Genomic DNA, 144,179 nt, shown 5'->3' with positions numbered 1-144,179 from the left:
AGCACTTGGGCCATCCTCCACTGCCTTTCCGGGCCATAGCAGAGAGCTGGGACAGAATCCGGCGCCCCAACCGGGACTAGAACCTGGGGTGCCGGTGCTGCAGGCAGAGGATTAGCCAAATGAGCCGCAGGGCCGGCCACAAACTGTGTCTTATATTTCACAATATTTTAGTCAGCATGGACTGAATTGAACCCACTACCATTTACCTGATGATATTTTACTTTTTCCTATTAGTGATGCCAAAATCTACTCTGTCACTCAAGCCAAAAGCAGTTTTAGACATAACTTCTCCTCTTTCCTCTTTTTCCTTTTATCAATTTTGCTGTTGATTCAATCTCAGAATATTCCTGAACTATTAGTTTTTCTCCCATTACTTCTATCATTGCTATAAATAGGACTCTTGTCATCTCTGCAAATAGATTTTTAGTCACCCTGCCATTCGGTAAGCATAACTTTTTTTCTGTTTTCAATTCCTCTTTTAGTCTTTGTCCAATTTTGTTTTTTTGAAGTTCTACTTTGATGTCATTAGCCTATGACTAGGTAGAGCTGTGGTCCCCTAACACTCCCTCTTCTGCCCTCCTACCTAGACATGCATTGCCTGGGAGGCCCTCCCCCATGTAATAATCATGTATTATTTATGGGATTCTCAAACAGGTGCCATGATTCCTAAGGGAGCACACTGGAATATACGCGAGGCTCATATAAGACATATATGGTCAGAAAAAATGATTGACTAGTGGTGACAATCCTTCCTATCCTTTAAGAATCACAATCTTTTGGATAAACTTCACACTTCACCTGACCCATTAGAAGATTTTTTAGCCGGCGCCGTGACTCAATAGGCTAATCCTCCACCTAGCGGTGCTGGCACACTGGGTTCTAGTCCTGGTTGGGGCGCCGGATTCTGTCCTGGTTGCCCCCCTTCCAGGCCAGCTCTCTGCTGTGGCCCAGGAGTGCAGTGGAGGATGGCCCAAGTGCTTGGGCCCTGCACCCCATGGGAGACCGGGAGAAGCACCTGGCTCCTGCCTTTGGATCAGCGCGGTGCGCTGGCCGAAGCTCAGTGCCATGCGCCAGCCGCAGCACGCCAGCCGCAGCGGCCATTGGAGGGTGAACCAACGGCAAAGGAAGACCTTTCCCATCTTATCTCGTGGTCATTTCTCCTTCTTTTAGTCAACTGTAGCCTTTATCTTCTCTGACATGCTCAGTAGGACCACATGGTGAACCACTTTTCCAGCATGCGTCTCCAAAAACAGCCGTATCCTCTTTGAGGATGTCGCAGTCCCAATATTCATATGACATTTCTCTTTTAGAAATGATATCACTGCTATAATTTTCAGTATATTTAAATGTTATTTATCCCACTAACCTGAGCACAACAGATACATAACAAAGACAAAATTTTATGGTGAATAGACTTATGAAATTATTTTAAATAAACAGTTACTTATTACCATGCCTATGAAGGGTATGGAACTTGATTTGAATTTTTAATAACAAGATTATTTTCAGAATTTGCAAAACTCCCAGGATACTTGTTTAAAAATACACATTTGAGGCTTCACACAATATCTTCCAAATTAAAATCCATGGTGTATGAGCCAATGAGTTGGTCTTTTTAGATCCTCTGGTTATTCTGATTCAGACTAAAATTTGAGAAACACTAACCTTCATTTCACTTACCTGAACTAGAGGACGGATGGATAGACAATTTGCCATAGAGGGGCAAGGCATGCAGTGGAACAGCGAGACTGAGGAGAACTTTGCTATCTCCACAAGTTGAGCTCAACTATGTTAAGCAGCATAGCTGGGTCCATTCGTCATGGAAGCTGCACTACATTCTTAATGTAAGTTGCAAGATCTTGACTGTCTAGGTCAGTTGGCTATGCTGAAATCAGAGCATTCCCAAATGAACTATTAAATACACACTTTATAAAGACAACAAAAATATATTGAGAAGAACTGATCCAAGAAAACAGAACAAACTTCCTATATTCATGTAAGCCAAAACTTCAAAGTAAAAATAATCTCATTACATAAATCTAAAAAAGGGACTCTCAGTTGACATATATGATGTCCTGATGATTAGACAAGCTTAGCTTTACAGAACAATGTATGAAAGGTGGTGGAATTGTTCATGTCATCCTGTCTTCCATCCAGCTTCCCACCATGTCTTTTGTCATCCTTTTGCAAATAATTCATTTGCATTCTCTGCAATTCTCTTCCCACCATGTTTTTGTGGACACCTCTTTTGTTTTATTCACCCAGACTACCTTGCCTTCTTGCTTGTTTCTGATTAAGTTCATTCAATGAGATGTACCAGCAAGGTACTAGAAGGTGGTAGGAGACAATGTTCAGGGCATCTCTCTGCCTGCTCCTTCCCTATTCTAGCACTGTGGTTCTGGAGGTAACCATATCCCTGTGGTAACTGTGTACTCTTACCATGACAGTCACTTTTCTATGGTTCCAGCTTTCACCTCTCAGGGATCTAGAAACAGAAACGGATTCCCAGTTTCCACACCCATGGTTTCTGCATGCCTTGCCATTTCCTATTAATTTCCTGAGCTCTGTGCATGCCCCTGCAAATAATGCTTCATTAAATTGTCTTGAGAGTCAGATCTTTTTCATGTCCTGTGTCTCCTGTTAAAACCCTGATTGATAAATTTCTCAGAACGTCTTCTCTGGAGAAGAGAACTTGGGAACAGAAACCAACGTTAGATCTCTAAGACCTTATATATCTGTATCTGGAACACATATAGAGAATAAAAGGAGTTGGTAGAAAACCCTCCAATGTATTACCCAGATCACATTCAGTGGGAAGGCATCAGACTGTGGCAGACTGCACACAGAATATTTATTTTCACCCTGTGCAAAATGCTAGGCGTCCAATTCAGAGAAAAAGGACAACACATTCATTGAAGACATTTCACCTCCCTTCAATCCAGGAAGTCATGGTCTGAATCTGTTAGTGTTGAAAGGTCTCTGGTGTTCTGTTGTGCCACCCTCACTTGTCAACAGTTTTAAACTAGCTGCAACTATAACTCTTTCTAAAATCCTTTTAGTATGAAATGCACTACTGTTGTATACATTTAAATATCTGCTATTTATCCTGGCTAAAGAAGGTCTTGCATCGTAAGTAACATTAAATTTTGCCCCCCTCATGACTTTATCATTTCAAACACTTGACAGATGGTTAATGAAGATTTTGCTTCCTCTCTCTCTTCTGAGATCTGCTAAGTATTATGTGGTTATCTTATTCACCAGGTGTCAGTCTACATAATAAAAAAGAACATGAATGATTTTTCATTATGTTTGTAATTTAAATCATAATTCTGTTTCCCTTTCATTTACAGAAGCAGCATGATAAAACAAAATCAATGTGTTCTAGACAAAACAGCATTACAATTAGAATTTAAAATGCACTCTCAATTTTTCTGTGTTAATAAAATGCTTCATGGTTACTGTTGCTTGATTCTTTTGAAGTAATTATTAAGTGGTTTGAACTTCCTTTCAGTCCCTTGGTAATGCTATCAATATTTTGTGTGTCCCAGGTCCAGTATGAGTAAAAATTGTGCTCATAATCAATAAATGAATTTTAAAGAAATATTCCTCAGAAGGGTGTGTGTGTGTATGTGCACCTGTGCATGTGTGTGTGCACATGCATGGTATATAGGCATGTGTGTGCATACATCAAAATTTTATGGTACACGGTTCCTTTTGCTGTGGAGAAATTGGCATAGGGTCACAGTTTCTCTGGATTCACTAGAGTCCATTCAGAAGGTACAGAGAATGTTTTTTAAATAAAAGAGAGTAAAGAAAGCCTTCTATGAAGAGTCAGAAGTAGGTACACATGGCACGAGGTAGTCTAACTTATGTTCAACAGAGGGTCTTGCCAACTCGCAGCACCCCAGCATCCTATTAGCCAAGCCTCTCATAAGTCATTTAGAATCATGTGAAAATCTTTGGCCAAGTAATAGGAATTGTATTCTAAGGGAGTGGGATGGTCCATTTCTAACCTGTTGCCTTCTGTGACCTGTGAGTATCCCAATCCCTGTCCCTTGAATCAACACTCTAAGTAAATAAACGTGTTTGTGACAATGATTTGGAGTTATTTTCCTAAAACAAAACAAAACAAACAACAACAAGAAAACAAACCCTTATTTTTTTTGCCTGATTATGGATTAGTGTTTGGGTCATCAAAAGTATTCCACAAAAGATTGGTATTATGGTGAGCAAGTTAAGCTGCAGCTTGTGACCCTGGCATAGCATCTCAGTGTGCTGTTTGAATCCCTGCTGCTCTGCTTCTTATCCAGCTCCCTGGGAAGGTTCCTGGAAAGGTAGCCGAAGATGTCCCAAGTGCTTGATCCACTGCTACATATGTGGGAGACCCACGGTGAATTCTTGGCTCCTGGCTCTGACTTGACCCAGCCCCACAAGTTGTAGCTATGCAGAGAATGAACCGGCATATGGAAGATCTCTCTCTCTCTCCCTTTCAAATAACTATGTCTTTTTAAAAATTCCATAAATTCCCACACTTATTTTAATAGGCATATTTTTTTTTTTGACAGGCAGAGTGGACAGTGAGAGAGAGAGAGACAGAGAGAAAGGTCTTCCTTTTGCCGTTGGTTCACCCTCCAATGGCTGCCACAGCCGGCGCGCTACAGCCGACGCACCGCACTGATCCGATGGCAGGAGCCAGGTGCTTCATGCAGGGCCCAAGTACTTGGGCCATCCTCCACTGCACTCCCTGGCCACAGCAGAGAGCTGGCCTGGAAGAGGGGCAACCGGGACAGAATCTGGCGCCCCAACCGGGACTAGAACCCGGTGTGCCAGCACCGCAAGGCAGAGGATTAGCCTAGTGAGCCGCGGCGCCCGCTGGCAGATTTCTTATCATTTGAATGTTACCACAATTAATTGATATATTCTCATTTAATCAAATGAATTAGCTATTTTACTTATCTGTAAATCCCTGATAAAGTAAAATGAATAATTTCTACTATATAAAAATAATTTTAATATACTGAAAATATCTAAAATAAGGAGGATTCTGAGTGGCTAATAAACACAGAATTAGCAATATGAGCCACTATCTTTTTTTTTGGTGGCCATGGCATTTTCATATTTCCAAATAATCTAGAGCAAGAAAAAGATTTTTTGATGTAAATGTACTTAAAAATGTGTTGAATGATAGGTAATTCACAAAAAGACAGGAAATAGTTCATCAACCTCCCGTGGGTCTTTCAGAAAGCCACCACATTCCTTACGCTGTATCTGGGGAGCAAGGAGGAGACAGCCTTGGTGCTATCTTATTCTCACCTCCTACTCTCTGATTTTCCTATAAGGGATACAATCATCATGGCAACTAGAAGTTTTCAGCTCACCAAAAATTCCCAATATTAGTGTTATTTTATTCTAATTATTAGGATAAGGGAAACAGCTGACATCTTTTCAATCAACTAACTGGAGCAACCAAAAGAACAAAAGGAATAACAAGAGAATCCATGGCAATGGCATTTGAAGTTGCTTTCATTTTAGAAGGACGTTTCACAGTTTCTGTATTCACTGCTTTCTCTCTAATGGTAAAGTACAGGGCCTTTTAGAAGGCCACTGATATTCCTTAGTCAACGATATTTAAGTGGACAGCCTCCTCTGCCCTGAAGTACTGATAGTAAAACTTCCTTCAGACTCGCCTTGGCCTTTTCTGCTAGCTTTACTAATTTTACCCTATTAGCACTCTGGAGTCCTTCTCTGACTTCCTACTAGACGAGGTGTTTCTAACGGAAAAGGACCTTCTCTTTACCTCCAGTGTCTTTAGACACAAAAATGACTGACAATGAGTTGTTTTAATAGAACATATTTGGGGGCCAGTGTTGTGGAATAGAGGGTTAAGCCACTGCTGTAACAACAGCACCCCATATGGGTGCTAATTTGTGTCCTGGCTGTTCCACTTCCAATCCATCCCCAGGCTGAGGGCCTCGGAAAGGCACCGTAGGTTGATCCAAGTGTTTGGGCTCCTGCCTTCCATGTGGGAGACCCCAAAGAAGCTCCTGGCTCCTGGCTTTGGCCTGGTTCAGCGTTGGCTGTTGCAGCCATTTGGGAATCAACCTGTGGATGGATGATCTCTCTCTCTCTCTCTCTCTCTCTCTCTCTCTCTTTCTTTCTCTGTTACTTACTCTCTTCCTGGAACTCTTTCAAATAAATAAATAAATAAATCTTTTAAAAATGGAAAATATTTTAAGGGACCAGCACTATCGTGCAGTAGGCTAAGCCTCTACCAGCAGCGCTGGCATCCCATTTGGATGCCAGTTTGTGTCCTAGCTGCTCCTCTTCCAATCCAGCTCTCTGCTAATTCACCTGAGAAAGCAGTAGAAGATGGCTCAAGTGTTTGGGCTCCTCCACCCATGTAGGATATCTGCAGGAAGTTCCTGATTCCTGGCTTCAGATCTGTGAGTTGGGCTGTTTGTGGTCATTTGGGGAGTGAACCAGCAGATGGAAGACCTCTCTGTCTCTCCCTCTCTCTGTCTGTAACTCTGTCTCTCAAATAAACAAATAAAATATTAAAAAATAGAACATATTAAACAAACTGGAATATCGTGTATCCTGTTTTTCAAAAAGAAGCCTAGGTAATATCCTCCTGTTACTCATTAAAATTTGGAGTTAAGTTCAAACAGTGGTGTTTTAAAGTGACCTTCCCTCTGGGGCCAGCACTGTGGCATAGTGGGTAAAGCCCCAGCCTGCAGTACCGGCATCCCATATGGATGCCGGTTCGAGTCCCAGCTGCTCCACTTTCTATCCAGCTCTCTGCTATGGCCTGGGAAAGCAATAGAAGATGGCCCAAGTCCTTGGGACTCTGCACCCATGTGGGAGACCTGAAAGAAGCTCCTGGCTCCTGGCTTCAGATCAGCGCAGCTCCGGTCATTGTGGCCACTTGGGGAGTGAACCAGCAGATGGAAGACCTGTCTCTCTCTCTCTCTCTGCCTCTCCATCTCTCTCTGTGTAACTGACTTTTAAGTAAATAAATAAATTCAAAAAAAAGTGACCTTCCCTCTAGATTTCTCCCAAATAATAGATAGGTACAAATAATTATTCAAGAAACATGAAATGTCATATAATCCAATATTTTCATTTTACAAATGTAAAAAATGAGCTCACAGACATAAAGTGATTAATTTATGGCCCCTTCTCACCTGATGGGGTAAAAACAGGCAGTGATTAAGTGAATTACAAGCGTTCTACTATGAAACTTAAAAACAACACTACTAGTTGAATAATAACCTATATCTTGTGCGGTTGTGTGAGTGCAGCCTGTTGAAATCCTTGCTTAGTATATACTAAGCTGATCTTCAGTATATGAAGGTAATTGAAAATGAAACTCGATGAAGGGCGGGATGGGAGAGGGAGAGGGAGAGGGGAGGACCACGGGAGGGAGGGAGGTTGGGGGGGGAAGCCACAACAATACAAAAGTTGCACTTTGTAAATTCATATTTATTAAATAAAAAAAACTATATAACAAACAAAAAGTAACAGAAAAAAAAGAACTTAATACTTTACCCTTTTAGTATTTTTTATGTTCTACTTAAAACTATTGGTTGAACTCTGTAATTAATACACAATTACTCTTAGGTGCTTAATTATTGCTATAACTAGTACTCAAATAGTATTTTACACTTCGTGTTTCTGTGTGGGTGCAAACTGTTGAAATCTTTACTTAATATATGCTAAATTGATCTTCTGTATATAAAGATAATTGAAAATTAATCTTGATGTGAATGGAAGGGGAGAGGGAGTGGGAGAGGGGAGTGTTGTGGATGGGAGGGAAGTTATGGGGTGGGAAGCTATTGTAATCCATAAGCTGTACTTTGGAAATTTATATTCATTAAATAAAATAAAATATAAATATAAAAAAAAAGTGTATGACAAGCTGGGGTAAGTGTGATAAAGCAATTCTGATGGGAAAAAATAATTATAGATATCACCACAACTCCTGATTTAAAATTATATTATAAAGATTTACTAATCAAAATAATATGATACTGGAATAAAAACGAATACATAATCAATGGAATAGGGTAGAAAGCCCAGAAATAAATCCAAACATACAGGTTAACTAACTGTTTTAAAGATTTATTTATTTATTTGAAAATGAGAGAGAGAGAGAGAGAGAGAGAGAGAGAGATGTCTGTCTGAAGTCAGGAACATGGAGCCTCACCTGGGTCTCCCATGAGGCTGGCAGAAACCCTGTTACTCGGATATTATCCATTGCATCCCAGGATGCAAGAGCAGGAAGCTGGATTGAAAGCAGAGCAGCCAAGACTAGAATTGGCACTTCGATATGGGTTATAGACATCCCAAGAACTGTGCTGCAATGCCTGCTCCAAGTCAACTAAATTTTTTTTTTTTGACAGGCAGAGTGGACAGTGAGAGAGAGAGACAGAGAGAAAGGTCTTCCTTTTGCCGTTGGTTCACCCTCCAATGGCCGTCATGGCTGGCGTGCTGCGGCCAGCGCACCGCGCTGATCCGATGGCAGGAGCCAGGTACTTATCCTGGTCTCCCATGAGGTGCAGGGCCCAAGCAGTTGGGCCATCCTCCACTGCACTCCCTGGCCACAGCAGAGAGCTGGCCTGGAAGAGGGGCAACCGGGACAGAATCTGGCGCCCTACTGGGACTAGAACCCAGCGTGCCAGCGCCGCAAGGAGGAGGATCAGCCTAGTGAGCCGCAGTGCCGGCCAAGTCAACTAAATTTTGACAACGATATCAAAAAGACACAATAGGGGAAGGATGGGATGTTCCACAAGAAGTGCTGAAAATCTCAATTTCTGCAGGTTTCCCTCTTGGTGTTCAGTCAGTCGTCACCGATCAGGGAGAACATATGGTATTTGTCCCTTTGGGACTGGCTTATTTCACTCAGCATGATGTGTTCCAGATTCCTCCATTTTGTTGCCCTGACTGTTAATGAACAACTTAATACATTATCCCTCTTAGTAGTTTTTTTTTATCTGTTCTACTTAATATGACTGGTTTAGATCTGTAATTGATGCACAGTTATTCTTAAGTGTTGAAAATTAACTGAAATGTGATCCCTGTTGAACATGGTGGTGGGAATGGGAGAGGGAAGAGATGTATAATTTGGGACATGCTCAGGCTGACTTGCCCCAAGTGGTGGAGTTGGAAGCATACCAGGGGATTCCAATTCAATCCCATCGAGGTGGCATGTACCAATACCATCTCACTGTTCCAGGTGATCAGTTTCAGTTCACAGTTGGTCATGGTGAAGGGACTGGGAGTCAAAGGGAACACATAGACAAGTCTAGTACCTGCTAACGCTAACCGATGGAGTAAATAAAGGGGAGAGTGATCCAACATGGGAAGTGAGATACTCAGCAGACTCGTAGAATGGCGGATGTCCTAAATAGCACTCTGGCCTCAGAATCAGCCCTAAAGGCATTCGGAGCTGGCTGAAAAGCTCATGAGAGTATTTCAGGCATGGAAAGCCAAGACACTCTGGCAAAAGATCTCTGCGAGTGAGATCCCAGTGGAAAGAACAGGTCATCAAAGAAGGAGGTACCTTTCTCTGAAGGGAGGAGAGAACCTCCACTTTGACTATGACCTTGTCTAAACAAGATAAGAGTCGGAGAACTCAAGGGGCTTCCATAGCCTTGGAAACTCATGACTGGAGCATAGGGAGATTACTGATGCCATAGACAGGAGTGTCAATTGGTAAAGTCAACAATAGGAGTCACTGTGCACTTACTCCTCATGTAGGATCTCTATCCTTAATGTGCTGTACATTGAGATTTAATGCTATAACGAGTACTCAAACAATATATTTCACTTTGTGTTTCTATGGGGGTGCAAACTGTTGAAATCCTTACTTAATGCATACTAAACTGATCCTCTGTAAAAAAAAAAAAAAAAAAAAAAAAAAAAAAAGAAATTATCAATTCCCAACTTGACTCTCACTGGGATTAAACATGACAATAGGTCTGCTCTGATTTCATCATCATTTAAAAAAATCATCTATTATTTTTCACTTTATGTTTCTGTGTGGGAGCAAACTGTTGAAATCCATACTTAATGTATACTAAGCTGATCTTCTGTATATTAAGATAATCGAAAATGAATCATGATGTGAATGGAAGGGGAGAGGGAGTGGGAAAGGGGAGGGTTGTGGGTGGGAGGGACGGTATGGGGGGAAGCCATTGTAATCCATAAGTCGTACTTTGGAAAATTATATGCATTAAATAAATGTTTTAAAAAAAAACAGCAAAAAAAAAAAAGAAAATCTCAATTTCTGTGTGCGAAAGAATAAAATTGGATCTTTTTCTTACAAATCACCTGAAAATGAACAGAAGAATAAGTATTGCTAAGTAGTTCTCTCATAATGCTAATATGGCTAGTCTAGGAAAGAATCACTGTGGAAAGTAATCAGAGTAACTATTTTCATTGCCAGGTAGTGATTGAGACAGGTATCTAGAATCATTCTGATGGATTCTGTCAATAAATATGTATCGTGTACATTTATATGCCAGACACTGTTCTGTGCACTTGGGATGCATTAGTCAAAGAAAAAATAAAAAGACCCCTGGCCTTGTGAATTCACATTATGCAAATATTTGAATTATGTGCATATGAGACTATGAATCAAAAGCAGGGTTCCTAAGCAGCAGCTGTTAAGGAGCATTGGGCTGGGAATTGGAGACAGAGTACTCATAATGATTCTGCCACTAATAATACTGTTGATAACAGGATAATTTCTGAACATTTTTGGAGCCCATTTTGCTTAGCTATAAAATATAAGGAGTTGGCAGCGTGGTGCAGAAGGTTAGGCTGCTGTTTAGGAAACCCATGTCCCATGTTGGAACACTGGTTTGGGTCCTGGCTATTCCACTACCAATCCAACTCCCTGCTAATGCATCCTGGGAAGCAGTAGATGATGGCCCAAGTGATTGGGCCCCTGCCAATAACATGGGAGACCCAGCTGGAGTTCTGCCCTCCTGGTTGTCCCTCATCAAGTAGATGAAAATAATAAATAACCATTAAAAATAAGATGAAGTGACTTAGAGTGCAACATGGAGCAAGTTGCAACATCTAGTCCTTGCAGCATCTAGTGTCTTCCAGTCCAGCATTCAATTACAACCTCAGCAGCAGCAAAGTCAGGAAAATACCATTACATGGCCACAAAAATAACCAAACACAGTCTGGCTGTGTGTGACTGAGAAAGATCAGAAGCTGGTGGGTCTCAGCTCCGAGAAATATAGTCACGTTGTCAAGATGACTTCAGGTTCAATTTAAGAGCCACATCAGAAATAAAGAAATGCATTTCAGAAAAAAAGTGCAAATACTAACAAAAATACATGTCGTACTGAGGTGTGGTAATGACTATTGATCTTGAGTTAGACTTTCAAGTCACAATTGCACACATAGATCTCAGTCAGCATCACCATATTTTATAGAGACTGTGCAAAGAATTTCCCAGCTATTAACCCTCCTCTCTCCAACACGTATCATGTGGGTGTGTGTCCTGTATTAGGATCCTTTTTCTGAACCTAATATCAAAGTACAGTCCTTAGTTAGAAAATCATCATTTTACTCCACATAACTTTGTAACCCACAAATGCTATGCAAATTCCATCGACTTTTCCAGTAAAATCTTATCTTCTCTAGTTCTAGGAAGGCTACCCAGGAATATACATTACATTTAGTTGGTTTGTCTCTTTAGTTTCCTCCTAACTGGGAGATTTCCTGCATCTTTCCATGTTTTCCTCCAGCATTACAGTCTTAATGAACATGGATTTTAAATACTCTCAATGATGGTGCTGCACTGACTGGAGGTTTGCTAATTGTTACAGTCTGGCCATGCCTCCGTGGCAGGGAAACCACAGAAATCATGCACTGTTACTCCCAATCCACATTAGGGGCCGCAATGTTGAGGGGGTTTGAGACTCGGGAAGTCAACCTTTAATACCTCATCATTTTTCTAGTGTTTTTTAAACTAGGTTTCTGCACAGTCATTCTTTATCCTCTGTAACTGATATATTCCGTTTTATAGGGCAATAGTCCAGGATTATGTCAATATTCTGTTTCTCATCAAACTTCTAACACCAGCCGTGGCCTGTTTTCACAACTCCCTCCTGAATCAATTACCACACTGATGGCACACAGGTGGTGTTTTCTAGTCCTTCATTTTCCTTGCATTTATGATCAGCGTTCTGCTATATGGAAGAGCTTTTCCTTTAACCCAGGTACTGTTTATTCATTCATTTAGTAATGTCAGCAGACTAGATATTCTTTTACTCAATGGATTATGGTACATCAGTGTTATTATTTATTTTGAGGTTCCAGTTGTCCCAAATGTGGCTAGTGTGAGCCTCTCAAGTGCTCATGTCATTGTGCCATGTTCCTATCATTGTTTGAACATTTTCTTACTGAGACAAGATGCTCTAGGTTTATCTTGGACTCCCCATGTCCCAAACATGTAACTTTCCATTTTTTATTCTTCATGTTAGTATTGTATTCTTCTAAAGAGCCCTGATTATTCAGAAGTCAAGAAGTAGGTGATTATTATATTCCTTGCTACTGAAGTGTAGCAAGACTGACTCAGTGGACAGATTCAGAAAATGCATGTATACATGCATGAACACACACATATCGTAACTAAGGCTACCGTTACAGATCTATATCTATGGATATATTTTAACACATTCATTCTGATGCTTTCAATTTTAATCCTACAATTCATGTTTCTTGTTAGCCTTTTTTGTAAATATCTTCTCCAGCAGTGGTAAACTGGGCTCTTGTCATCAACCTGTTATTGACTTAGATAATCAGTTCTCTTACTTGCTCAAGCCCATGAGTTTCTGGACCCACTGTGGCACTCTGTACCCTTGGGAACTGGCAGGCACACAGCTGCTGGGCCATCAAACTTCCCCCATAATGTCCTGTCCTCCTCCTTGGGCACCTGTGGGAATGTCACCTACAAGCTGTCACATGGAATGTCTCTCCCCATCTCATGGCTCTGTGGCGACCTTGCTGCCAACTTCCTCGTGTTGAAAAGAGAGGAGCTGGTGCTGCGGTTCACTAGGCTAATCCTCTGCCTGTAGCACTGGGACCCCGGGGTTTCAGTCCCAGTTGGGGCGCCAGAGTCTGTCCTGATTGCTCTTCTTCCAGTCCAGCTCTCTGCTGTGGTCCAAGTGCTTTGGCCTTGCACCCCCATGGGAGACCAGGAAGAAGCACCTGGCTCCTGGCTTTGGATCGGCGCTGCACCAGCCATAGCAGCCATTTGAGAGGTGAACCAGCAGAAGGAAGACCTTTCTCTCTCTCTCTCACTGTCTAACTCTGCCTGTCAAAAAAAAAAAAAAAAAAAAAGAGAGAGAGAGAGAACCATTATATTTGAAAATGAAAAATGGCATTCGGAGCTGGCTGAAAAGCTCATGAGAGTATTTCAGGCATGGAAAGCCAAGACACTCTGGCAAAAGATCTCTGCGAGTGAGATCCCAGTGGAAAGAACAGGCCATCAAAGAAGGAGGTACCTTTCTCTGAAGGGAGGAGAGAACCTCCACTTTGACTATGAGCTTGTCTAAACAAGATAAGAATCGGAGAACTCAGAGGGCTTCCATAGCCTTGGAAACTCATGACTGGAGCATAGGGAGATTACTGATGCCATAGACAGGAGTGTCAATTGGTAAAGTCAACAACAGGAGTCACTGTGCACTTACTCCTCATGTAGGATCTCTATCCTTAATGTGCTGTACATTGAGATTTAATGCTATAACGAGTACTCAAACAATATATTTCACTTTGTGTTTCTATGGGGGTGCAAACTGTTGAAATCCTTACTTAATGCATACTAAACTGATCCTCTGTAAAAAAAAAAAAAAAAAAAAAAAAAAAAAGAAATTATCAATTCCCAACTTGACTCTCACTGGGATTAAACATGACAATAGGTCTGCTCTGATTTCATCATCATTTTAAAAAATCATCTATTATTTTTCACTTTATGTTTCTGTGTGGGAGCAAACTGTTGAAATCCATACTTAATGTATACTAAGCTGATCTTCTGTATATTAAGATAATCGAAAATGAATCTTGATGTGAATGGAAGGGGAGAGGGAGTGGGAAAGGGGAGGGTTGTGGGTGGGAGGGACGGTATGGGGGGAAAGCCATTGTAATCCATAAGTCGTACTTTGGAAATTTATATGCATTAAATAAAAGTTTAAAAAAAAATAAAAAAAAATAAAAAAAAATGGTTATTATAAGAACAGAGGTGGTCTTGAGTAAAATTGGATTGTTAGAGAAGGCAATTTTTGGAATTGCTTGACTTTCTCCATATGTTCTCCAGAGTGCTGGAACACCTATTCCCTTCCACAGCAGTAAGCAGTGAACAGCCGCATGCTGCCCTCATGCAGCCCAGACAGCCTTATCGGGTCCTCCGCTAGCCTTGCCCTTCCTCATTGCCATCAGAAGTCCTGGAGGAAGTTCCCTCCACTTCCTCACAGTGTGACACATCTCATTTTGGTGTTAATAGGGAAAATAAATGAATCTACCACTTGTGGAATTTCAGATGGCATGAAAAAATGAAATGACTTCCAAACAGATACTGAAAAATGTTTGGGATAGTTGCAACGCTTGAGTCTGTGCTTGGGATGCACATGCCCCATAGTGAAGTACCTGGTATCAGTCTCACTACTCCACTTTTGATTCATCTTCCTGCTAAAGTGCTTCTTGAAGTAGCAAGTGATGGCTCAAGTAGTTGAGTCCCTGCTACCCTAGCGAGAGACTGGGATGGAGTTTCATGCTCCTGGCTGCAGCCTGGCTCAGCTTTGCCTGCTGAGTTCATCTGGGGAGTGAACCAGTAGGTGAAAGAGCTCTGTCTTTCAAGTAAAATGGAAAAAATATTGGAGGTAAAAACATGTCCCAATTACCCTTACATATCTCAAAAATATGCCATATTCTGAAAAAGTAAGTAACATGAACCCACCAGAGTGATTACTTTTTTCAGATTCCACAGCAAACAAAAGCATATTAAGAATAAATACAACATACGTTTCTTCTTGGTTTCTGAATAACTATTGAAAATAATGTTCTATTGTTCTATTGTATTTATAGCAAGTAAATTAGTGTTTGGAACTACTAGTCCTGGACTAACTTGGAAAGAGAAAATCATTAAGCTGCCAAAATAATTATTAAGCCATACTAATTAAACTAATGTTTTTAAACTACAATAAGTATTCTTCACATGTGACCTTTATTATGATAAATATTATCAGATTAAATTTAGATATATCCTCTTAATTACAATCACAATTCAAATGGTTAAAGTAATAAAAATCGCAAATAATTTTACCATTATGATGAAGTTTATTATGTTCTAAATGCTGTGTATATGTTTTTTCATCCAATCCTCCATTAACACACTTAGCATTATTCATACTGTTACTTATTCATATGATGACATACTTAATCAGTCAATAAAAAGGCTTCCATTAGGTTGTATTTCTCAAATATTTCACATTTGCATAATATATATTTTAATAACTTATGAAAGTCATGTATTTTAAGGAAACCTAATTACTCTCCACTAATGGGACATAATTCATGTATGTGGAATGTTAATTTATACAGTCACTACATTTATCCACCTGCAGAGGTTTTAACTTTGTTACAAATACCCAAGCAAATATGCCCAAATGGGCAGAAAATTAAGTGAACAATTTTATACTTCAAGAAAAGTGGGGAAAAATCATGTTTTCACCCCACAATTATAATTCATCGAGAACAAAATCAGACAAAAGATGTATATTTTTCTCTATTCCTGTTCCTGAGAACAGAAAATTATATTTGTTCCATTTTTAATACTATATAAAGAGCTTCTTAAAATGAGGAAACGAAAGGGTGGGCAAGATTAAATCACTTGGGACTGACTAAAAAGTTGTCTTCCATAAAAACCAACAGCTTCTTTCTCAATATGCAGGAAGAGTAGGGCTTTGAGGAATTTTGTTTTGCTCCCACCACCAATCAGAAAAATACGGTCTGGTGGTAGCCAGCAATATCAGCATGACCTGGAACCTACTGATGATGCAAATGTGGACTCATTCCATACCCACCCACGTAGACTGTGGCTGCTAAGATGTCCAAGGGATTCATGGGAATGTTAAAAAATGACTGACCACCCCAATAGACAGTAACAGTGTGCTAACTTGCCCTTATCCAAATTATTTTCCATGTAGCTACCAGAAGGATAAACAAAAATTCTGGGACTTATGGAACCTCTGCTTAAAATTCTTTAATAGAATTCTCTTGCATTTAATATAAAACTCAAACTTCTAACCTTTGTTTGCAAGGCTATTAGAGATCTGGCATCTGCTTCCCCTCCTACCTCACCCGTAGCAACCATCTCCTGAACTCATTTTGCCTTACTCACTTTGGACTGGACCTTAGAGTTCCCTGTTAGCTTCATATGTGCAGAGCCTCACACACAGATTTATTCTGTAGGGAAAGATCTTTCCCTTCACTCTTCATTTGACTGACTCCTACTCATGCTCCAGGTCTCCGATCGGATCTGAGTACTCTGCACTGGGAAGCTCTTTCTGAAGCCCCACAGCACAACTTACCCTCTTTCTTGGTTGGTCTCCATATTTGCTGTTTTTCCTTCATAGCAATTCGACTCCTTGTCATTTTGGTTTAGTAGCAGGGTAATATTGAGCCTGGAGGTGACAGCCACCACTTCTGTAGCTGTATGTGGTTGAGATATTAGTAGCTAGTATATAATTCTTCTTCATAGAGAACAGGCATTGTTGAAGATGGACAGAGGAGCTTTACAAGGAAGCAGTCTCTGTGATATTCTCAATGTACATTTTAATTGCTTAAGTAAACTTTCTTATATTGAATTATAAAAAAAGTAAAAATTAATCTACCTCAGTAAAATGGCATATGATTTTTGACCTACATTACATATCTGGTGTTTTCATAATTTGTTCTTGGAGAATCAAAATAATAATGTTCCAATTTTAAAATTACATTGTTAGAATACTTATCAAATCAGAAATTATAGTAGAAAAATGATTTTATCTTTTAATTAAAATATTCTGATTCCTTATCTAACAACATATGGCAAATCCCACTAAAATTAATTATCGCAACAGTGTGATACTGAATAATGTGGGCTCTGCCTACCTGTTCTCTGAATTAGAACAGATAATACAAAACAGCTGTATTTTATAAAGAAGATAATTTAAAGTGAATTAATTTTTCAAAAGTTGCAGAATGCTTAAACATGCATACCTCTCAGATTTTTGCAACTATTTAACTGATAAAAGCTAAATGGGATTATATGGTTTACAACATTTTTCTTTGAGATAGTCATCCAATATTCAGGTTATTTTGTGAAATGTTTATTTGTTTAGAATCATTAATACATTTATGCTGTTTTATTTTCTATTTGTTCATATATCCTATAAATATAGTTTACTAGATTTGTATTTATTCTGGCTTATTTATTTTAGGATGCTTGGAGATACTGTAATGTTATTACTATTTGTTTACAAACTCTAAAATAGTAATATTTTAAAAAAATTTTATAGAAAGCTTTTATTTAATAAATATATATTTTATAATTCTAACTTTTGGATTATAGCTGTTCTCTCCATCCCTGCCCTCCCACCCCCGAACTATCCCACCTCCTACTCCCTCTCCCATCCCATTCTTCATTAAGATTCATTTTTAATTATCTTTATATACAGAAGATCAACTCTATACTATGTAAAGATTTCAACAGTTTGCTCCCACACAGGCACATAAAGTATAAAGTATTGCTTGAATACAATGTTTACTGTTAATTCTCACAGCACAACACATTAAGGACAGAGGTCCTACATGTGGAGCAAGTGCACAGTGACTCCTGTTGTTGATTTAACAACTGACATTCTTATTTATGACGTCAGTGATCACTTGATGCTTTGTCATGAGCTGCCAAGGCTATGGAAGCCTCTTGAGTTCAAAAACTCCAACATTATTTCGACAAGGCCATAATCAAACTGGAAGTTCTCTCCTCCCTTCAGAGAAAGGTACCTCCTTGTTAGATGGTCCCTTCTTTCCACTGGGATCTCACTCAGAGATCTTTCACGTAGCTCATTTTTCACCACAGTGTTTTGGCTTTCCATGCCTGAAATACTCTCATGGGCTTTTTAGCCAGAGTGAATACGTTAAGGGCTGATTCTGAGGCCAGAGTGCTGTTCAGGGCACTTGTCATTCTATGGGTCTACTGTGTGGCCTGCCTCCCATGTTGGGTCATTCTCTTCTTTTTAATTCTATTATTATTTGCAGACAATTGGTCTTATTTATGTGATCACATTGACATTTAATCCTTTTTTATTTAATGAATGTATTTTTACATAGATACAACTTTAGGAATACAGTGGTTCTTTCCCCCATGCCTCCTACCCCGCTCCCATCCCACCTCCCATTCCCTCTCACATCTCCTTCATAATTATGGATCATTTTTATTATGACTTTGTATACAGAGGACCAACTCTATGGTAATCATAGATTTCAACAATTTGTCCCCATGCCCACACACAACATAAAGAGTACAGTTTGGGGAGAGAATTTACAATCGATTCTCATATTGCAATTCAGTAGGAACAGAGGTCCTACCTGGGGAGCAGGTGCACAGTGACTACTGTTCCTTTTACAATTAACACTCTTTTTATGACATCAGTGATAATCCGAGGCTCTTCTCGTGGGCTGCCAGGGCTATGGAGGCCTTTTGTGACCATAGACTTGGTTGTTATTTGGACACGGCCATAAGCAAAGAGGATGTTCTCTTTTCCCTTCAAAGAAGAATGTCTTCCAATGATCATATCAAATGTTTAAGGCAACAGATAGAGTGGTCTAAGTTTAAAAAGAAAGAAGGACCAACATGGGAAGCAGTCCACACAGCAGACTCCTAGAATGACTTTCACAGTAAAAAATGCTCTGACCTCAGAATCAACCCATAAGGCTTCCTGGTAAGGCTGAAAGGCCTGCAAGAGCATCTCAGGCATGGAAAGAAAAGACTCTGTGGGGGAAAAAAATACCACATGGAGGATCTCTGTGAGACCTCAGACGAATAGTAATATTTTAAAAGGCATATTTAGTACCCGTCCTCTTTGAGATAGGAGGTCAAATCAAACAGTACATTTCCCTGATTTCTTTCTTATTAATTGATATTACTACAAAGAGAACAAACTCAGTGTTGTTCACAGGAACAATTCTAAGAATACAGTGATAATTTTCTTTCATTTTTTCATTCATAATTTTGAGATACCATATTTTTAAGTTACATTATAGTCAAAGACTTAATGTCCCACTAAATAGAGATCAACAAGTTAAAAGTAAAACAACAATATTTCAGCAGGAATATTGGCAAGTGTTATAAACAATAACCAAACACAATAAATTTTAAAATAATAAGAGATCATTAGAACTACAATAGCATATCTATATATTACATATTAACTTTCACAGAGAAGATAAAACATGATATTTTCCTTTTTGATGTGATTTATTTCAATTAACATAAAATCTGCTGCATCAATTTTATTGCAAATGTCAAGATTTCATTCTTTTATGACTAAGAAATACTCCACCATGTAGATAAATCATATTTTTTTATCTAGTCATCGGATGATGGACATACAGATTCTTTCAGTATAAAAATGTAAATTAGTAAAGCATAGCAAATGCTCTGAGTTTAAAATGCACAAGTTAGAAGAATATTTCTGTTGTTAATTGTATAGTGGTGCATTCCCTGTGGGAATTAGTTGCCACTGTCTCAAAAAGTTAAATGTACATCAAGGTTCATAGCAGCATTATTCATAATAGTCAAAAGTCAAAATCAACTCTGGTACCCACCAACAGATTAATAAATTAACAAAATGTTTTTGCAATGGTTCCACTTGTCTACATTTTTGTTTTCTATGGTTTAAGTTAACTACAGCCAATTGCTGTCCAAAAATAGTAAGTGGAAAATTCCAGAAATAATTCACAAGTTTTAAATATTTTTTGTTATAGTATAATAATTATTGTATTTATTGTTTATTTCTGGGGGTCCCAGAAAGTATTCTCCTTGTTAAAGGGAGCCTATTATACACATAATGGAAGACTATTCATCCATATAATTAAATGAGATATTGATGTATACTACAACAAAGTAAACCAGAAACAGATTCCACTTATGGGGGTACCAGAAGTAAAGAAGTTCATTGATAGAAAAAGCATAATGGAGGTTACCAGAGGCTGTGGGAGGAGGAGAAAGAAGAATTATTACTTGATGGTTATAGAATTTTGGTTGGGGATGATGAAAAGGTTTTGAAAGCAAAGAATGACAATGGTTATACAACATAGTCTGTGTAATTAATGCCACTAAATTGTCTACTTATAAGCCATACATGTTATGTTACATACATGTTATCTTCAAAAACAAAGAAGGAAGAAAATACAAAATCCATTTACTTTACTTGGCCAAATATTTAATGAGTAGTAGACATGTCACTGGCAAAACATGCCATTATTCTTTTTTATTTCATGACACTCACATTCTATTATAGTTGATGAGCAAGCAAGATTAGCATTGATTTGTAGGGAATTACATAAAAGAGAAAGGAGTTGGGTTGTTTGATGGTCTATGAAGGATATTTAAAATGACAACGATAGAGTGGATGTGTAAGAAGGACGATTATGTGAAGAAAACATGATTCTGGAAATAGCTTAATTTTATGGAAGTGTGGTGAAGCTTGTAACAGGAATAACAAGAAGGCTATAGGTAGACAGGAATTTAGAAGCTGAAACTATGAAATCCTGCTTATAGCCTAGATTCTTTTGACCTTGAACCAATTTTACTTCTTTCACTCAGTTTTAGGGATGATTAGGTTCTCTATTGGCAATATGAAGAACAAAATTGCTCATAGTTCAGTGTCATGGATGTTCACATTCTTCCATAATATTTTGTGATTCGCTCCTCTTGAACTAACAGAGATATTACCTATGTTTCTTACAGATCAGTAACTGGTAGGCAGAGAAATTGTCTCCCCCCAAAAATGTCTGTTCTAATATCCAGAAATGAATATGGATATGAATACATTATATTACTTGGCAAGGGTTAGTTAAGGTTAAGAATGGAACTGAAGTTTCCAATCATCTCACCTTAAAATAAAATCATACTGGAATTCCTGAGTGACGTAACATGATCACAAGGGTCACTGCTGACTTTGAGAAAGGAAGGAGGCCTTGATCTAAGGATCACCGGCTGATTTTGAAAACAAGGAAACTGATAATTTTCAAGGGCCTCTAGAAGGAATGCTGTCTGCAAAACTCTTGAGTTTAGCCCATTGAGGCTCATTTTGGTCTTCTTACCTCCAGAATGCTCAAGTAATAAATTTGTTGGCAGTTTTTAAGCATCTATGTCTGTGGTAGTTTGCTACAGCAGTTATAATAAAACAATAAAGTAATTCATATAGAATAAAGGAACAGCAACCTTGAATATCTCTCCCCTTACTCTTTAGGGTTCTTCTCTGTGTGTTGACATACAACTAGCCCAATCTTGGCCCTATAAATGTTTTTGGCTGAATAATTCTTTGCGTAGCATTTTTCCTGAGCATCGCAGGATGTATGGCAGCACCATGATCACCTCTCATCAGATGCCAGTATCTTTCCTTCCCGAAGAGTGACATCCAACTATGTCCAGATAGTGTCAAATGTTCTGAACTTTTAGACTGCAGAACAAACTAAAGCTACAGAGGTATTTCCCCCTAAAGGAGCTAGACATCTTCAAAATCATCTTAAGGCTTAAATAGGAATGTCCTGCTAGGAAAAATAAAATAGTGGTACGTAGAGAACATTGAATCCTGAGTGAAAGTAAGATGCCATTTCATGTTCACATTCTATTAATATGTTGAAGAAATAGAGAAAAGACAGTTTTTGTGAGGAAAGAGAAGGTTCTCTTCACTCAGTAGAGGATTTGGTAATTAAGGATTGCAAACTGAAGAGGAGAACTAGGTTTTAGAATCTGGAATGAAAAATGTCATTCAAGACTTTTCATATATCATTTACTGTCTTTTGCTGTATTGAACCATATCTGTACTGTTCTGTTTGTCTAATTGTAGCTAGGTTGTCACAACAGTGAAGGCCAGAACATTCTTCAATCATATAAATGTATATTATAATGGCAACTATTCCCAGAATGAAAAACTAACTGGTCCATTCAGAAGTCTTCAAGGACAGATTCCCTTGTGTTGACTATTTGTATCCTGGGTGTTGATGGGGGAGAATGAAGCCATTGACAAAGACTGACCAGAATGGCAGAATAAGTGGAAGTGTATGTGTGTGTGTGTGTGTCTTGTAGTTGCAACAAAGGGGAAGTAAAAGCACATTTTAGTAACAGTTTGGCCAAGCAATGTGAAGTGGTGAAACAGTCTGCCTTTCTCAGGCTTTAGCCATCAAGATTTGGATGTTAGGTTTCCAGATGCTGATGGGCTCAGAACTATGGTGGGCTATTGCTATACAGGAGCTGCCTCTACATCTCTTCTCTGATTCCTAGTGTTTCAGTCTATTCATCCTGCCATACTAAAATACCATAGATGTGGTATTAGAAATAAGAGCAATAGGGGCTGGCGCTGTGGCACAGTGGGTTAACGCCCTAACCAGAAGTGCCAGCATCCCACATGGGTGCCAGTTTGAAACCTAGCTGCTCCACTTCCTGTCCATCTCTCTGTTATGGCCTGGGAAAGCAGTAGAAGATGGCCCAAGCCTTTGGGCCCTTGCATCCACGTGGGAGACTGGGAAGAAGCTCCTGACTCCTGGCTTCAGATTATCACAGCTCCGGCCATTGTGGCCATCTGAGGAGTGAACCATCGGATGGAAGACCTCTCTCTCTGCCTTTCCTCTCTCTCTGTCTAACTCTGACTTTCAAATAAATAAATAAATCTTAAAAAAAAAGAGCAAGAGAGAGAGAGAGATTGATTCCTTGATTTCATTCAGTGGTTCACTCCATATAAGGCCCTGCAAGCCAGGAGCCAGGAATTCCACCCTTGTCTCCCATGTGGGTGGCAGGGTCCTGAGTACTTGGGGCATCTTTGGCTGCTTTCTCAGGAGCAAGGAGCTGGATCAGAAGCAGAGCAGCTAGGGCTAGAACTGGAACTCCAATATGGGATACCAGCATTGCAAGCAGTGGCTTGACCTATGCCATGACGCCAGCCAGTTGGGGTTCTTTACAAACAACAAAACATCACTTTTAACAATTGGAATACTGGGAGGTACAAGATCAAGTTCTCTGGCGAGAGCTCACTTTTGATTCACAAGTGGCATCTTCTTGGTGGAAGATGCAAGACAATTCTCTGGGGTCCCTTTCATAAGGGCACTATCTCAATTTACTCCATCTTCATGAACTAGTCATCTCCCTCCCATAAGTTTATCTTTCTATGACTACTATCTCCAGGGATTAGGATTTGACAATATGAATTTTGGGGGTAACAAAAGCATTCAGCTTATAGCACCACATTATGATCAGGTAACATTCTGTGGAAAGAGCATGCATATGATTCAGTTTGCTTTTGCAAGCTGGGGCTCATAAATTTGGTTCTCTGTCTAGAATACTGAGACATGGACACAATCTGCCTTCCTTTCTCTACAATTTTGATGTATTTGGAAGATGAGGAATAGAGAGAGATCTTCCTTTCACTGGGTTACTCCTCAAGTGCCCGCAACAGCAGAGGATGTGTCAGACCAAAGCTAGGAGCTCAGAACTCCATCTAGGCCTTCTGCATGGGTGACTGGGACCAAAGTATTTGAGGTACCATCTGCTGACTCCAAGGGTGTGCATTAAGATGAAGCCAAAATTGGCAGTGAATCCAAGACTGAAATCAGGCTAGCAATATGGCATGTGGTTATCCTAGGCAGTATCTTAACCACTGTGCCAAATGTTCAGCCAAGAGCCTGCTATTTAACACCAAAACATAATATTGAAATACCTGAGCTTGAGAAAGAAAATTCACAGCAGTTTTTTTGTGAATGATTAATTCTGTTTAGTTATGAAAGTAATTTGCTAAAGCTACTAATTCAGACATTACCAACTCTGGTGGAGTTGAATGTAGTATGAGTATCACATTAGATGTGGAGAAAGCATTTGACAAATACAACACCCTTTGATGATTAAAACTATAAGAAAACTGGGTATAGAAGGAGCATCCCGGGGCTGGTGCTGTGGCGCAGCAGGTTAAAGCCCTGGCCTGAAGTGCTGGCATCCCATATGGGCACCAGTTCTAGTCGTGGCTGCTCCTCTTTTGATCCAGCTCTCTGCTGTGGCCTGGGATAGCAGTAGAAAATGGCCCAAGTCCTTGGGCCCCTGTACTCATGCGGGAGACCCAGAAGAGGCTCTTGGCTCCTGGCTTCAGATCGGCACAGCTCCGCCATTGCAGCCATCTGGAGAGTGAACCAGTGGATAAAAGACCTCTCTCTACCTCTCTCTGTTACTCTGTCTTTCAAATAAAAATAAATAAATATTTTTAAAAAAAGAAGGAGCATTCCTCAACACAATCAAGGCAATTTATTACAAACCCACAGCCAGTTTCCTAAAAATGGGGAAAAGTGGGAAGCATTCCCACTGAGATCTGGAACCAGACAAGGATGCCTATTCTCACCATTGCTACTCAACATAGTCACGGTGGCTTTACCCAGAGCCATTGGGCACAAAAAAAGAAATCAAAGGGATACAAATTGGGAAGGAGAAAGTCAAAATATCCCTATTTGCAGATGACATGTTTCTATATATAGAGGATCCAAGACACTCTACTGAGAGTCTGTTGGAACTCACTGAAGAGTTTGGTAAACAGCAGGATATAAAATAAGCATACAAAAATCAATAGCCTTTTTATACACAGACAATGCCATGGATGAGAAGGAACTTCTAAGATCAATCTCATTCACAATAGCTAAAAATAAATGAAATATCTTGGAATAAATTAACCAAATATGTCAAATATCTTTATGATGAGAATTAAAAAACATTTAAGAAATAGAATAAAATACAAAAAAGGGAAAATCTTCCATGTTTATCAATTGGAGGAATCAATATCATCAAAATGTAAATATTTCTGAAAGTAATTTACAGATTCAATACAACATCAATCAAAAGACCAAGAACATTCTTCTCTGATATAGTAAAATGATGCTGAAATTCATTTGGAAACACAGGAGACACTGAATAGCTAAAACTATATTATACAACACAAACAAAGCTGAAGGCATCACTTTACTGGATTTCAAGATACACTACAGGGCAGTTATAATCAAAAAAGCCTGGTACTGGTAAAAAAACTTGATGGACAAACCAATGGACTAATAGAAATGCTAGAAATCAATACATGCATCTACAACCAACTAAAATCAATTCCTGGAGAAAGGATAGTCTCTTCAACAAATTGTGCTGAGAAAACTGGATCTCCACATGAATTAGTGTGAAGCAAGACCCCTACCTAACACCTTACACAAAAATTTGCTCAAAATAGATTAGAGACCTAAATCTTTGATGCAATACCATCAACAATTTTAGAGAACATTTGGGACACCATGCTAGACATTGGCATAGCAAAGAGTTCTTGGATAAAACCCCAGAGGCACAGGCAATCAAAGTTAAAAATGAGAAAAGTGATTACTCAGCAAAAATGAATAGGCAACTGACAGAATGAGAGAAATTATTTGCAAACTATGCAACTGATGAAAGATTAATAACAAGCATATATAAAGAGATCAAGAAACTCAACAACAGAGTGCTATTTAGGACATCTGCCATTCTATGAGTCTGCTGAGTATCTCACTTCCCATGTTGGATCACTCTCCCCTTTATTTACTCCATTGGTTAGCGTTAGCAGGTACTAGACTTGTCTATGTGCTCCCTTTGACACTCTGGCCTCAGAATCAGCCCTAAAGGCATTCGGAGCTGGCTGAAAAGCTCATGAGAGTATTTCAGGCATGGAAAGCCAAGACACTCTGGCAAAAGATCTCTGCGAGTGAGATCCCAGTGGAAAGAACAGGTCATCAAAGAAGGAGGTACCTTTCTCTGAAGGGAGGAGAGAACCTCCACTTTGACTATGACCTTGTCTAAACAAGATAAGAGTCGGAGAACTCAGAGGGCTTCCATAGCCTTGGAAACTCATGACTGGAGCATAGGGAGATTACTGATGCCATAGACAGGAGTGTCAATTGGTAAAGTCAACAATAGGAGTCACTGTGCACTTACTCCTCGTGTAGGATCTCTATCCTTAATGTGCTGTACATTGAGATTTAATGCTATAACGAGTACTCAAACAATATATTTCACTTTGTGTTTCTATGGGGGTGCAAACTGTTGAAATCCTTACTTAATGCATACTAAACTGATCCTCTGTAAAAAAAAAAATAAGAAATTATCAATTCCCAACTTGACTCTCACTGGGATTAAACATGACAATAGGTCTGCTCTGATTTCATCATCATTTAAAAAAAGTCATCTATTATTTTTCACTTTATGTTTCTGTGTGGGAGCAAACTGTTGAAATCCATACTTGATGTATACTAAGCTGATCTTCTGTATATTAAGATAATCGAAAATGAATCTTGATGTGAATGGAAGGGGAGAGGGAGTGGGAAAGGGGAGGGTTGTGGGTGGGAAGGACGGTATGGGGGGGAAGCCATTGTAATCCATAAGTCGTACTTTGGAAATTTATATTCATTAAATAAAAGTTTAAAAAAATAAAAAAAAAGAAACTTGACAACAACAACAACAAAACAAACAACCTTCTTAAGAAATGGGCAAAGACTCTACCGTTTGGGGCAAGTCAGCTTGAGCATGTCCCAAATTGTACATCTCTTCCCTCTCTTATTCCCACTCTTATATTTAACAGTGATCACTTTTCAGTTAAGTTTCAACACTTAAGAATAACTGTGTATTGATTACAGAATTCAACCAAAAGTATTAAGTAGAACAAACAAACAAAAAAATACTAAGAGGGATAATGTTTTAAGTTGTTCATCAACAGTCAGGGCAAGGGCTGATCAAGTCACTGTTTCTCATAGTGTTCATTTCACTTTAACAGGTTTCCTTTTTGGTGCTCAGTTAGTTGTCACCAATCAGGGAGAACATATGATATTTGTCCCTTTGGGACTGGCTTAATTCACTCAGCATAATGTTGTCCAGATTCCTCCATCTTGTTGCAAATGACCAGGTTTCATTTTTTTTTAGTGCTGTATAGTATTCTGTAGAGTATATGTCCCATAATTTCTTTATCCAGTCTACTGTTGATGGGCATTTGGATTGGTTCCAGGTCTTAGCTATTGTGAATTGAGCTACAATAAACATTAAGATACAGACCAGAGGATTCCAATTGAATCCCGTCAAGGTGGCATGTACCAATGCCATCTCCCTAGTCCAAGTGATCAATTGCTGTTCACAATTGATCATAATGATAGGACTAAGAGTCAAAGGATCACATAAACAAGACTAGTGTCTGCAAATACTAACCAATAGAATAAAAAAGGGAGAGAACAATCCAACATGGGAAGCGAGATACACAGCAGACCCATAGAATGGCAGATGTCCTAAACAGCACTCTGGCCTCAGAATCAGCCCTTAAGGCATGCGGATCCAGCTGAAAAGCCCATGAGAGTATTTCAGGCATGGAAAGCCGAGACACTTTGGCAAAAAAAAAAAAAAAAAAAAAAAACCAACAAAAAACAAAAAACAAAAAAAAAACACACTAAATGAAAGATCTCCGGAAATCAGATCCCAGTGGAAAGAACAGGTAATCAAAGAAAGAGGTACCTTTCTCTGAAGGGAGGAGAGAACTTCACTCTGACTACAAACTTGCCTAAATATGATCAGAGTCGGTGAACTTAAAAGGCTTCCATAGCCTTGGCAACTCATGACAAGAGCCTAGGGTGATTACTGATGCCATAAACAAGAGTGTCAATTTGTAAAGTCAACAACAGGAGTCACTGTGCACTTACTCCTCATGTAGGATCTTTGCCCTTAGTGTGCTGTACATTGAGATTTAATGCTATAACTAGTACTCAAACAGTATATTTCACTTTGTATTTCTATGTGGGTGCTAACTGTTGAAACCTTTACTTAATATATGCTAAACTGATCTTCTGTATATAAAGAGAATTGAAAATGAATCTTGATGTGAATGGAAGGGGGGAGGGAGAGGGAAAGGGGAGGGTTGCGGGTGGGAGGGAAGTTATGGGGGGGGGGGAAGCCAATGTAATCCATAAGCTGTACTTTGGAAATTTATATTCAATAAATAAAAGTTAAAAAAAAGAAAAAATAAATCTTTAATTATATATATATATATTTAAAAAAAAGAAATGGGCAAAGGAATTATACAAGCATTTTTCAAAAGAGGAAACCCAAAGGGCCAACAGACACCTGAAAAAAATGCTCAGAAGAACTAGTCGTCAGGGAAATGCAAATCAAAAGCACAGGAGGTTCCGGCGCCGCGGCTCACTAGGCTAATCCTCCGCTTTGTGGCACCGGCACACCGGGTTCTAGTCCTGGGGCTCCAAATTCTGTCCCGGTTGCCCCTCTTCCAGGCCAGCTCTCTGCTGTGGCCAGGGAGTGCAGTGGAGGATGGCCCAAGTGCTTGGGCCCTGCACTCCATGGGAGACCAGGAGAAGCACCTGGCTCCTGCCACCGGATCAGCGCGGTGTGCCTGCTGCAGCGTGCCGGCTGTGGCGGCCATTGGAGGGTGAACCAACGCCAAAGGAAGACCTTTCTCTCTGTCTCTCTCTCTCACTGTCCACTCTGCCTGTCAAAAAAAAAAAAAAAAAAAAACAAAAAAAACCGCATGAAGATTCACATCACTCCCATTAGAATGGCTCTCATACAGAAATCAACAAATAACAAATGATGGCAGGGATGTGAGGAAAATCGTACCTTAATCCATTGGTTGTTGGAACATAAACTGGTAAAGCCACTATGGAAGATAGTATGGAAATATCTCAGAAATCTGAATACAGACCTACCTACCATATGACTCAGCCATTCCACTCCTGGGAATTTACCCAAGGGGAATGAAATCAGTATATGAAAGTGTTATCTGAACCACCGTATTTATTGCAGCTCAATTCACAATAGCTAAGACATGGAATCAACCTAAATGCCCATCTAGTGCAGATTAGGTAAAGAAATTATGGGATATGTACACCATGGAATACTACACTGTGATTCAAAAAAAAAAAAAAAAAAAACAGAAAAACACACAAAAAACGAATTCTGTTCATTTGCAACAAATTGGATGAAACTGGAAATCATCAATCTTAGAGAAATAAGCAGTCCCAAAGGGATAAATACCATATGTTGTCTCTGACTTGTGATAACTAAGAGTATCTAAAAGGCAATCTGTAGAAATGAAATTGACACTTTGAGAAGCAATGACTTTGAACAGCCCTTGTCTCTATTGTTGAGGAACAGCTCTTTTTTGTTTGTTTGTTTGTTTGTTTGTTTGTTTCATACTATTTGTTGAACTCTTTACTTACCATAGAGTTAGTCATAAGTGTATAAAGTTAAATGAAAATAGATCTTAGTAGTAAAAAATAAGAGTGGGAGTAGGAAAGGGAGGAGGAAGTGGGGTGGGTGAGTGAGTGAGAATTGCCATGTTCCTAAAGTTGTAATTATGAAATGTAGAAAGTTTGTATTCCTTAAATAAAGTTTTCTGGGGAAAAATAAATAAATAAATACAATATTTGGGATAAAAAAAAAAAAACCAGCGAAGTCAGCATATTAACTCTCTCCAAAGCCCTCCTTGTTCAGAATCCACTCCAGGATAATGAAGGCCACATCAAACCCTCAAAGGGACTGAAAGGGAGAGCTTTCTCCATCGTTGCCCAACTTAATCCATTAAGTGCAAGTGTTAATCGCTTTATTTCATTAGTAACGCTCCCGTGTGCCAAAGGGCCAAGCTTTCCCTTGATACATCCACATATTTGATACCTTCCTGTGAATTGTAGGAGCAATTTAATTTTAAGAAGAAAGCCCAAATGTGTTTGCAGCTCCATTTAGACTTTTCATTTCCACAAATGGAAATGGAAGTCAGCAGACCAGACACTGAGTGAAAAGCTGATGTTTCCTCTCCTATAACTCCTTTGCTCTCTAAGTATCTAAGCATTTTGCAAATGACCAATTTGATGTTGGGCTAGAATTCTCTATCAGAGTACAGGGGAATTGTGATTATGCTCAGCAAAAACTACTGGGCAGAAAGTGATATTTAAGTCTTTTTCCCCTTATTTTAAGAAATGAATTATAACTATGCTCCCTCCTCTCAAGTCTTTGCCATTTGGAGGAAAGGTATTTCACAGTTGTTTGACAGTACTGTATTTTTGTTGTGGAAGTAATGAAAACCTCCTCAAAGATATAGCATTTTAAGGAGGCAAATGGCTTTCTCTTGTTCTATCTCATTTGCTTCTTTCTGCAATCCTTCAAGCACAGGTTAGGCACACAGGTCACATGTCAGTGCACAGCAGAAGAAGGGGCATCAAAATGAAACTCACACCCTCTGTTCTCTTTTACTTCTGCCACTTCTGGGCCTCTGGCTTTGAGCAGCTCAAGGACTCACTCTGGGCCTTGGTTCCTCAGGTGTGAAACAGAATGTGTAGGCAGCAGAATGGGTTGGTGGCTCACCAGACAAATGTAAGTCCCATCTCTCTACAATGTCTGATGATTCAAATGGCAGAACAGGGACCCAAATCAACTGCTTCTTATTCCTGGCTGAATCACTCTCCACTGTTTGTGGCACGTAGAATAACAGCCCCTAAAAGATGTCGACCTCCTGGGCTTAGTGTTGTGGTGTAGCAGATAAATCCAACTCTGCAATGCTGACATCCCAGAGGGGCCCCAGTTTGAGTCCCGGCTGATCCACTTCAGAGCCACTTTCCTGCTAATGGCCTGAGGAAAGCAGCAGAAGAGGGACAAAGTACTTGGGCCCCTGACAGCTATGTGGGAGACCTAGATGAAACTCCTGGCCCCTGGCTTCAGCATGGTTAAGCCCTGGCCATAACAGCCACATGGGGAATGAACCAGTGAGCAAAAGATTCTCTCTCCTCCCCCACCTCGCCTTTCCATCTTTTTCATTAACTCTGACTTTCAAAACACATTTTTTTTAAAAAATGATGTCTACATCCTAATCCCAGAATTCAACAACTATGTTACCTTAAATGGTATATTAGTCAGAGTTCTCCAGAGAAACAGAATTAACAGGCAACATATCAATAGACATTTGTATGTATTCAATTATTATGAGAATCAGCTCATACAATTATGGAGGCTCACACAATTATGGACCATCTGCAAGCTGCAGAACCAGGAAGTCACTGGTGTAACTCAGAATCTAATGGTCTGACAACCAGAAGCTCTGATGTCTGAACACAGGAGCAGATGGATGTTGCAGCTCAAGAAGAGCGAGAATTGCCCTCCCTCTTTTTAGATAGTATAAGGCTTACCCACATCGGTAAAGGTTGAACATTAGTCATTTTACTGATTCAGTAGCAATCTCCAGAAGCACTCACACTTAGACCTAGAAAGAAGCTTCTATCAGCTATCTGGACATCCCTTAGCCCAGAGAAATTGACATTTAGCATTATCCATTTCACATGAAAAAAGGAATTTTGCACCTGTGGTCAAGAGAAGGATTTTGAGATAGGGAGATTATCATGGATCATTCAAGTGAGTCCAATGCCATTGCGATGGTCTTTATAAGAAGGAAGCAGGAGGATCAGAGTCAGAAGGAAAAGGTGGAAGGATAGAAGCAAAGATCAGGGAGAGGATGCTATGATCTGGTTTAAAGATGGAGGAAGAGGCTACAACGCTCGACATGTAGCCTTTCTCTAGATGTTGGAGAAAGCATATTGAAATGGACTTTGGACTTCTGACCTTCAAAAATTTAAGATAACAAATTCTTATTTCGTAACACTATGTAGTGATTTGTTTAGCATCAATAAGACACTAATGTATTGCACCCGTTTTCAAAATTGAAATGTTTTAGGATAGTAATACTATTTATATTGATTTTCATTACACACACATGTCTCCTATATCCTAGATGTTATGTGAAATACCACCTTTGAGTACTTTCATTTTCTATTTTCCTTTAGTCACTACATGAGGAGTCTGAGAAGGACCCTATAGGTCTCTGATACTGAAAATATTTACATAATTAATTCAGTGGAGAAACAATAGTAGATAAAGGATTAAACATAATTAAAGAAATGAAGGGCAGGAGGGGCAATATTAAAATCTTAGCACCTTCAGGAACAAAATATCTAAAGGAAGATTATACCAGAAGTAGAGGAAATTAATTATTTAGTAATTTTTCTTTGTAAAGTATTTACACTAGTGGTAATTGAGGGCAATATATCTATTTTAGCTTTGGCTAACTTTATTCATCAAAAATGCTTCCTATTTCACCTTACTGAAATAAACTTGACAGAAGACATGTAGATAATCTCATGAAACCTTTCTCACATAGTTAATTTCTAATAAACAAAATAAATTTAAAGTGAATCATTTTGCCTCAAAATTGACATAACAGAGTTGCTTTAAAGCAGTAGATGATGACTGAGTAGGAGACTTATGTATACTCTGGCTAAAGAGTAAGCCAACATAGATTCCATATAGCTTTTTTATTTCAAAAAGTTTAATAAGCCATTTTTCTTATCAAAAATATAGAAAAACTTACTAGAAGAATGATAGAGGCAGGTAAAAATTGTATTGACTTGTGCTTTCTAATGATTTTTTTTTCTCACTTAAAGTTTCATTTATTTTGTGTGCCTTTGGATGCATAATTTTTCTTGCATTTGCTCACTTCCTCCAAGGCCTTTCAGGCCACATAGTACTCACAGGATGAGAACATCAGCACTGAATATCTTACCAAAAGGCCCTCTTGCAGAGAGGGAGTAGGGATTAGAAGTTTTGGCAACTGGTTGACTCTCTCAAGTCAGGTTGAGTGGGGTTGAATTGCCTTCTATCACTTTATAACTGTGCATGGTTAGGCAAATCTCTTAACCTCATTAGGCCTTAATTATTTTAAAATGAAAAACAGCTCATTAAAAGCTGTTCCTACTTCACAATATGTTGTAAAGATTGCATATGATGGTGTACATAACTCTTTTTGTGTACAGTTAGGGACCTGGTCTGCATTCACTAAACTAGAGACATTATTATCATTCCTCAGGGAATGTTCAATAAGGAAAGATGTTTTGAAAACTAGTCCCTGATAGAACTGTTGTAATGTGGGACCCAAAGAACTTTTATGCCTCGTCCCTGCTAACTAAGGAACTATCAGGATATTTTTTGAAGTGAAGCATATGGAAAATTAAACAACAATAAAGAGAGGAATATTATAAAAACTTGAAAATGGAGGAAGCATTCAATATACAAGATGCCTAACTAAATTAGAGGTAAAGTTGAGTAGGCATTTCACACTTGCTGTACCAGATTCTCTCCCTTTGCTTCCATTGTTGTACCATAGTGCTATTTACAGCAACAAAAATCATTTTCTCTTGCTCTGTTTTTTAGGTATCATTAATTCCAACTAAAATGATAACATCCTCTCTCTCTTTTTCTTCATATATATGTAAATATATATAAAGAAAATATTAGATGAAATCTGAGTTCTTCATCTTAATTTTAAGACAAACATGTTTATTCATTTATTTAGTTTAATTCTTTATAAAATGAGATGATGGGGCCGGCACTGTGGCGTAGCAGGTAAGTCTGCCGCCTGTGGTGCTGGCATCCCAAATGGGTACCAGCCCGTTCAAGACGGGCTGCTCCACTTCCATTCCAGCTCTCTGCTGTGGCCTGGGAAGGCAGTGGAAGATGGCCCAAGCCCTTCTACCCCTACACCTGCAAGGGAGACCTGGAGGAAGCTCCTGGTTTCAGATTGGCACAGCTCCAGCCATTGTGGCCAGTTGAGGAATGAGCCAGTGGATGGAGGACCTCTCTCTCTCTGTCTCTCCTTCTCTCTCTGTGTAACTGTGACTTTCAAGCGAAATAGATAAATCTTTTCAAAAAAGTAAAATGGGATGTCATTATTAGACACTTTGAATTTGTGACCTCAAATCTGAAATAAGTTTTGCCTCTACCCAGTAATCCCACTAAACTCTTGAGTATGGTCACTTTCTCCTTCACATAAATAATAAAATTATGACTGTTCTTTTTAAGCATTCTATACTAACTTGCCTTTTTTCCTTACCTTGTAAACTTGGGTCATTTTTCAATAACTCAAATGTAAAAAGTATCCCCCTCTTCCCTCTCTAAAGCCCACTAACCCATTTATGTCTTTAGGCACATTCTCATCCTTCATCTTGTAAACATTCATTATCACTGGTGAACTAGTAAGGGAAAGTGGTCCAGCATCTCTGTGGCTTCTCCTGTGCCAGGTTACTCATCACTCCTGTGAAGTCTGTGCAGCTCTTCCTGGTCATGTGACTTCCTGGGCAGCTTCCTTTCATGTAATGCCTCAGAGATTTAGACCACTTTCCCATTGTGAGAGATCTCCAAGTGGTCTCTGTGGTCACTTTTGATACAAAAGAGAGATTGTGAAGAAGGAATCACTGCCTTAGGCCAGAAGAAGTCCTTAACTTCATGTTCCTTTCCTAGAAACCAAATTCACGGCCCTACCGAAATGAAAAGCAGCTGGCAAATATGATCATGTGACCAGGAAGAGGGGGTGCCTTGGTTCATGGCTGACCACATTACGGATAAAGTATTCTTGCTTACATAAAATGCAAACTCATTCCTTTGTGCTCTGTATCCTACACTCAACTTCTCAGGAGTTTTACTTCTAAAAGTATTACCTCTCTTTCTTGAGAAATTTCTCTTCTGTTAGATCATTACTATTGGTAGATACACATTCTCTAATATCTCCTATCATAAAAAGCTAAAATATGAACAAAATGTATTCAATACATCCCTCCATTTTCCCCAACTTGCACTCAATATTCTAATAACACTCAAGTTTCTTCAAAGGAAATCCCATTTCACTGAGTCTTTTACTTCCTGTCAGGATGTTGACACATCTCCTGATAGAGTTTCTATAAAAGAACAACTTTGGAATGTAAATTTGGGTTAGATAATAAGGTCTTAGGTTTATATCTGTGACAATAGTGATAGAGAAGAAATACAGCTGATGGAAAAATTCAGAAATGAAAATTCCATAAAGCAAAACTCAGTATAGATATATTTAATTGAGGCACCACAAAGAATACGTAATTTCAGATTGTTCAAAGTGAATCCTGAAATTATTACCTCTTCTGCTTCAGCAAATTGTATCCCCTCTACTGGATCATTACTGTCAACTTCAGCACCTACCATCTTGAAAAGCAAACACATTAACACAAAAACTTTTTTTCCACCCATTTTGTTTATAACATTCCATTCTTTAAAACTATTCAAGTCTTTTTGAAGGAGTTTATTCTCTGCCTTTACTGTATCACTTTCACTTTCTCTCTTCCATCTCATCCAACAAAGCTTCCATGCCCACTATTCTGTACGCATTGCCCTTATATGCCATCAGTGATCTCAATGGTTGTCAAATTCAACAGCTATCTTTTTTCATTTTATGAACAATTAGCTCTTGACTTCATGAATGTAATGTAGTCCTGGATTTTCTGCTTCTCCTCATCTGTTCCATATTTTACTCCTTCAGTCAATCTTGTCCTTAAAGATTCACTCCTGGAGCACTTCGGAGCTTTGTTAAGATCTTAGGGCTTCTTCTATTCACCAATCACACTTTCTTCTTTGGCGATCTCATTCAATCACAGGGCTTTAAATATTCTTGTACACAGCTATCTCCCAAATATGCATCTCCCACCAAGACCATTTCCCAGGCCCAGACTCGAATACCAAATGCTAACGCCTGGTATATTTGTTTCACCACCCAGTGTTCATCTCTAACTTACCATGGCCAAAGAATAATTTTTAATCGATTCCTAAAGATTCTACTCTTCCTCTGGCCTTCTTCAAACAAGTAATTGTTACCACTGCATTTCACCCTCATTTTATCAATCCAGAAACATAAAAGTCAATTCATCTCATTTGCTTACTTCACATTTTATCAGCAAGTCATACTAACTTCTGTTACCTATAGCTTTAAAAAATACTCTGAATCCATTTACTTCTCTATAACTTCATTACTATCATCAGATGCAAGATAGATTGATCACTAGGACAAGTTATTGCTAAACTTCACTAATTGGTCTTTCTACTTTCAATTCATGTTGCATAAAAAAGTAGGTCAGATCATATAACTCTAAGTTACTCATATCATATTCAGGCTAGTATCTGATTTATGGGCCAACTTCTCTCCAGTCTCAACTTTGTCTACTTTGTCACTCACTGTTCTCCAGAAACACTGGCATTATTCATTTCTTATATGTAGCAAGGTCATTGCAGCTACAAACCTTTAGCTATAGCTGTTGCCTTTGCTAAAGCTCTTTTTATTTGGTTGCCTCCCTCTTTTTCTTTAGACTCCAGGTTAAACATCAATAGGAAGAGAGTGATTCAGCAATGTCATTACTGACTAATATTGATTACCAATAATTTCTATTTTATAATTTTGTTACTAATGATACTACTTGGAAATAATTAATTTCTAATATGCTAATATTATCATCCAAATATTCATTAAGATGTCACCTACTTTAATCTGTTGGAAGTCCTTTTCACATTTAACAAATTTCCTTATTGTGCATCTCTATCCACTAACATATAACTTGTCTATCAGTGAGGATTTTGTCGGTTTTATGCCCTGAATTCTCTAATGCTTAGGAAATTATTGGAACATTGTAGATATTCAGAAATGTTTTGCTGGAAAGCTACAAATGAAACTGTTTTCAATACAGCTTTGTTTTAACCTTTATAACATCATCACATTGTGGTTGTCTTATACTGTGTTATTGGGAAATGGATACTGAGATGAATTTGCTATTAAGAAATAGTAGTTAATAATAAGTATTATTAATAGTTTTGGGAAAGTGTCATGAGTCAAATTTACAATGTTGTGTTGGCTATTGTTTTATTTATCTGCAAATTTCATGTGTTGAGATTCTAATCCCATGCATACAAGAAACTGGCCTTATTTAGAAATAGGGTCATGGCAAATAATCAGTTAGATGAAGTCGTATTGTAGTGGACTAAGTCCTTAATCTAAAATGACTCATGTCCTTATAAAAAAAGAGATTTTGATGAAGACATACACACAGGGAGCATGCAAGTGAAGTCAAATAATAAAAAGAGTTGCCAGAAAATCACCAGAAGCTATGGAAGAGGGATTGAACAGAATCTCTCCTTCACAGTTCTCAGAAGGAACAAACTCTACTGGCTCCTGACACTCAGACTTTTCATCTTTCAGAATCAGGAGCAACTAAATCTCTGTTGTCTGCATCTCCCAACGTCCAAGACTTTGACATGGCAGCCCTCGCTGAGCTGACTAATCAACGTGGCCACTCAGAGTTGCTTCAGATGAGGCAGTGGTATCAGTCTTCGGCACCACATATTGACCAATCAGTAGTTGCAGTTTACCAATGGTGAGGGATAAAACTTTAAGTCAGGCATCTCGCGATGGCTAAAGGCAAGATTTAGATATTGTGAGCAGTCAGTGTCCAACACTGCCAGTAGCACTGGGAGATGGGCACTTCAGTCTGGTTTGGGAAGCTAGGGTGCACATTACTGATACGTTTGGTGACAACTTCACATATTCCCTTCATATAATACATGGATAATACATGGACAGACCCTAAAAGGATTGCTTTGTTTTTTTTTTGTTTGTTTGTTTTGTTTTGTTTTGTTTTGTTTTGTTTTTTGGTCTGAAGACCATAACAGGGCAATTAGAAGGATGGACATTAAAAAGTCTCCAAGCCATATTAAAAATATTAAATAATTACTCAAAATGGGATCATTGATGGATACAATGTCAAGAATTTACATAAGTTCAAGTATGGTAAAATTTCAAAGTGCTGCTAAATGTCTATTGTTTTATGAGAAGCTGGCATAGATCTGGTAAAAACTGTTTTAGCAGAAGCCATTTGAAATAACCTTCCATGCTAACCCTAAATGCAGTTTCAGCATATCTAAATAAAATTAGTTTCAAAATGACTTCCATCTGTCAAATCTATTATTTTGATTTAATAGGATTCCAACTATGTGGTTTTAGGAGAAGGGCCTAAGATTACTTCTTACTTTATAGATGGATAAAATACAGACACTAATAAGTCATGGTCGGCAAAGATCACAGGATGCTGTCTGGCAGAAACCAACTTTTAATTTTTCCTCTTATTCTCACTTGAGCCTAGATTTTAGAAATTACAATTTTTTTCATCTCTGACTTTGATTATAATTTACTACATGTAAAAATGGATGTGTTTATTATTTATTCAAATAAGATTCTATCTTTTAATAGCTATAATTGAGGTATTTTAATAGTTTTCAATATTTCTCCTATGTTGAATATTATACTCATTTATTTTCATTTAAACAAATCAAGTAAAGTAAAAGAACTAAATGGCTGACTTATCTCTTATTTAGATGACTTTGGTGTGTATATGTCTTCTTAGACTCTTGGCCTCTCCATTTCTTTTTCTACATTGCCATGGCCGACCTTTTGTTTGTTTAGTAAGTGATACATTGCAGAAGGAAATTCACTATATGTTTCTTCTTGGTCAGGATAACAAAAGTCACTCTAGTAGTATGTTGACATATGTGCCTAAAATGAGTTTGTTTTTTTTTTTTTGTATTACTAGTGGATTGCATTTATCATAATAACCCTGCACTTCATAACCATGAGTAACTGGATTGACTCTGATTTAATCCTCTCTTTTAATCCTCTCTTTCAAATATGGAGGTCATTCCAGAGCTAAACTCTTATTAAGTAAGAGAAATGATATTGCTATAATTGAATAGCTAAGTTGGCAGAGCATAGAACATGAAATAAATTAGGAAGCAATCAACGCTAAGAACTATTGCATGCCTGACACTAGAAGTACAGCATTAAAATAGCCAATTGAATCAAACATGTCATCAACCCATTAACAAGTGTACAATTACCTTTTAGGGTTTATTTTCCAACACTTCATTTAAGCAGTGTTAGGAAGTTATACTTTTATAATATGGAGTCTTCTGACCACTCCAGAGTTAAAACCAATTTTGAATCTCAATGATTACAGATAGGACATGCACTATTTAGAATTCTGCGGTGCCCCCACTATCCAAAATTGTCTTATACTCCTATATGTCCTTCATTTATCTTCACTGTATAGCACCTGAAATAATTTTAGTGTATTGTTGCTCTTTCTAGATAATTCAGATCTTTACTGTATATTTCAAATTCCAACTGTTATTGGGGGAGGAGTTACACTGCAATCAAAGATCATCATTTAATCTATTTGATTTGTTATTTTAAAAACTAGAAGATGAGAGCTAAGTGTGACATACTAGAGTGAGGCTTAGAAATTAAAGTCTTGAGGCCGGTGCCGCGGCTCACTTGGCTAATCCTCCACCTGCAGCGCCGGCACCCCAGGTTCTAGTCCCGGTCAGGGCGCCGGATTCTGTCCCGGTTGCTCCTGTTGCAGTCCAGCTCTCTGCTGTGGCCCGGGAGTGCAGTGGAGGATGGCCCAGGTCCTTGGGCCCTGCACCCCATGGGAGACCAGGAGAAAGCACCTGACTCCTGGCTTCGGATCAGCAGAGTGCTGGCCTTAGCAGCCATTTCGGGGGTGAACCAATGGAAAAAGGAAGACCTTTCTCTCTGTCTCTCTCTCACAGTCTAACTCTACCTGTAAAAAAAAAAAAAAAAAAAAAAAATTAAAGTCATAGAGAGAAATAAAGGTAAAAGTAGGGAAAGCTTTTTCTTCTTTCAAATTTCCAAATCAAAAACAACAAACTCACTTTTCTTTGATAAAAAGGTAAATAAAGTTCCCCACAGAAATTATAATTAAACTTATCCAAAGAAAATATGAACTATGTAGGAAATGTTTTCTATTTACCTAAATGTATCTAAATTGTAAGCATCACCCTTAACTTTGAGTCATAAAGACAAAAAAAAAAAAAACACTTATGTAATCATTCAACGATTTAATGCACAAAAATTTAACATGAATAAGTCTGTGGGCATAACATGATGAGCAAAACTAGAAGTGGATCTTGCATTTGGGAGGCATAGAATCTAGTCAGTGAATTGTATGTAAATGCAATTAACATACCTAATAAAACCAATTAGAGATCCTCCACAAGAAGATCATGATGCTATTAAAACCTATAACAGGTGCAAACTGTTGAAATCTTTACTTAGTATATACTAAGTTGATCTTCTGCATATAAAGATAATTAAAAATGAATCTTAATGAAGAATGAGATGGGAGAGGGAGTAGGAGATGGGATGGTTTGTGGGTGGCAGGGTGGTTATGGGGGAAAAACTGCTATAATCCAAAAGTTGTACTTTTGAAATTTATATTATTAAATAGAAGTTTGAAAAAAAACCAAAACATTTAACAGAAAAAAAAAACTATAACAGGGAGATTTGATTCAAGGAAGTTAAAACTTTTTGAGAAGGTGATACTTGACCTGTCATTTCAAGGATGTAGGGACTACAAAAATAAATCTAGGTATTTAGATGAATAGGTATTAGAAGGTCAAGCTGAGAATCTGGATCCCTAACATTACAGTAATGGAAAATTATTTCTAGAATTGTAACCAACAGTACAGTTTGTTATTTTATTTTCAAAGAGAACACTCTGACCAAAATGTGTAAATGGGGCCTGAGTATCGCCATCTCTCCCATTGAGAACACTATAGCTTTGGTTCAAGTCATAAATGGCTACTGTTTGAGCTTTGCTTGACCCAGAAATAAGGATTTAGAGGATAAAATTTATGATATGATGGGGTGAAAAAGGAAAGAATGAGAGGGAAATGTCAAGAAAGGCAGCTGGCTTTGGATTTTTTTCAGCCAAGGCTTTTGCTTCTGATCTTTGAGTTGGGCAATGCTAAAACAGGACCAGGAGCATTCTTGGAGGCAGGTTGAGTACACTGATGTGTTATTTTGGATGTGTTCAAACATCTTCTCAGAGATCTCAGTCTGATGAAGAACACAGACAAATAAAACTATGTTTACAGCAAAATGTCGTAGATGCTGCAATGGAGGTATTTGGGTCATAGAGCAGGAGTGACAAAGTGTTTTGGGAAGAGACTCATATCAGAGATACCACTTGATTCAGGATTTGAAGGGTGAGATGGGGTGTGCTGCATGGATAAATGGGATAAGAAAGAAATATCAGAGGCATGAAAACAGCAGATAATCTGCAATAAAAAAGAATACAGGCATGTAAGTACAGACTGCCCCTGACTTAACAATGGATTCAATTATGATATTTTTCTTTATGGTGGTGCAAAAGTGTTCCCATACAATCATTCTGATTTTCATTTTCAGTACCGTATTCAATTAGTTACATGAGATTCAATACTTTTTTCATATGGCTTTGTGTCTTCTCAGCTATAGACTAATGTTCTTGGTACCTTTAAATTAGGCTATACTATTCTGTGATGTTCCATGGGTACTGAGTGCATGTTCCACTTAACAATACTTTCAACTGATAATGATTTATAGAGCTACAACCTCATCAAAGTTGAGAAGCATATGTACTTGATACATTCAGCAATTATGAAACATTCCATGTGTCTGAAGAAGTTTTGAAAGAATAGTAAGATATGAGGTTGAAAAGGTAGGCTGCTGTAAGACACAGAATTCCTTAAATATTTAGTGACCACGTGATTTATCTAAATCATGAAGTTTTCAGAAAATTTCAAAGCACTCAGTAACTATTATCAGACAGCTGGTGCAAACCAGGACTGTCTGGGAAAAACTGTGATGCAACCTATTTCTTCTCTCTATGGAAACTAAGTTCAAAGCCTTGAGGAGCTGTCAGCAATCTTTCAAGCAGAGCAGTGAAGTAAGTCGAGGAGAGTTTTAAAAACCCTCTGGTATCTCTGTGGAGGTGCAAATAATTTCCTTCGTCCTTTTGAGACTTAGATTATTATGTTCTAAATTAATCTTATTTATCATTGGGCTATTAAATAGTTTTTCAGGTTCCACTTACTTGGTAAAATACAATTTAAGTCTTGTTTAAGGTGGTGATGGTATTTATTAAGGTTTTCATGATGCAGCAAAAGCTGTGTATAGAAATGCTTCAATCTTAGCCATCTGAAGAGGACAATGATTTGAATCCAGATTGAGTTTCCAAATACATCCATTCTTTATTCAAGCCCATGTGTATCTATATTTTCTAGTCATTCCTCAAAGCTATCTTTGTTCATCTTAGGGAATACTTCCATATGTCTCAAATATCTCTGGGCTCCATTCACTGTTCTTTCTATAATCTGTCTCTGGCTTCATTGTGGAATATTGCAGCATTACACAGATGCTGTTTTACTTGGCATGTCAGCCAGAGGCTGAGACTAGGGGGTATAGATGTTCTCCTTATAATGGAATTACATCCGTATAAATTCACTGTGTGTTGAAAATATCATAAGTTGGAAATGCATTTAATCACTTAGCATACTGAACACAGAACTAAGCATCACAGCAAACTGTGCACTACAGTTTGTTTCACCTCACAGTCACCTGACTGCCGGGCAGCTGCTACTTGCTGCTGTTGCCTGGCATGTCCAGAGACAACAGCCACATATCCCACCCTGAGAAAAATCCAAAATTCAAAATTCAAAGTTCAGTTTCTACTGAATGACTACTGCTTTTGCACCATTGGAAAGTCAAAACATCTTAAGTCATGCCATAAGGACTGTTTGTATTGTCAAGTAGAGAAAGAAACTTGAATGAGGATCAGATAATTTAGCATGAGTGAGGATACATATTCCATTATCAAATGGAAGTGTGGATAAAGAAGAAACCCAGGTATAAATATTAATTAATGAATAAACATTTGAGCAATGGGTATACCTTTTGTCTAGAAGAGGAGCTAAGATTGGAAGCTGAGGAGTCCTTGTTGAAGTGAAAGCTATGGTTGATTGGGTGTGTGCACTTGCTTTCCAGTTTCCATCCTGACAGAATGTGTGCATGCATTCAACAATTCCTCAAATTCCTCCATGTCAGCAAGTTTCATTTTTATGCTACTGCAGAGTCCCTTGTTCATGGTGCCACCAGGGATCTTGGACAACTTCATGAGGCTTCCCTCCTTTTACCCTTACCGCCTCCTTCCACCTCCTACTCTGATCCTCATGCCTACCACTTCCCTCAACTTTCTCTGTTTCTTCTAGTCTATTGGCTACCATGTATATTCACAAATTTCATGTTAGATAATACCTCTTCTTATTGATGGTCACTTTAAAAAGCACTCTGCAATATTTCCACACCATACCCTATCATGATTACTGGATTTCATTTTTACTCCTGGTATAGGTCCAACCCTCTTTTCCATGATAGTATCTCTCCCAACACCCACCAAAGATGAAAGAAGCAATTTGGTTTTGATATTTTCAAGCTTCGTCTGTCTCTATTCCATGTTCCCAGTATCATTATTGTTAAATACCCTACCTTCCTTGTCGAGAGAGAGAGAGAGAGACTTTCCTTTCCAAAGCTTAATCACCTGCCAGTGCTCTTAATTACTTTGGACCTAAATCCATGAAACATTCTCCTTTTCTTACTCTTCTAGGAATGCTGAAACTTAGCATTCCTGCTGGCTCTTTACTGAATCATTCAAGCTTTCTCCTCCCTTCCCCCTTTCTTACATACAGGCACACAAATTTCGCTTGTCTTCAGAAAGCTTCCTTTTTAAACCATCACCTTTTCTTTTCCATTTACCACCTAAATTCATGCAACAACATTGCCTATGCTTTCTCTTCATATCTCCAACTTCCTTAGTAAATTTATCTAACAGGCATATCTCCCACTTTAGCACTTTACTGGTTTTAACTGAACCTCCTCGTTATTTCAGTAAGTAAAGCTATTCATTTCCTTCCCATTCGTTTCTTTCCTTATGTTTTCAGAGATGCTTTGGCTTCTCTCCTAACTGAAGTGAGAACCCTGGAGATAAATGATGACAACATAGATTCTGTTCAAGTTAAAGAGAACGGAAACATATGGGTAGTTGACAACAGCCATATTTTACTTACACCAGGACCATTTGGGGAAGCCAATTATCTCAACTATGGATGCTGTTTAGTGGTTGTTTTTGTTTGTTTGTTTTCTAAATAAAGCCAATTCTCTTTCAAATCAGGTTGGAAAAATAATTTGATGAATGTACTTGTTCTGAGCAAAATGTATTTTTAACAGTTCTGTCCCAAAAAATAATCTGACTATTCTAGGAGAATATCTTCTTAACAAAACAGACCCATGAATAGGATGTCAAGGTCTGATCTACCAATGAAACCAGCATATATAAAGTGCTTTGGCCAACAGTTCTGTCATTCCTTATATGTGCCAAAGTTCAATACACATGTCTTCCATGAAGCAACTAAACTTGGGAAGAACCTGGACAGAAAAAAGAAGTCAGGTTGTGTAGAAGTGATACTAAATTGGTTGAAGTGATTCCAAGGTCTCCTAACTTATTCCCTTGCCTTCTTTGTCTCTACCCTGTACTTTCTTTTGTTGTTGTTTTTCTTCTTGTAAAACATCATCGAATTTAAATTTTTTAAATATTTATTTATTTATTTATTTGAGAGGCAGATTTACAAAAAGTAGAGACAGAGAGAGAGAGGGAGAGAGAGAGAAAAAGAAAGGTTTTCCAACTGCTGGTTCACTCTCCAATTGGACACAACAGCCAGAGCTGTGTCTCAAACCAGTGCCCTTTTGGGATGCTGGCACTGCAGGCAGTGGCTTTACCTGCCACACCACAGTGCCAGTCCCCATTAACTTTAATTTTTTTAGTTTTTTTGTTTGTTTGTTTGTTTGTTTGTTTTTTTTTGCCACAGAAAATAGCTCCTTTAAAAAAGAAGCTTACTATGTGTATTTAGACATGCAAACTAGCTTTCAGGTCTGGCTGAAGAGCCCATCAGAGTATTTTAGGCATGGAAAGCCAAGACACTCTGGCAAACAAACAAACAAATAAAAAACCTAAATGACAGTTCTCTGCGAATGAGATCCCAGTAGAAAGAACAGGTCATCAAAGAAGGAGATACACTTTCTCTGAAGGGAGGAGAGAACTTCCACTTTGACTATGACCTTGTCTAAATAAGATCAGAGTTGGCAAACTCAAAAGGCTTCCATAGCCTTGGCAGCTCATGACAAGAGCCTAGGGAAATTACTGATGCCATAAACAAGAGTGTCAATTGTTAAATCAACAACAGGAGTCATTGTGCCCTTGCTCCCCATGTAGGATCTCTGTCCTTAATGTGTTGTACTATGCAAATTAATGGTAAAACTAGTCTTCAAACAGTACTTTATACTTTGTGTGTCTGTGTGGGTGCAATCTGTTGAAATCTTTACTTAGTATATACTAAGTTGATCTTCTGTTTATAAAGATAATTAAAAATGAATCTTAATGAAGAATTGGATGGGAAAGGGAGTAGCAGATGGGATGGTTTTTGGGTGAGAGGTTGGTTATGGGGGGAAGAACCACTATTATCCAAAAGTTGTACTTTGGAAATTTATATTTATTAAATAAAAGTTTTTAAAAAAGAACTACATGATGTTATGGGACACAAATAGATGGTAAAATGATTATTGTCATGAAGTAAATTGATATATCCATCATCTCATATAGATGACATTTTGTTTTTTGATTTTGTGCCATGAGCAGCTAAAATCTACTTATTTAGCAGGAATCCAAAATACAGCATAATTTATTAACTGTACTCTTCACATGAGACCTTCAATCCGTAGACTCACTCATCCTACATGTCTACTACTTCATGAGTTCACCCCATCCATGTTGACCCTGGGGTTATTATCAATTTCTGTTTGATGTTTTTTTTTTAGATTCCACATGTAAGGGATATCAACATCATTTAAATACACACAATAAAATTTATTTGTTTAAAAAATGAGCTTTCCACTGTTGTAACTTTTAAAAAATTGGTGAAGTTTTTCAAATACAGAAAAAACTCAGTACAGCGGTAGAGACTAAGACTCTAAGGAAATAATAAGTCAGGAGACTCTAGATTCACATCAATCAACTTGATGTTGCTTCAGTAAATTTTCCTTTTGGTATCCACCTTATTTCACTTAGCAGAATGTTTAGCACACTCTCTTGCTTTTCTTTATGCTCACATTTAAGAAAAATATCCTAATACTTGTAACAAAGATTTAAGGGTATCATTAAGAAAATTTATTACTGCCTCAAAAAGTTTAGAATATTGGCATAGAAAGACTCCTAGAAATATGTAGGATTGATTTCTTTTTATTTCTCTAAAGGTTACTCAATTAATTAAAATAGTCTAGAAAAAATTTTTGTTAAACAAAACACAGCTCATTCATTTAATGTAGATAATGGTCTTTTTGTTATTAAGTGTTAGAGAAGCCATTCAAGGCATTTCAATTGCTTTTCTTCCTTAGCGGGATATGGTAACATTAGCACTTGTTTTGCATATTGAAGATCCCTTTGATGATGCCCCTGGCTATATCTTCCATTTAGAGGAAACTGCAACAAAGCATTGCCTGGGTCAGTCCCAGCCTTCTGCTCCTACTTCTGTATTCTCACACAATTTCCATGTCTGCCCAAATATGTGGTTCTAGCCTTCACTTCTAATAGTCATTTCTGTGTCTCACACTGTATATTGGACTTTCATACTTTTATGCTATCTTTCCTCATGAAATCAATATGTATAAAATTATTCACCATGCTTTCTTCATTAATAGTAGTAAAAAGTATAAGTTGTCATCTATGATGAAAATATTGACACACTGATAATTATTAAAATATTTACTCAGATCTCTTTCAAGTCTTTTGGCTAAGATCAAGTATAAAAATCTTTTCTCTACTAGTAAATATGTCATTTGTTTCATGTGGATAGCTGGCAGGTCTGGGATAAGATTATCCTGAAGGTCTGAGGTTGGACTGTGCAGTACTCCCAGGGTCCTGTAACCTGAAGACATACTTGGTCTATATTCTGTTGAGTGTAACCTATGTGAGGTGTGTTTGACAGTCCTTAGGAGTAGCCTCAAAGGACCTTTTATGAAAAAATGCTTCTGGTAATGGCTAGAGAAGTTGATCGAAAAGTCAGAGAATCTTTTTCCCAAGGTTACCTGACTGTTATTTAAAAAAGTCTCTTGAACATTTGCAACAGATTGAACCTTAATAGAAAGTTCATTCTCTAGACATCTCTTTAGGTGAATCGGCCTTCTATGCACCAAATTAGATTCACTCCTCAATTTCCTTGTCTCTCCTAAGGATATTACCATTTTTCCAATTACTTTCACTCAAAACCTTGGAGTTCTCTGTGACAGATCTCTCTTCTATGCTCACTGTGTCAAAAATTAAAAATTTCTCACTGATCCCCCTGACACCTTCCAAATCCAGGCATACAATGATTCATTTCCATGCCACTCAGTAAACCATCTGACAGGATTTCAAGAATATTGTCCCCACATCACAACCAATCTGTAATTATGGCACCAAATAAGAGTCTTAAGCAACCTGTCACTCCTCTGCTGAAAAATCTAAACTGTGCTTCTGCAATATTTTTAAATCAAATCTCTCCTTGAAAAGGCCTCCACACTCTCCACTGGTCCTGTGCTTTCCATCTCATCTCCAGGTGTGAAGCTTCTACTCAGATATGGCCAGTGCCTTTATTCAGTTGAATTCAGCACTTTCTCTTTTCACTAAATTGTTTATTCTTCATTGCCCTGGTTCTACCACATATCACAGTTGAAGCCTAGACAACCATCCCAGCTTTCCAGTCCATCAAAATTCTCAATTCCACTATTAATTCCAGCACTGAATTATGACAGCATCAGCATCACCCAGTGTGAAAATTGCCTAGGTACATATGGTTTAATCCAGTGCCTACTGGATCTTGCAGATATCAAATCTTTGAACCTGGCTTACAGATAACCTGCAGACCGAGTCAGTCCTATCATGAGTTTCTGGATTACATGGTTAACCTGTCTCTTTGCTAAATCTGACCATATATCAATATTGCATTCCTTTTGTTCTCCCTTCTCATCCTTGTTCCATATTCTAATCTAGCTATATGATCTTACCTGCAAAGTGTTCCTTTTGTGGATTTTCTTGGACATAGTGACTAAGTAGAAGAGGATGAATGCTTTTCTATGATTAACATGGGATAAAGTATTTGGGAAACACTGCATTCTTTGAAAACAAAGGTAACAACCTCTCCCTAATATATGAGTTGACATCTGAAGCAACATATCAAAATGAGATGAAAAATAATAGGATATTCTTTATTCATGGATTGAAGAATCAATATCATTAAAATGTCTATACTACCAAAGGAATCTATATATTCAATGCAATCCTTATTAAAATACCAATGACTTTTTAAAAAGATTTTATTTATTGATTTGAAAGGCAGAGTTACAGAGTGTGTGTGTGTGTGTATATATATATATATATGTGTATATATATATACACACATAGATCTCCCATCCACTGGTTCATTTCCCAAATAGCTGTAACAACTGGGGTTGGGCCAGGCTGAAGCAGGTCTCCCATGTGGGGACAGTGGCCCAAGAGCTTGAACCATTCTCTATTGCTTTCCCAAGCACATTATCAGGGAGCTGGATTGGAAGTGGAGCAGCTGGGACTCAAACTGGCATATAACTGGTGCTGTAGGTCAGGCATGAGCTCACTGAGCCACAATTGAGATGCCAAACAAACTCATACAGAATAAAAAAGATCCAGAATAGCCAAAATAACCCTGAGCAAAATAAAATCTAGCTGTAGGCTTCACAATACCTAACTTCAAGGCATACTACTAAACTATTGTAGTTATAACAGCATGGTACTAGTATAAAACCCAACATGTAGGTATACAGAACAGAACAGAGAGTCCAGAAATTAATCCACATACAACTGATTTTTGACAAAAGTGCTCAGATCATACATTGGAGAAAGGATAATCTCTTCAAATCTCTACTGGCAAAACTGTATGTATATATGTAGAAGAATGCAATTAGACCCCTACCTCTCATGATACACAAAAAACAACACAAGATGGATCAAACACGTAAGTTTAAGACCTGAGACTATGAAGATTCTGGAAGAAAATTTTGCATAAACATTTGAACACATTGGCATATGTGATGACTTCTTAGATAAGACCCCCAAAGCAACAGAAGCAAAACTAGACAAATGGGTTTATATCAAGCACAGAAGCTTATGCACAGCAAAGGAAGCAATCAATTGAGGAGACATCCAACATGATGAGAAAAATATTTCAAAGCTACCTATCCAACAAATGGGAAAAACATAGGTATAAAAACAGAGAAGAAGCAATCAAGTGGCATAAAGACCCAGGAAGTAAAACCCTGCATCTACAGGAAACTGATTATTTGACAAAGGTTCAAAGAACACATATTGGAGAAAAGCACAGCAAATAATGTCAATAAATGGGGCTGGGAAAACTAGATATCAACATACAAAAGAATAAGTTAGACTCCCTGTATCTCACTGTATACAAAAATCAACTCCAAGTGGATTAAAGACCAAAATGTAAACCTGCAATTTTGGAGCTACCTGAGGAAAAGAGAGGGAGGAAGAACAATGGACTAGAAGAACAAAAGACCTTATTGGTTTTATTAGATCTGCAAAGCATAGAAAACAAAAACTAAAAAAGACCATAGGAATTTGATTAAAGAGCTTCTGCCCAGCAAAGGAAATGATCAACAGAGTGAAAAGACAACCTAAAAAATGGGATGAAATATATACAAGTTGAAAAGGAATAAAGAATAGGATATACAAGGAACTCAATAGCAAAACTCCCATATAATCTAATTTAAAGATGGGCAGTGTTTCTAAACAAACATTTCATATATGGAGACATAAAAGACCAACCACAGACACAAAGCTCAACATTACTAATCACTATAGAAAAGCAAATCAAAACCACAATGACCTCACCTGAATTAGATTAGCTATTATCAAAAGGGCAAAAGACAAGTGCTGGTGAGGATGTGGGGAAGCGAGAGCTCGCACACTATTGGTAGGAACGTAAATTAGTACAGCCCTTGTAGAAAACACCATGAGGTTCCCAAAAAAACAGAAAATTCAACACACAATTCAACAATCCCACTTCTCTGTATATATTCAAAGAAAAATGAAATCACTCAATTGAAGAGACCTTTGCACTCCCAAGTTTCTTGCAGCCCTATACATAACATTCAAAAAATGGAAACAACCTAAGTATCCCTCAGATGGTAAATGGATAAAGCAAATGTGGAATATGTATATAATGGAATACTATTGAATAACAAGAAGAATGTAATTTATTTACTTGCAATAACATGGATGGACCTGGAGGTCACTAAATTAAATGAAATAAGCCATGCACAGACAAACATCCAATGATCCCACTCACCTGTGGAATATGAAACATTGTTTTCATAGAAGTTAAAATTATAATTGTAGTTACCAGAGGCTGGGGGACGTGAGTGAGAGGAAGGGATGTGGAATTGTTAATCAGTGGGTACTGAGCTATAGTCAGGAGAAAGAAGTTTTAGTGCCTTGTCACATAGTAGGGGTAATATAGATAACATATTGCTTGTTTCTTTTTTTAAAGGGGGGGCTAAGCAGGGGAAAGGTTTTTTGAATGTTTTGACCATATAGACATCTTGAATTTCTGAAGGGATAGATACAGTTACTCTAATGGGAAATTACACAGTATACACACATAGTAACATTGCAAGATTCCATAAAATGTGAAACTTAATACCTGTCAGTTAAAGTAAAATAAAATAAGTGGTCCCATAGTTTTCTAGCACTTACAATATTTGTGTTTATTTGGCCTTGAAAGTTCTAATTAAGTTGAACTTCCTAAATTTCCTACTCTAGTCATTCTGGTCAAACATTGCTTAGAATAAGTATTTAAATTTATAAAAGTTTAAAAAAAGTATTCAACAATTCTGAAAGTAAATGTGTTTAGCTTCCTTTTGCAGACTAGGAAACTCTTACACAATACCTAATTTGCTCTTTTGAGGGAGACTAGATCATGATATTAGTATATGCTATCTGATATCACTGATCACTGGAGTAAATTCGGTTAAATCGTGTAATCTTACTGGAGAGGTACACGCCCTCTTTTGAATCCTTGCACACTACTGTTTAAACTGTAAAACAGTTGTATTTGTTTTTTAATCTATAAAAGTTAACAAATTCAGTTGCTAGAAAAAACACAAATTTCTGTGAATTGGCTTGAGTATACTGTAAGAATGAGTGATCTCAGAATCTTGATGGCTTATGAAAACATATGCTTATTTCTTTTTCATTATTTTTATTTAAGGAATTTATGAATACACTAGATTGTCAAGGTCACAGCAAAAGCATAATTATGCTTCATCACAATTCTCATCAATCATACTTCATTGAAGTCTGATTTCTGTTCTGCTGAGTATCACCCTCTCTCTAGTACTTAATGTGACAATATTTTTTTTTTTCTGGAACTTTGCCAGTGATCATAGCTGAGTCAAAAGGAGTATGATGAACTACCTTATACTTCTGCCTGTATCACACATAACTTCTCCCATGTCTTTGGCTGAAGCATGTCTCATAGTTTTGCATAATGCTTCCCCTTGAGCCCATACACCAAAATCAATAAAAAGGAGAATGGGATATTTTGTGCAAAATAATATAATCTATCATAATATACAAGTTTCCTGTCCATGCTAGATTTTCTGTTTAAGAGTAGTATTTTCAAACAACATACAGTGATTCCGTCCTGTCTGGGAAGAATAAACTATCACCGGAGGGTTTATTCCTAGTTTTGAGACTATATATAGAATATTAAAACTATTCATAGCAATCCAGTCCCTAGGAGGATAAAGCAAACAAATAAAGGAATAGTAGGAAAGACATAAGTAAGGAAACCAAGTAAGGAAAAGTGTGTAAGGAGAAGATGAATAGCATCTTGTTTATAATTGCTGAAGGTCTATAAATAAAACTAGCCAATGGCAAGAAATAATTGAGAAAATGCTGACAATCATCCAAATTAAAGACATTTTAAATGTTATGGATTGGAGTTGAGTTGTGTTGTATGTCAAAATAGTTTCTCCATATTAACTTTTGGAATCATCACAACATAAATAAATAACAAATTTTCTTTAAAGGGGAAAAATTCCAAGACAGAGTGACTAACATTTACTTAACAGTCCCCTTGAGCCTTGCTCAGTAAAAGGAAAAGCTTTCATTTTCTCTTTCTTTGCACCAAGCACAGCTGGTAGCCTTCAAAACACTGAAATACACCTGTGGATTATGGTTGACAATGGTGGGGTGCTTTGTAAGCCAGGCCGGTGTGTAGGACTGCAGGGTGCTCATGGGGGAAAACAGTGAAAGGGATGAAGGGTTGGTGTGTATATTCTGATAAGCAGGTAATATGCTGTTAGTATGTGCAAGACCGAGTTGCTGTGGAGGTTGCAGAGAACTGTCCTGGATGTTAAAAAAAATATTTCGCATACACTATCTTGGGCTCTTTGGGAGTTAGTGTCAATGTCAACAACTAAATTGACTTTTACATCAAGCGGATTATAATTATATAATTATTAGCTATAATGTTCTTGTGCGTATATGGGCAAAGGTAGTTCAACTGTCTTCTTCGAAGTGTTCTCTGTTTTCTTTTATCACTGTGCTTAATGAAGCCACACTTCTCTGCTCTTTTAGAACTGTTTCCTGTTACAGCATCTGTTCGGACTTGTGAAGTTTTATATCCTGGCAATCTCACGACCAATATCTAGTGATGGCCTAATATTATATAGTTAAAACAATAGCAACAACAACAGCCACAACAATGTCGAGTTGAACTTATTTATATGGAATCAAATGTCATATTAATGCATAACTTTAGAGATGTGGACCATATCTAGAGGCACTAAAAAATTAGAAGGAATACTAAGTTTTTTGAAATTGAACAAAATATGATAGTGTTGAATGCTGAGCATGGAGGTGCAAAATTATGGCTACTTCCTCTGGGCCCTTAAAGAATCAGGGCTGCAACATAAATTCAGAAGTTCATATGCCTGCTGGGGCAGAAGAAAGTCTTGTAGCCTCATGAGACTTAGCATTTTATCCACTATGGTTTATGTTGAAAGCAGATGTATAAAAAGACACATTTCCTCACATTTCATCCCACTGCGCCTCTTAACTTGAGATACTCAGGAAGTAAATCTTTAGGCATCGGGTTTATGGGCTATTATTTTTTTTTCTTTAGGATGTGTAAGCGAGGGTATTCGAAGTGAGTCAGGGAAGGAATGAGAGCCAACACAAAGAAATGTCACTGATCTGTGTTGTGCCGATGTGACTCACTGATTTGAATCCTTTGGGAGGGTCAGGGAGAGAAAATATTCCCCCAATAACCAAGCCCCTTTTCCAAGAGTTTAAACGTTCACCCTACAGGACACTATCATGCCCACACCGCAGCGGTGCATGTGTGAGGCAGCAAAGGCACCAAGCAGCATCCTGCTTGGATGACTTTTTCAGTACATGTAAAAAAGTAACTTTTATGTGGCTCTACTAGCAAAACAGATGTTGGTACCAAATGGTCATGAAGTTGTCCAACCATGTCATCTCTTCAAATTTCAAATGTTTAAACTCAATGTTTGTCATTTGCACAAGACTTTCTCAATTGCCAGCAGTCTTCTATCACTTTATAGAAGTAGATGTTGAAACATATTTCCACTGACTTGTTTGAACTTGCTTATTATCTTATGCAACATCACTCTGGTGATTTTATTGCCCTGTAACACTTGTTAGAATTGATACAGATGAAAGACTGAAGTTATTTTATTATTCATCATTGTTTCTTGACTATGACCATTTTTACTGAGTGTCTAAAAGTGATTTCTTTTTCTCACTGTTCTCTATTCTTTTACCCCCTTCTCTATCAGTACCTCCTTTGAGGCTTTTTTTGTTTGTTTGTTTGTTTGTTTTTATCACTATCATACTTCTTGGAGCACCCTGACACTCTAGATACATCCAGTATTTTTCCTGGCACAGCCTAAGAAGTAACTAACTTTCCAGTGAGCCATGGCTCCATTTATTGGAGAACAGCAATTAGATGCAATGACTTAGGTACAAGGTGTGCTCATGGTTACACTGCCGTTGCTCATAGCTATATTTTTCTGTTATGTATTATCATACATCTTTGGAATATAGTCCCACACTGTGAGATATCTGACCACAATTCTCTACTACAAAGTTCATTTTAAGCTTTCTTCCTTTCCTGATTTTTAACTTCTTTCTTCAACAGTGAGAAACCTGTATTTGTTATTCACATATTTGCTAATATGTTCAACCTTAATGTTTTTTAACTTTTATTTTAATTATAATTTATTTATTTTGACAGGCAGAGTGTACAGTGAGAGAGAGAGACAGAGAGAAAGGTCTTCCTTTTCCATTGGCTCACCCTCCAATGGCCACTGTGGCTGGCGCACAATGCTGATCTGAAGCCAGGAGCCAGGTGCTTCTCCTGGTCTCCCATGCAGGTGCAGGGCCCAAGGACTTGGGCCATCCTCCACTGCACTCCCTGGACACAGCAGAGAGCTGGACTGGAAAAGGAGCAACCGGGACAGAATCTGGCGCCCCGACTGGGACTAGAACCCGGTGTGCCTGCGCCGCAGGCGGAGGATTAGCCTATTGAGCCATGGCGCTGGCCCAACCTTAATGTTTAACTAAAGTAGTTGAAACCCTGTGAGAAATAAATTTTTCAACTGGAGTACAGTGTTTGCATACACTTCCTTTTTTGTCTTATAGTATTCAATAAAAACAGCATTTTCTAGAGTTACTTAAGTCAGTTTCATTATTCCACATCTATTAGAGTAGGATCCTGTGGTTCATTTTTAGTAGTTTCTTTACAATTTGGTAGATTGTTTAAATTAGCATATAGCAAAATTCACTTTTTGTGGTGTATAGTTCCATAGGCTTAGACAAATGCATAGAGTTGCATATCCACTGTGGCACTTCACTCAGAACAATTTCATCACTTTACAAATTCTCCCCTGCTGTACCTCTAGTGAAATCCTGCAGGCCCACACTCCAGCAACTACTGGTTGCCTGGGGATGACTTCTGCTTTTACCAGAATTACATTAAAAAAAAAAAGATTTATTTATTTGAAATGCAGAGTTACAGAGAGGGAGAGGCAGAGAAAGAGAGAAAGAGAGAGAGAGAGAGAGAGAGAGAGAGAGAGAGAGAGATCGTCCTTCCACTGGTTCACTCCCCAGCAGCTCCAACAGCCAGGGCCAGGCCATGCAGAAGCCAGGAGCCAGGAATTTCATTTGGGCGTTCGTGTTGGTGCAGGGGCCCAACCTCTACGGCTTTCCCAGGCACATTAGATAAGAGCTGAATGAAAAATGGAGCAGCCAGGACTCCAATGATTGCCTATATGGAGTGCTGTGTTGCAGATGACAGCTTTACCTGCCGTGCCATGGTGTCATCCCCAGAATTACATTTAAAATGGAATCACATAATATGTAGTTTTATAATCTTGCCATTTACACTTAGCAAAATGAACTTAGGATTCTTCCATGATATGCAAATTAGTATTTCTTTTACTACATCTTTTTATCTGTTTATTAGTATAAAAACACAAGAGAAATTTACAATTTCTGAATAAAGCCACTGTAATAATTTCTGTAAGGCTTTTTGTTCACATGATTTTTTTTCTCTTGGTTTTGTAGCTAAATTAGGATCGCTTTTCTATAGATCCTATGGTATTTCCTATGTAAACAATCATGCTTGTGAGTATAGATGACTTTCAGTTTTTAATTTCCTGTTTTCATGATTCTATTTTCCTTGTCTCATTGCATTGGCTAGGATTCTCAGTACAATGGGAAAGGTTGCTATAGGTTTGTTGTTTGTCTTATTAGTAATGTTGTCATTTGTTAAAGTATGCCTTGGCATCTATTACGATTCTCATTTTTTTCTTTCATTAGTCCTTTCATGTGGTAATTGACTATTGAAAGCTAAAGCAGAGTAATTTAAATCTACTTTCTATGCTTTCTTATCTTCCCTTCATCTATCAACACACGGCTGTCTACCATCTAGACCTCTGTTTCACACAACTGGTGGTCTTCATGTTGTATAACCTTCACTGTCATTAATCATGACCTCATTCTACAAACACAGTTCTCTGATTTCCTCTTTTGTTTTGTGATCACTGCTCCCCATTTCTCTTGTCCCCTTTGGAGATTTGAATTCCTGAAGATTTTATTTTTTTGCACTAAGCTCACTTTCTTGCTCTATCTATGTATTTGTATTTTCTCTCCAAGTCTGTATTTCTCAGAAGTACAAGTGACTTTCAAATATTAATCTCCTATTAGAACCCTATCTGGCGAATTCTACACCCAGTACATGGACATCATTTGATATCACCAAACTGACAATGCCACTGTGCCTCAATCCTTCATACAACTTCATTATTTTTAACCTAAAAGTTGTCAGCTCTAAGCCCTGCTCACCCTTAAAACTTTGTGTATTGTTTTTCCTTAGCTATATGTATAGGTTAATCCTATAGAATAGTCTCTGTTTCCAGGTCAAATTGTATCACATTACATCACACTTCTGAGCCTTTGTACATGTGCCCCTCTTTGTAATGTCTCCTCACTCAATTCCTTCTCATGTTGTAAAAAGTAGTCTATTTTATTTCCTTTGTGGGGCCTCAAATAGATATCTTTCTCACTCTTGCATGTCAGATTGATAATGATTGACTTATCCATGCTCCTATTCATAACTCACAATATTATGCTTTGATGTTGTAATTATACTATAATATTTGATTCTCATGTTAGTTTCACATATACCTTTACTATTGTATTTCGCAAACACGACTGTATATTAATTCTACTTACTAAGAGTCTTGTAAGTAGTTGGAAGTAAATATGTATGTGCTGTATTAATAATTTCAGCTATGAACCTAGAATTCAGTCCTTACGAGAAAAATCCTGAATTCTAGAAACATCAGCATTTGAGGTTTAAGTCTGACCTTTTAAAGAACTGTAGTCAGCAAACTAAGGTTGGAGGTTCTAGCTGTGTGATGAAATGCAGAGAAAACTTGAACAGCTAGGTGGGTGTTGAAATGGTAAGTCTGACCAAACATTAAATAAACCTGGGTTAGTTGAGGGCATTATAGGATTTTATTATCAGCATCAAAGGGTTTTGAAATATATAGGGCACTGGAAATATGATAGGGCTCTGACCACAGGATGCAGTGTAGAATCTATTAATAGTATGTATGTGTCATTTTGAAGTTACTGTTCCTCAACGAATGGCTTCCTATATTGTATGCCTCTCTGACAAATATGTGATGTGATGAGATGACTCACATCCTAAAGATTAAGTACCATTTCTGATGAGCACTTGATGACTGATACATCATAAAATTCATGCTGCGTGGCCACCCAACTTACTTCGTGCCAGTGTTTGGAGGGGTCACTTTTGAAAGTGCCTCCTTTATGCCTAAGGAGAGCTAAACTTTTGGTTTTACATTAAAAATCCATGTTTTAAAATATAAAATAAATTTTAAATACAAAGTCACGTTAGGAAGTGATATGCTTAATTACATTAGGTTTTAGGCCAAAGACAAAAATAGGGGTCAAAGATCTCAGTTTGGACAAAGAACACATTATATAATCAGCTTTTTATTTCAGTAGTGACTTTTTGTTTCAGTAGTATGAAAAAATCTATGGGTTTGATAATAACTGTATTAGGAGCATCTTAACTGTTGTCCACTTAATCTGCACACTAGTATACCTAATGTTAAATAGTTCCTCTCTAAAATGCAACAATTGGTACCTACAGCACATTGAAAATAATGACTAGATGTCTATGTTCTAGAACAGGGTTTGGCAAATGTAGCTCACAAACAAAATCCACCTCACTGCTTTATTTTTCCATTTTTAAAACTGGATGGTAAAATGCATATAACATTACACAATATATTTATGCAACAAAACAGCACATAGTACCCTATAAATATGTTGTATGTCTTTTATATGTCTGTTATTTTTAATAGAAAATTTTGAAAAATTAAAAGAAATTACCATCTTAACCACTTTAAGTGTATAACTGATTGGTATTAAATATTCAGTTATTGCACAACCATACCATCATCCTTCTCCAGAACATTTCTCATCTGGTAAAACCTAAATTCTATACCCATTGCAAATAACTTCCTACTCCTCCATGGAAACTGTTGTTTGACTTTTACTGCCTATTTTGACTACTCTCAATACCCTACATAAATGGACACATACAGTGTGTGTACGCATGAAACTGGCTTATTTCATTTAGCAAAAAGTCTTCACGATTCAAACATTTAGCAGCATTGTATCAAAATACCGTTCCTTTCTAAGGTTAAATAATATTCTCTCACACATGTAAACCCCATCTTGCTTAACCATTTATTCATCTGTTGGAGGAAACTTGGGTTGCTTCCACATCATAGCTATTGTGAATAGAACAATGAGTATATAAATATTTTGTCAAGATCATGTAGTCAGTGTTTTGATGTAAACACCTAGAAAAGAATCATTGGATTATGTTGTAATTCTCTTTTTAAATATTTGAGGAAGCGACATATGGTTTTCCCCAGCAGCCAGAAAATTTTACATTGACATCAACAGTACAGAAGGGCTCAAATACTTCATATCATTACCAACATTTGTCATGTCTTTTTGAAATTTTTGATTGTAGCTATTATTATAAGATGATGATCTCATTAGTAGCTTTAATTTCCATTTCTTTAATTATTAGTAATGTTGAACATCTATTCCTGTACTAGGTGATCATTTGTATACCTTCTTTAAAAATAAATCTAATCCTCTGCCTATTTTGTAAACTGCAATATTTCATTTCTGATGTAGAGTTTTAGGAGTTCTTTTAATATTTTGATATTGATACTTTAACAGATATATGATTGGTAAATATTTTATCCCATTATCTGGTTGCCTTTTTACTCTGCTGATAATGTTTTTGATGCACAAAATATTAAATTTTTTGTGAAATCCAATTTGTTCATTTTTCTACTTTTTTTTTAATTTTTGATACCTGAGTCTATACCATATCCAATAAATCATTACCAAAACAAATGTTGTAAAGTCTAGGTCCATTTTTAAAGTTTTTTTTGTCTTTTAAAAATTTTTTTAGAAAACTTTTATTAGTAAATATAAATTTCCAAAGTACAACTTTCAGATAATAGTGGTTCTTCCCCCCATAACCAACCTCTCACCCACAAACCATCCCATCTGCTACTCCCTCTCCCATCCCATTCTTCATTAAGATTCATTTTTAATTATCTTTATAAACAGAAAATCAACTTAGTATATACTAAGTAAAGATTTCGATGGATTGCACCCACACAGACACACAAAGTATAAAGGACTGTTTGAGTACTAGTTTTACCATTAATTTGCATAGTACAACACATTAAGGACAGAGATCCTACATGCGGAGCAAGGGCACAGTGACTCCTGTTGTTGATTTAACAATTGACACTCTTGTTTATGGTGTCAGTAATCACTCAAGGCTCTTGTTATGAGCTGCCAATGCTAAGGAAGCCTCTTGAGTTCACCAGTTCTGACCTTATTTAGACAAGGCCATAATCAAAGTGGAAGTTCTCTCCTTCCTTTAGAGAAAAGTACCTCCTTCTTTGATGGCCTGTTTTTTTCCACAGGGATCTCACTCACAGAGATCTTTCATTTAGGCCATATTTGCCACAGTGCCTTGGCTTTCCATGCCTGAGAAAATCTCATGGGCTTTTTAGCCAGATCCAAATGCCTTATGGGCTGATTCTAAGGCCAGAGTGCTGTTTAGGACATTTGCCATTCTATGAGTTTGCTGTGTATCCCACTTCCCATGTTGGGTCATCTCCTTTTTAATTCTATCAATTATTATTAGCAGACACTGGTCTTATTTATGTGATCCCTTCGATACTCAATCCTATCTTTATGATCAATCATGAACTTAAACTGACCACTTTAACTACTAAGATGACATTTATTATGCTATTTATGTGCTCAGTTAGTTGTCACAGATCAGGGAGAACATATGGTATTTGCCCTTTTGGGACTGGCTTATTTCAGGGAGTTTTATTATTTTAGGCCTTCATTTAGATCGTTAATTCATTTGAATTAATTTTATATAGTGTAAAGTAAAGGTCACATCATTCTTCTGCATGTATATACAGTTTTCTCAGCACCATTTGTTGAAAATGCTGTCCTCTATGCCATTGAATGTACTGAGACCCTTGTAAAAAATGAATGGACCATATATGCAATAATTTATTTCTACCTTGCCTATTCTTTCCTGTTAGTTCATCTGTTAATCTTTTTGCCAGTGCCATACTGTTTTGATTATTGTGCCTTTACAGTCAGTCTTGGAATCTCAAAGTGTGAGTTCTCCAGCTTTTTCTTCTTCAAGATAGTTTTGATTTTTGGAAATTCCTTGGAGTTCCAAATAAACTTTAGGATGATTTTTCCCTATTTCTCCTGAAAATTTAATTCAAATTTTAATTGGGATTTCATTGAATCTATAGATCACTTTGGGTAATATTGCATATTAAAATATCAAGTCTCCCAATCCATGGGCATAAAATGTGCTTTCTTGTTTTACGTTTTCCTTAATTTCTCCCATTAGCTTTCATTGTACAAGTATTTCACTTATTTGATTAAGTCAGTTCCTAAGTATGCTGTTGTTTTTGATGCTATTGTAAACAGAATGATTTTCTTAATTTGTTTTCACTTTGACGGCTGTTAGTATATATAAATATAACATCCCTTCTTAAAAGATTTATTTATGTATTTGAAAATCAGAATTAGAGAGTGAGAGCGAGAGCTAGAGAGAGAGAGAGAGAAAGAGAGTTAGTTCTTTGGTCTACTGACTCACTCCCCTAGTGGCTGCAAATGACAGGGGTGGGCCAGGCTGGAAGCCATGTGCAAGGAGCTAAGAACTTCATCTGGGTCTCCCATGCAGACGACAGGGACCCAAGCACTTGGGCCATCCTCCTCTGCTGTCTCAGGCTATTAGCAGGGAGTTGGATCATAAGTAAAGCAGCCAGGACTTGAACTAGCAAATATATGAGATGCCAGCATCACAGGCAGCAGCTTTACCTGCTATGCCACAAGGCCAACCCAAAATAATCATCCTTTAAAGGGACTGCTGAACTTGGTTTTCTTGTAATTTGTTGAGAAGTTTGTATCTGTGGTCATACGGGATATTTATGTATAGTTTCCTAAACATTTCCTCCTCTTCGGTTTATTTTGGGAAGGTTTGGGAAGTACTGATGTTAGTTCTTCTTTAATAATTCGGTGGAATTCACCAATGAAAAAATCAAATATGGGGCTTTTAAGTTTTATAAGTTTTTGATTACTAATCCAATATCTTTAATAGCTATAAATATATTCATATTTAAATTTTTTGTGACTTCATCTTGGTAGGTTTCATGCTTCATTTCATTTATGTTATCCAATTTGCAGGTGTACAACTGCTCCTAGTACTCTGTAGAATTGGTATATATCCCACTTTCAATTTTGATTTTTCTCATTTGAGCCTTCTTTTTTATTATTTCATCACATTTTTCCTTTAGTTTAATACAAGTAAAGTTCTATCAATTATTTTTAATAATTTACTTACTTATTTAAAAGTCAGAGTTACAAAGAGGGAGAGACAGGGAAAGATCTTCAATCCAATGGCTCACTCCCCAGATGGCCAGTAAGCTTGGGGGTGGGCCAGGTAGAAGCCAGGAGCCTTGAGCTTTTTCCAGGGTTCCCAGTGTGTAGCAGGGGCCCAGGCTCCTGAGCCATCTTCCGTTTATTTTCCCAGGCCTTTTAACAGGGAGATGGATTAGAAGTAGAGCAGCTGGGACATGAACCCGTGCTCATATGGGATGCTAGCATTGCAGGCAGTAGCTTTACCCACTATGCCACAGTGCTGACCCAAGTTTTGTTAATTTTTTCTGCCTCCAAAGAATCAATTTGTTTCATTAATTTTCCCTATTTTTCTATTTATTTCATTTATATCTGCTCTAATCTTAATTATTTCATTTTGCAATCATTAGGTTAGTTTATTGCTCTTTTTATATACTTCCTTATGACAAAAAACACAAAAGTGCCTTATGCAAAGGTAACTTTCTATATGGCTTAACTGTACTGATCTCACTACCAAATTCACCTATTAGCATTGTATTCCCCTTCAGAAAGTAACCGGATTTGAGAATAGGGACTAAAAAGAGATTCTTAGGTTAAATGAGATAATTAGAGTGAGTCCTAAGCTAATCTGCTGGGTGTTCTTATAAGAAAAGGAGATTAGGATACAGGCGCATGCACACGCACACACATACACACATTCAGAGGGAAGGCCATGAGAGGACACTGGGGGAAGCTGACCATCTGTATGCCAAGGAAGGATGCCTCAAAAGAATGCAATCTTTGGTTTTGACTTATATGTCATAGATAAACACATATTCACTATATAAATGTAATTACATCTGACGTATTGATCTTGAACTTCTGGCCTCCATAAATTTGAGAAATAAATTCTTGTTTTTTATGCCACCAGGCTGTTGTACCTGTTAGAGGAGCCCTAGCAAAACAATGCATTGCTCATATAAAATGATACTCTAGTCCATAGAGGAACATTGAATTCTAAGTTGTCAAAATTAAAACTATATTCATGAAAAAATTAAATTGATCAACCCCTCTTAAATATATACAAAGTTACCACAGTAGAGGTACAATTATTCCTATCTTGAAACTTATAGGTATTCAATGAACTGTTAATTAAATATGCCATTCTAATAGACTAAGGTAGAAAACTTGGATCAAATGCAAATATGTATGTTCCTAATAATGCCTACAAGTTGCAAAATAAATTTCAAATCGCAATATAATACACATTGATAAAAGTTTAGTAACAATATACTTGAAATTCTATCATAAGATTATCCACAGATGGGACAGTGTTGTGGTGCAGTGGATTAGGACACTGCTTGTGACACCCACATCATGTATGTGTCCATGTCATGTATGGTTACTGATTGCGGTCCTTGCTGGTCCACTTCTGATCTCTGCTAATGGGCCTGGGACAGTAGTGGGAGATGGGTCAAATACTTGAATCCCTGTTGCCCAAGTGGGAGACCCAGAGGAATTCTGGCTCCTGGTTTTGTCCTGGCCCAGCTCTGTGCCATTGCTGTGATTTGGGAAGTGAACCTATATGTAGATGGAATGTCTCTCCCTCTCTGTAACATCTTTCAAACAAATAAACAAATAAGTTTTTTAAAATATTAACCACAGAAATATTGGAACATGATTTATTTTACTTTTACAAATACTGTTTTTCAGGGCTATGCCTTTTCATGTCAAGATAGACCTTTCATCTCTGAGTTTCATCTCAGATCTGTAAGCTAACTAGCCTGCCAATCCAAACTTCAGTTTTTCCATCCTCACAATAAGAATCACACACTTACTATATAATTAATCATTCCTTATATTTATATTACATAGAATAGCTGTTAAAATTTGTATTGATATTTAATTGTAATTATTCACATTATCTTTAATTTATAAAACTCTGAAAGCTTCTGTATTCATTTCTTCAGTTATATTTTTAACTTTTATTTAATAAATATAAATTTACAAAGTACAGTTTATGGATTACAATGGCTTCCCCCCTCCATAACTTCACTCCCATCTCCCGCTTCCTCTCCCATTCCATTCAAATCAAGATTCATTTCCAATTATCTTTATATACAGAAGATCAATTTAGTATATATTAAGTAAAGATTTCAACAATTTGCAACCACACAGAACATAAAGTGTAAAATACTGTTTGAGTACTAGTTATAGCATTAATTCACATTGGACAACACATTAAGGACAGAGATCCTACATGAGGAGTAAGTGCACAGTGACTCCTGTTGTTGACTTTACAAATTGACACTCCTGTTTCCGGCATCAGTAATCATCCTAGGCCCTTGTCATGAGTTGCCAAGGCTATGGAAGCATTTTGAGTTTGCCGACTCCAATCTTATTCAGATAAGGTCATAGTCAAAGTGGAAATTCTCTCCTCCCTTCAGAGAAAGGTACCTCCTTCTTTGATGGCTCAGTCTTCCCACTGGGATCTCACTCACAGAGCTCTTTCATTTATTTATTTATTTTTTTTCCAGAGTGTCTTGGCTTTCCATGCCTAAAATACTCTCACGGACTCCTCAGCCGGATCCAAATGCCTTAAGGGCTGATTCTGAGGCCAAAGTGCTGTTTAGGACATCTGCCATTCTATGAGTCTGTTGTGTATCCCGCTTCCCATGTTAGATCGTTCTTTCCCTTTTTGATTCTATCAGCTAGTATTAGCAGACACTAGTCTTGTTTATGTGATCCCTTTGACTCTTAGATCTATCAGTGTGATCAATTGTGAACAGCAATTGATCACTTGGACTAGTGAGATGGCATTGGTACATGCCACCTTGATGGGATTGAATTGGAATCCCCTGGCACATTTCTAAGTACCATTTGGGGCAAGTCAGATTGAGCATGTCCCAAATTGTACATCTCTTCCCACTCTTATTCCCACTCATATTTAACAGCGATCACTTTTCCGTTAAATTTAAACACCTAAGAATAATTGTGTGTTAATTACAGAGTTCAACCAGTAGAATTAAGTAGAATAAAAAAATGCTAAAAGGGATAATGTATTAAGTTGTTCATCAACATTCAGGACAAGGACTGATCAAGTCACTGTTTCTCATAGTGTACATTTCACTTCAACAGGTTTCCTTTTTGGTGCTCAGTTAGTTGTCACCGATCAGGGAGAACATATGATATTTGTCCCTTTGGGACTGGTCTACTTCAATCAGCATGATGTTTTCCAGATTCTTCCATTTTGTTGCAAATGACCAGATTTCATTGTTTTTTAGTGCAATATAGTATTCTATTGAGTACATATCCCATGATTTCTTTATCCAGTCTATTGTTGATGAGGATTTATGCTGATTTCAGGTCTTAGCTATTGTGAATTGAGCTACAATAAACATTAAGGTGCAGATGACCACAAATCGGATGGTTTAAGACCTAAGACATTTATTCTCTCACAATTCTGAAAGACAGAAGTCCAAAATCCAGATGCTGTAGGTTTGCTGTCCCTTTAGGGCCTATGAGATAATTCCTTCTTTCTCTCTCCCAACTTCTGGAAGCACCCTGCATTCTCTGATTTGTAGCCACGTCACTCCAATATCTAACGTGAGAGTCACATTTTCCCTTCATCTTTCTTGGGAGGACACTCATGATTACATATGGTTCACCCTGATAAGCCAGGAAAACACCCCATTGCAACACCCTTAACAAATAAGTCTTTTTCCAATTAAAGTAACATTTACACACTCCAGGAATTAGTACTTGATGTGGTAGGGAGGCCATTATTCACCTACCACAGGTTCTATCACCACAACCAACACAAAAGTAATAATATTCCTCTATCAGTTAACTAGTGATTACTGTTCAAAACTGTATGTATTATTTTATATAAAATGTACTGACTTCTAAATTTTTATTAATGATTGAAAAAATGTATAAGTTAAAATTCTTAACCTAATACATAAACATAGTGTTGTGAGGTCTCTAATTTAAATTTATGTTGTGCTTTGTCCTAAACTCAGAACTTAGGTAAGTCATAAGCTGTAATTGTTTGTATATTTTTTCTTGAGTTTCCTCTTTCAAAATCCTTCATACTCTCCTCTCATTTTAAAACTTATTTCCTCCTTATATACATTTTTATGTTTTTGTAGAAAACATCACACATAAGCAACCAGGTTTATTACAAGTCAAACTCGTTAAAACAAATGCTTTAATGATAAGTATCCTTGATTAGTGAAAGATTACCAAAATTAGTTATTTCAAGTATCTCCTAATATATTAAAATTCAATACAATACCGAAAATTTGACAAATCTCTCTATATATATCATAAGGAGATCTGACTTGTAATTTAATAACATTTGATGTTACTGATGATTCCAAACCCTTTATCCTTATTCAATTTAGCATTCTCTGTCTTATTTTATTCATTTTATTTTCTCAGATTTGCTTCACTTGGCAGTAAGACGGTTCATTACTGGTCTAAAAGTATTTAAACTCAAATTTGAATGAGAGTGATGCAAAAAAGAATCATCTTAGATACAGTTCTTGCTCTGACAGAGCCTACTACTAAGGTAGTAAAAAACTTATTCACCTACATAGTTATCCTATAAAACAATCACGGACATTTCATACATTAAATCTGTAAACACAAAAGAGTGTGTAGCAAATTCTGACAGAAAAGGCATGAAATGTTTAATGAAAAAATTTGCATTGCTTTTCCCTCTGTTAAAATGCTTTTTTATACTTCAAGATATGTATCAAATATAACAACTCTCCTAAGTAGGCTTTGCTTATATTTTCAATCAGAATAAATTGATATCATACAGCAGTAACTTTGCAAATAACTTTGCTTATAAAATATGCCAGTTGGTATATTCATTATATTTTTATTAATCCTTATGTCTCATTTTTGCTGTTTATCTCCCCTGGGATTTTAAGATACTCAGAAAAAATGATTATAATTTACTCATACCAATATATGCTTACATACTACCATGTTTGGTGAGGAATTAAATACACATTTAGGGAATAAATTACTACCATACATAGAAATTCCCATTTCTCCCCAGAAGGATTAAAAATTGTGGAGCAGGTGTTTCACCACAGTAGGTAAAGCCACCACTTGGAATGCCTGCATTCCATATTGGTTCTTGAGCCCTTTTACTTGTACATGTTTCCAATCCAGTATACTGATATCAAACCTGGGAGACCACACACAGATGGTGGCCCAAGTGCTTGGGTGCCAGAGGTCCTGGTTCCTGACTTCAGCCTGATCCAGCCTGTGTGTTACAGGCATTTGGGTGGTGAACCAACAGTTAGAAGATATCTCTATATCCGTCTCTTCTTCCTGCTCTGTCACTCTACCTTTCAAATAAATAAATAAATAAATACAAATAATTTTTTAAATTATTAGAATGACTGTTAGAAACTAGCAGCCCGCCTAAAAGAAACAACTGCTTAGAACGAAAACAAAGAATATGATTTCTGTGAACAATCAGGTTACTCTCTGGAGGAAGAGATCATGGAAGAATGTGGTAGTGTCTGTGACCTATGATGAAGATCATTGTTCAGATGGGTGAAGAGGACTAAATGGATACAGGACTGAATGAAAAGTTAATTGACAGATAAGAAAGATTATCCGAATGAAGCCAAGAATGACCTTCTCAAGTAAGTAAGCACATCTGCATTGCATTAAACAAATACAAATGTATCATTTCATCAGTGCTTTTTAGTTTACATTTTGCAAACCAGACAAATAAAGTTCAAAAAAGAAAGAAGGTACTCAAATGCGGAAGGATGGAAGAGAAGAGAGAACGCACCTTTACCCTGGTTGTTCACTATCAAGTTTATCCCGATGTTGAAAGGGAAATTTAACCTTTACATTCTCTTCAGATGACTCATCTGATTTCCTGTTCTATTTCCTTAGACATCACTGATGGTTACATAAACATTCTGAATTTTGTTACATTTTTGGCAAACTAAAACTCGTAAGCGCTTTTTTTTTAACCTATTGACTCAAGGGAAGTCAATAAGCTCCAGTGATCTGCAGCAAATGCACAGGAAAAGCAGCTCGGCTTGCTGAGCAATGGCAGTGTGTGAAGTCCCATTGGTGGTAGCTGATTGTTGAGTGGCTGTTACATCAGTCTGAGACAACTCCACTGCCTGGCTCCTGGAAATATCTGTTACAACCTACAGCTACAGTAACGATGCACAGCAAAGTCTTTATGTTAATAGTAATGATTCTACTTCCTCTGACAAGGAAAATCTGTTTTATAGTGTTTACTTATAGACAGTACATAGGGAAACTGAAGTTAATACAAGGAGAGTTTATAAAATTAGCACAGATTTCAGTTTAGTAATTACCGAATTGGTATAGTTCACCGGAGAAGTGAAAAATCTACATAACAGTAAATTTTAGGATTTCCTTCAGAGAATGGTCAAAACTTATCCTGAGTAGCTCCTTCACCTAGACGTATTTAGAAGTATCAAAGTGAGAATTTGGCATCAATACAAAGAAAAGCTTCTGAACAAAACACCATTTACTTGCCATTTTGTCACTGGAGATATCAATCAGAGGCTGTGTGAATTTGAGATAGTATGATGTGAGCCACTACATTTGTCCACTCCGATCCAAGGTTATTCAAGACAGCCTAAAATACCTGGGTAACCTCATGTGTCCTTTGAGTAACAGATGAAGTCAATGGTCTCAAAGCCTCTCTAAGGCATTGCAACTAGGGTACCTCCTCTCTGTCCCAGACATGCCTACTTTCTCATTCCTGGTTCTATCCTACATTGAAAAATGTCTGTGCCTTTTGGACTTAATGTTGATATTGGCCCCCAGAATTTGGCATCTTGTTTTCCTTCAATCCTGCTTGTTGGGGTTAGTCCCAATGGTTCCTTTGCCTCTCTGGAAACCCCTTAGGAAAATATGATTCAGACCTATAAGCCAGCATTACATATGGGTTGATACTGACAGTATAACCAGGTAGAAAGTTTAGATAATGGATAATGTCTCTAGTTAGTCTAAATCTCTACCATTTTATATTAACCTTCCCTGCATTTTAATAAGCAATTTCTGAATTTTTAATTATCAGTAAATAATGCTGGACATACTTGTATTACCATGATACAGCAATTTTGGTTATTGTTTTTATAAACAAATATTCTAATAAATCTGGGTATAAATTGAATTTAGTTTTTCCCACAGTGATTTGATTTATAAAATGGCCATCATTGACTTGATGTCTGTTCTTATTCAGTTTATCATAAAATAAAATCAAGACTCTATGATTTCTGAGAAAACTTTTACCTTAATTTGGTTTCTCTTTGTCATCTTTTCCCAATTTCCATTCCTTCTTCTTCATGCTTTGCATCCATCATGTACTATATAATTCTAATTTTATTCTTAATTTTAGACAAAATTACTGTTACTAATCCATGATATGTCATCATCCTCTAAATTACTGGAATTCTTAATATGTATGAGACTATTAAAGAACATAAATTATTCATGATCTATAATGCAGATTTTCTGTAAAGTTATTAAGGTCAGACTAAGTTTTCTACAACATCTGGCTAATTTATGTGGAATCATATACTCCACTACTATAACAAAAGTAAAGGACATGTTATATCTTGATTAATATCTGACAGTTTAATAAGAATTTTCTCTTCTTAAATTTTCTTCAAGTATATAACTAAAAATTTTACTTATGTCATCTTTTTCAATATTTCCATAGCTTCTTGACACGGGTGGGCCAGTGTTATTATATTTGATATTAAATAATAACTTTAAGTTCTTCACAACTACAAAGGAAGTGCTATCTAGAAATGATTTTGCATAAATTACTTTTCTTCAAGTATTTTATACAATTTGTAAACCCATGAAAATAAATAATCCAGATGTCATAATCCTTATAAGTAATGAAAGAAATTTTTAAAAAATAAACTGCATTCTCTCCCTTTTTTATTCTATCAGCTAGTATTTGCAGACACTATTCTTGTTTATGTGATCTCTTTGGTTCTTAGTCCTATCATTATGATCAACTGTGAGCAGAAATTGATCACTGGGACTAGTGAGATGGCATTGGAGAATGATCCAACATGGGAAGTGAGATACACAGCAGACCCATAGAATGGCAGATGTCCTAAACAGCACTCTGGCCTCAGAATCAGCCCTTAAGGCATGCGGATCCGGCTGAAAAGCCCATGAGACTATTTCAGGCATGGAAAGCCAAGACACTCTGGTGGGGAAAAAAAAAAAAAAAAAAAAAAAAAAAACCTAAATGAAAGATCTCCACGAGTGAGATCCCAGTGGAAAGAATGGGTCATCAAAAAGGGGGTACCTTTCTCTGAAGGGAGGAGAGAACTTCCACTTTGACCATGGCCTTGTCTAAATATGATCAGAGTCAGTGAACTCAGGGGGCTTCCATAGCCTTGGCAGCTCATGACAAGAGCCTAGGGTGATTACTGAGGCCATAAACAAGAGTGTCAATTTGTTAAGTCAACAACAGGAGTCACTGTGCACTTACTCCTCATGTAGGATCTTTGCCCTTAGTGTGCTGTACGTTGAGATTTAATGCTATAACTAGTACTCAAACAGTATTTTTCACGTTATGTTTCTGCGTGGGAGCAAACTGTTGAAATCTTTACTTAATGTATGCTAAACTGATCTTCTGTATATAAAGAGAATTGAAAATGAATCTTGATGTGAATGGAAGGGGAGAGGGAGTGGGAAAGGGGAGGGTTGCAGGTGGGAGAGACGTTATGGGGGGGAAGCCATTGTAATCCATAAGCTGTACTTTGGAAATTTATATTCATTAAATAAAAGTTTGAAAAAAAATAAACTGCAAGAAGTTTAAACAGCCTTATGATTTAGTAATTTTTCTGATAGCAGACGCCTATAACTTGTGTTTTGTTTGCATTGCTTCAACCGCTTACTATGATTTATAATTTTTAGATTTATTTGAATTCTTCCCTGATCTTTGTATCATTGCTTCAGAAGAGAATAGCTTATTATTCCATCCATATTTCAAAAGGTTTTCTTCAATCTGGTTGACATGAGCCTTCTATTTTTGATCACATGTGAATTAGGGTTAAATCAGATCAGATGGTTTTATGATTTTTTTTTAATGGGTGAAATGAGCCATTTTTTGCTACTGGCTTTGGAAACCTTATGGGAGGCCAATGTTTTCTGACTATGAGTCTACTGATTATGGTTCCATATCATTCTTGTGTGTGCCTATTAAATTACATCTAAAATGCATTGTTTATCAATTTTGGCTTCAGCCTATATGTCGCAAGAAACAGGAGAAAATTGTAATGAAATCTCAGAACCTAGCTTTATTTTACATACTTTTCATAGAAAATTCAATAATAATTGTTAAAGTCCTAGTATTTTTTATATTTTTCTAAGTCACTGAAGTCTGTTTATAAAATAAATATCACTCCTTATGATTGGAAAATATACCATTAGTTTGCTAAAAACATAATTAAATTAACACACCACAAGCACAAACACAATTTATTTTATTTTATTTTTTTATTTTGTATTTTTTAATTTTGAAAGGCAGAGTTAGTGAGAGAGAGAGAGAGAGAGACAGAGAGAAAGGTTTTCCTTTCATTGGTTCACCCCCCAAATGACCACCATGGCCGACGTGCTGCACCGATCCGAAGCCAGGAGCCAGGTGCTTCTCCTGGTCTCCCATGCGGCTGCAGGGCCCAAGCACTTGAGTCATCCTCCACTGCCTTCCTGGGCCACAGCAGAGAGCTAGACTGGAACCGGGACAGAATCCGGTGCCCCGACCAGGACTAGAACCCGGGGTGCCGCCACCGCAGGTGGAGGATTAGCCAAGTGAGCCATCGAGCCGGCCACAAACACAATTTGAGAATAAGAAATAAGGGTGATCTTGTGGCATAGTGAGTTGACACAGCCTGTGGTGCCAGCATCTGCTGTAAACGCCAGCTCTAGTCCTGGCTGCTGCATTTCAGTCCCAGTTCCCTCCTAGCACGCCTTGGAAAGCAGTAGAAGATTGCTCAAGTACTTAGTCTCTTGCCATCCATGAGGGAAACTCAGAGAGAAATCCCATATCATGGCTTATGGCTGGCCCAGTACTGGCTATTGCAACCATTTGGAGAATGAACCAGTGGATAGATGGATAATCCTCTCTCTCTCTCTCTTTCTCTCTCTCTCCCCCCTTCTCCCTCTCCCTCTCACTTTCCATCCCTCTTTCTGTCTCTCCCTCTCTCTCCAACCCTCTCCCTCTAAATCTGCCTTTCAAGTAAATAAATATTTTTAAAATAATTAGAACCAACCTAATTGCCTTACCTATTTCATAAAGTGGGAATCATCAAGTAGAGGGATTGGAACATTTTCTGTTAATGGTTTTATGTAAAGACTTTATGTTTTTTGGGGAACAAGTTTTCTTTTCCTTTTTCAAAAAGATTTATCTACTTATTTGAAGGTAAAAGTTACAGAGAGAGGGAGACAGAGATCTTCGATCCACTGGTTCACTACCCAGATGGCTGAAATGGCCAGGGCTGGGCCAGACCGAAACCAGGAGCCCAGAGCTTCTTCCAGGTCTCCCGCTTGGATAGCAGAGGCCGAAGAACCTGGGCCATCTTCTGCAGTTTTCCCAGGAGCAGGGAACTGTATGGGAAGTAGAGCAGCCAGGACAGGAACCAGCAGCCATATGGGATTCTGGTGTTGCAGGTGGCAGTTTAACCCACTGCACCACAGCACTGGCCATCAACTGAACTTTCCTAAGAAGTTATTAGAATTCAGTAAATATTTCCCTTACCCCTTATTTTATGGATTTATAGAAATGTCCAATTTCACTGATTTTTTTCAGTGATGTGTTCTATAAGAACATTTAAATCTTGATACACTGCAATATTTCTTCAAAATGACAGCAGAGAACTCAGAACAAATTATCCTTTTAATTCACCATCTATGATCCATGGGATTTAAAATCGTGCTTCTTCTAGGTTGCATGGTATGAGTAAGGGTACCACTTTAAAACTGCTGCCATTTTCAAGTGTCTTATAAAATGTTTTCACAAAAGTTGTTTTGGAACTAGTTCATAAATCATATACTGGAAGATATTAAAAGATGCTACATAAAAATGGTTACCGTTACTAAATGATTTTGGAAACTCCATGCTGAATAAAACTAAGATGCTTTCCTATTGGAGGATTGATTAACGTTTTCACTCTTCTGGTGGATTTACATTGGTTAATGTAAAGATGGAACAATTCTGAAATTTGTGTGATCATGGAAAATTGTGTGGAAGGAACATCTCAGAACATACACTGTTGAAGCAGAAAGGATGAAACGTATTCCTAGTATTCCTTTTCAGTTTCATTTTAATTTACCTCAACAGTGATACGATACCTTTTATTACCTCTCTCTCTCTCTCTCTTTCTCTCTCCCTCCACACACACAGACACACACACACACATCTACCTTGTCATGTCATCTGAAAGTTTCATGCTGAATTTCAAACTGTAAATGATTTACAAAGGTGGTAAAACCAAGGGTATAAATGAGATCTCTGAACAAAGGGAAAAGCAGAAAGTATAGGCTTCCTACAGGGAGAAGTTTGCCCTTAGAAGGATGGCAGAAGACATGCAACCAGACAGCTACACAGAGGAATGAGCCAAGTGGCTGGCACAGTAGTCAATACTGCATTACAGTACTCTCACCAGGTCTAAGGGATTTATCATAAATGCTTCTGGGCTACGAGCAATATTTTTATACAAGGAAAGTGAATTTCAAAAAGAATTTTTAATTGACCCAGAAACCAGCTACAGTTTTAACACATAAGCCAAATGTGAATATATGGTTTCTGGTTTGTTTTGTTTTTACTTCAAAGATCTGACTCATTTCAGCCTACTATTAATCTAAAATTTCAGATGTACCCATATAATAACAGAGCCTTAGAGCTCTGCTTTTAACTAACTGACCATCCTCATTCATTTTTGGAAAAAAAAAAAAAAGAAGACATTTTGGCTCTTATTTGAAAAAAAAAAAAAAGAGATAATGTTTTTCAAGGAATTTTTCCAAGTTCACATGGCTAGTTAGTGGCTATGTTAACATGCATAGTTTTCCCAATAGAAGAATACTTAACATGTCAAAGAAATATTATCTAGTTACCATTACTTTTTTAAGTGCTATATTTGCCAGGGTGCATTACAATTCAAATTTATTTCATTTTTATTTTCATTGAGTCCCAATGATTCATCCTAGATAAATTATAGGAAGACATAAAGTAAAAATATTTTTGATACCTCAAGGAGTTTTGTGCTACAAGAATCGAAAAATTTAGATTTGGTCTTTAAGAAAATATGGATAACTTGACAGAGATCAGAATATGTGATTAGGTCTTCAATTTTCTGGCCTAAGTTTGATGTATTGTTATTTGTAAAGAACAAGCATATTAATTCCGTATTTCTCATCCTCACGTGAAGATTAACATTATTGCTCCAATGGGAAAAATATTAACTGCTAGAGAAAGCCCCTTTAGTGTTCATTAATCAATCTTAAACTTTAATTATATCAGTTCATAATTACTGCCATGCTTGGGTTTCAAGTATAATGATTGAGATTGCAATAGTAACTGTTTATTACCACATTATAATTTCCAGTAATTTATAAGATTGGTGTAGACCACATAAAGACCGTTAATAGTAGTTTTTGTAAAAACACAGCAGAATGCCTCATTTGAGATGTAATTAAGGCAATCCATGAAGTAATTAATATAAACTCACAATTCTGAAGAAAGCAAGGAAATCTTTCTCAGTTTGACACTTCAAGGCTGAAGCAATTTCACTCCTTTTCATCAAAACGGCTTCTTTTGCTTAATAAAGACTACATTAAAACACATGAGGCTTCCTATTTACCCTCTTCTGCCTTCTAAGGTCTTTATCATTTTACAATATAATGTCAATCATTAGAATGCACAGTACCATTATAGTAAGAATGAAACAACTACAACATAATTTTAGACACAGGCCATAGTTTGCAAGCTCAAACAAAAAAGTTTTGGGGACTGGTAGTTATTTGAAATTCAGATTTATATTTTTACTCACATACACACTGAAATGAAACAACTTAAATCCATAAAATTATAAATAAACAATGTAATCTCAATACCATCCATGTTAAATCATTATATATACATGCGACTTTATTAAATTATCAATTCAACAAATATTTCTACCTCACATGTTCATGGCTCTAAATTAATATTAGGGTATCCCAATTCATTCACAAGCATATCTAATAAATGAAACCTGTAAACAGAAAGAATAATTACTAAATTACATCATGAATTGACCTGTTGATAATATGAGTATCACATTGAAAATAAGTTACCACAAAGAACAATCCTATTTGATATAGAGCAAAGAGCCCTGATATATAAACCAGGAAACTAGAAATCTGGCAGTCTATTCTTGAATATACTTCAATAACTGATGTGAGAAAAGAAAAACCACTTCAGTTCTGTTTTTGGCAAATGAGGAAGATAAACTGAAGCTCTCTTACACAGATTTCCAAGGATTCTACAATCTTCATTTTCTCACTTTAAAAAATTTTTAGTGTGATAAATATAGTGTTCTGTGCAAAACATTTAATTTTGTATCAAGAATTCTTCCAAGGACTTTACAAATCTTTCATGGACACTCTGGTTATGAGTGCTTTTTTTCAAACAGACTTGATTCCTGAGAAATAATGCATATCACTTACCCATCCGAAGTATACGGTTCAGTAACTATTAGTATATCCATAGAGCTGTGCATACATCACTAAAATGATTTTCAGAACAATTTAATACACCCAAAAGATACCCTGAACCCCTTGAACAGCATCATCACCAGTTTTTTTCTCTCTTCTAGCCTTAGGAAACTACTGAACTATTTCTCTGTAGAGTTGCCTATTCTAGATGTTTCTTACAAATGTCATCATAGAACAGGTAGCATTTTGTGACTAGTTTCTGTCATTTAGCTTGATGTCTCTGGTTCATCCAATATACCATGTTTCAGTAATCACTCCTTTTTATTAATTGTTCCTTTTTATTCATGAGTAATATTCCACTATATATACACATATCCATTTATTCCTTTGTGTATACACGTAAGTGCAGAATTATTGGAATTCACAGTCATCCTATGTTTAGACCCTTGTGAAAATGCCAGATCATTTTATAAAGTGGCTGTACCATTCCTACCATCACCTTATGAGGATTCCAGTTTCCCTGTCCTTGCCAAAACTTCCTATTTATCTTGTTTTGATTACAGCCATCCTAGAGGCTGTGAAACAGTATCCCACTGTGGTTTTGGTTTGTGTTTCTGTGATGGCTAATAATGTTGAACCTCTTCTCATGTGCTTACTGTTCAATTATATATCATCTATAAAGAAATGTCCTTTTCAATCTTTTGCCCATTTTAAAAATTGTGTTATGTCCTTTTATTATTAACTTGTTATATATGCTAAATATAATTTTCTTATCCAGTATAATTTGCAATATTTTTCTCCCATTTTGTGCATTGTCTTTTCACTTTCTTCATGGTATTTATTTGAGGCCCCAAATTTTTATTTTGACAAAATATTGTCCATAAATCTACATCATTGCTTAAACTCTGGCTGTTGTATTTAAGAAACTTTGCCAAATCTAAGACTCAATTGAATTTTCAAATTTCACTTCAATATGAACTTGAAATCAATTGACAACCAATACCACTAAACAGGAACTTCAGATCTTCAAATCATATTTAGATAAGATTACATAATGACATGAAATCGCATGTTTTAGTTTGGGCACTCATATAACAAATTTTCAAGGTTTTTGCAAATATATTTGTACTATATTTAGCAATTTGGATTAATTTAACTTCCACTAACTTTTTATATTTTAATTATTTATTTTAAAAGTTTTAGAGTCACAGAAATGTTATCATGTAGTATATAGAATTCTCATATTCTGCATTCCCAGTTGTCTCTATTATTAGCATTTTACATTATTATGGTACCTCTTTTTTTATGCTGTAGAAGACTTATTTGCTTTGTGGAATTATTCTTATATCTTTCATGGCACGTGTGAAGGAGCAGTGCTACAGGTTCTGGGAAGATACGATATGGCAATTGTTGTTACTGTTTCCCAAATGCTTTTGGCTCTTTGAATTGCTCTCCCAACTGCCTTTGAGTCAGGACTAGCACCATATGATAAGCTCTGGGCAATGAGTTGTCAGAGGAAGAGAAATGGTTCATTCATGAGCTGGAGGATTTACTTAGTGTTCTAAGGGTCTCTGGCCCCTCTGTTACAGGAGATAGTAAACTTCAAGACAGTAGCTGCTCTATTAGCATGGATCCTTTAAAAATTGTGATGAGAAGATCCCTGCTGTATGTCCACGCTGTTTTAAGTCTGGGAAGCTTTGCATTTTGTATTTAGTATAGCCCAGCTAACCTATCTTGACTTATAAAATGTTCCAATACTGGCTTCAACATTCACTAACTGTATGAAATGTAAAGTTTCTTACTATGTGTCCTCAATGATTCAGTATCTAAGTCTTAAGAGTGCTTGGACAAAATGGGATAAACAACATGTTTCACATAATGCCTTCCAGGTTTGTATATGTTGTCAATAGTGATAGAATTCCTATCTTTTTAAAGAAAGAATAGTATTCTATTGCAATATGAATATATGCCATATACCATACACCACATTTTCTTTCTTTTTGGTTCCATACCTTGGATAATGTGAATAGTGTTATAATGGACATGGGAGTACAGACTACCTTCAAAATATTGAATCCAATTCCTTGGTATATCAACTTAAGGAATAGATGGCTGGATCACATAGTAGGTCTACTTTTAGTTTTTGAAGATCCTTCATATCACTTTCCATAATGACTATTCTAATTTACATTACCTCTGACATGTGGAGGTGTCCTTTTCTCCACATCCTAGCCAATACTTGTTATCATTCATCATTGTTTGTAGGCTGTGTCTGTACTCCTATGGAACAGTGGTTTTTCTTCTTTCTACTTATTTAATTCTTTACTTAATAGAGGAAATAGCCTGTGACTATAAAGTAAATTGAAAGCAATCTATCTAAAAATTAGAAGAAAGGATGTAAGGAGAAGGGAGAGACAGAGCATGGGGAGTATCATTATGGGCTTAAAATTTTCTATATGAAATACATTAAATCTATTCTCTTTATAAAACTAAAAATGTACTTTTTCAAAGATCTATTGCACAGAAGGGTGACTAAGGTAAAATATAGTGTATATTTCAAAATAAGAGATTTGAATATCTCTTTATAAAAAAGGTAAATGAGTTGATGGGTATGTTAGTAAGCTTGAGTTTATCATTCCACAATGCATACATTTATCATGTCATCATATTTGACCTCATAAATGTGCACAATAATCTGTCAATAAAAATCATATCAATAAAGGATATGTTTTTGCAAATGGAATACTGAAATTCTTGCTCCATAGTTGCTGTTATTGCAGTTATCATTGTCAAAATCCTGTAGCACCTGTGTGTCATTTCACCTGAGCTTACCCTTGAGATGTGATGTTGCCCACAAACATGAAGGGAAAGGATCCAAAGAACGCCAAATTCAAAATCATATGTGAATACTACAGAGTTAATTGTATGTGTATAATCATATGTGTCAATCATATGTGAAAATAGATCTTAGTAAAAATAAGAATGGGAATAGGAGAGGGAGGAGGCAGGGAGTGGGAGTGTGGGTGGGTGGGCAGGTACAGTGGAAAGAATCACTATATTCCTAGAGTTGTATTTACAAAAATGAATAAATAAACTCATATACATTCAAAAAGTAACAATAAAATTTTCAACTGAAAAAAAGTTCAAAATTCAGACCAATGTGCTTGGTGCTGTCTACAGAGTAGTTCCCAACACTGATTATAACACATTGTCCCTTTACAATCCAAGTAGCTGGTTTGATTAGATTGTGTAAACAGTTCTGAATTGGCTGTTCAATTACAAAGAAAGGGATATGTGTGGATATTCACCTAGAGTTCTTTTTTTTTTTGATTTGGGAATATTATTTACTATATCTATATGTCTATATTTTTGTGTCCATCTCTTTACATTTATTTACTTCAGAAAATAAGGACTAGTTTGTGACAAGGAAGACAAGCTAAACATTTAAAAATAGTTAAGAAGGGGAAAGAGAGTTCCAGCCCATTGGTCACACTTTAGGGCAAAGCTGTGCGTTTTGGATACCTTTGCACTCTCATATCCCCTGAATTACATTATTTACCTGCTGATTCAGAAAGCACTGGGCAAGTGACATTTGACATTTAATAATCATGTGGAAAACTTCTCAGCTCTATTTACTTGGTAGGATAGCAAAAAATATTTACAGGTAATTTGTTAGATTTTAGTATGAAAACAAAGGACAGGAAGAAGTAACATATTTTAAGCTTGAATATAAGTGCAATACTTCTAATTTATTAAGAGCTATAGTATAAAATATTTTCTATATTTCCAGAAATTATTTGAAACAAGTATCTGCATATAGCTTTTCATTATTTTCTTACCTACTGTTTTGTTTTATATGGAAAACAACCATGGTGGTAGCCAGAGCACTTTTCCCAGGTTGAAGATGGACTGATACTTAGAGGAATCAGGTGACTGCCCAAATTCCCAAATGTGTGGTTTGGGAAGAGCCATTGGGAATGACAAGCTGGGGAACAGCAGTTACCCAGGCCTTGAATTTCCCTTGAATTCCTTATCCAACATTGCACTACCACTCTACCTTGTTCTGACACTGAACTCCTTAACTATCTTCTCACTGCATTTTCTTAATGTCCCTGATGAAGTCTTGCAGTACAGGCAAATAGTAAGGTGTTCGAGTTAGTTTAAGCACTGGCTCTTGGTCAATTTGAGTAGCAACTAACAATATTTAGGACATATGCTTTGTTGTAAGAAAGACCTAGTTTTAGTACTTAATTAGATGTCAAATTTGTGAGATGAATTATTTATTGATCTTCCTAAGGTTTAGTTTTCTCAATATTACAATGTGGATAATTTGGATAGTATATATTACTTCTTCAAATAATCTTTAAAGAAATAAGTGAAATTTGTTATTTAAAAAATTAAGGTAAAAATGCAGACTTTTATGTGATGGCTCCAACTGTTTTTAAAAAATCTAACTTATTTTTTAATTTTTATTTATTTATATGAAAGATTGACGGGGCAGAGAAAAAAGAGACAGAGACAGAAAGATGGAAAGAGACAGAGAAAGCAAAAGAGATATCTTCCATTTGTGTATTCCCCAAATGCCTACAACAGCCAGGGCTGGGTCAAGCCAAACCAGAAACCAAGAACTCAATCTGAGTTTCCAAAGTGAGTAGCAGGGACTCAAATACTTGAGCTATTACATCATCACCTGCTACCTCCACAGCTGTGCATTAGCAGGAACCCATTAATGATAAGGGGAGCTGGGACCCAAACCCAGGCACGGCAACATGGGATGCAGGTGTCCCAACAAAGCAGTGTCCTAACTGCTGCATCAAATACCAGTTCCTTCTATCCTCACTTCTTGTAATTAAAATAAATGATTTAAGATACAGATAGAAACAGAGAGACAGAGATAGAGACAGAGACAAAGAGAGAGATTGCTCCCATCCATAGGTTCACTCCTCAAATGTCCAGAACAACCAAGACCAGGCCAGAGCCAGAGCCAGGATCTGGGAATGTAATTTAGGTTTCCACAGAAGCCAAATCACTTGGACCATCTCCACTGCTTCCCAGGATCCCCATCAGTGAGAAGATGGATTCAGGAGCTGGAGCCAAGAATTGAATCCAAACACTCCAGTGTGGGATGTAGCAACTTGACCGGTTTCTTTACTACTAGGCTCCATATCTGCCCCATAAATAAGCCTAAATGGCAAATGATTAGTAAAGCAATAAGTGTTTTATACACATTATTTTAGTTTTGTTAATAGTTTTGATTTCCTCCTATTGGGGTGCTTACTTCATTTAATGCTTCTTGATTCTCTTTTCTTAAGTAATGTACTTAGTCTTACTTCTAATTCTTTAATTTATGTGAAAGACGGAGTTACAGATGAGGAGTAGAGTCAGAGAGAGAGGTCTTCCATCCACTGGTTCACTCTCCCAAATGGCTGCAACAGCTAGAGCTCAGCTGATCCAAAGCCAGGAGCCAGAAGCTTCTTTGGTTCTCCCACACAGGTGCAGGAGCCCAAGGACTTGGGCCATCCTCCACATTAGCAAGGAGCTGGATCAGAAGTGGAGCAGCTGGGACTTGAACCAGCACCCATATGGGATGCCAGTGCTGCAAGTGGCAGCTTTAACCTGCTGTGCCACAGTGCAGGCCGCTTCTAATTGATTCTCGATCTTTGTGGAAATAAATAAAGATAAACCAAATGAGAAAAATAAAGATCATCTATTTCAGAGCTTGCTGTAGCAATGGAGTCAGCTACTATTACTAGCCTTTGACAGAGACTCGGAGGCAAGCAGGGGAGTGGGAGAGCACGGGAGTGGGAGAAAGAGAAGACACTTGGTGCACTGAGGCTGCTGGCCTGGGGAGGCTATGCACTAGCACCAGGGCACTGTATGTGATTGATTAGAGAAGTGTATCTTGGCTTTCTTTGATTGCTAGAAATAGGAAGTGGGGATTCAAGTTAGGGGAGCTATCACTTATAAATCAAGTTCCAGTTCAATGCAGATCTAATTTTGTAGTTTTGGTTTAGGGTTTGGCTCTCTAAATTTTACTAAAGGGAGTCATCTGAATATCTAGAAGTCTGACTTACAGGACCTGGCTTCCTGAGCTGTTTATTGTACAGAAGGGGTTGGTTTCCTGGGGAAGCTGTTATTGTTGCATGTTAGAATTCTAGTTTTGTACATGGCCTGGCCTTGCCATCGTCCATTGGTATTAGTATCTCACCTTGCTTTCATGGGGATACATAAAAGACACAAATTTTAGTGGTGTCTTTGCTGCTTAAAAAACCTTTGGATTGGGGCAGATATTTGGTGCTGTGGTTAAGATGCCATTTGGGAAGTCTGTGTTCAAGATCTGGGTGCGCTTCTGACTCGAACTTCCTGCTAACATGCATCCCAGGAGGTAGCAGGTCATAGTTCATGTAATGAGGCCCCTGCCACCCACATGGGAGACTTGGATTGAGTTCTGGGCTCCTGACATGGACCTGGCCTGGCCCTGGCTGCCATGGGCATTGAGAGTGAACCAGTAGATGAAATGTTTCTCTCTCTCTCTCCCTCTCTCTTTCTCTGTGTTTCTTTCAAATAAATATTTAAAAATTAAAAAAAAATCAAAACACCTTGGATGCTATGTCACCAGGATAAATTCGGACCCTTAGCAGGTCACTCAAAGTGATCCAAGATGGTCCTATTCCTTCCTGTTTTCCCAGCGTCACCCAAAAATCACAGTTGGCAGGGAGATGGGCTTTATCTTAGAGCAAAAATAACAGTATTTGCATTTTTATTTCTGATGCTTACTGTTGTCTCTATAGAAAATCACCATTCATCCCAAGGCTCTTCTCTTTTTCTCTCTCATTTCAGCCCCAACTCAACCAGAAGCCTTTCTGGAAGCCTGTTCTGAAGGAAGTTTGTGATCTGTGAGCCTGTTATCTCCTCTTCTACCGTCCTCATTAGGCATCACATCTCGCTGCCTGCTGGCTGACTTTTGTCCCTGGTCTTGCCACATTCCTCTGTAATCCATCTTCATGTTTGTTGCTGCCCCGAATTCCATCACTGACCTTTCCAAAGATAAAACCTGTTGTTTATTTTGTCTTCTTCCCCAGCTCTTTGAATGTATCATGGCACACATTTAACATACTGTGCTGCCTAGGAGTGGGGGATTAGGAGCAACATGTTCTTACTTTCGTGTGAGAGTTCTTTCAATGTACCACATATGAAAATGTGACATTAAAAATGAGTGCCAGAAAATAAACTCAAGTGGTCAAGTGGAACCAAATACGATTAAGGCATTTTCAATCTGTCCTTCATGACATTTCCGAAAATGCCTCTATTCTGAGGGTAAGTATGACTTGAGCCCTGCACAGCAGCCGCCGGCAGGAAAAACTGCTCTCTCCATGACGTCAGAGCTGGGCAGAGGGGCTCTTTCTGAAGCACGTGCTATGTCCTGAAATATAAATACTTGTCATTTCTTTGATTAAGACTTTAGTATTGAAGACCATGACACGGTGCACAAAAAGTCAACTTTCAGACAATTAAAAAAAAAAGAAAAATCAAATTTCCAAGATAAATGTAGGAAAAAAGAAGTCCCTCTGGTAAGTGAAATACTTTTGAAGTAGTTGCTCTCTGTAGGCCGACACCTGCATGGGAGCCAAGGGCTCTTCTTGCAGACTGTAAGAGGGTTCATCAGGATATTTGTCTCTTGTAACTGCTTCCTGTATTTTCCCCTCCCAAGCTTTAAATATGTGCTCTCTCCCCAGTGAGAGAAAATCGCCCTCTAAGAAAACTCTTCTACCTGCTTTCTTGCCCTTCCAGTACAACAAGCCACACTTCCTAATGTATATTTCTGCTCATGCCAATCACCTATTCAAAATGTCCTGGTGTCTAATGGCCCAAATTGTGCACCTGTGCCTGACATTGTCTACCTTATGTCTGCAACTTGCCATTCCCTCTTTATAGTTCACCATGTAGTCACCAAATCTAATATTTTAAGAATGCCTCACACATTGTCTCACACCCAGGAATGTCTTGACTTAATTTTTTCTCATGTATTATGAACGCTTTAACAATTTTGTCTTAGAGTTTTCTGGAATCACCAGAAGTGGGCAGAGAGAGGGGCTTATTAAAAATACAGATTCCAGCTGGCGCTGTGGCTCACTTGGCTAATCCTCCGCCTGCGGCGCCAGCACCCCAGGTTCTAGTCCTGGTTGGGGTGCCAGATTCTGTCCCGGTTGCTTTTCTTCCAGTCCAGCTCTCTGCTATGGCCCGGGACTGCAGTGGAGGATGGCCCAAGTGCTTGAGCCATGCACCCGTGTGGAAGACCAGGAGGAAGCACCTGGCTCCTGGCTTTAGATTGGCGCATCGTGCTGGCCATAGCGACCATTTTGGGGGTGAACCAACAGAAGGAAGACCTTTCTCTCTGTCTCTCTCTCTCTCTCTCTCTCTCACTGCCTAACTCTGTCTATCAAAAAAATAAAATAAAAAAAATACAGATTCCATGTATTGGTGGCAGCTTTGCATTAATATAAAAAGTGCATACAGGAGACAATCTCTTAACTCTTGGGAGAACTGTCAAGATTCTACCTCAAAAAGACATCAGCATATTATGAAAACTTTTTAAAAAATTTATTTATTTTATTGGAAAGGCAAAATTAGAGAGAGAGAGAGGGAGAGAGAGAGAGGCTAACAGAGAGATATTTCATCTTCCGGTTCACTCCCCAAATGGCTGCAAAGGCCAGAGCTGAGCCAATCCAAAGGCAGGATCCAGGAACTTCTTCTGGGTCTCCCACATGGGTGCAGGGGCCCAAGCACTTGGGCCATCTTCTGCTGATTTCCCAGGTGCATTAGCAGGGAGCTGGATTGGAAGTAGAGCAGCTAGGTAACAAATCAGCTCCTATATGGGATGCTGGCTTACCTACAATGCCACAGCACTGTACCCAAAAATTGTTTTTACTTGAATTGGATGACAAAGACCAGTAAAAATACACAGTCTCCTAATATGTCTTTTTAAATATCTTATATTTAAAAAGCAATTAGTATTTCATATTTCATATCAAATGCTTTTATTCATTTTAATTGAGTTTGCTGTGTTAGAGATTTATGAGATTGATGATGGCATTCAAATTGAGAAGCTGCATTTTAGGACTCGGATGATCCTGTTGCTATGCCGCCATCTTGGGATCTCTCAGCAATTACTCTTTAGATTACATTTTAAGAGCTATTGTAGGAAATAACCCAAATTATTTGATAACCCTCTTATGGTTAGTAAAGTTTTTTTTTTTTAAATTATTTCAAGCGACTTTATTTTCAAATCAGGTCACACAAGTAAAGTTTTATAGACAAATAATTATTTCCCCCAACAGATTGTCACTGCCACAAGGGTCCATGAATTATTCACCTTGAATCCCCAAAGATCCTTGCAAGGATTTCTTTTAGATCAAAAAGAAGCTGCTAAATGGTAAATTTATAGGCTGTGGCAGTTTGGGGGAAACACAGCTTGTATTTGATACTGCTATGGAATAATAATTGATACTTTAATAAAATTCCATATCTTAATTTAATAAAAATGATTTTAAAGCAACTGCACTCAATTTAGAATATATATTCCTAAAAATAAATCCATCTATGCCCAATATTCTAGCCATAAAAGAGAATGAAAATAAAGTTTAGTATTAGCAGGCATATTGAGCATGTGTTGTACCAGAAACGTGAGTTAGAAGAATTTAGCTTGGAAGACTCTGTACTTTAATTTCAAAACTGTCAGCAGTTGAGGTAAAGATTTGGCAGTTTGTGTATTAGTAGTGGCAGATGAATATTTCCTAGGCAAGTTGAAAAGCATGTAAAATCCTAGTGTGTGAAATGCAATCAACAAAAACGCAGACGTAATCAAAGAGGACCTAACAATGGGGCACAGAGAGGTTGAAATAACAAATATTTTTATATCAGGGGTTTGCCAAGTTTGAGATAAAATCAGAATTAGTTGTATTTAGGACTGTATGTTAATTTTAATTCAAAAACCTTTGCTTTATTAATGGTGTGGGTTTTTTTCTCAAAAGAATACAGGCACCTATTTAAATAAAGTATGGATGATCTTAATTAATGATCTGCTGGTGAAAATAATTGCTGAATATGTAGAGGGCAAGTCTTTGTAGATGAAGGTACAGCAAGTGTTGAACAGAGAATGAATTCAAATGACATCGTGTTTCGGAACAGTGATCACTCAATGAGCCATACAGATTTCCATGTTGTTGAGTGTTTTTGATGTGAAACCTCATTACTTCTTCTATATCATTAGGTAGCAAACGTACTTCATTCAAACTGAATTAATCAGTAATTAAATTAATACTTCTATGATATTTTTAACAGTTGAAGAAAATTGACAGAAGGGAGAAGATAGATGTTGTAGTGCATGATTGGCAATGTACCAATTAAGTTAATCAAGTTTGACAAACTGAAAAAAAGATAACAGATTCAGGGATGTATTTTATGTTTTCTCCTTTACAGCTGTAATTCAAAATAAGAAAAATTTCATTGTGTGTAAATAAATTTTAGAATTAATCATCAACATTTTATACTTATGACACAATTGATCAGTGTCCTTATGATGTGATGTTTCATGGACTTTGAGGAAGACTATAGATTATTTGTTTTTCCAGGGTATCATCTTTTTTATAGTTTTTATGGTTTTTCCAAGGTATGGTTTTTCCAAAGTATTGAATATGACTTGCAAAAGCCACTCCATGACATACCCATTATCATTCACCAATAACATAGTTTAGTAGTAACTTTCAGACTGTAAATTTTGTTAATAGTTATATAAATGGTGGTCTAAACTGGAGAAAAATGAGATCCTTAATTTTAAGTAGACAGAAATAGGCATCATGAATGTCAGCAATGTTGTTATTTCACCTAGCTTTACCACAAGGATGCTCAATGCTGAGCATGGCTTCTGCTTTATCATCTTACATACACGTAGGTCTATTGGGCAGCAGCAATTTTTGCTTGCAGAGGCTAACAGCATCTGGCAAATTACACAGTTTTCCAAGGAGCCACTAAACTGTCAAAAAGAACCAAACCTATTTCTATTTGGAGTTTACCATCAGTTTTATACCACATTAGGCTGGCCTATCAACAATTTATTCAAGTCCTTTGTTTCTGCATTTCTTATCATTTTCCATCTTCATTAGGAGAGCAGATATTGAAGACAGGGACTGAATAGCTCTAGAAATGAAAAATGAATATGAACCTTATAAAAATCTGTGGTTATACTATATAGGGGAGAACAAACCATAAGGGCTTATGTCACTCCAAGTCTTATTGCTTGAAGACAATCAGCTTTCAAAGCCTTTTTTCTCCAAGTCCAATACATCAGGCATTGAAGGGAGTGTGGATATACACCCTGGAGTGTGTAAGATGAAACCGCACTGGAGCAGTTTTTGCTTATTCAGAAATGTACCAATTGAGCAGTATTTGTTCAATTAGAACCAAAAAATGATTACTACTTTCTTTCCCTAACCTCTTATCTATGCTACTAACCAGTATGGGACTAAATTTTAAAAGTGTGTGTACGCGTGTGATGCCCATATTTCATGTTCTGGCATGTTAACATCATCATTTCCTTGACCTTTCCATTATCATTCCTAGCCTTCACTTATTTAGTTTTGTTAAAAAAAAATTTATGTCTGTATTTTGATTTGAATGACAGACAGGAAGAGACAAAGAGACAAATTTCTCACCCACCGGTTTATTCCCCAAATGCCCACAACAGTTGGGGCTTGCCTACACTGAAGCCAGAAGCCAGGAATTCAATACAACTCTCCCAAATGAGCAGTGGGGACCCAACCATTTCAACCTTAAGCCATCACAGCTGTCTCCCTCTGTGTGCACCTGCAGGAAAGTGGAACTGTGAGCAGAGCTGAGATTTGAGCCTAGGCACTCTATTGTGAGATGCAGGAGTCTCGACTACTACACCAAATGCCTGTCCTGTCTCAATGCCTTCAAGTCAGTCAGTATGAATCCTGGCCACTCAGCTGGCAGAATCCAAACAGTGATGCTAAATCTATAGGCCTGCTTTATCCCCAGCTCAGAAGCTGAACTGCTTGCTGTTGTCAAGCTGTGTGCTCCGTTTCTTTACCCATCCTGGTTTCCCTGTATGATTTCTTGTCTATTTTGTGTTTCGCACATAAGATACTAATTCTCTGGCATGACTGCAGCTACTCTCCTCGGTCATAATGTCCCCACACCTTTCAATCTGTGATTGCCTTTTTTTTTTTTTTTTTTTTTTTGACAGGCAGAGTGGACAGTGAGAGAGAGAGACAGAGAGAGAAAGGTCTTCCTTTGCCGTTGGTTCACCCTCCAATGGCCGCCGCTGCAGCCGGCGCACCGTGCTGATCTGATGGCAGGAGCCAGGATCCAGGTGCTTTTCCTGGTCTCCCATGGGGTGCAGGGCCCAAGCACCTGGGCCATCCTCCACTGCACTCCCTGGCCATAGCAGAGAGCTGGCCTGGAAGAGGGGCAACCGGGACAGAATCCGGCGCCCCAACCGGGACTAGAACCCGGTGTGCCGGCGCCGCAAGGTGGAGGATTAGCCTATTGAGCCACGGCGCCGGCTTGTGATTGCTTTTGATTTCTGTAGTGAATAATGCGACCTGAATCTTCTGGTAACCCTTTTCACAGCCAACACTTTCTCTGAATTTGCTATTCATCTTAGAATGATTTTTTCATAAACTGAAGAGTCTATTTTCCTTCTTTGGTAAAAAACAACCACCACCAACCAACCAAGGAAACTCTTCTCAGGTCCTAATTCCTTCTTCTGTGGTACCTACATTTGTCAAAGTGACAGCTGGATGTTGGAAGGCGGCCATCCATGCTACTCCTTGAATATGAATCGGGCTTCTGGAAGGAGCTCAGCCTTATTGTTCTATTTATAATTTATCAAAAGGATACATTTTTTGAAAGTTGCTTTCTGAAGGAACTATCTTGGATTTTAATTAACTAATCATATTTTACTTAGAGTTTGTTAGTTTTTAACTTAATGTCCTTTTTTTGTTCCAAGATCTGATCCAGGGTGCCACACTTCATTATTGCCATGTCTCCTGTGGCAACTCTTGGCTGCAATAGTTTTATAGCTTGCCTCTCTTTGATGACTCCACCAATTTGGAGAAGTAATGGTCACGTACTTTGTAGATGTCTCTCAACAGTAATTCTGATGTTTTTCTCATTTCTGAACTGAGGTTTTAAGTGTTAGGGAGGAAGACCACAAACATAAGCTTTATTTTCTTTACATCAACAGTTGATAGTCATCCTGGTCACTTGACCAAATTAATTTTGTCAGATTTCCCCAGTGTATAGTCACTCTTTTGCCCCCCTTTCCATACTGTACTATCTGGAAGAAAGCCACTCTACAGAGTTAACGTTTAAAGAAGGAAACTTAGCTCTACATACGTTTTTGGAATTGTGTAAAAGAGATTTTTCTCTTCTCCATTTGTTTGCTTACCTAGTCATTCTTATATCAGTATGAATTCATGGACATTTATGTTATGCTTTGGATTATAATCAAATACTGTTTCACTTATTTTATTGTTCAGATTGCTCTACTTTTGGTATTTTTTTCATTATAACACAGAAAGTAACTCCTTTGAAAGGAATTTTAAATTTTCTCTAACTATTAGAAGCAGATGGACTGGGCCAGCAGTAGAGGTATTTGGTGTTTTGGTATAAATCATATATGATAGTCCATTTGGTACAATAAATCAAGCTTTCACTAGTGGTCAATGTGAATCATGCAATCAATAGTTCCATAGTCTAAGACCTTGGGGTTCTGATTAATATATATCAGAGATCCATTGTTTCAATAAATATTTGTTTATAGGAAAATGAATTCATGACATTTAGAATAAATATTTTATTCATATTAAAACACACATATAATTGATTAAAATGTGTTGAGTGGCATAGCGGATAAATACCATTTGGGATGCCAAATCCTGCATTGGAGAGCCAGGGTTTGATTCCCAGCTCTGCTTCTATCTCAGCATTCTGTTAATGCACACCCTAGGAGGCAGCAGGTGATGGCTCTACTTCTTGGGTCCCAGCTATACAGTGGGACTGGGTTTTAGGCTTCTGGCTTTGGCCTGGCACAGCTCTGACTGTTGCAGGCATTTGAGTAGTGAATCAAAGGATAGAAGATCTCTCTCTCTTTCTCTCTCTCTCTTTCTAAGTGAAAATCGATAAATAAAAATTAAAATAAGAACACAATGTTTTCGCTATGCTAATTCCATGTCTGAATGTTTAAGTTCTAAGTTCCTTTTACCTTATATCAACTACTCCAGCCCTACCAGTTTGGGACATAACTTGTTTTTGACTGTTGCAGGTATGTTAAAAAATTTCAGCAAATAATCTATGGCAAAATAACTAGAACAGTTTTAATTGTTTTAGATTACGAAAAAAAGATTCTGAACTTCATCCTACATATTTTCATTTTCCCTAATAAAAATGTATTCTTCTTTTAGTAGTTAACCATGCTAAAGCACTTAAAAATGCAAATTCTTCCACTGCTACTACATTTAGTCAGCTGATAAATAATTGTTTTTTTTTTTCTTCAGATTTTGGTCTCCTTGCAAGGAAAGCAAGTCAATTTCTAACTTGGAAAGTTTAGGTAAGTAAAAATAGTTACAATGATTAAAAAAACTACACACATAGTATAATGGGCTTATTCAAAACAAAAAAAATTACAAGAATATTGTGTCAGTCTCTGGTAACCATTCTCAGTATGAAAACAGCTGAAAAAACTTCTCAGAGCAACCAGGGATTTTTCCCTAATAAACCATGGCCGCCAAGATTAAAGCAAATCAATCCATTCTCTGCAGAGTCAGTCTCATTAATTATATGAGTAGAGTCTTCTTCCTGGAGGGTTACAGAAGTGAGCATTTTCTCCCACCACGGCTGTCAGGATGGGGTCAGGGGTATTTGCACCTTGAGGAGTGTGCCTTTGATTCTCTTACTTCTCACTGACTTCTAAAAGTCAGAGATTGTGTGGAAATGAATTTTGAGACCAACCCACGTGAAGCTAGACCACTTAGTATGCTGCAAGCACATGGAGGTTTTCCTTTGAAGTCTGTTCAAGGGAAAGATTTTGCTTTCCAACAACATAGGAATTATTCTCCTGGACTTTGCTTTGAGTTTATCAATTTGTGGAGGTCACAACCACAGCAAAACTACAAAGCATCACATTCAGCAAGCATCTAAGACCTCTGTCTTGGAGAAACATTAAATGCTGAGGTGATCCAGGGTAGAATTGAATGGGTATGTAAAGAACGTAGAATCAAGGATATGATAAACTTAATGCCTTTAATGTAGCCTTTAATTTTATTCTTCAAATTACATATAAAAGTGTGTTTAGAATTTATTTACTATATTTTATTTATTTTCCAAGATGCCCACAATAGCCAGGCGTGGGCCATGTCAGAGCCAGGACCTGGAAAAGCAATCTCCCATGTGAGTCTTAGGAACTCAGCTGAACCATCACTGCTGCCACCTAAGGTGCACATTAGCAGGATGTTGAAATGGAGAGTGGAGCTGGGATCCTAGTCCAGCCCCTCCAATATGGGATGCAAATATCCCAAGCAGTGGCTTAACCACTGTGCTAAACACCCACTCTAGAATCAAAGTTTTAAATTATAAAAATGGTTATGACTTGTAAGTCTTTCTATGGTTTGTGATATTGATGTTGTTGATTATAATGATTGTGTTTTCTCTAAATACTTTGCATATGTATAACTGAACACTTTCATGCTTAATGTTTCAGACAACATAATCTTAAGGGTTAAGAAGGGGCCAAATTATTACAATGCATCTTATTACTTTGTCAATTATCCCTACTAGTAGTAGTCACATGTGAATTTGTGGAATATTGGACTTATTTTTGTGAGTCTCCAGGACATACTTCAAGGATACTCTTGAAGAAATTAAGTAAGTTTCAAGTGCTTTATTCCCATTTTCTCTGTTGCCACTGCCAACACCACGACTAGTGCATCAGATTCTAAGGAGTGTCAAAGTCTCTGGACACGCCAGCCTAAATATGGAGCTGTGGTGTTTGGGGAAAATACTGTCCCCATCATCAGTTGGTTTGGTACCTTAATCCACAGACCTGCAACCCAAAGTCTTATAAAAGAAAATTGTCTCTTGGTTTGGATTTTCAGTTCCTATCCTCAGTAAAGTTTGGAAAGCAGCCCGTGGGTTTTGACACAGGAGATTACTAATTCCTGATTCAGCCCTGAGCTGCATTATGTGCTTCCACCCCATGAAGTACCCAAGCTCCTTTCATCAAAATCTTATTCTTTCCTTTAGGGCTAACCAACCAATCCTCGGGTTCCATCATGTGTACTGCTATGGTATAGCAATGGACACTTTCTAGCTTGCATTGACCTGCAGTATGAGATTTATGTAAACAATATTGTTTTACTCTTAGTTTTACTGATTATTCACTTCAGTAAACAAACACTCTCTTACCTCTCCAAGTTTCTATTTCTCATTTGTCATACAGGACGCAAATGCCTCTGAAAAAGAGTCACAAAAATATCATGATAAGACATATGTGACATGTAAGGCACTACTCTACCATTATAAATGCATAACAAGGTATATATTAGTATTGGATATTTCAAGTGAGCTTGGAGAAAGGCAGTAAAAATAAGAATTGTATAGCAAAATAAGGAAAGAATTATGTTTTTCCTATTTCTGTTTGCTTCTGAAATTTCTCCTTTCAGGTAAAAGTGATTTAGATGGGAAATACATACCAACACTGCAACAGTTTTGAGAAAAGAAAATGTCATCACATATAAAGCAACCAGGAACATCATATCAACCTCAAGTATATACAAATTCTGGCAATTATCCTCACCAGACTTATAGAATATTACAGAGTTCCATGAATTATGGCATTAGTACCAATGTTGGAACTGCAGATGCTGAAAGATTTTGTAGACCTGAAATGTGGGAAAATATTGCAGGGTGCAGGAGAATTTAATGGGATTTATGAACATGGGCATCAAGAGGGTCTCAAAGTCTCTATGCAGCCATGGATTTAGATATTTTCAAGACATCTAAGAAAGAGAAATACCACCTCAAATCAATACACCAACAGAGTAGTTACCCAAGAGCTTAAAAATGGTAACACATTATGGTATTGTCATTATTTCATTTCTGCATGTTAATATATTTGAGAAAAAATATTATATCTGTTTTATCTTTGTTTCTCAAAGTATGAACTCACAGTCTTTCACATAGTAAACTCACAAATAATTTTATATTCACTGAAATAAAGGAGAAAGGACAAAATTTGCCCTAGAAGAGTCTTTGATTATGTGCATTTGACTTTATCATGATTTTCTACACTATTTTTGATTAGTCCTCATTTTCCCGGCTGCTACTCCTGGGCCTGCTGCCCAGTCATCTGGCAAATCTGAACGCCTTAGAGGTGGGGCCGTTTGGTGTTGGGAGAACAGCCAAATATCTGATTGCTTTGTGAGTTGATAACAGTTGCTCTGTGGTGTTTCACTATGAATATTCTGATGACCTTGGTTGAATCGTGGTATGATATGTTCCTTACATATCTCTCCTTCCTGACATTCATTGGATTAACCTCATTCAATTCCCCAAGGTGGCTGTTTCTGTATCAAGGTTTTATCTTATTTTTTTCCCCCACATTTAGTGTAGTGGAGCCAGAAACCAACAACATGCCCTTTATTCTGAGAAACTGATAGCAATTCAGAACCTCATTTACTGAGGGTTTTGTCCTGCCACTTTCTGTTAAATGGAACTGCTGGAAATGCGGGTGAAAGTTGTTCAGATTCTGACTCTGACACTGATGTTTCGGAGCTCACTCATTGCTGCAGAGAACAATCATTAGTTGGGTCAGGCAAGCTCAGGATTTCAATTTAGGGAGTTTCACTGAATTTGAATTAGTTCTGTGGTTGTAAGAAAAAGAGTATGGCATGCTATTCCATACTAGAAATAAAGTGAAGGAATAAATAGGGTCATAAAGAATTCTGAGAGCCTACTGATGAAAGAAATCCTTCGATTCTAAGATTTCCCATATGAAGATCTCCCTCACTTGAAAATTCTTTGAAATTTCATATTAAACTCCAATTTGGAAAACTGCAGAGAAGTAAACTAGAAGTAGTCAATATGTGAGCATTTTGTATAATTCGCACTTTGAACGAAAATGGTGCTTTCAACTCATGTTTCCTTGTGGATGCCTGATATATTTCTTTTTTTTTTTTTAATTTTTTGTCAGGCAGAGTGGACAGTGAGAGAGAGAGACAGAGAGAAAGGACTTCCTTTTGCCGCTGGTTCACCCTCCAATGGCCGCTGATCAGATGGCAGGAGCCAGGTACTTATCCTGGTCTCCCATGGGGTGCAGGGCCCAAGGACTTGGGCCATCCTCCACTGCACTCCCTGGCCACAGCAGAGAGCTGGCCTGGAAGAGGGGCAACCGGGACAGAATCTGGCGCCCTGACTGGGACTAGAACCCGGTGTGCCAGCGCTGCAGGCGGAGGATTAGCCTAGTGACCCGTGGCGCTGGCCCCTGATATATTTCTATTCCTAGTGGAATTTAATGTGAAATTGTGACAGCATGGGTTATCGGTAAATCAGTAATGCTGAAATAATATCTGACCTCTTTAGTGTCTGTTTTCATGGAGTTAAATTACAATAATCATTCTTACTACATTTGTTTGTTGAATGATGCTTTTTCTATTGCCTTAGACCTTCAGCAAGGATTGTAATGCTGAGGACTACAGGTAATAGAAGAATTCTCCTTTATTCCAAAGCTTAAGCTGAGCTGGATTTAAGAAACCTCTCTAGGGTTTGCTGTGGCCTTAAAACTCCCACCTCAATAGCCCTAAGCTGAGAGCAGGCTGGTTGACTTGGGAATCATTTGCAGGAGTAAGAGAGTGTGAACCCAGTGGGAGTGACAGGTGTTTTTATTCCTCTCTGTCAGGGAAAGGAGGGTGTGATCTGCACCTCAGTTCAGATTAATCAGGTGAGACCTCAAGTGGATATTCTCACCTTTGTCTTAGCTGGAGTTCAGCTGAATTGAGCACAATAATGAATAGGGGCAAGAGAACATTCTGGGAAGGATCTGAGGTGTGCTCTTGACGTGAGTCCCATGTAAGAATTCAGACTCTTCACTGGAGGAATGGTGGAGGTGTTTTTTAATCATGGGTATTGATAAGTAAAAATACATCAGTGTCCAAAATGCCACTGTCTTCTAATTCTAATTCTCAGCTCACACTTACCACATCTCTGCCCCTCCTCCCTGCCCCAAATCAACTTCAGACCTGAATGTACTGGTCAGTATCTCCAGGAATGAGTATCAGGATTAAATGAAATGGTATGTGGTGTATATCTAATGTACACTGAGCAGTCAGAAAGGAAAGCTCTTATAAACATGACTACAATGACTAAGTGAAAGAGGGCTATTTGCTTTACATGTAATAAATAAGCCAGATCTAGAACGATAAATACTACATGTTCTCACTGATGTTTGGAAGTTTACAAATGTTGATGAAGAGAAAACAGTGGTTTTCAGAGGCTACGAAGGTGGTGGAGAGAGGGTAGATGATGGTACCAAAGTTTTAATGGCACAATAGTAGGGACATTTCTGAAAAGCTTATCATGAATTGGACTTTTTAATAGTGTACACATAGCTTCTGACTTAAATCAGTAACATAGAAATGTATTGCTCTGCAATATGAGTGCTATTAAAGCAAATAAGTTATATAATTTATATATTAAATCAGCTATTAAAATAATAGAAATAAAAAGATAAACAAGTCACAGATATGAATTTGACATAAATCTTTAAAGTTTACTTTTATTTCTGGATAGCTGGCATTAAAGTCTAAAGGAAAAATGACTCCTCCTAACTCTGGTTTTTCATTCCTCTTTTTCCAATATTTTTGAAGTCATATATTCATAGAATTTTGCTCACTTATTCAAAAATTGATGGGTTTTTCTACATTAAATATGGTAGGCTCCTAGTTGGTTCTTCCAACTTGCACTTATGCTACATGAAAGAGTATGAAGAAAGGTATAGAGACAGCAAAACAACCATTCAAATTTCAGCTAGAAAACAAAAATAAGGGAGTCTTTGAAAAACATGCAGAACTCCACAAGTCAATGGGTAGCGCTTTTCATTTAAGTAGAGCTCAAAATAAAATTGTTAAGTTGAGTTTCTGCTATTTTCTTTTAAGTATTTTAACACTTAAAAATAACACATCAGTCTAATTTTCTATTCGAAGTTACACTTGTCCAATTTCAATGCACAGAACTGTCATTTTGGAAGCATCAGGTACAGAATATTACATAGGTCAAACACTTAAATTTTTGTGATAATCTCCACAAAGATTTGTCTGATTGCTTACATACAGCTTGAACTTACAAGTCCTGTAGGTCAGAATTTCAGTTGGCTAATAATTTCTTCCTTGTGGTATATACAGATTAGGATAGAAATCATCCTTTTTTCCTGACACTGGGTCAAGAAGATGTAGCTTCACTCTTTAAGCTCGTAGAGAGCAGCTTTGAAACGAACTGAATGGTATGCAATATTTTTCTAAACCAAATGGTCCCTTTCCCTATGTTTAGATTACTAACAATTCTTGAAGATTTGTACCAGAGATGCTCATCTTCAGTAATGTCCAATTGGGATATTCTGACAAAACCTTGAATGAAAATGTGTAAAATTCCTTATAAATGTCAAAGCATTGAAAGGGAAGCACATCATTTCCTGGCCAACAACTAGGGGGAAATGGAGAAAAGAAGAAACACAAGAGAATCAGAGGACTACAGCATTCTCGTCCCAAGAGTACCTGTAGGGTTCTTATTTGAGACTCATGCACTGCTCAAGGACCGAGGCTAAATGGAAAAGGTTCTACATTAATATGAGGTCCCTAATGGAAATGCTCTCAGATCAGAGGTGAATCTAGCACTCCATGGCCCAATCCAGTTGACACACTACATTAACAATCACAAAGGTAGATTTGGATGCCGGTAATTGATAAGCAGGTGGATTGGATGCTGTATTATGCAATCAGGAGGGTGGATTGGATGCTTTATTATACAATTCATGTTCCTCCTTCAGGAACGACACACCCCTTATATTTATATCTATGAAAAATGGGCTGTGGCTGACTCTTAGATGAATCTCTCTGTCTTATCCTCAGTAAAGGGAGCTCCACATCCCAGGTCAGCCTCTCTCTGACAGCAGCCCACATCAAATGGCTGATCTGTGCAGGTAACATGGAAGCTTGGCCTCCTTGTCTGAATATGGAAAATATCTGAAGACCATTTTCACTCCCGAGCTCCCTGTGGGATGATTTAAGGCCTCTGGGGAAATCGCCTTAGAGCTCAGCCTTTCTCTCTGAGTAATCCTGCACAATCTGCCTGCACAGATGGAAAGAGTATGCCTCAATAATTCGCCATTATATTAATTCTCAGATCTTTGCAGATTTTTTCCTGGGAAACTGACCTCTGTCAGGAAGTGAGCTCATACAGTGGGAATGTGAGCCAAGGAAGGGGAAAAGATCATCAACTTGTATTAAACAACCAGTTACTGTCCAGGAAACTGTGACTCAATCTCATTTGAGGACCTTGGAAAATGGCACAAAAAATTCTACGGCAGGACAAGGATACTCTGTTATTTTCCACCAACAACTTCCATTCATCATTGATTGAGGGTTATTTCCAAGGTTGTCAGTTGTCCTCTCCCCAGCATATCTAGCCTGTCTGGTGAAGATCAGAAACTTATAGTAAAATGCAATTGTCATTAAAGGAAATTATGAGTTTGATGGGATGTGTGCAGTCCATCAATCATAGTAGATTTTGATTCTAACACAGCAGAATGAAAAAGGAAAGGGAAAACAACAACCTGCCTCTGACTAGTTTAGGTACAACTTGGGTTCCAATGTGAATTCTCATCTCTTGCACACCATGGACTTGCCTTGAGTTGTCTAGTCTAGTAGTGACTCTGAGAAGCTGGCAGAAGGAAAGCCAGGGTTGACCATTTAGCCAGGTGGTTGTGATGCCGGCACCCCATTACAGGGTAGATGGGCTCAGTCCACAGTTCTGGTTCCTAACTCCAGCTTCCTGAAAATGCAGACCCTGAGAGACAGTGGTGACAGACAAAGTAATTGGGTTCCTGCAGCCACATGGGAGATGCAGATTGTATTCCTTTGTCCCTGATCCAGGCCTAGCCACTGTGGGCATTGGGGAACAAACCAACAAATGGGAATCAATTTCCCTCTCTTCCCTCCCTCTCAAATAATTTTTAAAGAAAATTCAAATTTACAATGAAAAAAAAAAAACCTCATCATCCTATGAATTGATAATTTGCCACCTATGTATTTTTGAAGATCATTAGGAAAGAAAAGGTTTAAACAATCAAGGTGAGAAAGCACAGTGAGGGAAACGTGTAGAAACAATAAAAATAACATCTAGATTCATAAGAACTCCAGATAGCAGGCTCACAATAGATTGTGTTTATTATGTACACAGAGGAAAATACAAGCTTTACTATATCTTTAGGATAGAAAATTGAAGAATAAAAAACATAATTGACAAAGTATAACTTCTAGAAGTTAAACGAAAAATTTCAAATACTTGAATTCAATACTTAGTAGTAGAAGGATTAATAGCTGACTACAATGTGCTCACAAAACAAATAGAAGATAAGTCAGAAGAAATGATAAAGTCAAAGAATATGAAAATGTTCAGTAGCTGGCGGCGCGGCTCACTAGGCTAATCCTCCGCCTGCAGCGCTGGCACACCGGGTTCTAGTCCCAGTCAGGGCGCCGGATTCTGTCCCGGTTGCCCCTCTTCCAGGCCAGCTCTCTGTTGTGGCCAGGGAGTGCAGTGGAGGATGGCCCAAGTCCTTGGGCCCTGCACCCCATGGGAGACCAGGATAAGTACCTGGCTCCTGCCATCGGATCAGCGCGGTGCGCCGGCCACAGCACACCGGCCGAGGTGGCCATTGGAGGGTGAACCAACGGCAAAGGAAGACCTTTCTCTCTCTCTCTCTCTCTCACTGTCCACTCTGCCTGTCAAAAAAAAAAAAAAAAAGTTCATTAAACCACAGGATGATGAGTTACAATTCCAGTCTTTGTCTATACTCCTGCGGAAAAGAGGTCTTCCTACTTTTACTTCATGAACATTATGGTTAGTTGTACATTAACTTTGTGATTAGAAAGTAAACTGAAATTATGTTAGTGCAGAAATCAAAGGAAAAAAAGAAAAGGAAGTGGGAGTGTTGAGACAGGGGAGGGAGTGAGGGAAGGAGGAAGTGAAGTAGAGCTATCATCTTAGATCTAAGTGTATGAAATACATGAAATCTGTTAATTTATATAATAAAAATATAAAAAGAAAAAAAATAATTTTATGGTCAAAATTTGTAAATCTGATGAAAACTACAAAACCACAGATTAAAAAAATCTCAGGAAAACTTAGAAGGAATAAAAGTAAAGAAAATCATACCAATTCATATTAATCCATTTCTCAAACATGCAATAAAATATTAAAATTGGCAGAATACATGTTACATACAGAAAAAATGAAGATAAAAATTATAACCAAACATCTTGTCAGTAAGTGTGCAACACAGTAAAGAAAGGAATGGAACCACCAAGGCCCTGGAAGTACAAAAGGACTTAATCCTACTCTGTATCCAGATTCAATATCTTTCACATGAAGGCAAAATTGAAGGGAACTAAGAGACCCCACTGTCAGCAAATCTGTACTATAAGAACTGAGACAGTAATGTAGATCTAATTACCAAATGTAATTTAGACCTACACAGAAGGGCAAACAGTGCCAGGAATAGTAAACTGCCATATTCACACAACAGAGTGCTAATTTCCAATATAAAGGAACTACCTATATATGCAACAATGTAAATGAATCCAAGAAAAGATGTGATGAATGATGGTACATATTCATATTCAATGATTCTGTTTATATAAAGCTTTAAAAATGATAAAACTAATTTATGGTGAAAACCACCAGAATGATATTTTTTAGCAGGGTGATACAAGGATTAACTGGAAAGGAATATGAGGATATTTCCTGTGGTCATCTTGAGATTTTATATCCTGATAGAGGTTTATGTTTTAAAATTCAATAAATGTACACATTAGATTCATTCACTTTATTTATGTAAGTTTTATATCTACAGAAAAACCTATAAACAAGTATTGAGTACTAGCTTATAATATGCATTCTGATGGCTATTATTTGAACAAGACTTGTCTCACAAACTCAAGCTCAGCATTAAATCCCAAAGTTGTAAGTTAATAGTTCTAACAAGATAGAAAGTTGATTCAGTTTTGTTGTTTAGAGATGGGGCCCAGCAGGAGGTCCTGCGGATAACCAGGGGTTTATCATGAGAAGATTGTTTTCAAAAGAGGGGAGTTATAAAACCTGAGTTTGGGCCCAACAATTCTCTCTGCTTCCTGGCCACCATGTGATCCCTCCTTGACCTTAGTTCCCTGCTCTACCACTGTCACCACCATTACAGGCCAAACCAATGAGACTGCTGGGACTTGGACTTACGCCTCCAAAACTTGAGCTAAATGAGCCTTTTCCCATTGGGACACTGTGGTGCAGCAGCCACCACTTGAGACACTCATGTCCCATTTTGGAGTTCCAGGTTGAGTCCTGGCTACACTGTGATCCAGCTCTTTATTAATGTACCTGGAAAACAGTAGACAATGGATCAAGAACTTGAGTCCTGCCACCACGAGGGAGACAAGACTTCTTGCCTCCTGATTTAAGCCTGGCCCAGTGTCTGCTGTTGCAACTATTTGGAGAGAGAACCAGTGACTGAAAGATATCTGTCTCCCTCTCTCTTCTTCTTCTTCTCTCTCTCCCTCTCTCTCTCATCAGCAACTGAAAGATATCTTGACCTCTCTCTCTCTCTTTCTCCCTCTATCCTTTGATCTCTACTTCTATCTCTGTCACTGATCTTTCAAATTAACAAGTATTTGGGAAAATTAATATCTCTACTCTTTATAAAGTTAACTTACTTAAGTATTTAATTTTAGTGACAATAAGTTGATTTAAGCACTGGTTATCTATGCAGAGTTCTACTACCTATAATTAATTTTGGAATTTTCAAAATTAAAACGGTTAATAGATTGACAGATCATAGGCTACTGTGAGCAGCATCTGACTAGCAAAAGCAAATTAAAACCCCAACAAGATATCATAAATATTTCAATAAGCTACCTAAATTTTAAAATTTAAATAAGTTGCCTAAAGTTGAACTGATGAAACTATCCACCAATTTAATTTTTCTGTAAAACTGTTTCAGAAAACTATTGAGATTTACCTTTAAAAAGTCAAATATAGGACAATATACTTGTTCCTATACAGAGAGAAAATCTCACATTTGTAATACCAGTATGCATAAGTACAACATTTTCTCTATATTAAAGCCATTATCGATACCTATAAAACTGCCATTTAAATTCCACCTTAACACATTACAAAACTTTTTTATAAAGAGCTTATATATCCAACAATCCTTAAGCCTGTAGTTCCTTATGGAAACAGAGCAAAAAACAATCCAACATAGAAATAAACAAAATGCTTAAAAAGAGAATCAAAAACAAAAGAAAACAAATGATATAATTATTCATATAAAGCTCAAAAAGTGACAAAACTCACCCATACCGATGAAGAGTGCACATCTAATTGTCACATCTATATAGCAAAAATGAGAAGCAGCCCTCTGGAACCTCACAGAGTAGTGGTTCTTCCACAGAGCAGCCATGGCCCACATGGGATGCCGGCACTGCAGGCAGAGGCTTTACCTGCTATGCCACAGTGCTGGCCCCAATTCTAAGTATTTACAACGGAGGGACTGTTTCAAGTACTTCATGTGTATCATCTCTTTTAATTTTCATAACAATTTTGCAAAATAGGAAAATTATTTTCCAACTTTCAGCTCAGAAATAGAGGCACAGACAAGTCCAATAAGTTGCTGGGTTGTCAGGGCATGGAAGGTTACAGCTGGATGTCAAACTCAGGTGCTTACCCTCACACTTCCCACTTTTACCATTATGATGTTTGGAAAGAAAGAAGTTTTGAAATATCATTTGTTTTTAAAGCCTGCATTAGGGTGACTTCTAATACAATAGGGAATTAAGCAACATGTACACTTCTTTAAACTTTCCACAATGTTCCAAAATATGCTTGCAATATCAAGAGTTAACTGAGTGCTCAGTTAGTATTCATAGAAGAATTAATAAGGGATAAGTGTTGAACTGAGGTGAATAAAACCAGGTACCTCCACTTCCAAATCATAGAAAGCTCTACAACTTTACAAAAAATTTAATACATAAGATTTAAATGTAAATTTGGATGAGTTTGCTACCTCCATTTTAGACCAACCCCAAAAGTTAAAAAGATTATTTTTTTGCTTTCACTCATATCAATTTCATGTTTCACTAGAATAACTCAAATATTCTTTTCCCAGTATTGCTTTAAGTGTTGCCAAAATGTTAATTCACAGTTGAGGATTTTTTTTTTCCTAATATTATCATTATTATGATAAAATTGGCCTGAACTTCCTAAGAGTAATGCATCCAGCATTGCTGTGCTGTTTCCAAAACCAAATAAGGAGCATAACTGTGCACACTAAGCATGAGATTTGAAAACTCAATGATGGTACAAAAAAGACAGTTCTGATCTAGAGCTTCTCTCAGAGAGGCATACAGCCAAATTATTGTCTAAGGAATACCATTCATGTACAGTGCTTCTATAAAATGCTAGACTCATGAGCCAAAATTTCTGAAAATTAATGTTGCAAAACATCCACTTCCACAGGTTTAAGTTTGGTTGCAGCCCCAGTATTGTAGCTCCTGATAACACTGGGGAGTTAAGACTTAAGACCCAAATTGCTATGAATGTGGAAAAAAAGATGAGATGCTCTTATTCATCCATTTGTAGATAAATCCCCCAAATGACATCCACTACTGAAATACACGTCAAAGGAAAAAGGATTAACTTCCGAAATAAAGCAAGCTTAGTGACTTTCAGCCAATAGACAGTAAAAGATAGAACTGGCAAGGGCAAGGTAGCTTGAGGGAAAGTGACAGAAGCATTGCCTATAACAATAAAACAAACAGGAAACATCATAGTTATAGAGTTCCAACTCAGCTGACATAGATTGTTAGTTTATTCTTTTCTACATTTTTACAAATGAAAAACTAGAAGTTGAGCCTTAAAGTGAGAGTGAAGCCTTTAGTAAATGGTAGTTCCATCATTAAGCTCAGTTTTCTCTATATCTCTGTAAATTAGATTCATCCCTTTAAATTCATGATCACCAACCTCACAGTGGGCTTCAGTACCCTGAAATCCTTAGACTTTCTCTGCAGTTCAATTCCTTCTCCCTCAGGTGGTCAGCCCTAGCAAATAGTGGGGCTTTATGCAAGACACTTAGACTCTCTGTGTCACACTTTTCTCATGTATAAAATGAAATACATTGTAATTCTCCAGCTGGTTATTAAGAACATTAAAAGAAAATAAAATACAGCCCTTTGAATAGGCCCCAAAGCACAGCAACAGCTGTGGAAGTTGGTGAGTGCAATTCTTATTTCACTGAGAAAATTGTCAAGGAGTGGTTCTCCGTGCCCTGCTCTCTGATCACATCCACCTTCCGTATCCTAAGCCAGATTTCTTGTCACCGTGGTGAAGGTCTGTGTTCCTATCTATGCCCCAAATGCGCACTTAAACAGTAATGTATGCTTTACTCGAGGCCATTACTTGAGCAATTCATCCTTTTCTCTTCATGTGACATCAAATTTTCCCTTCTAGATCAGTGCTCTCAATAACATAATTTACTGCAATCATCTAAACAAGACAAACAACATCAAGTCCAATTCTTTTGGCCTTTGTCCATTTATATCACTCTCACCCCTATAGCAAAACTCCAGAAAAGAGTTATAGGGTTATAACGTTCTGTTTCTAACTCCTGTCCTTTCTCAATTGCATTGCGATTTGTTTGCTTATTTCTTTCTCCATCAAACTTTTCTTTCTTTAAAAAAGACAACCTTTCATTTACTTCAAAGGCAGAGAGACAATGAGAGAAAGAGAGAAAGGAGGAGAGTCTCATCTGCTGGTTTACTTCCCAAATGCTTGCAGGAGCTGGGTTGGTCCAGGCCACACCCAGTATCCCAGAACTCAATTCAGGTTGCCCACATAGGTGGTAAGGACTTGGCTACTTGATCCATCATCGGCTCCATCTCAGGGTGAGTATTAACAGGACTGGAACCAGTAGCAGAGCTGATTTGAACTTGGCACTCTGATATGGAATGCAGGCCTCTCAAGTGATTGTTAACCTGTGCAGAAAACATCTGCTCCAAATTGCTCCTTTTAAGGTCATCTTGATAGCCACATGGCTAAATACAATAGTAAGTATTCCTCCTTCATCTGATTTTCTTGTTGGTTTATCAGTATATAGTATATCTAACAAGTATGCCTTAGCCTTTAGGAAAGACTTTCTTCACTTGGCTCCCAGAATATCACACCTCCCTATTTTTCTAGTTCTGATCCAAGCTTTGGATCTCTTACTGTTTTTCTTTTCCCACATTCACTGCCATGATGACCACATGCAGTTTCTTACTTAAAAATGACCTTTAGAAATGGTGAGTTCCCAAATACACAGTTCTACTCTGGCTCTCTCCTTACACTCTTGACACATCTTTCCAACTGTGAATTCCATATCCTCTCTTAGATATATTACAAGTTTATATCACTGAATCTAAATCTCTAAACCTAATCCTGTCCTAGTCTTTCTCCTTTCAGTAAACAGTGATTTGTTCCCCCGGTGGCTCCATTCAAAAATCTTCTGTGACCCTAAATTTCTCCAAAGATCATATACAATCTATCAGGAAATACTCTTGACTCTATTTTAAAATGTATCTAGAGTTCAGCCCTTTTCACTATCTTGAATATAACATTCCTGATCTAAGCCACCATCAGCTCTTGTGTTTACAGTAGATCCCAAGTGATCTTCTTGCTTCCACCTTTATTACCTTTCAGTCCATCAACACAACAGAGAAATCCTCCAGGATGTAAACAGATCCTGGTCTCTTCTGCCTAGTGTCCTCTGCTGGCCTCCATCTCAGAAAAGAAAATCCAAATCCTTGCAGTGCTTCCAGGGATTTATGCATTCTGGCTCTCCAATACCAACATGATTTCCTGTTGTAGCAGCACTGCCTTCTTGCTCTTATTTCATACTCTAGGCATGCTCCCAAATTCAGACATTTGTATTTTTCTGTTTCCTTTGGCTGGTATTTTCTTCCATCAAATATTGACATGGCTCATTCTTTTACATTTTTTACATCTTTAGTAAATATCACCAATTCACCTTCCTTATTCATCCAATTTGACCCTCCTTATTCACCCAAATTATATTTGTAACTCTCCCCAACCCCAGCGTTCTTATTCCCTGCCCTAACCTTTAATTTGTTACCATGGACATGTTCCTTTACTGTAACCTAAGCTCTAGAAGGGTTGGGATTTTGATCTGTTGGTTCATTGATTTATCTTCCAGATCGAAGCATAACTTGAAACTTAAAATAGTCCTCAACAAATATACGCTAAAAAAGACTCCCAGTGTTTTTTTTTTCTTTTTTACAAAGTGAGCCTATTCATCCTCATAACAAAACTGCAACTATCTTTACATAAATTTAATGGAACTTCATGTAGAAATTGGATATTTTAAAAGGAATGAGCAACTTGCTCAAGAACATTCAAGACAATTCTTGATCCTATCATTCTCCATCTGTGCCACTCAAGAAATTTTATATATTTATAAATAATATTCTATGGTTTTGAGTGATGAAATTTGCAGAATCTCCCCAACAGTTTTGTCTGGTTGCTAGTGACAAAAAAGAGAATATAAACACAGAGGTTCTTCCACTCATTTTTCTCTTGATATTATTTGCTGATTCACTAAAGATTAGAGTACTACCCTAAGTTTTGCAGCAAAAATAAAATACGATAACATGCATGCAATTTATTCCTAAGAATTCTTCTTTCTCTAGTCCATATGCATTGCCACAATATGAATATATTATGGCAGATTTAACATTATTCATATTCATAATTATTTCAATATGACGTTATAAGCTAAGTCCTCAGATTTGGTAGCTAATTTGGTTTCAAACCAGTTGAAAGTTACCATTTGAATATTTTCCCTACAGCTAAATGATGACCTGATAAATTTTCATAGAAAAGCACAGAATCAAGCAAAAAAAATGAATCAAACTGAGAAGCACTACCAGGGTCAGGATGAAGAAAGAATCTGGGTGACTTCAGTAGGATTTGGAAGCAGGTGTTAGATAGACAAGAATCTATCATCCCTAGAGTGGCAATGCAGTAAGTCCTCAGTTCTCTCACTATTTATATTTCCATCCCTTTAATATTTTCTCAGATGTATCTAATATTACTCAAACCCGTTCCAGTTTCGAATTCTTTTTTAACTTTCAGTATAGGATAATTTCTAGAAATTATATAGTAGACACTGATACTAATAGGAAGCTCCCAGTATTTTTAGGCAAATGCTTCTCCCCCCGTTTTGTACCTAAATCTTTGATCTCCCTTTAATTGCATTGATTGTGTCTATCCTTGCCTGCCTTCTCTGTGTCCACTGCCATATAAGCTAGTGAACTGCAGCTGTGTCATTTATATAATTCAGCAAATGTTCAGGAGACAGAATTGTGAACACAATTGCTCCTAGCTGTAAATAGAAACAAGTTGCTTTGTACATTTCTGGGTAATTTCATCCGTGGTTTCCATTCAGATATACTTACAAATGCTCTTGTCTCAGAAACAATTCAGTTCCTCCTTCCTCTGTCCCCTTTCAATAAAATGTATGTAGTACATAAACTGAGCAAATGCTTTTATTTATATTTCGTAATTGTAGCTTTTCAGCCTTTCTAGCTTTATTTTATGCATACATTCTTTCAGTGCTAGTGGAAGTGAACTAAAGAAATTAAACAACGACAGGCAGCAAAGTACAAGAACTGTGTCCTCTGAAAGGGAAGACAACATATTTCCTTGACTTTTATGACCCCGTAGTTCCCAGCAGAGTGTGTACAGATTATAAGAAGATATCTGTGACTTACTTTCTGACACACTTACAAAATGGTTAGCAGAATGCACATATCAGTCTACAGTATCTTTCTCTCTTTAGCTTATATAACTACATAAATATATATAAATATTAGTTTATATAACTACATAAATACATATATTTAGCTTATATAACTATATAAACATATATGTATGTTTATATAGTTATATAATATATACATATATAATATATAAAATTACATATAATATATAATTATATAATTATATAGATTATAAATATATTATAATTATATAGATTATATATATTATAATTATATAATATATAAAATGTATATATATGTATATATAGTCTATTTTGTGTTACTACATTCTGGCACCACTTTCAAGATTTTTCCTTTCATAGTCTAAGCCTGTCACAATTAGCAATAAGCTTTTCTCCATATATTATTAGCCTACTTAATGCCATATACACAGATTAAAATAGAGAGGGTAAAAACCACATCTTTTATCTTATAGAATTTTTGGAAAATATTTGACATGCTTATCAGTAAAATGATGATTATCAACTAGGTACTAAGAATTTCATCTCACAATGCTAGTGCTACTTGGCATACATTATCTCATTACCACTATTTTACAGATGAAATAAATGAGGTTTAGAGTGGCTAGATGAATTGAAAAAGATGACAGAGAAATCAAGAAGCATATTTGATTACAATCTAAAGGGTATCTGAACCCAGAGTCTGCTCTCTTAGCTTCAAACTATAATTCCCCAAATACAAATATACTACAGTGTCGCTCCCCCTCTTCGTGGAGGAACGACACAGGACCCTGCGCTGTTCTTTTGTCTGCTCTGCCCTCCCCGGGTTTGCTGCTGGTTCCCAGGTTGGCTACCGTCCCTTCCACCTCCGTGGAAGGGCGGTTTCCCCCTGCCACTTTCCCCACTTCCGCGGGGGAGCGGCACACCGCCGGCCAGCTCTCTGGGGGGCTGCTCAGGTGTTCCTTCAGATAGATGATCCTGGTGCATGTTGGCTCTCTCCTCCTTTATAGTCCTCTTCCACCAATCCCAACTCTGCTACCCACATGCCAAGTACGCTGCTCTCCTCCAATCAGGAGCAGGATCAGCTCCTGTAGGTTACTGGTCGAACTGGAGGCAGCTGTGTAAAAGCTGTTTACTCCTCTCCCAGCGCCATATTGTGGGAGAGCAGATGCATAGAATAAGTCTTAATTTCAGTAACTTAGTCTAGTCCGAGTTGCTCCCCACACTACAGTAAGGTCTATGCAATATAGGGGATTCATAAGCTTCCAAGTTGGAAGAAGCCGTTCAGTTCAATGATTTACGTTTTGAAAATACTTGAGGTGCCGGTACCCCGGATTCTAGTCCCAGTTGGGGCACAGGATTCTGTCCTGGTTGCTCCTCTTCCAGTCCAACTCTCTGCTGTGGCCTGGGATAGCAGTGGAGGATGGCCCAAGTCCTTGGGCCCTGCACCCGCATGGGAGACCAGGAGAAACACCTGGCTCCTGGCTTCTGATTCAGTGCAGTACGCTGGCTGCAGCGGCCATTGTGGGGTGAACCAACAGAAAGGGAAGACCTTTTTGTCTGTCTCTCTCTCACTGTCCACTCTGCCTTTCAAAAAAAAAAAAAAAAAAGAAAAAAAAAAGAGAAAAGACAAGACAAGACTTGTAGGATACTACATTCCTTACAATAATTTATAGATAATCTTGGAAGTCTTTTTCCACACAAAGTTTAAAAAAATAGATAAGTGCAAACAGAACTGAGGTATATAGCATATTATCATGTATATTAGGTGTATTTACAATGACTTATGGCATCCTAAAGAAGAGAGCTTATCCTGTATTGTATGCCATTTAACAGAGAGGAGAAGAGGGGAAGAAAGAGATATAGAAGAAGAAGTGAAAGAGGAGGATGAGGAGGAAAGAGGAGGAGGAATGAGGTAGGAGAAGGAAAAAAGAGTAGGGAGAGGAAGAGAAAAAGGAAAAAGAAACTCTTACTAACATTAAATGGGCCAGAGTACAACAAAGAGGTTGAGAAAGAAAAGAGAGAAAATCAGTAATGACAGAATAAAGGGAAATAAGTGACGTGCAGAAATGAGAAATTTATAAAACTCTAAAAGCATAGACAAGAGACTACAGAGATCAGATCCTGATTTTTGAGAGACAAATATCTAAAACTTTTTTTTTAATATAGCCTAGAGTAGAAACAAACCCAATCCAAACAAAACCTCCAGTTGCTTGATGAAGTCTGTGGTAGAGATCAAAGTTATGATTAGAAGGTACTGTGTGCTAAAACAAGTTCAAAACAAGTTAGAAATTGACACTTTCAGAAACAATGACTGAAGAAGGGGCCATCAAAGAAGGATGTATTTTTCTCTGAAGGGAGGAGAGAACTTCCACTTTGCTTATATCTGTGTCCAAATACTGACGAAGTCCGTGGTCACAAAAGGCTTCCATAGCCTTGGCAGCCCATGGCAAGAGCCTCGAGTGATCACTGATGTTATAAATAAGAGTGTTAATTCTTAAAGAACAACAGAAGTCACTGAGCACTTACTCCTCATGTAGGACCCCTGTCCTTAATGAGTTAAACTATGAGAATTAACTGCAAAACTTGTTCTTAAACTGTACTCTATATGTTGTGTGTGTGGGTGCAAACTGTTGAAATCTGTACTTAGCATAGAGTTGGTCCTCTGTATATAAAATTAAACTAAAAATGAACCATAATGAAGAAGGGGATGGGTGAGGGAGTAGGAGGTAGGACAAGAGTCAGGGTGGGAGAGTGGGTAGGGGGAAAGAACCACTATATTCCTAAAGTTGTACCTATGAAAAATGCATTAATTAAATAAAAGCTTTTTTAAAAAAAGAAAGAACTCTAGATTTCTTAAGGCACTGAATTTTGAATATGACATAGTTTTTATTTAATGTCAATTTTTTGACATTTATGAACTTTACTCAATGCCAACTTTAATGACGTTTCATGTAGCCAGGTGCACTAATCTTAGTAAAAATAAAAAGCAATAAGGACAAACAACTGTTCCAGAGCAGATTTAAGGACCCAGAACCAGTAGACAGGAAAGGTCCTTGCTAGGAAGCCCCATCCTTCCTCACCTCACAGTTCACGGACATCCCATGGCCACTCAGGAATGGCCTCACCTGGTGACTCACTGCAGTTTCTGAGGCCTTCCTCTGCCTGGCAGGGAAGCCATCATCACTGGTTTGACTTCCCTGTTGAGTTCACTACTCCTACCTCGGAAATGTTAAATTCAAGTGGAACTATAGGAAGCAGGGATTATAGAGCACGCTTGTAGAAGTACATCATTCTGTCGGGATGTTTTACAAGTGAATTTGTAACTTAACAATGGAAAGTCACCTTTCAGTAATAATCAATAGAAATAGCATGGTTTTGTTGTTATTGGGTAAGTTACAATATACTGTGTTAAAATATTACTTCCCAAGAACTAACAATCGCTCCTACAAATTCTGTTTTTTATCTATTTCAGTATCATACTCTCATGAGAACTTTATAAATCTGACTCTAATTAGAAAAGCTTTAATATCTATTGCTAAAAGAGTCTCAGAATCCTTTATTAATTCATGATATGATTCAAGCTAGCTGTGAAGTTATGGGAATATGAAGATTTGTAAGTATCACTGACTCTAGATCTCTTACGTAATTTATAGCAAAGGGCTGTATCATGTCAAACAATGGTCAAGACGCTGAGGTGACAACTTCTGAATACAGAATGGTGCAACTACAGTAGAGAGAGGAAGAAGAATATGACACAGATCCTACCTCATAGACACAAAAATACGCACAACAGAGGAAGGTGTTTTTAAAATGGTGCTAAACACTTTTCTCCAAGCTTTACGATACTTTCAAAGGCTTTAATCCGCCCCACTCTTGCTTCCTTTTGTTACTGAGAACTCAAAGTGATTACAACAATTTGTAAACTGCTATAGGCAAATGTTTTTACCCACTTAGAAAAAATACTTAAGGAGAAAACACATTAATCTTGTAAGGGTCTTTTCTCAGAGTATTGAATCTTAATCTTTGGTTCCTAATTCAGAATAAGCTGTTTAATGTAAATATTTTCTCAAACGGTACAATGTGTGATGTACCATAGCATTCTGGTTCCGCATTAAAATTATGTATACACACATACACATACCAAAGGAAATATGACCACTGGTTCCCTGATCGACAATCACAACAACCAGTTGGAAGAATTAATGTAGTTTTCTAGTCTCTTTGCTTAATCATTTCTAATACTACTCTTTATAAAATCTCCTTCTTTTCAATTTCAGTAACTACTGTGAAAAGAATTGAAAAAAATTTATTCTGAACCCTTGTAACACTGTTAGTTAATTCGCAATAATGACTGCTCTGAAGAGCTAAGTGGCACTGATATTACTCGTAACAGATAATATGAGATGTTGAGTAACATTGGCAAGCTTCTTTATGGAAATTCACACCAGGCATTTTTATCACCATGGAAACACTTTTTTCCAAGTTTTTGGTGTTTAAGAATTCCATTAATCTTAATCCTCAATGAAGATACTTAGAGGACTCATGCACATAAGTAAAACTCATAAGAGAATTATTTCTAGAACTCCCTAAGTTATTATAAGAAATAAAATTTTCCTGTAACTGGTTAGTCATTGTTCTCCTGATTATGCTAAGTTGGTAAATGCACACTTGTGTTTAGTGGCATTGACTATTCCCAATATATCTGCCCATAAAAATCTTTTCTCAGCAAACTGGAGCAACACTGACAGATAATCACCATGAATTCTCATTAAGATGCCCTCCACACACACACACGCTCCATCTTCAGTTACTCTAACAGTCCCTTAATCTATGAAACTGCAAGATTAACCTGTTTTAGGAGGTATGACTTTGAGTTAATGTTGTAACAGCTCTTGACTTTCATTTATTTGTTTTAATTAGTAAGGAATTTTTTAAGTCTACTAGGTTCCAGGTTCTGTTGGAGACAGTTCATTTGGTGGTTGGAATGAGAAGTTTCCAAGTGATTTTTCCTCTACTTCCACTTTGCAGTGGTTGAACAAGTGACAAGGACAAATATGTACACTAGGAAAGGGACCTATAAAGTCTCTGATAGCACAGAGAAAGCAAATTTAGAAAACTGTATTCCCATTGTCTTCTTTGACTTGCACATCACCTCAACACTCCCCAAATCTCAGATCAATTTTCAAAATATCTCAGTTGTGTTTTCTATGTGCTATGTATTATGAATTCCCCTATTCTATCCAGAAGCACAAGTTGTTCACTTAACCCTTGTTTGTGATGTCAATTTGGATCAACAGCTGAATGCTCCATTTCTTCCCTGGGTGGTAACTATCTCTTCATGATCTTCATTTTCAAACACTGGACTAAATACCCTTTACTAACTGTGTCAGGTACCTGTTTCTATAAGATATGGCCAACGTGCTAGAGCAAGAAAGACCCAGCATGGTCAGATGTACAGTATTTCAATCATTTGTTGCCTCCTCTCAAACTTTTTAGGAAGCCAGGTTCAGCCAAGGAAGTCATCAATCTGAAGTAATGAGAAAATTTATCAGATGATCCATTTTACTTTCTGTTCCTATACATCAATCTCCTTCAAAAGTCCATTAAGATTCAATCAAAAATTTCATCCTCAAACCAAGATAGAAGAACTTCAAAGCACAGAAAATAACAAGGTTAACAGTAACAAAATGCATCTTCTCTGGAACATGAGGCTTTGTTGATTTGGCACTTTAAATCTGTCTTTTAACCATTAACTCACATGAGTTATTAAGGCTAAAAAACATGCTGCATTAAATCATTGTATTTGCAAACTCAAATCTCACTGGACTTTTACAATTTTACTTCTCTATTAAACTATTTTCCAACCCTTTTTCTCATGTGCGTATCTATTCATTTTTCTCCTTTTCATTTCAGTGCCTAAATATTCTTAGATGAGGTGTTTAGTACCCTAAGAGTATCAGGTTGGAGATATATATATATATGTGTGTGTGTGTGTGTGTGTGTGTGTGTCATCTTCCAGAAGACTACTTCCAAAAGCACTGTTTAGGGAAACTTAGGCTAAGTCAAATTTACAGGACTTGTTTCCTTTAGTCTCTTCTGTCCAATTAAAGGTATGATTTGTTAATCAGATCAGCAGTTTGTTTTCTATTTTGTCCAAGTCTGAAGAGCCTTGGTTTGGTTAAATCTACTTTTGTTGTTCATTTTCTATAATTTTAAAATTTGAAGCAGGTATTGTGGTACAGCTGTTAAGTTACACTTGGGACACCCATGTCCTATCTCATACTGAAGTGCTTAGGGACGAGCCTGCCACTGCCTCCATTTCCAATCTAGCTTCCTGCTAATACACCTAGAAGTTCAGCTGATAACACTTCAAGTACTGAGTCCCCGCCACACATGTGAAATACCTTTCTGCTGACTTCAGCTTGGCCAGCCCTGGCTATTGCATTCATTGAGGAGTGAGCCAGTGGATGGAAGACATCTCTGTTTCTCTCTGTTTCTCTCTCTCTCTCTCTCTCTCTCTCTCTCTCTCTCTCTCTCTCTCTCCTTGTGTGTGTCACTCTCTGCCTTTTAAATGAAAAACCAGACATTTAAAACTTTTAAAACTTCAGCTATTTGTAGAGTATTAAACAGTTAAACAGTCTCCCAAACTGACAAAGCATAAGGAAATGTATTTTATTCCTATCGTTAATTTATTTTCCTTTTTTGTTGTTGTTTGGTCATATTTCAACCTATTCTTTCTATGAAGAAAGCAGAAAGGAGAAACAACTGTCATTTCATATTCCTATAGAGAAACAATAATAGGATATGAAGTTTTTACACCTCAATGATTTTCACTAAGAACTGAGCCTTGAATCACTACTCAGAAAATTAATGATGGATAAGAAACCCCAACTGGGCATTTATAACTGCCAAAACACACGTGGGGATAAAATGTCCCAATACTTTCCCAGTCACTAAATGGTACCATTAAAATCAATACAACTAACTGTTGGCTCTAGCTCAGTTTACTATCCTAATGAGTTGATCTGGCATCCTTGTTACAGACTTTATATTTTTTTCTACAAAGTCATGTTATTTTACATTTCATTTCCAAGCTCCTGGTCATTTTAGGGTAGAGGAGAGGCAGTGGAGGGTTTGGAGGAGAATCTTGGTATAGTAAAAATTTAAATTTGGCTGGTAATGGTGCAATTCTTCAGCAAAGAAGAAGATGAATGGTAATATTGTTTTATTACTAACTTGGCATATTTTCTAGTCACATTTCCCTTCTCTCTTTCTCTCCTACTCCTCAGTGAAGCCTTGTGATTCCCTGCTCCCTTTGCTTTTATCTGACTATTTAAAGTCTTACAGAAGCCCACATGCAACCACCTTGCTTTGAAATCACCCCTTATTTCTTCCTACAGCATCAAAAGAAGAATAAATTCAACAAATTATTGACAGAAAAGTATATAACTAAATTATATTTTATAAAAACATGAAAGACTTCTAGTGACAACAGGTTAGATTTTCAAGAGTAAACTTGTTGAAGTGCCTATGTATTTAAAGAGTTATTTCACAGAATATCCCATTATGGAAGCAAACTATGTTGATAGTTGGGAACTTTTTCATAAACTTTAATTCAGAAGTATTTTCAACTGATTCCTTTATCTGCAACGAATTCAACCTAGTCCAAGAACATGAAAAGTTATTTTATTTGATACTCAACAAATACAACACAACACGTAAACCTTATATCTTTGAATTTTGAAAATATCAATGTAGTAAAAATCTCACCTTAGCAACTCAGTATATGCAAGAAGTAGGAATTTCTTTAAAAAAAGTTTATTTTACATGTTAAGCGTTAATCTATGATTAATGATCTTATCCAGTTAGGAATTTCAATCTCAGTGATATTACAAGAAATTATTCAAAGCTATGGCTCTGGGTACCAGGAAGTCCCCTGAAGCTATGTTTCCTAAAATGTCTAGTACTGTGCTGTCTTGCTAGGCCCACCCTTAGGAAAGACAATCTTTGGACTGGCAACCTCTATACCAGGTTGGCGTGCACTGCACAGGCATTCTTGCTTAGGGGTTGCTACACTACTGTTGCCACAGATCAGCATATGGAAGAAGGGGCTTCAGAAAATTTGCTGATCTGTCTTCCTTCTTTCACCTCTGGTTTTAGGGAAAGTCACCTTCCTGCCTCTCTATGACATCACTTTTGTTCCTAACCCATTTCCAGAAAAAAAACAAAAACAAAAACAAAAAAAAACAAAACAAAAACAAAAACAGAAAAACATCTGATGAATTAGGTCCCTAGGAACACAGGAATAACCATTGACCTCAAGTTGATTCTTTTTAACTTGACTAAATCATAGATATCAGGTCATAAAAACACACAGCTTGCTTGAAATAGATGAGAGGCTATGGAGAAAAATAAATGTTTTACCTGTACAAGTCAAATTTGTCCAAGATAACACAAACGATCAACACTATCTTTTTAACTTCAGCTTGTACCAAGAATAAACATCCGCAAACTTCAGGAAACACTCAGAAAGGAAAAAAAATGCACTATTCTATAAATAGTGTTCAGCGCAGATCATAAAGTAAAATTCAATATGGTTGATAACTCTCTTGCAATGCTCTTCTCTCTTGCATCTCTTGTGGCACCTAGCATAACAGCTTACTGTGCTGTTTTATTGCTGTTCCTTAGTGGTGTTCATTGCTAGTTTCCTGTTTCGTTTGATCTCTGTCGCTCCCCCTCTTCATGGAGGAACGACACTAAGCCCTGCCTAGGCTTCATATCCGAGTCACGGCACCATTATGTCGCTCCCCGTCTTCGTGGAGGAACGACACAGGACCCTGCGTTGTTCTTTCGTCTGCTCGGCCCTCCCCGGGTTTGCTGCTGGTTCTTCCCAGGTTGGTTACCATCCCTTCCACCTCCGTGGAAGGGCAGTTCCCCCTGCCACATTCCCCACTTCCGCGGGGGAGCGGCACACCGCCGGCCGGCTCTCTCGGGGGCTGCACAGGTATTCCCCTTAGATGTTCCTGGTGCATGTTGTCTCTCTCCTCCTTTATAGTCCTCTTCCACCAATCCCAACTCTGCTACCCACACGCCGAGTACGCTGCTCTCCTCCAATCAGGAGCAAGTCCTACAGTTTATTGGTTGAACTGGAGGCAGCTGTGTAGAAGCTGTTTCCCTTCTCAGCGCCACATTGTGGGAAAGCAGATGCATAGAATAAGTCTTAATTCCAGTAACTTAGTCTAGTCCGAGTTGCTCCCCACAGATCTCTATTAGAGCTCCTATTTGTGTTTCAGTCTGTGCCCTGTACCCTTCTCCATCTTTTAAGTGACACAAATCCTCACAACTCCTTATTTTCTCTTAGATTTCTCCTCAAATATCCAATTGCCCATTTGATATTTCCCATTTAATTCCCTCAAGACATTTCATTCTAAATTCTTTTTTTTATTTTTTAAAGATTTTATTTATTTATTTTATTTGAGAGGTGGAGTTACAGACAGTGAGCGAGACAGAGAGAAAGGTCCTCCCTCCACTGGTTCACTCTCCAAATGGCTGCAACGGCCAGAGCTGTGCCAATCCGAAGCCAGGAGCCAGGAGCCAGGTGCTTCTTCCTGATCTCCCACGCAGGTGCAGGGGCCCAAGCACTTGGACCATCCTCCACTGCTATCCCAGGCCATGGCAGAGAGCTGGAATGGAAGAGGAGCAACTGGGACTAGAACCAGCACCCACATGGGATACAGGCGTTGCAGGTGGAGGATTAACCTAGTGTGCCACAGCGCCGGCCCCTCTCAATTCTTTTTTTAAAGATTTATTTATTTATTTGAGAAGCAGAGTTATGGAGAGGCAGAGGGAGGGAGGGGGAGAGAGAGAGAGAGAGAGAGAGAGAGAGAGAGAGAAAGGTCTTGCATCTGCTGGTACACTCCCCTAATGCCTGCAGTGACAAAATCTGTGCCAATCCAAAACCAGGAGCCAGGCACTTCTTCCCACGTGGGTGCAGGGGCCTAAGGACTTGGACTATCTTCTACTGCTTTCCCATGCCATATCAGAGAGCTGGATTAGAAGTAGAGCAGCCAGAACTCGAACCTTTCCTTTATGGTTGTAGAAATGGAATAGTGCAGTTTTTTACACATATTTATATGTTTACCTATCTATCCATTCATCATCCAAAGATTACACGAGGAACTAGAAATTTTGTCTGAATTTCCATTCAAAAAATAGAATATAGCCCTTTATTCTTTCATCAAATACTTTTAGGCAACAAATATGGAAAAATCCTGAATAAGATATTATTTTTATATGTCATCTGATTCTGTTTATTGAATCCTCTTTTTTTGTCTCACTCTTCTCATTGAAAGAATGAGAGATTGAGTATATATGACATTGATCTAAGTAAAAGGTACGTCGCACTAGATTAAATGCCCTGAATTGGTGTCAGTTGAAATTTTGATTTCGAAAATTAAATTTCTTGTAATATTTAACCAGTTTTCTAGTAATTGATTAAATATTGGGGAACTAGCTTCTCTTCCTACCTTCCCTGAGTCACATCACATTCCTTTTATATGCATTTTAGATCTTGTCATCAATACAAAAGGTAGGAGAAAGGGTATCAGTTGTACATCAATATAGAAATGGAATTCAACAAAATAAATCCAGGAGTGGGGAGTCATTAGTTTATATCAGCATATGAGGCTTCTTTTGTCTGTTTTTGTCTCACGATCATCATTTAATTTCAGGCATTAAACCAAACAGAAAAGTAAAAGTGACTCATTCTCTGTTTTATTCCCCATTTCATATAAGTCTGTCAACATACTGAAGCTTGACGAGGAATGAATACAAAATAAGAGGCATAATGAGAAAATAGTAAATATGCTACAATAAGACTTGGCTCATATGGTAATAGGGTAAGTCCTGAGTGCAGCATGGATATGGTGTCTACCTAACTTCCTTCAATAAAATGAAATCTACTGGGGCCGGCCCTGTGGCATAGGAGATAAAGCCCCTGCCTGTAGCTACAGCATCCAATAAGGGCTCCGATTTGAGTTCTGGCTGCTCCACTTCTGATCCAGCTCCCTGCTAATGCACCTGGGAAAGGCAGCAGAAGATGGCCCAACTGCTTGGGCCCCTGCACCCTCATGGGAGACTTGGGAGAAGCTTGTGGCTCCCTAGCTTCAGCCATTTGCAGCCATTTGAGAAATGAACCAGCAGTTGGAAGCTCATGCTCTTGCGCGCGCTCTCTCTCTCTCTCTCTCTCCTTCTTTCTCTCTAACTCTACCATTTAAATAAATAAATAAATCTTTTAAAAAAGATGGAATCTACCCACAATTTTAGGTTCTTTTACTGGCAAGAGCTAGCATGTCTCAATGACTGGGATAACATTCTTATGTCCAGATCATATATCCTTTGTACTGCATGTGTGTTGACTGGACAGGCAAGGAAGTGTGAGGTGATAGCAATCTTACCCATATCTGACTCATTTTTTTCATCCATTCTTCTATTCTAGACCAGTCTAGTACCCTGACCTGATAACACACTTTAACCTAAGACACATTTAAATATGGAAAAGACAAAAGCCTAGGGATATAAAACAAGTTTGTGTTCCAGTGCCTGGAAGCGAGGGTGAGGACAGCTTTAAAAGGATATGATCATATCGTGGCTGACGGAAATATTCGACATTTTGACTCATCATTTGTCAAAATGTATAGTATTCTGTACCAAAAAGTGTGAATTTCACTGGCTATAAATTATACTTTTAACTCAATGAACATACTGGGAAAAATTATTTGGTACATCAATCAATAAATATAGCTTATAGTCAATAAGCCAGATAAAGTAAATGTATCACCATTGGTCACATGCTTTCTATTTGAGGCTATTATATAAAATACTATAGAAGTATGATAAAATGTGTGACATCACAATTCATATCAACTTTTGATTATCTTGCATTGGATCATCTTCCTGTAATAAAGTACATATAGGACAAAGATGAGAGCAGAGATGACTGGTAAACCTTTGATGGTAAGTTGCCCAAATAGTGAAATAGATTTTCACATTGGATCCTAATCATCAATATGTACTTAGAAAAAAAACTCAATAATCAAAAATGTATGTAAAAATATACTATAGTTCTGCTGAAATTCCTCTGTTACTTGCAGGAAGTAGATTCAGGGAGGATGGTAAGACACCCTTCTCATGAGAAAAGCTCAGTGGTTAACAATTAAAAAGAATGGTGGGTAGAGTGTTAAATAAACAACTCACTTGATCTATTCATATAAGAGATCTTCAAAAAGTTCATGAAAAATGAGTATTAAGACAAACATATAAAAATGGGTTTCAAAAATTTTTGCACCAAAATAATTATTTAATTTCACTTTTTTCTCAAACTTCCTAAAGTGTTCTTATATATCCTATTTTAGTTCTTGTGTCCTTCAAGAAATGATAAGAGAAAAAATAAGAAAGTTCCAGAAGAAAATAACTGGCTTCACTCTTGTAGACTCCCACGGCAGTCAAGCCACAGGCATTGCTTCGAGCAACACAATTACTCACAACATACAAGAAAGTTCAACTGCTCCCCTCAGGCACTAGAGACCAGGGGCCTTCTCATTTGCCTTTCCTGTTAAAATAAAATCCTGCACATTTTCTACATTATATAAAGAAAAATAGTTAAATGTTGAAAATTTATTTTCCATTGACCTTTCTAAAGCACCAATTGACAGACACCACTCTGCTTCCAGATTTTGCCAAACACTGTGCTTGCCCTGGTTGTTCCATGAAGTGGACAGACTACCTTCAAACAGTAGTCTTTTTATGCTGCTTCTCTAAGCATGAAATCCAGCTTAGATCAATGAAGTATTGTCTCAAAAGCAGTTTAAATATCTCCATTGTACATAAAGTAAAATGTGTACAAGTGTATCACGGTAAATACATGTGGCTCTAAAGATAGGTATGATAACTACAAAGCCATCTCATATCTCAATGAATCTGTCCTTGATATCACCCAACTCCCCTTCTTTTTAACACTGTATCCTTAAATATTTGTATCATTTAAGCTTTCCCAGACATAAAAAGAAAGAAAAAACATTGAGTTTTACATCCACAGTTAGTGAGTTTCATTAGCAGAAGTCAGTTCCTAAAGGCTTGAGCTCTTCTGGGGAAACTGACAGCATCATATTGCTAGACTATTCCAAGGGCTGCAGCAGGGTCTTCGCACACACCACTGGACCTGCCAGCCATGAGTGGACTCGTCAGAGCAGCACAGGTCTCCATGGTATTCCTCTATCTCTCTGACTGCAACAGGAGTAGAACTTCTTTCTCCACTATCAATATACATCTGGACTGTCAAACCTCTTACAATAGTATGCTACTTTAAGTATATTCAACAAAGATCTTATGTGACTTAAAAAACTAAATACAGGGAAGGGATTTTTGGCCTTGAGATATAAATGTGGATTATGCATATGAACACTTCATTTGAAAAGAAAAAAAAAATAAACCTCTCAAACAATTAAAACCATTTGTAAAACTTGACAGGTTTTTGTGTGTGATTCTGGACATATTTTTTTTTTGACAGGCAGAGTTAAACAGTGAGAGAGAGACACACACAGAAAGAAAGGTCTTCCTTTTTCCGTTGGTTCACCCCCAACAGCTGGTGCATTGCGGCCAGTGTGCTGTGCAGATCCGAAGCCAGGAGCCAGGTGCTTCCTCCTGGTCTTCCTTGCGGGTGCAGGGCCCAAGCACTTGGGCCATCCTCCACTGCACTCCCAGGCCACAGCAAAGAGCTGGACTGGAAGAAGAGCAACCAGGACAAAATCTGGTGCCCTGACAGGGACTAGAACCCGGGGTGCCGGCGCCGCAAGTGGAGGATTAGCCAAGTGAGCCACTGCGCCAGCCGACATATGGGTTTAATTACCTATTAGATCATCAGATGGAAATATATAGTAAATGGATAGAAACAAACTTCATAAACTTAGGAGAGAGGCAGGAATTTAGATTTATATTCACCAGACAGGACTACTTTTAAACATTTAAATAAAACTGTTTTGCCACAAACAACAAAACATGTATTAAAACTGGTTTCCAGAATTATCTAAATAACTTTTTTTTAAGATTTATTTATTTTATTTGAGAGTCAGAGTTACACAGAGAGAGGAGAGGCAGAAAGAGAGAGAGAAGTCTTCCATCTGATGGTTCACTCCCCAGATGGCCACAATGACCGGAGCTGCGCTAATCCGAATCCAGGAGCCAGGAGCTTCTTCTGGGTCTCCCATGGGGGTGCAGAGTCCCAAGGACTTGGGCCATCTTCTACTGCTTTCCCAGGCCATAGCAGAGAGCTGGATCCGAAGTGGAGCAGCCGGGACTAGAACCGGCACCCATATGGGATGATGGCGCTTCAGGCCAGGGCGTAAACCCACTGCAACACAGCTCCAGCCCCCCAAATAACTTCTAAAACATAATTTAACTTTCTTCACATTTATTTAAATGCCAAGCTTTCTTAGGTGATGTTAGCCACAATACTAAACACTAAATACACAATACTAAATCCTAAAGACTAAAATTCTCATTTTAGAATTTATTCTATATTTATATATTAGAGGGCCCTAAATTGACGTTCATCAGAATGCCTTTCTGTAAGCCCTAAAATGTGTGTCTCTTTATGAAGCTGTCATTCTGAAAGATAGTCTGGAAAAGTTATGAATGAAGCATATATGAATCCTTCTTTACTTCTGGTACAGTGTATCAACTTGTCATGTAATCCATAATGGTCCACCAGTTGTGCTTCACTTCTTGTTCTTTTTTTAAGATTTTTGAAAATGTATTTGAAAGGCAGAGAGAAAGAGATCTTCCATCCCCTGGCTCACTCCCCAAATGGCTGCAATGGCTGGGGCTAGGCCAGGCAGAAAGCGAGAGCCAGAGGCTTCTGAGTCTCCCACAGAGCTGCAGGGGCCCAAGCACTGTTGTTTTCCCAGACACATTAGCAGAGAGCTGTATTGGAAGTGGAAGTGCCAGGACTTGAACCGGAGTCCATATGGATGCTAGCGTCATAATCTGCTTCCATAGTGCCAGCCCCAAAGTTCTTGTCCTCTTCAGATAAAGTTGAATGCACCTCATAAAGCAACAGCTGGCTACAGCTTCTCCACTTCTATATTAATGCCTCCAATTGAGATTTCTCACTCTTTGAGCTATACATTTTGACTAAGTTTAGCCTCCAGAAAAGGCGTTCTTGAGCCTGATCCTGATTCACCAATTCTGCCTTTTTCTCTCTAGTCTTTTTAGGATTATTCTCCTGAACAAGCCCATTTTGGAGAACATTGCATGACCCAGTATCAAGGGACCTAGACTCACATGCACCGAATTATTGAAGGTATTTTTCAAATATGTACTTTCTTCAAATTTGCTATGTGTTTAAAAAATTCTTGAAATTCTAGTTTTCTGCTATGGAAGAGGGTTGCTTCTGCATCATCTCCTTCAAGGGATTTTACCACACTATACCAGGAATTAAATGAAGATCTTGTTTTCCTTAATCTTTCTCTGAGTGTTGCACTTATAGACTCTGTAAAGCCCTCCATTTTCACAAAGCACTTTGTGTTGATATACAAAGCATTCTCTAACTGCTTCTCATTTCACTTAGCTGTAATTCATTCTTGCTATTTTTGTAGTTTTTCATTTACCTAACCAAACAGGACAGCTAGTGTTTTCATGACAATTAACCCACTAGTATCTCATAGAAATAAGCCTTTTGTTGTTAACTAGAAAGAACCTTCAAAATCTGCATTACAAGCAGAGGGGAAAATAGCAACTTTAGATTTCACTTTCATTGTGATGGCTTCATAATTAAAGGAGACAGGACCAAAATCTTGACTCAAAAAGAAGAATGAGACATGACAACCATCCTGAACCCTAAAGGCCACCTGACTAGAACTAACCTTTAGGAAACAGGAACAGAGATAAAAATTTACACCCATCTGCACAGTTTTACTTTAAGCTGCAGACAGACACTGACAAAGGCGTCAGCTGAACTTGTTCCCTCCAACAATGGCATCAACTTGCTGGGGTATAGAGAGAGGCCTCCCTTCCCATTTCCCCAGATATTCCAGGCCTGAGGTAGGGTGGAATGCCTCTGACCACTGAATAAAAATTCCGCTGAGTTCTTCAGCAGGCCCCCAAGGTCCAGCTTTTACAATCCTCTTGCCCAAAGCACACTACCTCCCTCAGTCATCCCTGTCATCTACAAAAACTACAATTTTCTTAAATTAGTATGCAATAAAGTGTACAGACATTGAATACTTCTCAAACAGTTGTAGATGCCATTTTATTTATTCCAGAAAGTTCTCTCATGCATTTTTAAGTCAATTCTCTTACTCTATTCTCAAAGCTTGGTTCTGTTTTAGAACTTCAAACATAATTAAATTTTAGAACTTCAAACATAATTGAATCTCACAAGTATGAACTCTTTTGTATTGGGATTATTTCACATAAAATAATGTTTCAGTGAGTCATCCATCTTGGTGGATGCAACAATATTTTATTCTGTTTTATTGCTAAACAAGCTATACATTCAAATATTTATGACCATTTGAATTACTTCTGTTCAATGGTCATCTGAATAAATTTCCTATTTGAGGCATTTGTATGCATAGGTTTACATTTTTTTCCTTGGGTCAATGCCTACAGGTAGAATTACTGGGGAAGTGCATGTTTCATTTTATAGAAACTGCCCAGCTCCTTTGCAAAGTGACTGCAACAGTTCACTCTCCTGTGAGCAATATATTTCAATTACTTCACATACTTCCTAGTGTTTAATAGTGGTAGACTTTTGTAATTTTAGTCACTCTAAGAAAGCTTCAATAATCTCTCATTGCACTTTTAATTTGCATTTTCCTTATGATTAACGGTGTGGAGGGACTTTTCAGTTGTTAATATAGAGTTTACCTTGGGAAGTGTCTTTTCAAGTATTTGACCATTTATTAAATTGGGTGATGGGTTTTAATTACTTGCAGAAGTTCATTGTATTCATGTATCCTGAGAACAACACATTTTTAGATACATGAAGATACTTCAAAAGTTTGTGTAAAGTGGAATTAAAAGGTAATTTATTTTGGTTTAAAAATTTTGAAACCCATTAACGTAAGAGGTCGTCAAAAACTTTATGGAGGATGTGCACTAATAAAAACTATGCACGGACCTCAAAATTTTTCAACATCATAAACTTACCCTTTAGTTCTGCTTTTTCCCCTGAACCTTCTGAAGCTCCCTCAAGTGCATGGTGAATACATTGTATGACTTCTCTGCTCATCTTCTTAATTGTGTGTCTTCAAGAGCTGAAGTTTTAAACTTTGATAAAGCCTTCTATAGTCAGTGTTTTTCTTATCTACAGCTTTCAAAATGTTGCATATTTATGAATATAAAAATGTTTCCTCTGTTTTCTTCTAAAGACTTTTTGTCTTTTAATCTTTATTCCTTGGTCCATAATGAACTTATATTATTCTTGTTTAGAATAGGAGAAGAGAGTGGTTTTTTACTTAGTTTTCAAGTCATTACAAAAATATTTGAGAAACCTATCATCTATCCATTGAATTACTTTAGCAACTTTGCCAATGTTAGCTGATCATAAGATTCATATATGAGAATCTGTTATTTAACTCAGCTTGTTCACTGACATATTATTCTTATGTCAATTCCATATTGCCCTTAGTATAACTTACAAGTGAAAAATATTTTAAATTATATTTAGAATTTCTATTTAAGCTGCCTTACATACAGGAACAAATTTCAATATATATATTTTTCTTATAAAATATTTTTATTATAATATATATACTTAATATCACAAGTGTCCTATATATTCAACAAACAACCAGATGAAATATAAAAGCAAAATTAGTTACTAGATATGAGGAGATCCAAGGCAAAAAAATAAAGACAAAATTGGCATCTTATTCCTCACTCTAGCAAATCACTAGAGCATTGTTAATTAATTGTCATTATTAGTAGCTATTAATCTTCAGCAAATATTCCTTGAAAAGGAAGCTTTATATTGAAATGCATAAAGGAAAAGTGGAAATCAACAATAATATATAGTAATATTACAATGTTAACATACATCTTTTGGTATGGAGAAGGTTTTCATTTCCTATTCTTACAGAATACATACTATCTCATTTCTGTCTTTTTTATTATAATATGTGCATTTATTTCACTTTGTGTTGTGTTTTTATTTATTTTTTTGTTTGTCATTATATTCAGTATTGTTCATAGATACATATCTAAGAATATAATGATATCCCCTTTCTCCTTCCCTCCAACTCTCCCTCTCCATGTCCTCTTTCTTTCTTTAGTTTTTTAGATATTTTTCATTTGCACTACAGTCAAGGGCCACTTGCAGAAAAATGGACATCATGATGAATAAAATCCACATGAAAGACACAGAAAGACAAATACCACATATTCTGTCATATATGTATGAGCTAAAATTGTTTTAAAAAATCAAGAAACAAAAAAAAAAGAATGAAATGTCTGTGTGCATCAGTACTGTTTCAAATATAGTTTTGTCAAAGTTTGTTTTATACCTTTGTCAAACCAATAATTAAGAATGCTATCCTGGGCCAGCTTTATAGCATCATGGGTAAATCTAACTCTGACATCCCATATGGATTCCAGTTCAAGTCCCAGCTGCTTCACTTTCAATTTGGCTCCCTGCTGGTGTGCCTGGAAGGGCAGTGGAGGATGGCCCAGGGTCCCTTAGACCCCTAGACCCCTGACCCCATGTTGGAGGCCTGGAAGAGTCTCCTGACCCCTGTCTTCAGCCTGGGCCAGCCTTGGGTGTTGCAGCCCTCTGGGGAGCGAACCAGCTGATGGAAGATCTCTCTCTCTCTCTTGCTCTCGCTCTTGCTCTCTCTTGCCCTTTCTTTGTGACTCTCTCTCTCCCTCTCTTTGTGACTCTCCCTCCTTCCATCCCTTCCTCCCTCCCTCTCTCTCTCTCTCTCTCTGTGACTCTCCCTCCCTCTCTCCCTCCCTCTCTCTCCCTCTCTCTCTGTGACTCTGCCTTTCAAATAAATAAAATAATTTTTTCAAAATGAATGCTACCCTGCCGTACTTTCAGTGATCTATGTCTACTTTAAAATTTATTCTTTCCATCTTTTGTTTTCCTTGTGACCAAAATAAGGAGAAACCAACTTGCTTAAGGAAAATTTGATAAATACAGCCTCAGAAGCTGAGTGCTCCTATTTACCAACTACTCTAGAGTTTTGGTCTCAGGGAATGTTAAATAACATTATCGACCCAGCCATCCCACTCCTTGGAATTTACCCAAAGGAATTTAAATTGGCAAACAAAAAAGTGGTCTGCAGCCTAATGTTTATTGCAGCACAATTCACAATAGCCAAGACCTGGAACCAACCTAAATGCCCATCAACGGTAGACTGGATAAAGAAATTATGGGATATGTACTCTTTAGAATACTATACCGCAGTAAGAAACAACGAAATCCAGTCATTTGCAACAAAATGGAGGAATCTGGAACACATCATGCTGAGTGAAATAAGCCAGTCCCAAAGGGACAAATACCATATGTTCTCCCTGATCGGTGACAACTGACTGAACACCAAAAAGGAAACCTCCTGAAGTGAAGTGGACACTATGGGAAACGGTGACGTGATCAGCATAGCCCTGACTGTTAATGAACAATTTAATACATTATCCCTCTTAGTAGTTTTTTTGTCTGTTCTACTTAATATGACTGGTTTAACTCTGTAATTAATACACAGTTATTCTTAAGTGTTGAAAATTAACTGAAATGTGATCCCTGTTAAACATAAGAGTGGGAATAAGAAAGGGAAGAGATGTATAATTTGGGACATGCTCAAGCTGACTTGCCCCAAATGGTAGAGTTAGAAACATACCAGGGGATTCCAATTCAATCCCATCAAGGTGGCATGTACCAATGCCATCTCACTAGTCCAAGTGATCAATTTCAGTTCACAATTGATCATAATGAAAGGACTAAGAGTCAAAGGGAGCACATAAACAAGTCTAGTACCTGCTAACACTAACCGATAGAATAAATAAAGGGGAGAGTGATCCAACATGGGAAGTGAGATACTCAGCAGACTCATAGAATGGTGGATGTCCTAAATAGCACTCTGGCCTCAGAATCAGCCCTAAAGGCATTCGGATCTGGCTGAAAAGCCCATGAGAGTATTTCAGGCATGGAAAGCCAAGACACTCTGGCAAAAGATCTCTGTGAGTGAGATCCCAGTGGAAAGAACAGGTCTTCAAAGAAGGAGGTACCTTTCTCTGAAGGGAGGAGAGAACCTCCACTTTGACTATGACCTTGTCTAAACAAGATAAGAGTCGGAGAACTCAGAGGGCTTCCATAGCCTTGGAAACTCATGACTGGAGCATAGGGAGATTACTGATGCCATAGACAGGAGTGTCAATTGGTAAAGTCAACAACAGGAGTCACTGTGCACTTACTCCTCGTGTAGGATCTCTATCCTTAATGTGCTGTACATTGAGATTTAATGCTATAACGAGTACTCAAACAATATATTTCACTTTGTGTTTCTATGGGGGTGCAAACTGTTGAAATCCTTACTTAATGCATACTAAACTCATCCTCTGTAAAAAAAAAAAAGAAATTATCAATTCCCAACTTGACTCTCACTGGGATTAAACATGACAATAGGTCTGCTCTGATTTCATCATCATTTAAAAAAAATCATCTATTATTTTTCACTTTATGTTTCTGTGTGGGAGCAAACTGTTGAAATCCTTACTTAATGTATACTAAGCTGATCTTCTGTATATTAAGATAATCGAAAATGAATCTTGATGTGAATGGAAGGGGAGAGGGAGTGGGAAAGGGGAGGGTTGTGGGTGGGAGGGACGGTATGGGGGGGAAGCCATTGTAATCCATAAATCGTACTTTGGAAATTTATATTCATTAAATAAAAGTTAAAAAAAATCCAAAAAAAAGGAAAAAAAAAACATTCTGAGTGAGGATCATGACCATCGTTAGCATTTCGGTTTCAAAATCTTACAAGTTAATGTCTTTTTTGAAAAGCAATCCCATAGGAGGTATTTATATTTTTTGTTTTGGTTTCTAGGTGAATACAGCTCAAAGTATTGAAAGGTTAAAGGGTTGCCTCTGCAGGACATTATTCTTAGTTAGTTCTTAACACATGCAGACACACTGTTGTGTCCAGATTTCCCTCCAGGGTGTCTACAGTTGCAAGTGGTGTTCAGATCATAACAACTAAGGAAACTGTGTGAGAGACAGCTGACTGACTCTCATCACCTTGTAATCCCACTCAGAAGGGCTGTCTGCTCCACTACAATGGATAGCTTGCCAATAACATTTAACTGAAAAAGTAATTTAAGATAATTTACAGTGCACACATGTAGCAACTGGATAAAGATGGCATCAACAACACCCACAACCACAGATGATTGAAGTGCCAACTACACGTGTCTACTGACTCCTACAATTCTTCTTAATTCCTGTTTCTGTTTAAATTGTTAAATTCCAACAAAATGCTTTCCTTTCTATTTTTAGTCCAATTGTACTATTTTAATTCCTTTGTACTCTTTTTTCAATGTTTTATTTATATAAGATGAACAAATTTCATGTATTTCATATATACAGATCTAAGAGCACAGTGATACGTCCCACCTAACTCTCCCTCTGCCCACACTTTGTATTCTTTCATTTAAATTTCCAACTTATTTTAAGAGTGATTTAGATTCAATAAAATCTAGTCATCTAAATGTACAACTGAGTGTCACTCAGAAAATGGGTATACCTTGGGATGGGAAGGGTTATGGAGATGTGTAGACCCTCCCCAAAACCCCACTGACAAAACACCATGTAATTTCAGCACTCCCTAAAATTCCAAGAACCTCTCAGGACTACACCTCTGTCAGTAACAGCTTTCATTGTTCTGCTTAATTTTGATAACATGATATGATGGACTCTAAAAATGAATTTAGCATTGTTCTCTTCTTTATTTCTTGAAAGAATTTTTAGTTTTTTTTTTTTTCTTGAATGTTTGATAAAATGTAGCAGTGGTATCCTTGGAGCATAGAATTTTTTTTTAGATTTTTGGATTCTTTTTTAGATTTAAGGTACATAACTTTCATGAATTTCATATATATAGATTTAGAAACATAGTGATACTTCCCAGCATATTCTCCTTCCTGTCCAGCTCCCAATTTTCTTTCCCTCCTCTCCTATTCCCATTCTTAACTTTTGCTAAGATCTATTTTCCGTTTATTTTATACACATAAGATCAATCTTATACTAAGTAAAGAGTTCAAGAAATAGTATGAAGAAAAAATACTGTTTCTCAACAGTAGAGTCAAGGGCTATAAATGATCATCATATGTTTTCCCTGATCTGAGGTACCTAATAGAGTACCTAAAAATGTAACGTATAGGAGAGAAATTGACATTTTGAGATTCAGTGATCATAGGATTTTCTTTGTAGGATGGTTTTAGGTACCAAGTTCATGGACTCAGCCATTTCCATAGAGATCCCTGTTTTTTTCCTCTTTTTCGGAGCTCTGTGTATATATATCAGATCTGTATTCTTTAACAGTGGTATATGTACATGTGTTTGTGTGCATGTGTGTGTATATACACACCCAATATACTCAATGTACATATATCCATATATAACTCCAGAAATTCTTGTCAAAATCATAAGGATCATTCTAACTTACTTTTCTTTCTCTCATCAATAAGGAATTACCTCCCCTCCTACTGTAAATATTTACTTATTTGAACAACTCCTCTGGGTGAACCAATCTTCCATGGTTGGTACTACAGCCATACTCCTACATAAGCAACTTTTTTACTGCATTATCACTCAAACACCACTTGGAGTATTGTGGTACTTTCCCATTCCAGCCAGGAGCAAGAGACAGAGCTAAGCAAACCATCCACACATCATGGCAAATCAGTATATAACAAAGAAGAATATTACAGACCAGGGAATAGGTAGGGGGTTACTGCTCTAGTCTAGGGGAATATACTTTTAAAAAAATGTGGAGAGAGTCCAATCTTAAGGAAGAGTTAGGGTTAAAATGGCAGAATAAACTCCACACAAATTAGAGGGACACTGTAGATCTACATAGAAGGTTGTTGACACACACAACTCAGGACCCCAGCAGCCAAGAGCCTCAGCACTAGCTTTGGAGAGTGAAGTGAAACCAGATTGTGGCAGCCCAAGTCACTGGAGATAAAGCTGTGTGAAGAGCCTAGCATGAGTATGGCTTGGAGCCCTGTGGGGAACAGTGTACCTGCCAACCTAGAGGGGAAAAGAAAGGAGGCTTTTCTTCCTCCCAACCACCCAGCACCGGTGTGCTATAACTAGCCGAGAGAGAGTGGGTGCTGTTTTAGATATATGTTACAGTTGTGCCAGCTCATGTTTGCATGCCCAGTAATGAGCCAAATAGAGACACCTGAGCCTGGCTGGGAGCATTGACAGGGGGCTTAGTACTCGTGACTGTGATAGTCTCATGTGCTAGAACTGTGAAAACACTGTGGGTGTGTGTGAGGGCACAGGGTGTGGCTGGATCTTTGGGCTGTCACTGTGGGCAGCCCCACACAATCAGGGCTCTAATTCTTTGGTGAGGGTCATTTCTGTGGGATAGATGCTTATACTGAGGACTGCACAGATCCTTTGTGTGGTTCTTGTGGCAGTGCGATTGAATTTTATATCCACTGGGGCTAATGACCAGGAATTGGTCTACTTGGAAGAGAGGAAGTGAGCATGAGACTCTACCAAGAGAGCAGATTAATCCTCCCCTCTGATAAAAAAAAAAAAAAAAAAAAGACATTTACCATGCCCAATTTGGGTGTCACCTTGGACACTCTCCTCATCATGGAGCACAGAACAGAGCTCCCTGGCCATCCCCAGCACATGCCTCAAGGTATTCACTGAAAGAGCAGACACTCCAGTAAGTCACAGAGGTGTAGTCCAAAGATAAAAGCCATGACAGGTAAAAAAAAAAAAAAAGAACAAAACAAGTATGACCACAAATGCCAAAAACAAAAACAAAACAAAACAAAAAAAAAACAAAAAACAACTAAAGAAACAAAAATAAAGCAGATAACATAATGCCTCCAAAGGAACATAACACTTCAATATAGAATGTGAAAATGAAGACTGAAGAAATGCCAAAAACATAATTCAAAAAATTTATTGTAGGATTACTTGGAAGTAATCAGAAGCAAATCCAGGAATTAATGAAATCCATACATAAGATGAATTAAAATTTTCCCATGAAATTGAGATTCTAAAGAGAAATCATGGCTGGTGCCGTGGCTCACTTGGCTAATCTTCCGCCTGCAGCACCGGTACCCTGGATTCTAGTACCGGTTGGGGCACCAGGTTCTGTCCTGGTTGCTCCTCTTCCAGTCCAACTCTCTGCTGTGGCCCGGGAAGGCAGTGGAGGATGGCCCAAGTGCTTGGGCCCTGCACCCGCATGGGAGACCAGGAGGAAGCACCTGGCTCCTGGCTTCAGATCAGTGCAGCACACTGGCCATAGCAGCCATTTGGGGGGTGAACCAACGGAAAAAGGAAGACCTTTCTCTCTCTCTCACTGTCTAACTTTGCCTGTCAAAAAAAAAAAAAAAAAAAAAAAAAAAAAAAAAAAAAAGAGAGAGAGAGGCCGGTGCCAGGGCTCACTTGGCTAATCCTCTGCCTGCGGCGCTGGTACCTGGGTTCTAGTCCTGGTTGCTCCTCATCCAGGTGGTGGAGGATGGCCCAAGTGCTTGGGCCCTGCACCCACATGGGAGACCAGGAGGAAGCACCCAGCTCCTGGCTTCGGATCAGTGCAGGGTGCCAGCTGTAGTGGCCATTTTGGGGGGTGAGACCTTTCTCTCTCTCTCTCTCACTGTCTAACTCTGCCTATCAAAAAAAAAAAAAAAGGAAATCATAAAGAAATATTAGAAATGAAAAATTCAATAATCAAATAAAAATTGTGGTGGAAACCTTTAACAACAGACTCAGTTAGACAGAACAAGAAATCCGAGTTAGAAGACAAATCTCTGGAAATTTTACAGACCAAAAAATAAGAAATTAGAAAACTATAAGACAGTATTGGCGATTTATGGGATACTATCAAATGACCCAACATACAGCACTTTGGAATTCCTGAAGGTGTGGAAAAAGAGAATGAGTTAGAATGCCTTTTTAGTGAAATAATTGCAAAGTAGTCCCCTAATTGGGAAAAAGAAAGGGATGTTCAAGTATAGGAAGCACATAGAACTCCTAACAGACATGACCAGAGAAGATCTTCACCACAACACACTGTAGTCAAATTCTCCAAAGTAAAGCATAAAGATTCTAAAATCCACACTAGAGAAACCTCAGATTACTTTCAGAGGATCTCCAATTAGACTCACAGAGGACTTCTCATCAGAAACCCTACAGGCTAGGGCAGAATGAAGAGATATAGTCCAAGTCTTAAGAGAAAAAAATTGTGAACCCAAAATACTGTACCCTGCAAAGCTCTCACTTATGAAGGAAGGTAAAATAAGGACCTTCCACAATAGACAAAAATTTAAAGAATTTGTTACCATTCATCCAGCCTTACAAAAGATGCTTAAGGATGTGCTACGCACAGAAGCACAGAAAGATGGTCATCACTATGAAAGAAGGTGAAGGCAGAACATCTCCCAGTAAAAGTACATAGGAAATCCGAAGTAAACAATAGAAGCATTTATGGAAAAATGGCAGGGAAATTGAACTTATTCTGGCTTTTCTTCTGTAGTTCCTTAAATTTCAGAATATCCTGTTACTGGGAATCTAGCCACATATTAACACAAGTCTGTTTTTGAATCTTCTAAGAAAAGAGGACATTGATTATACTGGACCATCTTTTTTGTCCTTCTCTTAATACATACCATTTGTGTGATTACAGTGTTAAATCTTAGTTCTTATGTCTTTGGGCAGAAGAGTGTATCAGTTATTTTAAATAAATTTGCCTGTCTCTGAAGCTCAGTCTGTAAATGTGTTGCTGCCAAAAGAAGAAAATACTTGGGTTTGCATCACTTGAATACTTGAGAAACTGAAACTGACAAGATACATTGTGTAATGAATTAGGTTTTTATTTATGGAAAAATTAGAAATGAAATAAAGATTGAACTACTTAAAGAATGAAAATAATGATAGTGCTTATTAGCACTGTGAACACTTTTGTATTTGGGGCATGCAAAATTCAAGTGTTTACTGATTTTTCTCCTGAAATCCTGCTCTTTTCTGTGTTTCATGCATTTACTCTTATTATTGATGTTGTAAAACAGCAGGGGTAAAGTGTCATTATATCCGTGCTCGTTATGAATCCCATAGCTTTTCTAGTCAGCAAACTATTAGTCTCAAAAGTACTCAGTGTCATGTTGTTTGGTTAATATTTTATCCACTAATGGTATTTTAGACACCTTTAATCATTTTAATAAGATGTCTATGAAAATTTGAAACATTACATATTGTATTTGAACTACTGAATGAAGAGTAAGAAAAACAGAAAAAGAGCTTATTGAGGCTGTAGATGTTCCATTTCAAGATTTTTAATAAAGGAGCTTTCAGAGAGAGGTTGAAACCAGACAGTATCCATTAAACTAGCTCCTATGATGAGGAAAGGAACCACAGAAGCAGCGGAGGACATGTGAGGCCATTTACTTGCCATGGTTATGGTTGTGGTGTGCTTATACTTAAATACAGGTAGTGACATGCTGACATTTTTGTTGTCCAATAATCTGGAGTAGTGTCCTGCATTTATCTGTACTAAAATAACGATAAATTAATGGAATCTACAAAGAAGGAACTTTATGACTGTCCGGTATTTGTGAGCCTTTGTACATCTAGGTAGTTTCCATGATACAAATTATTTGGATATTAAAATATACTATTATAACAAAGAAGACATGAAATTATTCCATGTGTTTAAATTATAACTTGCTTACTGTGTTTCAGAAGAAAAAAAATATGAAATGAGTAACTGTCATTGCGTTAGGTACAATGTTAAATCGGCAAGTTGTAGCATCAATGTGATCCTTGGTAGTCTAATGCTGCTTTGTATATGCAGTAAGTGCTACAAATAGTTTCAGCACTAAACATGTATTGTTACCTCTCAAATGAATATCACTTTTGATGCAGGTGTTTTGAAATGCCTCAGAAAGTATCTGAGTGTCTGCGAATTTGTTATCTGTTTGGTAATGAAGTACTTCCTGTTCTTTTAAAAAATAAACTGAAATAAAAAATAAAAAATATACTCCAAAGAGAAAAGATGGAATAATTAATACATTTTACCAGCAATAATTGTTTTCTATGAGAGTACTTCAAAAAAGTTCGTGTAACATTAAAATTACAAGTTTAATTTGTTGCCTAAACATTTTGAAATCCATGGATAGTCTTTCCATTGCATTTCAAAAACTTTTAAAGCACTCTCATGCATGGGGACAAAACAGAAATGTATTGTAATTCCTTGTAATTCACATACAACTATTTTTGTGATTATAAAACATATGCGGGCCAGCGCCTTGGCTCAATGGGCTAATCCTCCACCTTGCAGCACTGGCACACGGGGTTCTAGTCCCGGTCGGGGCGCCGGATTCTGTCCTGGTTGCCCCTCTTCCAGGCCAGCTCTCTGCTGTGACCAGGGAGTGCAGTGGAGGATGGCCCAAGTGCTTGGGCCCTGCACCCCATGGGAGACCAGGATAAGCACCTGGCTCCTGCCATCGGATCAGCACAGCGCGCTGAGCCGGCCGCCGTGGCCATTGGAGGGTGAACCAATGGCAAAGGAAGACCTTTCTCTCTGTCTCTCTCTCTCTCTCACTGTCTACTCTGCCTGTCAAAAAACAAACAAACAAACAAACAAACAAAAAAAATGTGAAAACAAAACTTTAAACTGTTAGCACCAATAAAGAATGTCTCTATGACTAAATGAGTCATCACGTCTGAGTAAAAGCACCTAAGAAAAACACAGAGTTCTATTCCTATTATATAGAATTCAAAATCCCATGAAACTAAACACTAAATGATCATTAGTGAATTGAAAATAAATCTTTGTAAAAATTAAGAGTGGGGATGTGCGAGGGAGGAGGAGGAAGGTTTGGAGTGTAGAGTAGAAGTGTTTCTAAATCTATATATGAAATACATGAAACTTGCATAACAAATACAATTTCAAAAAGCAAATAACTAAACACCAAATACATAGTTAATTCTATATATGCAGTTATAAAATTAACAATACATTTGGTACACATAAGCATTTAATTATAGTAGCACATATACATATAGAATTAGAAATGTGCTTAGTGTTTAGACTTAGTATTATATATACAAACAGATGTATATGTGTGTAGATGTATAGACATAGTTATAAAGAGTGCAATGAAAAACAATAAGTAATGAGATGATAGCATAATAAGATCATGGATTTGACTAAAGAAACAGAAAAAAAGAAAGAAAAGAAAAAGAGGGCATTTAGGCACATTAATGATAATAGTAGTAAATATGTTCTTCATCTGAGTGGTGACTATACAACTATTTGCTGGTTGTCTTATTGTCTCATTGTGTGTGTGTGCTATTTTCTAGCTGTTTCTGAATTCATAGAACTATATCATTGTTCTTTCTTAAAAAGTTTTTTAAAAATAATTGTTTCTTTAACATTAAATTTAGAAAACACAACCATTTGCCTAAATATTGGTGACACAGAAATAAAAATAAAACTCTTGAGGTTTTTAGCTAAGTAGAAATTGTGTTGGGAGAAAATTCCTTCTCATATGGAAAAGTTTTAAAAATATATGACAGATCTGTTTTACAGCTGTTAATCTCATCAAAGTCTAAAATAACTGTCTTAAATCACTGTACAGAGAGACGGAGCACACAGGAGTCATAGAGAAAAGAAATATGATTCTTCTGAGAGGAGATCTGATTAAAGGAAAAACATTTCCTGGGAACACTAAGCTTTGTCTTTAGCTTCCTTTGGTTCAAGTTCTCTGCCTGAGGAATACAGGTCCAGAGGCAGCTAGCCAGACAGTTGACCATGTTTTTCAAAAATATAATTGCTATTCAACTTGCTGACAGAAGGCAAAAATTCATGACAGGTATTTTGGTTACTTTTGCTTAGACCTACAGGAGTGGGAGGAGATGGAAATATTTTTGTTCAAGGGTGTCCTACAGAATTGGGACTTCTAGAAGAAGGTACCATTGGCTGAGTAGGTTTTAAAGAATAGAACTCTGGAGGCTGCAGAGTTCAAACTCAAGATGTTAGAAGAGTCTGCCACTGGTAAGGACTCCTTCTCACAGGTGCCACTTGCTGTGTCCTCACACGGTGGACATAACAAGGCATTTTTCTAAGACCTCACAACCATAAGGGCTCTGGTCTCATGATCTATTTGCCTTCCCAAACCCTCACTTTCTAATATCACACAGGTGAACAGCTTTCAACATAAGATGGGCAGGGCAGGGGAATCAGATTTCTTTCGCCCATTCAGTTGGCACTCTTCTTCACTTGTAATGACAATTAGGCAATTTCATTGTAATGTTGAATTCAGTAGATGAGAGGGGCACTTGTCATCTCTTTTCTGTAATTTTAGGATCCTCTACATTCACCCAAGAAGTGTGTATTAAGCAAATAGTATCTTTCAGACACTGTTTACCACCCAAACTTCAGCTTCCTCTCCCTTCTATTAAAGTTACTGATTTTGGCCGGCGCAGAGGCTCACTTGGCTAATCCTCAGCCTGCGGGACCAGCACCCGGGGTTCTAGTATTGGTTGGGGCACCGGGTGCTGGTCCAGGTTGTTCCTCTTCCAGTCCAGCTCTCTGCTGTGGCCTGGGAGGGCAGTGGAGGATGGCCCAAGTGCTTGGGTCCCTGTACCTGCATGGGAGACTGGGAGGAGGTACCTGGCTCCTGGCTTCGGATCAGTGCAGCACTGGCCTTGGCGGCCATTAGGGGAGTGAACCAACGGAAGGAACACCTTTCTCTCTGTCTCTGTCTCACTGTCTATAACTCTCTCTCTCTGTCTCTCTCTCTCCCTGTCTAACTCTGCCTGGCAAAAAAAAAAAAAAAAAAAAAAAAAAAAAAAAAAAAATTAAAAAAAGTTACTGATTTTGCAAGATTCTCAGTTTGCCATGGGAATAGTTGGGCTAGGTTTGGACTTTTTTTAAAACTTTTAAATTTTTTTAAAAGACTATCAATAAGAAATAGTTTACTTTTCCCTTAAAAAGTAGTTAAAATAGAAGAGAGCTATAAAGCAAATACTATATTAGCCTTACTACTCACAAATTACTTATTAATAGACAATACTAAAAATAGAACTGAAGACTATGAATTGGAACTGCAATCAGATGGTGTTTTGGTTGAATTTACTTAACAAAATCACAGGGTTTCCTCTGGTGGAAAGACCTGCTCCCCTTGGATTACAGCACAGCAGAGGAAAAGACAATGTAAGCCGGCTCTGCTGCCAGAGCAGGTCTGATGGAGAAAACCCCGGAGCAGAAAACCGAGTTCTGTTCCTTCTCCCTGTAAAGGCCAATCAAGGAAAAAACAGAATAGTCCTCCCAATGGCTTGCCCTTGGCACATTATTTCCCTAAGCTGTTTAACAAATTGCTCTGAAATTCAGGACTTAAAGCAACCAAAATTTATATTCCCAAGGCTCTGGTGACCAGAGTTCTAATGGAGGTGCCAGCAGGGTTTTGTTTCCTAGGAAGCTTTGGTGGAGTGGGGAAGCCTTCCTTGCATGCTCCAGCTTCTGGTTCTGGTGTTCCAGGAAGTCCGTGGCTTGGACTGAATTCCAGTCTCTACCTCTTTTGTCACAGGGTCTGCTCCTCTGACCTGTGTTCTTTCCTCCTTTTATAATTCCTTTTTGGATTTATCACTCTTCTCCAATCCAGAAAAAATCTTCTTGGATATCTTTAACTTAATCATATCTTCAAAGATCCTCTGTACAAATAAAATTATATTCACATGTTCTGGTGGGACACGATTTGGCAGGTAGCATGTGGGAAGGGGCATAGCTGAACCCAGTACACCTGGGGAATGAATTTTCTATGGAAACGTGAGGAATAGGAAAGGAGCCTTCCATGACTGTGTCACAATCAAGCCCTACTGAGGACAGCATTTACTCTTTTCCTTGTTTCCAAAGCTAAGGAACTGTGGGAGCTGAATTGTATCCCTCTACCTTAATCCCGCTGGCAGTGGAGAAAAGTGAACTGGGTTGAAAGAATACGATAATGATTTAGATATTGTCATTGAGGAAGAGGCAGGAACTACAGTTCTTATTTATTTATTTATTTATTTTAATTTATTTAATGAGCATAAATTTCCAAAGTACAGCTTATGGACCACAATAGCCTCCCCACCCCGTGTCTTCCCTCCCATCCACAACGCTCCCCTCTCCCACTCCCTCTTCCCTTCCCCTTCACATCACAATTTTCAATTATCTTTATATACAGAAGATCAATTTAGCATATGTTAAGTAAAGATTACCACATTTTGCTCCCACACAGAAACATAAAGTGTAAAATACTATTTGAGTACTAGTTATAACATTAATTAAACACCTAAGAGTAATTGTGTATTAATTACAGAGCTCAACCAATAGTTTTAAGTAGAATATAAAATGCATCTTTTGCATTGTTGTGGCTTCCCCCCGACCTCCCTCCCTCCCGTGGCCCTCTCCTCACCCACTTCCTCTCCCCTCTCCCCCCTTCATCACGTTTCATTTTCGGTTACCTTCATATACAGAAGATCAATTTAGTATATACTAAGCAGGGATTTCAACAGGTTGCACTCACACAACCGAACCAGGTATAGGGTATTGTTCGACTAGTAGTGTTGTTTTTGAGTTTCATAGATAAACATATTAAGGACAGAGATCCTGCGAGGGGAGCATGAACCCAGTGACTCCCGTTGTTGATTTAACAATTGGCACTCTTATTTATGACGTCAGCAATCACCCGAGACTCTTGCTATGAGCTGTCTAGGCTATGGAGGCCCCTTGAGTTCACCAACTCTGAATTTGTTTAGTCAAGGCCATATCACAGTGGAGGTTCCTTCCTCCCTTCAGAGAAAGGTGCCTCTCTCCTTGATGGCCTGATCCTTCTGCTGGAGTGTTGTTCACCAGGATCCTTCATTTAGATTGTTTTTGCCACCGTGTCATGGCTTTCCATGCCTGCGAGACTCTCATGGACCTTTTAGTCAGATCTGAATGTCCCAAGGGTTGATTCTGAGGCAGGAGTGCTGTTTTGGGCATTTGCCATTCTATGAGTCTGCTGTGTGACCTGCTTCCCCCATAGGATCATTCTCAACCCTTTTGATTCTATCTTTCATTATTTGCTTAAACTGGTCTTATTTGTGTAATCTCTTCGACACTTACCCTATCTTTTGGATCAGTTGTGTATTTATATTTGTCTCTTTACCAAGTGTGCTGGCATTGGTACCTGCCTCCTTGGTAAGATTGAGTTGAAATCCCCTGGCACATTTCCAGTTCCACCATTGGAGGTAGGTCTGATTGAGTATGTGCCGTCCTATATATCTCCTCCCTCTCTTATTCCCACTCCCATGTTCCACAGAGATCAATTTCCTATTAATTTTTGAACGCTTAAGAATGGTTGTGCATTGATTGCAGAGTTCAACCAGTGGTCTTGTGTAGAGTAAACCGAGCAACAACAACAACAACAAAAATACTAAAGGAACAAAATAGTAAGTTTTTCCTCAACAGTCTAGACAAGGGCTGCTCATGTCATTGTCTCTCATAGTGTCCATTTCACTTCAATGGGTATCATTTTAGGTGCTCGTTTAGTTGCCATCGATCAGGGAGAACATGTGATATTTATCCCTTTTGGACTGGCTTATTTCACTCAGCATGATGTTTTCCAGCTTCCTCCATTTTGTTGTGAATGCCCGGATTTCGTTGTTTTTTTACTGCTGTATAGTGTTCCATAGAGTACATATCCCATAGTTTCTTTATCCAGTCATCCGTTGATGGACATTTAGGTTGATTCCATGTCTTAGCTATTGTGAATTGAGCTGCAACAAATATTGAAGTGCAAATGGCTTTTTTCACCCCTTTAATTCCATTTGGGTATATTCCAAGGAGTGGGATGGCTGGGTCCTGTGGTAGTGCTATATTCAGGTTTCTGAGGACTCTCCAGACTGTCTTCCATAGTGGCTTTACCAGCTTGCATTCCCACCAACAGTGGATTTGTGTCCCCTTTTCTCCACATCCTCGCCAGCATCTGTTGTTGGTTGATTTCTGTATGTAAGCCAATCTAACCAGAGTGAGGTGGTATCTCATTGTGGTTTTGATCTGCATTTCCCTGATGGCTAGGGATCCTGAGCATTTTTTCATGTGCCTGTTGGCCATTTGGATTTCCTCTTTTGAAAAATGCCTGTTAAGGTCCTTGGCCCATTTTTTTATTGGGTTGTTTGTTTTGATTCTGTGGTGTTTTTTGATCATTGTGTAGATTCTAGTTGTTAATCCTTTATCTGTTGCGTAGTTTGCGAATAACGTCTCCCATTCTGTTGGTTGCCTCTTCGCTTTCCTGACCATTTCCTTTGCTGTTAAGAAACTCTTCAATTTTAGGTAATCCCATTTGTTTATTTTATCTTTGATTACCCGTGCCTGTGGGGTCTTCTCCAGGAATTCTTCGCCTATTCCGATATCTTGAAGGGTTTCCCCTATGCTCTCAATTAGTTTCATGGTGTCGTGGCGCAACTCTAGTTCTTTGATCCATGTTGAGTGGATTTTTGTATAAGGTGTAAGGTAGGGGTCTTGCTTCATACTGCGGCATGTGGACATCCAGTTTTCCCAGCACCATTTGTTGAAGAGGCTGTCCTTGTTCCAGGGGTTGGTTTTAGGTCCTTTGTCAAATATGAGTTGGTTATAGATGTTTGGATTGATCTCTGGTGATTCTATTCTGAGGAACTACAGTTCTACACAGACTTCTGGCTTGGGTAACAGAGTTAACCAAGGCAGGAGGATAACTTGAGGAAGGCACAGCACTCTAGGGCTCTCTGTGTTAAAGAGCTTAGTTAGATACTGTATTCATGAAACTACAGATTTACTGTAAAAATATAAGTAAATATAAAGCAAAAATTAATTTTCTTTCAACTAAATGAATATTTATTGCTGTGTACATATAGCCTTCCTTTAAGCTAGTGGTTTTTTTTTTTTTTTTCAGAAGTTAAATAAAAATTTATTTAATGATTCAACAATTACATGCTTATGAGATAATCAGGAAAAATAAAAACATACATCCACATAAAGACTTGTATGTGATTTTTCAAAGCAACAGTATTCATAAGAGCACCAAACTGGAAACAACCGAAACATTCACCAACGGATAATTTGATAGACAGAATGTGGTGCGTTCATAAAATGGAATATTATCTCATTAAAAATGAATATATAGTATAGCATGTATAGATTTGAGAAAAATGCTCAGTGGAGAAGTCAGACACGAACACTTCATATTATATGATTCAACTCACAGGAGAGGTCCTGAAAGCACATTAATATCAGTCTGAGCCTAGTGAAAAGAATAGGAAGAGTTTGCAAAACGCATGGTAAACTTAGGGTACAATGGAATGTTCTAAAACTGGCTTATGATGATTTCTCATCTTTGTTAATGTGCTAAATTTTAATGAATTATACACTTGAAATGAGGTAATTTTATGGTACTTAAAGTGTATTTCCATAAAGCAGATAAAAACAACCTGCAAAGAATGAGATGATGATGACTAAACCTAAGTGATGGTTAGTGCAGATTCTTCATACTATTCTTTCTCCTTTTGAGAATGTTTGAAAATTTAATGAAATGTTACAAAAGAAAAATGAGGTCAGTAGCATATGGCTCAGAAATATTCAGGATGAGATTAGCAGTGCTTGTAGAAGTTTCTTTAACAGATACAAAACCAGAATTTCTCTGAAATTTATTTCTGCAAAGCTGTATTTTATATAAAATATTCAAAGTTAGGTATTCAGATTGACATAGAAATAAAAATTCCATTTTTACTATATTATAGCATAAGCAAGTTACATATGGTTTTCCAGAAGCCAATTTTTTTTATAGAATTAAGCTAGTGGTTTTTGATGCTTGGGGGAGTGGGGGCTTGGCAGCAAGTTTACCTGTAGGGGACATTTTACAGAATTGGGAGATATTTTTGGTTGTCACAACTGGCTAGGAGTTAATTCTGGCATCTGATGAGTAGTGGCCAGAGGGGCTGCTACACATCCTATTATGCACGGAGAAGCCCCTCCTCTCTCACTACAAAGAATGATCTACAATGTGTTCACGCTCTCCATTTAGAAATGCTCTAAAATGTGCTGCAAAAGTCACTATGGCAGGTGTTAAGTCATATATTAGGTCTCCAATTCCTTCTAAAACAACTTCATTCATTAATCTCCTGCTTTCATTCACTTTCTTATAAATCAGATGTTGACTGAGTAAGATAGTGCCAGATGCTATTCTAGACACATCATTGAAAAGAAGAAGGACTAAAAAAATTGCATTGACAAAAATAGCATAGCAAAACTGTGGTCATTCCAAAATCTAATGTGTGTGTTGTGTATTTTCAAATAAATATGAATATAGCATAGATTAGCATATAAGTACACAAGTATATGCACACTTATATACATATATATGTAGATACATATATACATATGCAGAGTGTGCAAGAATGCACATGTTTATATTAGCATGTGTATGTATTATATTAATATTATGACACATAATATTATATGAAGGCAGCAATTCTCTTCCCCCATTTCTGCTATAAGAGATGAGGGTCTGGCAGCTGCCACGGCTCACTAGGCTAATCCTCCACCTGCGGTGCCGTTCTAGTCCCAGTCGGGGCACAGGATTCTGTCCTGGTTGCTCTTCTTCCAGTCCAGCTCTCTGCTGTGGCCCGGAAGGGCAGTGGAGGATGGCCCAAGTACTTGGGCCCTGCACGCGCATGGGAGACCAGGAGGAAGCACCTGGCTCCTGGCTTTGGATTGGCATAGCACACCGGCCTTAGCAGCCATTTGGGGGGGTGAACCAATGGAAGGAAGACCTTTCTCTCTGTCTCTCTCTCTCTCTCACTCTCTAACTCTGCCTGTCAAAAAATAAATAAAAGATATGTGCAATAAATTTGTGTGGGCAAACCTGGGTGGTGAGACACTTCTTTTTTTCCAGAAACAAATAAATGTTTATGAGCCAGTTTGCAGCATGTTAGCTGTCTGTGACTGAGTATCTTTTTAAGAGACAAGTCTCTGAGCTCAAATAAATAGAAGAAACTGTTTAATTTGTAACCTGAATATTTTATGAGTTGTGACAAATTAGTCCTACTAAATCTTGCAAATGAGCACAGCATGCCAAAGTGTCCCAACATGACTGAAGGCTGCTGAGTTGAAGCATAGACCTTTTCCGATTCCTTTGAGTCTAACTTGTGAAGCAGATGCTGGGCTTGGCTATAGAGCAGCTTGTATCTCTGTGTCTCTAAGGCTTAAAACAAACAAGCCAGCAAGCAAAAACACCTGAGTGTATCTGCTCCATTCAGATAACTTCAAGCCATGATTCTCATCCATTATGTGCATCCCTATGTGAGCCTCAACCTTGCTAATGTAGGAGATAATCACAATTTTTTTCTCCAAATTAATTATTGATCACTGTGCCACAGCTGGATGGTCCTATTCCTTGGGAACCATTCTTTATATACTTTATCTTTTTAAAGAGATAGCTTTTTCTCTTTTCTACCTATTTGTGTTCTTACCTTAGACATTTTCCTAAAAAAATCCACTTTCCTAAATTTCCAAAGGGCACTTTGAAAGACAAAAATGTGGAAATTGTCAACAAGTAGGCTGTAGTTAACAGACATGTCACAATCCATGGGTTATCTGCTAGCTAAACTCTGCAGAAGGTATAGAAAACTGGATGAGAAATCTTGGAGATGCTTCGTGTGTGTAAATTATCCTCTTTTAACTTGTGATAAAATAATGTGGGAACAGCATTTTACATGATGGTGGGTGAGTTTTACTATCAGACTAAAGACAGCAGAGCTGTCTGGAGCAGAGCTGGCATTGTGCTGCAGCAGGTTAAGCCACCACTTGCAATGCTGGCACCCCAGATCAGAGCACTGACTTGAATCCTGACTGTTCTGCTTCCAATTCAGCTTCTTGCTAATGTACCTGTGAAGGCAGCTGAAGATGGTCCAAGTGCGGGGGCCCTTGCTACCCATTTGGGAGACTAGGATGGAATTCCTGGTTCCTGGATTTGGCCTGGCCCAGCCCTGAAAGTTTTGGCCATCTGGGAAGTGAAGCATCATCTGCCTGTCTGTCTCTGTCTCTGCTTCTGTCTCTCTGATTCTCTCTCAGTCACTCTGCCTTCCAAATCAATCAATCAATCAATCTTTTAAAAAAGGAAACAGGATAAAGGGCCACAGAAGTAGAGATCATATGGTTAATCTGAATAATTCTGAATTACCCCATAA

The 144,179-nt window shown here is 37.7% G+C and overlaps 1 pseudogene; it reads right to left on the bottom strand.

Moving 5' to 3' along the window:
• Positions 1-121,355: 121,355 nt before the first annotated feature.
• Positions 121,356-122,259, bottom strand: LOC127483405 (swi5-dependent recombination DNA repair protein 1 homolog pseudogene; annotated as a pseudogene).
• Between the last annotated feature and the right edge of the window lie 21,920 nt (positions 122,260-144,179).

Source organism: Oryctolagus cuniculus, chromosome 13 (assembly GCF_051225735.1).
Source record: "Oryctolagus cuniculus isolate XC-2025 breed Fujian yellow rabbit chromosome 13, ASM5122573v1, whole genome shotgun sequence".
NCBI classification, from domain to species: domain Eukaryota; kingdom Metazoa; phylum Chordata; class Mammalia; order Lagomorpha; family Leporidae; genus Oryctolagus; species Oryctolagus cuniculus.
Note: the sequence above shows the minus strand (reverse complement) of the source record. Positions and strands in the feature narration are given on the sequence as shown.